This window comes from Ylistrum balloti, unplaced genomic scaffold (genome assembly GCF_031769215.1).
Source record: "Ylistrum balloti isolate Yb309-2 unplaced genomic scaffold, AGI_CSIRO_Ybal_v1 Utg370488, whole genome shotgun sequence".
Classification (NCBI taxonomy): Eukaryota; Metazoa; Mollusca; class Bivalvia; order Pectinida; family Pectinidae; genus Ylistrum; species Ylistrum balloti.
In genome coordinates this window covers 643381-765751 of record NW_026782318.1, presented here as the reverse complement: position 1 = coordinate 765751, position 122371 = coordinate 643381, and the positions used below count along the sequence as shown (strand labels likewise).

At 34.8% G+C, this 122371-nt stretch overlaps 1 protein-coding gene across 1 annotated transcript; it reads left to right on the top strand.

Moving 5' to 3' along the window:
• Nucleotides 1-12127: 12127 nt before the first annotated feature.
• LOC132555434 (uncharacterized) lies at nt 12128-98409 on the top strand. The gene is made up of 8 exons (XM_060219785.1): nt 12128-12210; nt 42106-42169; nt 84736-84880; nt 89002-89111; nt 91021-91128; nt 92099-94969; nt 95436-95561; nt 96530-98409. The coding sequence occupies exons 1-8, from the start codon at nt 12182-12184 to the stop codon at nt 96755-96757; spliced, it is 3681 nt and encodes a 1226-aa protein (XP_060075768.1). The 5' UTR covers nt 12128-12181; the 3' UTR covers nt 96758-98409.
• The last annotated feature ends 23962 nt before the right edge of the window (nt 98410-122371 follow it).

The window sequence follows — 122371 nt, the reverse complement described above, 5'->3', positions numbered from 1 at the left end:
CAAGCTGACATTTAACTTGAATATAACAAACACAATCACTATTGCTAAATACCAGGTCATCACCACACCAACCATGACACTCTTTAATATCACTACTTAGATGATATTTATTGTCAATCCTCTTGTTTGGATGAAATTAAAGAATTGGGAACTAGACTTGTGTATTGGGATGTAGATCCATTATTTGTTTAAAATGGATGTCGCCCTCCAAATCGTGTAATTATTAATGTCTTACCAAGATAGTATTGACTCTTTCCGGGATGTGTAATGGTCCGTGTGTGGTCCTTTGTGAAATTCTGACTTTGTCATAATATTCCAGGTTCCATCTGTTTTGCCATTGACTTTATCCAGAGTTATGTCCCTTTGACTATATCGTACCCAGATTATGGTCCATATAGTTAGGCCAGTTGGAAGTATTAAACTGTTTCTCTGGGAATCCTAGACAAATGGTTCAATCAGATACGGGTAACTTTGTCTACTCGGACTTGCCTTCTGTAGAAAGTAGTGATATGTCTTGACCAATGCAAAAATAGCTCTCAACAGGCATGTCACGCAGTTGTCAAATACAAATGTAGTGAAGTAAGAAAGGATCATGAGACTCGGAGGAACATCTTTGTTAAGTACACTGACATATTCTAAACGTTTATCATCATTATATAAAACGGATTAATAACAAACTTCATTTATTTTACAACAATTGCGAAACAAGTTATGCCAACTTATACTAATCACTCTTGTTGGCCCGGATGTTAGCGCGCGAGGGGTCTTATTGTGGGAGAAAACCGGAGTACCCGGGGAAAACCCACATGGTCGGATAAAACGGATTGTTAACAATCATTTCTGGTCCTGATGAAGGACTTGGCTGAAGACTGTCAACACCTCGATATATCGTCACAGATACCTTATAAAGGTCACGTGTGATAAAGATAAAATACTGTAGTGTTTAATCATTGTGTTTGTAAAATATGTATTCCACCAGAATATCTTCTGTATATTTATATTATTGGATTCATATTGCACGTGAGGAGAACATTTTTATAAATACAGGGGTTCGACTCTCGAAATACAGCTATTCTCTTTACCACGGAATTTAACTAGCCCCTGTGTCTGAAAACATGGATTAAAGGATACGATTGAATATCTTTTTATAGAAAATGCTGATGGTGTTAAGACAAGAGGATAAACTAACGTTAGATTCTCGCTTTGTAAGGTCCATATTAAATTGTTGAATGTCACAGTTATTATTTTAATGTTTTAGTTAAGTAAAAATATTTTTTATTGCCAACAAACAAAGGAGAGGTACAAGTTACATGGATATTATTGACATCCTTTCCTGTTAATATAGTTAGATATATATACAATACAAGACGAGGCTTAGTAAGTGGAATTTTATTAGAGCTATTTTTAGAAAGTAGAGAGAGAGGGAGAACGAGGGTGAAGATTGGGGGGAGAAAGAGGGGAGGATGTTATAATAGATACACTTGTACATACCAATACTGATAAGTAGATATGAATGGAGAAAAACACGAATTACATAGTTTAACCTGACTCGGGCAGCAATCGTCATTGTTCGTCCATATACATGGATACTATGTACAGTGCATTACCCGTTCAACCAATTAACGAATTCTCTCATACATTTCACGTGTGACTCGTTAAAAAAACTAGGATATAATGCGTTAGGATTAAACGCATCTAAAGGTATGTTTATTCCATTTTTTAACATGAAAAGCCTTTCATACTTTCATCAGTTAGATGTCTGTTTCGAAGTTCTATACGAAAATGCGATAAGCTTGAAAACGAGCGTCGCTTAGTAATTCTTAAAAAATAAAATGAGTTAAAAAAATGGCTTGTCAGATTCCATGATATATATCGTAACAAATATCGAAGGCGGAGAGAGATTAACAGGTTTGATCACTTAATAGATTGGTCCTTCTTAACCAAAGCGACACGACAGCAACCTAACATAAAACACACATACATAAAGGACCCTGCGTTGGGGTACCATGTCTCTATAGTTGGGATATTGCAGTAAGATGATCTATCTACACACAAGTCATGTAAACGACATTTTAGATGTAAGAAGATAGTTGGTATATCTTTCAAGTAAGTGAAGGGTGAGATGTCTTTCTTCTGTTGTAAGAGACAGAGTGTACAGCTGCATTCGTCCGATATCATCTTTATTTCCGCCGGAGTCTCTGGAACATCTTCACGTTCACACTTTTAAAACACATTTAAACTGTGTCTGAAGCGTGAAGTGACATCCTTGATGCTTGGTGCTGTAATACACGTGGTAATAGATAACAGATTTTCTACATCTTACATTACAAAGACCATATGATGATTTATTTATTTTTTTTCCCGTTTTGATTTTGTCCAATGCTCATTTCATATCACATTTGACTTGTGCGTTTCATTTCACAAATCAGTTATAATGTTACAATGTGGATTAAAATAGCGATACAATTTCAATTGAAAAGTAATGTATTGCTGCCGGCTCTCGTAACTAATATCGAAACAATGTCAGCTTGCATCTGGCTAACTTCCGGAGATGTCTGTCAGCATACGATTCCTTTCCATTTTTAATTCGTAGCTAAGTGATTCGAGATTCAAAATCATCCCATTAAAAAAAAATTGGCGTGGCAGGCGATCAAATAACCCCTAATTTAAACATCGGATATTGCTAACATTGAATCACTCATGGTCTTTGAAAGCTTATATAATTGTAAAGTTCGAAATGAGAGTTTTGTAAATCACAATTGTACATTCCTATAGTTTACGTCACTTACCGAAGATATAGTGTCCGGATGTTTATCGTTCTCGCAAAACGTGCTAAAGTACATGCAAAACACTGTAATTGGTAATTTTATAGGCATATCGAATATCGTATAAGGAAGATACACACTTGTCGCTTCAGATATCCCGGATGTTACCTGATGTTAATGCGTATCAACTGTTGTAGGGATTACACTGACAATTAGTTGAAGTTCTTCTTTATCAAATCATGTCATTTCTCTAAGAGGGTGGAGTAACGAACGATGTTCTGCCTTCTCTCAGGCTCACGCTGGCGACCTCTCGCATTCTAGAGACGTACGCTCAACGACCTCCTTCTTCGCCAGTTCGTTGCTGACTTACTCTTGGAGTGGTCAATGGTACCGGATCTAATGGGAAGTTCTGTTACATGGGGTGAGTTGTCCTTTCCGATTGGTCACTTTTTACCAGAAATAGACGTTACCGAGATGACCTGTCGTTAGTGAAAAATCTCAAACTGCTGCCACTTAAAAAAAAAAAAAGAAAACAGCTGTACAGGTAAAAGTAAGAAATAACACTAAAAATATATCAATCTGACCTGTCTTAATCAATTTACAGCTGAGAAATGATACAAGAATGTTCCCGGTTTTGTCTAATCCATGTATCAAAATTCTCACTAGTTATCTTAAGCCAGGGCTGATGTGGTGAATTACTGGGACATTGAATTAAGGTTCAGTAACAATAGTGTCAGCAATCATAAGTCGTTCATCACCGACGTAGACACTGGGGCAGATATATGCAAACCCCAACCGGCGCTTCTGACACTAACAGCATACAAATGAAAAATGTATCTACGGAATATCTACTGAAAAATATATCAATATTATAATTACAATAGTGATCTGCATAGTGATTCTTGTCGATCTATTTGTGACAGAAATTTGAAATATATGTAATTAGATTTATCGTTTATGACATTGTGAAAAGAGAATTGAAAATATCGAACAGAGCATACCAATTCTGTCGTACATTTTTGTATACCAATATGACGTACACTTTTGTATACCAATATGGCGTACACTTTTGTATACCAATATGGCGTACACTTTTGTATACCAATATGGCGTACACGTTTGTATACCAATATGGCGTACACTTTTGTATATCAATATGGCGTACACTTTTGTATGCCAATATGGCGTACACTTTTTTATGCCAATATGGCGTACACTTTTGTATTCCAATATGGCGTACACTTTTGTATACCAATATGGCGTACATTTTTGTATATCAATATGGCGTACACTTTTGTACTCCAATATGGCGTACACTTTTGTATTCCAATATGGCGTACACTTTTGTATACCAATATGGCATACACTTTTGTATACCATTTTTGTATATCAATATGGCGTACACTTTTGTACTCCAATATGGCGTACACTTTTGTATTCCAATATGGCGTACACTTTTGTATACCAATATGGCATACACTTTTGTATACCAATATGGCGTACACTTGTATATCAATATGGCGTACACTTTTGTATACCAATATGGCGTACACTTTTGCATATCAATATGGCGTACACTTTTGCATACCAATATGGCGTACACTTTTGTATATCAATATGGCGTACACTTTTGTATTCCAATATGGCGTAAACTTTTGTATACCAATATGGCGTACACTTTTGTATACCAATGTGACATACACTTTTGTTTACCAATATGGCGTACACTTTTGTATTCCAATATTGCGTCCATTTTTGTATTCCAATATGGCGTAAACTTTTGTATACCAATATGGCGTACACTTTTGTATACCAATGTGACATACACTTTTGTTTACCAATATGGCGTACATTTTTGTATTCCAATATGGCGTACATTTTTGTATTCCAATATTGCGTCCATTTTTGTATTCCAATATGGCGTACACTAAAGTCAATTAGTGTTTGTGAGTAAATACAGATTTACTATAAAACTATATAGATATACAGATTAAACATTATCATTCATTTGTGTTTTAAGGTTTGTTGAAGTTGTTATAAGTATCGTACATGATGACAGATAATGATGTATGAAACATTTGAATATTTCGTTCAATATCTAGAATAACAAGACATGGAAATAATATCCCAGTAAAAACCGAAATACCTGTCAATAGTTTGAGACTAGATATTCTTTCTTTATCGTTTATACTCATAGCGGGAAACACTTGTCCTTTGAGATATATACAGAGTTACTGTTCTTGGCGAGTGAACAGTTTCTTGTGCATGAAAGTGCTTATTTGTAATCATTCGTAATCAGACCAAATTGTTAAATGGTAAACAAAAGCAAATCTGTGGAAAGAAAATACCTCTAAGGAAGAAGAGAAGAAGATCTTTCATTTTTTTGTTTTACATAGCGGGAAATACTTGTCCTTTGAGATATATACAGAGTTACTGTTCTTGACGAGTGAACAGTTTCTTGTGAATGAAAGCCCGAGTTTGTTGAGTTTTCCGTCCGTTGTTCGCTATCGATGAAAAATTAACTCTATTACTTTCGGCGAATTATAGTTGAAGTATTCATGAAAATGTACAATTAATTTTTAATTTAAAAGCAAACGGAATTTCACCGTCAAAAAAGGTTATCGTGAAGTCAGGAGGTAGTCCGTGACTGTATACCGAGAGTACGCCTTGCAAGGGTTCTTTTTCTTAGCCAATCGCATATTACTTTTAAAATGACGTAGGACGATTATCCATCATCTTATTATGCCAACCAATGAAATCGCTTGAATAAAGCAAATGTCGTCATTTCGATCTAATTTAGAGTCGGGAAATTCCAAGGGAATTTCTTACCCCGGTATTTGTCACGGCAAATCCAGAGCTTCGCATGCTAAAATATGAGCGCATATGAGTTTTGAATAATTTCTTGATATAAAAACAGTACACTTACTTCACAATAAACGAGACAGAACTTACGAATAACATGAAACTGTGTCTCCGTCCGGGCGACGAATTCGGCTTGAGCGGGCTCCTATCATGCTTAGCGTTGTAGTCAAGAACGACAACTCAATACCGCTTCAAGTTCGCGGGAGTGTTAATATTTCACGATATGGAGACCTGGAGAAATTGGCATTATCAACTCTCCAGTGTGAAAATAGACATACTTTATTCTGATGACAACGATAAATCGGGAACATCAACTCTCCAGGGTAAGAAAATGGACATTCTCTATTTATTTTGGAGGCCTGGATAAATCAAGAATATCAATTCTCTAGGGTATGAGGATGAACTTTCGTTACTTATTCTGGAGACCTGGAGAAATTCGGAATATCTACCAACCATTTAAAGATGTACATGCCACATTATACACACGATACATACCGAAATGCTGTTTTGCCAGAACGAGGTGCTTTATAAAACAAAATCGTGCTTGTCATAAACTGAATGCAGTTTTTTCCAGCGTTCTGTAGTGCTTCCCGAGTGGTGTCTAGGGCTCATCTGTGGACAAATTAACCTGTAATGCTTCCCGACTGGTGTTTAGGGGTCATCTTTGAACACACCTGTAATGCTTCCCGACTGGTGTCTAGAGCTCATCTGTGAACACACCTGTAATACTTCCTGACTGGTGTTTAGGGCTCATCTGTGAACAAATTAACCTGTAATGCTTCCCGACTGGTGTTTAGGGGTCATCTTTGAACACACCTGTAATGCTTCCCGACTGGTGTCTAGAGCTCATCTGTGAACACACCTGTAATGCTTCCCGACTGGTGTCTAGAGCTCATCTTTGAACACACCTGTTATGATTCCCGACTGGTGTCTAGGGCTCATCTTTGAACACACCTGTAATGCTTCCCGACTGGTGTCTAGGGCTCATCTGTGAACACACCTGTAATGCTTCCCGGGCTGGTGTCTAGAGCTCATCTGTGAACACACCTGTAATGCTTCCCGGGCTGGTGTCTACAGCTCATCTATGAACAAATCAACCTGTAATGCTTCCCGACTGGTGTCGAGGGCTCATCTGTCAAATCTCATTGAATCAAAAAGTTATGATAAAATAGTTTTATTGTCAAACTTCTATAAATCGAACTTCGATATATAGAATTTTTTGTACCAGATTTTATTCCTATATACGTTTGTGTTTGTCGCTGTTTCTTTAATCTTAGTAAAATTTGCAAATACAAACCATTCACAATTCTTGGAGTGTGTTTCAAGATAGCACTAGGTTACATTCATGTTGAGTTTGTGTGCATAATAAATGACACTGAGAACTGAAATTACCACCAACAATGGCTTTTTCAAACAGCACATCTTCCACTGGTGTCGTGGTTCTGATGCGGAAGTTACTTTTTATAGTTTTATGTCACAAGTTCAAAGAGCAGGTTTAAAAAAGGCCAATAAACAAATCGTTTCACTTTTTTCCAATGAAGTTGACTCATCATCCTATCATTCATTTTTATTTTCCGGTTGACCCAATCGCCAAACAATGAAGGCCTAGTTCCCTAAATCTGACTCAATCCGAAACTATGACAACCGATCCTTGTTGATATGTAATGGAGACCAAATGTACATTTAGGCTAAACGTATAAGGTACAGATGAACAGCTATTGTATCGTGTGAAGTAAACGGTGTTGAAACGTTCGTGAGAAATGTTCGGTTGCCATGGATACCGTCAGGCTAGACCACCTGAAAGTTAAGCAATATTACCAACATGAACTTATACGTAGTGTACTAGACTGAAATATAAAGTTTAATGTTGTGTTCGTTTATGTTCTTTGGAGTTTGGTTTAGGAGGCATTTAACTCGGCCCCAGAAACAAACTTGAAATTAAAAAGATATATATAGTATCCATTGCAGGTTTCAATCAAACCATGTTTGGAGAAAATTTCAATTGATTTACGTAACGAATCTGAGAATGTCACATATTACTATGCTTTCCGCGATAAAGATAGCATTCATTGTCCACGGCGATGTATCTTTCCCGCCTTAAATATAGATTGAACTCTTCTTCTGTTGAAGGGGAGAAAGTATACGGAAGTTACCGTCGCAGTTAAAGAGCGCAAGGCGACTTGACCGTCGCCGTCGGATGAGCTGTGTTTTTTCTAAATATTTTATGCCTAACTGGTAGGGTTCTACAAATAATTTGTATATTGTATAGGGGATAGATGTTTTATGGAAGTAAATAGTGTATTTCACATGCGTGGTGAAATGTTGATGTTTCCTGCTATTTTTAGAACATCCGATTCCTGTGATTTTATGACTATTTCTTACCGTTCAATAGATAGTAAAAAAGGACATGTCACAGTTGTTTGAATGAGACTACAAGGGGATTTTAGCGTCGTTGTGTGTTACAATGTTTCTGTGGTAGGTTTGTGGTGGCCTCTTAAGCGACCAACATGTTGTAAAATGACTGAACACATGATCCTGTGTCTATCTGGCCATAGATGACAACACTAAGACATAAGAGATAATAACTTGACACATTTATTTCTGAAGAACTTTATTTTTGTCTTTGCTGATTTCAAATAAAGAATGTTCAATGTATGTGGATACATACTATGAAGTGTGGAAAACAGAAACTGTTTAGATGATGAAGTTTTTCATTCAGACTTTTCTGAGTGAGAATGAGTTGGTGCTGAAACACGGAAACATGTTTTAAATACTTATGTCAAAGTGGAGAGAGATAATAATAATAATAATAATAATAATAATAGTTTTATTTATTGTCGGTATTAAAAACAATACAAACATTAGCTCTTTTGAGCTATTTCATCCGACACATGCATACAGTTACACATTAAATACACAATGACATAATAGATAAGATATAAGTATAGAACTACTCGGATAAAAAACTAATATTTAGCAGGTGATATATTAAAATATAGTATTGTTAAAATGTGTCTGATTATATAGGTGTTCTATGTGTGTCTGTAATCATGTGTGCATGTGTTGCATTTACATTTTGGCCCATACCAGCTGTTTTAGTGTCTTAAATTGTGTAAGTGTGGTTGTTGTTCTGAAATGGTCTGGTTAGGTGCTTCTGATCTAAATGTTTGCCGTATTTTGTGGTCCTAACCTGTGGTATTTCCGCTGTATTATGGTATCTAAATGTATATGATTTTTCTGTTATGTTTATGAGGTCATGCAGATATGTTGGTGTTTGATTGTTGCTAATTTTGAAAACTTCTATTGCAAAATTTCGAAGGCGCCAAATTTTGAGAGAGGGTAATTTTGAACAGGCTAATGAATTTTCGTATGTATTTTCGTGGTCGTCATAGATGAATTTCAGAGCCCTTTCTTGAATTTTGTCCATTTTTCGTGTATTAGTTTCACCACAGAAGTGCCATGTAAGTGGGCAGAAATTAAAGTTCGAAAGAATGATATATAGTGAGTCTGCCCAGTCTGTTTAAGTGTTTTCCTGTGCGTTTGAGGTGTTTGCTTGTATGGAAACTTCATAAGACTCCTGTATTGTTACCAGTATTTTTTGTCATGAATATGAATGCTATTTCCATTGACAAACATTTAAGTGAGCCAAACCTTTAGAAATAATTCTACTTAGTGATTATGACTTGCTGTGATAGCAATACCATATGCACTTAGTTTTTCACTGTAAAATGATGTGTGAAAAAAAAAATCAAGACACCTCTTGGTCAGGTCTGCCAACCATGATAGTTTTATTACTGGCCCTATAGATGGCAGATTTTCATTTATTTTTTAAATATATCTCTTCCCCACACAGGTCTGATTTTTTTGTCCATGATCACAAGTGAAGGTGACTACCATTTTGATTAAACACTGCAGGTTCTACCTCTCATATTGCGGAAATGTAAAGTTTTATTCATGCAATTTAGAAAATCTTCCATGAACATCCATTATTAACTGTTATAATACATTGTTCTTATCTTGTAAATACTTTAATATTAAGCATTTGACAAGCAACCATAATAAAAAGGATAAGTGAGAGTAGAATACACATTTCCTTCCAATTTTGTAATACGATAATTGATGTTGGCATATCAATATCGATCATATTCGATAATCAGGACATCACTAGGTGAAGGGCTACCATGTTATATTCAAATGAATGACCTTGACCTGCTTTTAAGATCAAAGATGTCAAATGTGTTACAACTTCTTCTTAAGAACCAAATGCCCTGGGTACTGATACTTGTTCTGTAGCATGCTGGGATAAAGTGCTACCAAACTTGTTCAAATTATTGACCTTGACCCACTTTCTATGTCACAGAGGTCAAAATGGTTAAAACTTAAATTCTCATCTTTTCAACAAGAGTGGAAAAGTATGCTTTTAAGTTTTAAAAAAATGACTTTCAGAATAGGTAAGTCGTTCTAACCCATTGCGTCTTTTGCTTGTTATCATTATCATATTTTTTCTCCTTCAGTAATGAGTACAAAAATTAATTTACATATATTAAATTGCTTTTAGAAAATAAATCTTAATTGATACGGACAGTTGAATATTCATCTCAACAAAATCTGATCATTGCTCTTTGTCTTATTCAAAGACATCTGCTGTATATTATAATGGTGTCTATAATTTATGTTCAACTAGCCCTTGGTCAATATTTGACCACTACTGTTGATATGATATCAGAGCTTTGTCCTAGACATCTAAATTATGTGCCTCAGGTAGGAATGATGGGCTTAAACTTCTTATCAACAAAGAGATAAAATACCCTCTTCTACCTGGTGTTATCTCATTGATCATGCTGTAGTAAATACCCACAATATTGGTGGATTCTATTTCACCACATTTGAATTTTGTGATTTTTAAAATTTGGAAATATTAATACCTATTGACAAAATGCATGAAAAGAACTTTTTGTCCTACATATGCTACCTTTTGGTGCTTTTCTTTAGTAAACTTTCAATAACCGTGGGTTTTCCCCAGGTACTCCGGTTTCCTCCCACAATAAGACCCCTCGTGCCCTTACATCCGGGCCATCAAGAGTGATAAGTATAAGTTGAAATACCTTGTTTCACAATCGTTGCTAAGATAAGATTTATAGTTTTTATAGTAACATTTTTAAAGAAGTAGACTATATGCTATTGTACTCTTTAAGCAGACTGAAGATTCAATCTCTAAAACAACATCTTAATATCCAATTTCAATTAATTTATAAGCTTATTTTATTTTTGCACTAAAACTAATATAAGAAAACTTTGAATATATGAAGCAGCATGATAAAGCCTCGGAGATAGTAATGAAACTAGTAGACAGGTTAAACGCCCACTCACTAACAATGTATATGTTGTGAGTGATTTCATCTTCATATAAACTGTTTAGTCTTTGATTACCCTGCATAACTTGTGGTATCCATACAGCAAAGTAATCCATTCATTTCCCTTTATTTACACCTGGCAATGGCCCCTTCCTGACGAAGTTTCTTAAAGGAATCAAGTGCATATATTTTATACATTAATCATTATTGAATTACGTGTTTATTACATCAATTAAACAGAGTTTATTCAAGTTATTGACAAAGAAAAATAATTTTTCAGACTGAGATGGAAGGGAAAGTAAATGGCCAGAAGCCGTCATTAATTCTGTCTTTTATCTGATAAGTTAAAAACTTAGATAATTTCAATTTCTGTTTTCTATTACATAACTTAATATATATGTACCAATGTGTTGTTGATCCAACTTCAACTTATTCCTTTATTGACAAACTTTATTTTATTCCATCAAAATTATGGTGACATTTACCACATCAAAACTCTGTCTTTATTGATCAAGCAATAAACAGAGGGGAGATAACTGCTGATGTATTAGTTTTAATTACCTGTACACAAGACCTTACCTGGTGTGTTTACACCTGTCTGTTTATTATGGTTAATCAGATACTACCTGTACAGTATCAAAGGTTGACTGGCCTTTAAAGACAATGCAGACGTTTGCTTTACAGAAATTGGTGAGGAATAAAACTCAGTCTGTTGTGATCATCCCCTTTATGTCACACAAATCCCTTTAAGGGCTCAAGCTACGGACATTTGGGTCCATTGTCCAGAGTTTTATATTAGAATTATTACCTAAGTGGCTTCTGGTTGACTGGTGTAAGACACAGTGGTCTTTCAGTGGTAAGGAATATAACCCTACTTTGAATGGTGTACCTACTAAGTAAAACAACATTGCGTCTCCGAGTCTTTATACCTCTACGCTGTGTGTATATAGCTTTAAAAGATCAACAAAGATCTAGCGCTCTCGTATGATAGACCCATTCACTCATGGTTCACACTGTAGCTGACGTTTTATGTTTTCACTCTTAAGGGGTTCAAGTGGATTTTACCGGGCAGTGTTCACCTGTATGGAAGCTATTGACGAAGTTGGAGGTGAAATGGATCATCTGAAATGGATTTAACGGTGACTGTTTAGCTGATGTGAACTATTATTCCTTATGATGTGGATTCATCTCTGAAAAAAAATGGATTCAATGGCAGTTGTACAGAAAGGGTAAGTACTTTATTTAAATCTTGGATTTTTTTTTCAGAAATATAAATATTCATCAGTTTCAACTGCTTTTTGTTGACTGGATTTAATTATTAAGAATTATATTGTTAAAGCCTTAATTGTCCTTTTATATATGTATATATACAAATCTGAGATTTGTTCATATTGATTAATTATTTGTCCTTGATATATAACGGCAAAAACTGAATTAATCAGTGATGGTATTAGTTGTATTTATGGCCATAATTAAGATCACTCAGTGTTTTCTTATGGTCTGGGTGAAAGTAATCAAATTACTTTCTGTTGAATGAAGTTAACAGTTTAAATGGTTAACCAAGGTTTCAGAATTTTGTGAATTTTTAGCCAAGAAGAAAATAATTATTTACATGTAATGCTGTTTAATAAAGTCACAAGATATGTTTTTAATGACAAGGTCCAAAATTAATTTAAATGAATGGAATTTCACCTAATTTACAAAATAGATTATACAGAGTTTTTTTTAACATATCAGAAGTGTATGTAAAGTGTGGTGACTAGTGACTGATGAGCTGAAGGATATAACATACATTTACTTGTATATACGAAATGTTGAATATAATTATCTTTCACCATGACTGCATTTCATTTTCTTTTATATGTGTTTGCCAGTTTAACAGTTAGCTGATTTTCATAAAACATACTCTATATGTCACACTCTCGAGCAAACGTAATTGATGTTGTGACACCCACACATAACGTACATGGAACGCAGTGAGGGTACACTTATCACATATATTTATCACATTTACATACATCTTATATGTATATCATGTCCTCACAGAGATTCTTAATTCTGACTTGATTAGCCCTCCACTCTTAACAAATGTGAAGCACTCCAGTTTGTAAGGGCTTAAAAGAGCTTGTTTCTGAAAGTGAAGGACTGTGATAAAAGAGCTTGTCTCTGAAGGTGAAGCTATATAAGGGTGAATTATTTATAAAACTGAGGACCAGGGCTTATAAAGGTTTTTGTTTTTTGAAAGTGATGGACAGTGGTAAAAGAGCTTGTTCCTGAAGATGAAAATCCAAAGCTTATCAGGGCATATTATTTATATGACTGAAGGTCTAGGGCTTATAAGGTTACATTTTCTGAAAATGAAGGACTAATGTTATTGGGCTTGTTTACTATGTTGAAAGACTAGGGCTTATAAGGGTATATTTTCTGAAGATGAAGGACTATGGTTAAGGGCTTGTTTACTATGTTGAAAGACTAGGGCTTATAAGGGTATATTTTCTGAAGATGAAGGACTAAGGTTAAGGGCTTGTTTACTATGTTGAAGGACTAGGACTTATAAGGGTTTTGTTTTTTTAAAGTGATGGACAAATGTTAAATAGCTTGTTTCTGCAGGTGAAGGACAAGGGGTTAATAAGATCTTGTTTATGAATGTGACCAACCAGGGTTAATAGAGTTCCGTGGTTATAAAGGTGAAGAACTCATTTAAAGGGGCTGGCCTATAAAGGACCAGGGTTTATAGGCTTTCCTATTGGGTCATAATTACCCTTTATGTCCAAGTCCTTGAAATTGTCAGTGACAGTAATTGGAAAATCATTGTGTAGACTGGATTGTCAGTTGTTTGACCAGTGGTCAATTTGTGGTCACTAGGACAGGCGCTAGGTGATGACCACTTACCTAAGAATTCTGTTGACTACAGATATTTAATAATCACGTATTTCATGTGTATTTCAAATTAATTTTAAATTTAATTTTTAAAGATACAATATCAAACAACATACTTGATAATTGGAGCATATATTTATGAAATTTGTTCAAATGTTTCTGATATACAATATACATGGTAAGTACCATGGATATGATTCCGAATTGATTTCCCTGTTGCAGATCGCTGATTTGATTTTCTAACATAACCTATATGTTGTAATCTTATACATCAGGGCTATGTAGTGAAATATGACATCATACCTGTACATATTGTAGATACCTGACTACCTACAATATTGATTGCATGCACATTTGTACAGGTTATACAAATCTGGGGAAGCCTTTTTCATTAATAGTGCCCGAGCTTTGTTTTGATCTGTACATACCTGATTTTGGCTGAAATTCAAAACTGCAATCATAATTGATTTTTACAGGAGCTGTGCTATTATTGGCTTTCATGACACAACTGTATTGAGTTCCTATACTGATTTATAATCAATATGAAGGAAATATTCTAAATTTATTTTCTGAAGATGGCAGAAAAAAAAATAATCAAATGATTTTCTTTATGAATGAGATCAATTTCAGTTGTAGTAAAGGCATTTTGATAATTTTTAAAAAAAATCTTGTAATCTAATTTGAAAATTTAACTTCCTTTGACATTCAGCCAATGAACACCTTAATTAAAGATTGGTTAGCTTAACATAGATATTAAATTTTCGTTGAAGAAATATATAGATGTTCAACAATTTAATTTGTGTATTTTTTGTTATTATTCGGTTGATCATGTTAAATCCCTCATACAGGTGGTTTTAATTATGATAAGTTACATTTGAAACTCATAAGATTGTAAGAATTGTGTCTCCCTTTTAATATGTTCCTTCAGGCCGTCTGAAACTGGGCCCAGTTCTTCAGGTATAACATACATTTGCCTTACATTTTTATATTCTTGACATTAAGTCATTACTTGTCCTCCAACACTGATATTTCTTGTCAGAATGATCACCAACAGTGCATACATCTTTTAACATGTATTTTATTTTCACTTCTTCTCATTTGAAAGAACAAGATAAGTTTTGAAACCAAAATGCTTCTGCATCAATGTACCTGAGCAAGAAATTGGATCCGTCCAAAATATTTAACTTGTGTTTATAAAGGTAACAGTTTTGTAACATACACAATTAATCCCCCATAGGGTACTGGGGTGACTATGGTTTTGTGTTGTGCTCTTCTGTCTTTACATTTGTCCATCTTGTCTGGGCTGCATCTCCTGTAGTGTACTTGTCACTAGAACTTGATGCTTTGGGCATGGACTCACCTACGTGATGCGATGTGCCATGTATCAGAAATAGGTCACCCTTGCCTACGTTTTGTCATTTGATTTACATTAAAGAAAAAAGGTAGATGTGTCATCATAGATCTAGGTTATTTTTTTTCGCAAACATTTTCGAACTTTTGGTCATGATTCAGAAACATTTTTCCCATTTTAAACTTCAAAATGGGATCTATTTTTAAGCAAACAACTTTCCCACAAATGTTAAATCTTAAGGTATTTGACTTCTAATGGTATGCAAACTGTTTCTGTAAAGTTAAGAACCGTACTGAAGCAGGGGTCAGTGTCATGTATGATTAGCTGATAGCTGTGGGTTGAAGGGATAAAGATTTTGACAGTCGCTGTGTGAATTAAGGGATAAAAAGCTCAGACAGAGTGTGGCAAGAGATTCCTGACTTCTTGGTGGCATTTCTCACCTTTGTCCTTTGAGTCAGGTTGAGTACCTGGTTTGGAGGAGATAGAAATACTTCCTTTGACAATAAAACCAACACTCTCAGTGATGTGATATAAAGCACCTTCTGTCCTCAGCTCTTACCCTACAGTTACTGTCTTCTAACTTAGTCCCCTTTACCTCCCACACCTTGCTCCTCGTTAAAGCTACAGTTCTTAATCACAAACAACACTCACTGACCACCAGTCACATCTCTAGTCAAACAGTTTAACACTCAACTGTTGTTAAAAACAACTTCCATTACCAATTTACATCCAGCTCTCACCTGTCTGTTGACATTTGGTCTGTTTTCATCCTTGACAAAATGACATTACACCTGAAAGTTGTTGCTAAAGGGTAAACCAATCCCCCATTGTGTAGATCCATTCTTTAGGTACTCAAAGTCTTCATCTACACGCTCTCATCCTATTGTCTTTTCTCTTTAAAGTTTTGATACTGCTACAGCTTTTCTTCCTTTTTACATCTTGTCATAACTTTACCTTTTGATCTTGGCTGTTCATGTATAGAATGATCAACACTTACAGGCTGTTTATGACCGATATTGGACTCCAAATCCAAATGAAATGATTTATATTATAACCAAATCCCCCCAATTTGCAATTTACTCCTAAAAATTTCTTTCGCAAGAATTACTAAAAAATTTTTCCCAAAATAAGACAGAATACCTCATCCCAAACCAGTAAAATAAAAAGCCAACCTCTTCATCACTTACTTCATCACTCTTTTTTTTATCCAACCCTCAACCCTTGATCATTGATGCTCTATCTTATCCCACCTTTATTTCTCGCCACTTTTACAAAATAATCCAATCCCATTTTTTTTTGTTTTTCTCATCCACTGTTCTTCGTTTTAGTCCATTAGACCAGGTTTTTATCTCCCTTCACTCCAAATCGTAATCAAAGGTCAATAAAAGAATCAATATTCGTTGGAAAGTGTGAAAACATGTAATTGGTACAGATCAAACCAACAATGAATGTTTTCTTCACCAATAAATCTGACAGTTTTAGGGGATAAGAAGTCCACAATGAATAACTATGCCAAAATTCTTTACAGTCATTGATCTGTGTGTCACCCGGTGGTCAGTCATACAGGTGAGGACAATACATGGACTCTTGCCCCCTCTCACCGTTAATGACCACTTAAGCACCCAGTTACCTGTGAATGACTTTGTTCACCCAAAGTGTGTATGTAATTTAATTTTAACTAAAAATTTCTTTTCCATAAGGGTCGGCCATTTATCTAGTTTCAATTCATCCTGGAGTTTTATTACAAGTCGTAAATCTGACGTGGGTTGGTCCGACCTTCCTACCTATATGACTAACTGGACATTTTTATAAAGGATTATCATACCCAGAGTTATGTACTGATAGGAAATTTTGGTTATTGACAAATACTGCCTGTCTAATAATTACTGGGTTTCAAAGTGTCAAGATCGATTTTGAAAAATATTGATTATCAATGATAAAGAAATTGTAGACAAATCCTTTTCATACTCTTAGGTTCATGCAGACTTGACCCAAAATTTTCAAAAATGGCATGTGAATTTTCTTTTTGTCATATTTTAACCATCAGTGAATGGTAGAGCTCATTTCGCACGTAAAAAATATTCACTTTCAACTTGCTTAAATAATGATGGTATTATAATGATCTGTACTGGTATTCTCATTCCTAAATCTTCATAAATCATTTGTTTCTTATTTCTTGCACTTTTTAATCCCCTATTGTTAACATCAGGAGAGAATCAGAGATGAAAACTTAGTCCATCATAACCCCATGTCTGGTAATAAGCCCACCCTGATTGTAACATATATCACTGTTCAGTAATATTATAATTCATTGATGTGTAATAAACCTTAAATTTTGAGTAAATTAAAGAAGCAATATGTTGGCCCTCAGGGGTTGTATACAGGATAAATACGGTAATGTCACAATCTTCGACACATTTACTACAACATCTTGGATCTATTGTTCTGTGTTTAAGGTTGTGCACACGACATTCTGTAATTAAAGCAGATCATCAACTGTGATTGAAATGTTATTTTGAAATATAGATTGTTTTTTTTTATCAACAATCACAGACCTGTAGATTGTTACTGTTACTATACACAGATAGCGATCTCAAATTAAACATTTTAAAAAACTTGAATTTCAAACAAAGCTGCCGTTGTTCATGAGATTTATCACATCTAAAGACTTGTTAGATTTAAAACTTCAAAACCTTTTTTTCCCAAATGCTTGAACAATGTATTATCTTTTAACCTTATTTTTAAAGCATGGAAATATTTTTGTGTGTTTTTTTTTAAATATCAGTTTGAATATGTGAATATTTAAGTGTGCTGTATGAAAAAAATTTGAAATTCACAAAGATTATTTGTGGATGTGGGTGTCTACCATTAGACTGATCACGGTCTAAATATCAGATCCTTTACCTGCATGCAAAAACCGTGTTTGATAAAACGAAAATTTCCCAAGATTTTTATTTTCCGGAAGAAAGTAATCTCTTTTTTTTTTGTTTTTATTACAGGCTATGTTAGGTATATTCTTTAAGAAACAAAGTTTGAATTATAAAATATATATGTGATATAGAAAGGTGATTGGTTGAGATGAATTCCAATTTTTGTTTTAGAAATTAAATTTTGAATTCTGTTACTGTAAGCTGATAATGCTTTATTATGTAGTAAACAATAAGGAATTATCTATGTGTTGTTGTACCGAGTCGTGGTTATAGAACTGGGTACCCTGTTGTGTCTGTAAGTACGGCAGTAATTGCACTATAAAGACCAGGTGATGCACTATCATACCTTTGTAGTCCTATTTAAGTCCCGGTCGGGTGTTGGATTTTTTACAAACTTTTGTTTATATTGTAGAGTTATGATTTCCTGAGCAGTCAAGCTCGTCTTTTGAAAGACCTTAGGGCTGTAATAAACATGTGCAAAGCATATAGTAAAAAAAGTTTGTTTCAGAAGAATTGAATGTTTTGCATGCATAACAAGCTAGTTTTGAAAAATTCTCTTTGAAGAGAACTTCGTTAAAGTTTCTGGTAATAATTTTTCAGAGGCAGCTGGCTCTTAAAAAGCAAACTGCCTTGTACTGTGATAAGATTCCTATCTATAAAGATAGATAACTCTGGATCTGCTGTTTTGTGAAGTACTGGCTTCGGCTTTAGTTAATGATAACTTTAACTTTTAAAAATTAAAAAATCAATTAAAGATTGATAAAAAAAAAGATGTGCATCCTACAACAGTTAAAAACTGAAAGGAAAAAAATTGTTAAACATTGCTTTAATACAAAGTTTTAAAATGGTTGATAAGCATTGCTTTAAAAAGAATTAAAATGGTTATTAAAAGTTCCTTGAAATGCCTTTTGGGATGACCTCAGAAAGGTCAGGAAAAGAGTAGGTATTAACTATATGAAACATCGCGCAATAGATGAGGGAGGGGGAGGGGCATATTACAGCACAAAATGAATAGACCCATACCATCTGCTTGGATGAAAAAACAAAAGTAAACATTGGACAGTAAGGAGAAATTTAAAGACCTTAATTTTTAATATCAATGTACAAATGGTCATTTGCCTAATGAACTGGTAAGAGTTAATGGGTAGTGGAACTCCTGGTCCATTACGTCACTGTTAACATTTTTCTTCCCTGAGAGTACTTCAGGGGGAAAATTCTGAGAAATTTTGTCCTGTTGAAGCCTCTGCATCAGAGGTGAAACTTGTAGACAGAGTAAAAACCACATTCAACTGGTAACGCGTGAGTATGTTAGGATTAACATCTTCATCAAACAGGACAAAATGAAATATTTATTAGATTGTTAGAATAGTTTCAAAAGTGATGGAATGTTACACTAAACTTAAATTAATGATGATTTCATTGTCAGAGGGCAATAGTGTCAATAACGACAACGAATGATAATTGAGTCTCTGAATAAACACAAAAAGTACACATTTACATCAAGTGTGTGAAGTAATAATAAATGTAGATCTGTTCTCAGTTATATATTCATATCAACCCTAGTCAACAGCAAGGTTACTTATAAAACCATTAAAAAGATGAAAGGAAAACCTGCTTTATGAGAACATTTTGGACTTAGATAAAAACTTTGTAATGTTTCTTTGATATTGCATTTACACTGTATAAACTCAGATAAGTTAAATCTCCAATATCATTTACACTGTATAAACTGAGATAAGTTATATCTCCAATATCATTTACACTGTATAAACCCAGATAAGTTATATCTCCAATATTATTTACACTGTATAAACTGAGATAAGTTAAATCTCCAATATTATTTACACTTTATAAACTCAGATAAATTAAATCTCCAATATTATTTACACTGTATAAACTCAGATAAATTAAATCTCAATTCTATTGCAATAGCATCCCACAACAGCTAAATCATCGCTATAAATAGTGATAGTATCCCGAGATAGTTAAATGGTTGCCATCAAGTTTTTGTGGTCCTTAGCTGTTAGTTATCACACAATGTTGTGTTTTAGTGTTTGTGGTCCTTAGCTGTTAGTTATCACACAATGTTGTGTTTTAGTGTTTGTGGTCCTTAGCTGTTAGTTATCATACAATGTTGTGTTTTAGTGTTTGTGGTTCTTAGCTGTTAGTTATCACACAATGTTGTGTTTTAGTGTTTGTGGTCCTTAGCTGTTAGTCATCACACAATGTTGTGTTTAAGTGTTTGTGGTCCTTAGCTGTTAGTTATCACACAATGTTGTGTTTTAGTGGTCCTTAGCTGTTAGTTATCACACAATGTTGTGTTTTAGTGTTTGTGGTCCTTAGCTGTTAGTTATCACACAATGTGGTGTTTTAGTGTTTGTGGTTCTTAGCTGTTAGTTATCACACAATGTTGTGTTTAAGTGTCTGTGGTTCTTAGCTGTTAGTTATCACACAATGTTGTGTTTTAGTGGTCCTTAGCTGTTAGTTATCACACAATGTTGTGTTTTAGTGGTTCTTAGCTGTTAGTTATCACACAATGTTGTGTTTTAGTGTTTGTGGTTCTTAGCTGTTAGTTATCACACAATGTTGTGTTTAAGTGTTTGTTGTTCTTAGCTGTTAGTTATCACACAATGTTTTGTTTTAGTGTTTGTGGTCCGTAGCTGTTAGTTATCACACAATGTTGTGTTTAAGTGTTTGTGGTTCTTAGCTGTTAGTTATCACACAATGTTGTGTTTAAGTGTTTGTGGTCCTTAGCTGTTAGTTATCACACAATGTTGTGTTTTAGTGTTTGTGGTCCTTAGCTGTTAGTTATCACACAATGTTGTGTTTTAGTGGTTCTTAGCTGTTAGTTATCACACAATGTTGTGTTTTAGTGTTTGTGGTCCTTAGCTGTTAGTTATCACACAATGTTGTGTTTTAGTGTTTGTGGTCCTTAGCTGTTAGTTATCACACAATGTTGTGTTTTAGTGTTTGTGGTCCTTAGCTGTTAGTTATCACACAATGTTGTGTTTTAGTGGTTCTTAGCTGTTAGTTATCACACAATGTTGTGTTTTAGTGTTTGTGGTTCTTAGCTGTTAGTTATCACACAATGTTGTGATTCAGTGTTTGTGGTTCTTAGCTGTTAGTTATCACACAATGTTGTGTTTTAGTGTTTGTGGTCCTTAGCTGTTAGTTATCACACAATGTTGTGTTTAAGTGTTTGTGGTTCTTAGCTGTTAGTTATCACACAATGTTGTGTTTTAGTGGTTCTTAGCTGTTAGTTATCACACAATGTTGTGTTTTAGTGTTTGTGGTCCTTAGCTGTTAGTTATCACACAATGTTGTGTTTAAGTGTTTGTGGTTCTTAGCTGTTAGTTATCACACAATGTTGTGTTTAAGTGTTTGTGGTTCTTAGCTGTTAGTTATCACACAATGTTGTGTTTTAGTGTTTGTGGTCCGTAGCTGTTAGTTATCACACAATGTTGTGTTTAAGTGTTTGTGGTTCTTAGCTGTTAGTTATCACACAATGTTGTGTTTAAGTGTTTGTGGTCCTTAGCTGTTAGTTATCACACAATGTTGTGTTTTAGTGTTTGTGGTCCTTAGCTGTTAGTTATCACACAATGTTGTGTTTTAGTGGTTCTTAGCTGTTAGTTATCACACAATGTTGTGTTTTAGTGTTTGTGGTCCTTAGCTGTTAGTTATCACACAATGTTGTGTTTTAGTGTTTGTGGTCCTTAGCTGTTAGTTATCACACAATGTTGTGTTTTAGTGTTTGTGGTCCTTACCTGTTAGTTATCACACAATGTTGTGTTTTAGTGTTTGTGGTCCTGAGCTGTTAGTTATCACACAATGTTGTGTTTTAGTGGTTCTTAGCTGTTAGTTATCACACAATGTTGTGTTTTAGTGTTTGTGGTTCTTAGCTGTTAGTTATCACACAATGTTGTGTTTTAGTGTTTGTGGTTCTTAGCTGTTAGTTATCACACAATGTTGTGTTTTAGTGTTTGTGGTCCTTAGCTGTTAGTTATCACACAATGTTGTGTTTAAGTGTTTGTGGTTCTTAGCTGTTAGTTATCACACAATGTTGTGTTTTAGTGGTCCTTAGCTGTTAGTTATCACACAATGTTGTGTTTTAGTGTTTGTGGTCCTTAGCTGTTAGTTATCACACAATGTTGTGTTTTAGTGTTTGTGGTTCTTAGCTGTTAGTTATCACACAATGTTGTGTTTAAGTGTTTGTGGTTCTTAGCTGTTAGTTATCACACAATGTTGTGTTTTAGTGTTTGTGGTCCTTAGCTGTTAGTTATCACACAATGTTGTGTTTAAGTGTTTGTGGTTCTTAGCTGTTAGTTATCACACAATGTTGTGTTTTAGTGTTTGTGGTTCTTAGCTGTTAGTTATCACACAATGTTGTGTTTTAGTGTTTGTGGTCCTTAGCTGTTAGTTATCACACAATGTTGTGTTTAAGTGTTTGTGGTTCTTAGCTGTTAGTTATCACACAATGTTGTGTTTTAGTGTTTGTGGTCCTTAGCTGTTAGTTATCACACAATGTTGTGTTTTAGCTGTTAGTTATCACACAATGTTGTGTTTTAGTGTTTGTGGTTCTTAGCTGTTAGTTATCACACAATGTTGTGTTTTAGTGGTCCCTAGCTGTTAGTTATCACACAATGTTGTGTTTTAGTGTTTGTCCTTAGCTGTTAGTTATCACACAATGTTGTGTTTTAGTGTTTGTGGTCCTTAGCTGTTAGTTATCACACAATGTTGTGTTTTAGTGGTCCTTAGCTGTTAGTTATCACACAATGTTGTGTTTTAGTGTGTGTGGTTCATAGCTGTTAGTTATCACACAATGTTGTGTTTTAGTGTTTGTGGTCCTTAGCTGTTAGTTATCACACAATGTTGTGTTTTAGTGGTCCTTAGCTGTTAGTTATCACACAATGTTGTGTTTTAGTGTGTGTGGTTCATAGCTGTTAGTTATCACACAATGTTGTGTTTTAGTGGTCCTTAGCTGTTAGTTATCACACAATGTTGTGTTTTAGTGTTTGTGGTCCTTAGCTGTTAGTTATCACACAATGTTGTGTTTAAGTGTTTGTGGTTCTTAGCTGTTAGTTATCACACAATGTTGTGTTTAAGTGTTTGTGGTTCTTAGCTGTTAGTTATCACACAATGTTGTGTTTAAGTGATTGTGGTTCTTAGCTGTTAGTTATCACACAATGTTGTGTTTAAGTGTTTGTGGTTCTTAGCTGTTAGTTATCACACAATGTTGTGTTTAAGTGTTTGTGGTTCTTAGCTGTTAGTTATCACACAATGTTGTGTTTTAGCTGCTGTTAGTTATCACACAATGTTGTGTTTTAGTGTTTGTGGTTCTTAGCTGTTAGTTATCACACAATGTTGTGTTTAAGTGTTTGTGGTTCTTAGCTGTTAGTTATCACACAATGTTGTGTTTAAGTGTCTGTGGTTCTTAGCTGTCAGTTATCACACAATGTTGTGTTTAAGTGTCTGTGGTTCTTAGCTGTTAGTTATCACACAATGTTGTGTTTTAGTGTGTGTGGTTCTTAGCTGTTAGTTATCACACAATGTTGTGTTTTAGTGTGTGTGGTTCTTAGCTGTTAGTTATCACACAATGTTGTGTTTTAGTGTTTGTGGTTCTTAGCTGTTAGTTATCACACAATGTTGTGTTTTAGTGTTCGTGGTTCTTAGCTGTTAGTTATCACACAATGTTGTGTTTTAGTGTTTGTGGTCCTTAGCTGTTAGTTATCACACAATGTTGTGTTTAAGTGTCTGTGGTTCTTAGCTGTTAGTTATCACACAATGTTGTGTTTAAGTGTTTGTGGTTCTTAGCTGTTAGTTATCACACAATGTTGTGTTTAAGTGTTTGTGGTTCTTAGCTGTTAGTTATCACACAATGTTGTGTTTTAGTGTTTGTGGTTCTTAGCTGTTAGTTATCACACAATGTTGTGTTTTAGTGTGTGTGTTTCTTAGCAGTTAGTTATCACACAATGTTGTGTTTTAGTGTTTTAGTGTTAGTTATCACTTAGCTGTTAGTTATCACACAATGTTGTGTTTTAGTTATCACACAATGTTGTGTTTTAGTGTCTGTGGTTCTTAGCTGTTAGTTATCACACAATGTTGTGTTTTAGTGGTCCTTAGCTGTTAGTTATCACACAATGTTGTGTTTTAGTGTCTGTGGTTCTTAGCTGTTAGTTATCACACAATGTTGTGTTTTAGTGTTTGTGGTTCTTAGCTGTTAGTTATCACACAATGTTGTGTTTTAGTGTGTGTGGTTCTTAGCTGTTAGTTATCACACAATGTTGTGTTTTAGTGTTTGTGGTTCTTAGCTGTTAGTTATCACACAATGTTGTGTTTAAGTGTTTGTGGTTCACACAACAATGTTGTGTTTTAGTGTTTGTGGTTCTTAGCTGTTAGTTATCACACAATGTTGAGTTTTAGTGGTTCTTAGCTGTTAGTTATCACACAATGTTGTGTTTTAGTGTGTGTGGTTCTTAGCTGTTAGTTATCACACAATGTTGTGTTTTAATGTTTGTGGTCCTTAGCTGTTAGTTATCACACAATGTTGTGTTTTAGTGTCTGTGGTTCTTAGCTGTTAGTTATCACACAATGTTGTGTTTAAGTGTTTGTGGTTCTTAGCTGTTAGTTATCACACAATGTTGTGTTTAAGTGTTTGTGGTTCTTAGCTGTTAGTTATCACACAATGTTGTGTTTAAGTGTCTGTGGTTCTTAGCTGTTAGTTATCACACAATGTTGTGTTTAAGTGTTTGTGGTACTTAGCTGTTAGTTATCACACAATGTTGTGTTTAAGTTTATCACACAATGTGGTTTTGTGGTTCTTAGCTGTTAGTTATCACACAATGTTGTGTTTGTTAGTTATCACACAATGTTGTGTTTTATCAGTGTGTTGTGTGTGTCTTAGCTGTTAGTTATCACACAATGTTGTGTTTTAGTGTTTGTGGTCCTTAGCTGTTAGTTATCACACAATGTTGTGTTTTAGTGTTTGTGGTCCTTAGCTGTTAGTTATCACACAATGTTGTGTTTTAGTGTTTTAGTGGTCCTTAGCTGTTAGTTATCACACAATGTTGTGTTTGAGTGTTTGTGGTTCTTAGCTGTTAGTTATCACACAATGTTGTGTTTTAGTGGTCCTTAGCTGTTAGTTATCACACAATGTTGTGTTTTAGTGTTTGTGGTCCTTAGCTGTTAGTTATCACACAATGTTGTGTTTTAGTGTTTGTGGTTCTTAGCTGTTAGTTATCACACAATGTTGTGTTTTAGTGTTTGTGGTCCTTAGCTGTTAGTTATCACACAATGTTGTGTTTAAGTGTTTGTGGTTCTTAGCTGTTAGTTATCACACAATGTTGTGTTTTAGTGTTTGTGGTTCTTAGCTGTTAGTTATCACACAATGTTGTGTTTTAGTGGTCCCTAGCTGTTAGTTATCACACAATGTTGTGTTTTAGTGGTCCTTAGCTGTTAGTTATCACACAATGTTGTGTTTTAGTGTTTGTGGTCCTTAGCTGTTAGTTATCACACAATGTTGTGTTTTAGTGGTCCTTAGCTGTTAGTTATCACACAATGTTGTGTTTTAGTGTGTGTGGTTCATAGCTGTTAGTTATCACACAATGTTGTGTTTTAGTGTTTGTGGTCCTTAGCTGTTAGTTATCACACAATGTTGTGTTTTAGTGGTCCTTAGCTGTTAGTTATCACACAATGTTGTGTTTTAGTGTGTGTGGTTCATAGCTGTTAGTTATCACACAATGTTGTGTTTTAGTGGTCCTTAGCTGTTAGTTATCACACAATGTTGTGTTTTAGTGTTTGTGGTCCTTAGCTGTTAGTTATCACACAATGTTGTGTTTAAGTGTTTGTGGTTCTTAGCTGTTAGTTATCACACAATGTTGTGTTTAAGTGTTTGTGGTTCTTAGCTGTTAGTTATCACACAATGTTGTGTTTAAGTGATTGTGGTTCTTAGCTGTTAGTTATCACACAATGTTGTGTTTAAGTGTTTGTGGTTCTTAGCTGTTAGTTATCACACAATGTTGTGTTTAAGTGTTTGTGGTTCTTAGCTGTTAGTTATCACACAATGTTGTGTTTTAGTGGTCCTTAGCTGTTAGTTATCACACAATGTTGTGTTTAAGTGTTTGTGGTTCTTAGCTGTTAGTTATCACACAATGTTGTGTTTAAGTGTTTGTGGTTCTTAGCTGTTAGTTATCACACAATGTTGTGTTTAAGTGTCTGTGGTTCTTAGCTGTCAGTTATCACACAATGTTGTGTTTAAGTGTCTGTGGTTCTTAGCTGTTAGTTATCACACAATGTTGTGTTTTAGTGTGTGTGGTTCTTAGCTGTTAGTTATCACACAATGTTGTGTTTTAGTGTTTGTGGTTCTTAGCTGTTAGATATCACACAATGTTGTGTTTAAGTGTTTGTGGTTCTTAGCTGTTAGTTATCACACAATGTTGTGTTTAAGTGTCTGTGGTTCTTAGCTGTTAGTTATCACACAATGTTGTGTTTAAGTGTTTGTGGTCCTTAGCTGTTAGTTATCACACAATGTTGTGTTTAAGTGTCTGTGGTTCTTAGCTGTTAGTTATCACACAATGTTGTGTTTAAGTGTTTGTGGTTCTTAGCTGTTAGTTATCACACAATGTTGTGTTTAAGTGTTTGTGGTTCTTAGCTGTTAGTTATCACACAATGTTGTGTTTAAGTGTTTGTGGTTCTTAGCTGTTAGTTATCACACAATGTTGTGTTTAAGTGTTTGTGGTTCTTAGCTGTTAGTTATCACACAATGTTGTGTTTTAGTGGTCCTTAGCTGTTAGTTATCACACAATGTTGTGTTTAAGTGTTTGTGGTTCTTAGCTGTTAGTTATCACACAATGTTGTGTTTAAGTGTTTGTGGTTCTTAGCTGTTAGTTATCACACAATGTTGTGTTTAAGTGTCTGTGGTTCTTAGCTGTCAGTTATCACACAATGTTGTGTTTAAGTGTCTGTGGTTCTTAGCTGTTAGTTATCACACAATGTTGTGTTTTAGTGTGTGTGGTTCTTAGCTGTTAGTTATCACACAATGTTGTGTTTTAGTGTTTGTGGTTCTTAGCTGTTAGATATCACACAATGTTGTGTTTAAGTGTTTGTGGTTCTTAGCTGTTAGTTATCACACAATGTTGTGTTTAAGTGTCTGTGGTCCTTAGCTGTTAGTTATCACACAATGTTGTGTTTAAGTGTTTGTGGTCCTTAGCTGTTAGTTATCACACAATGTTGTGTTTAAGTGTCTGTGGTTCTTAGCTGTTAGTTATCACACAATGTTGTGTTTAAGTGTTTGTGGTTCTTAGCTGTTAGTTATCACACAATGTTGTGTTTAAGTGTTTGTGGTTCTTAGCTGTTAGTTATCACACAATGTTGTGTTTAAGTGTCTGTGGTTCTTAGCTGTTAGTTATCACACAATGTTGTGTTTAAGTGTCTGTGGTTCTTAGCTGTTAGTTATCACACAATGTTGTGTTTTAGTGGTCCGTAGCTGTTAGTTATCACACAATGTTGTGTTTAAGTGTTTGTGGTTCTTAGCTGTTAGTTATCACACAATGTTGTGTTTTAGTGTTTGTGGTCCTTAGCTGTTAGTTATCACACAATGTTGTGTTTTAGTGTTTGTGGTCCTTAGCTGTTAGTTATCACACAATGTTGTGTTTTAGTGTTTTAGTGGTCCTTAGCTGTTAGTTATCACACAATGTTGTGTTTGAGTGTTTGTGGTTCTTAGCTGTTAGTTATCACACAATGTTGTGTTTTAGTGGTCCTTAGCTGTTAGTTATCACACAATGTTGTGTTTTAGTGTTTGTGGTCCTTAGCTGTTAGTTATCACACAATGTTGTGTTTAAGTGTTTGTGGTTCTTAGCTGTTAGTTATCACACAATGTTGTGTTTTAGTGTTTGTGGTCCTTAGCTGTTAGTTATCACACAATGTTGTGTTTTAGTGGTCCTTAGCTGTTAGTTATCACACAATGTTGTGTTTTAGTGTCTGTGGTTCCTAGCTGTTAGTTATCATACAATGTTGTGTTTTAGTGTTTGTGGTCCGTAGCTGTTAGTTATCACACAATGTTGTGTTTTAGTGTCTGTGGTTCCTAGCTGTTAGTTATCACACAATGTTGTATTTTAGTGTCTGTGGTCCTTAGCTGTTAGTTATCACACAATGTTGTGTTTTAGTGGTCCTTAGCTGTTAGTTATCACACAATGTTGTGTTTTAGTGTTTGTGGTCCTTAGCTGTTAGTTATCACACAATGTTGTGTTTAAGTGTTTGTGGTTCTTAGCTGTTAGTTATCACACAATGTTGTGTTTAAGTGTTTGTGGTTCTTAGCTGTTAGTTATCACACAATGTTGTGTTTTAGTGTTTGTGGTCCGTAGCTGTTAGTTATCACACAATGTTGTGTTTAAGTGTTTGTGGTTCTTAGCTGTTAGTTATCACACAATGTTGTGTTTTAGTGTTTGTGGTTCTTAGCTGTTAGTTATCACACAATGTTGTGTTTTAGTGTTTGTGGTCCTTAGCTGTTAGTTATCACACAATGTTGTGTTTAAGTGTTTGTGGTTCTTAGCTGTTAGTTATCACACAATGTTGTGTTTTAGTGGTTCTTAGCTGTTAGTTATCACACAATGTTGTGTTTTAGTGGTTCTTAGCTGTTAGTTATCACACAATGTTGTGTTTAAGTGTTTGTGGTCCTTAGCTGTTAGTTATCACACAATGTTGTGTTTTAGTGTTTGTGGTCCTTAGCTGTTAGTTATCACACAATGTTGTGTTTAAGTGTTAGTGGTCCTTAGCTGTTAGTTATCACACAATGTTGTGTTTTAGTGTTTGTGGTCCTTAGCTGTTAGTTATCACACAATGTTGTGTTTTAGTGGTCCTTAGCTGTTAGTTATCACACAATGTTGTGTTTTAGTGTTTGTGGTTCTTAGCTGTTAGTTATCACACAATGTTGTGTTTTAGTGTTTGTGGTTCTTAGCTGTTAGTTATCACACAATGTTGTGTTTTAGTGGTCCTTAGCTGTTAGTTATCACACAATGTTGTGTTTTAGTGGTTCTTAGCTGTTAGTTATCACACAATGTTGTGTTTTAGTGTTTGTGGTCCTTAGCTGTTAGTTATCACACAATGTTGTGTTTTAGTGGTCCTTAGCTGTTAGTTATCACACAATGTTGTGTTTTAGTGTGTGTGGTTCTTAGCTGTTAGTTATCACACAATGTTGTGTTTTAGTGTTTGTGGTCCTTAGCTGTTAGTTATCACACAATGTTGTGTTTTAGTGTTTGTGGTCCTTAGCTGTTAGTTATCACACAATGTTGTGTTTAAGTGTTTGTGGTCCTTAGCTGTTAGTTATCACACAATGTTGTGTTTAAGTGTTTGTGGTCCTTAGCTGTTAGTTATCACACAATGTTGTGTTTAAGTGTTTGTGGTTCTTAGCTGTTAGTTATCACACAATGTTGTGTTTTAGTGTTTGTGGTCCTTAGCTGTTAGTTATCACACAATGTTGTGTTTTAGTGTTTGTGGTTCTTAGCTGTTAGTTATCACACAATGTTGTGTTTTAGTGGTCCTTAGCTGTTAGTTATCACACAATGTTGTGTTTTAGTGTTTGTGGTCCTTAGCTGTTAGTTATCACACAATGTTGTGTTTTAGTGGTCCTTAGCTGTTAGTTATCACACAATGTTGTGTTTTAGTGGTCCTTAGCTGTTAGTTATCACACAATGTTGTGTTTTAGTGTTTGTGGGCTGTTAGTTATCACACAATGTTGTGTTTTAGTGGTTCTTAGCTGTTAGTTATCACACAATGTTGTGTTTTAGTGGTTCTTAGCTGTTAGTTATCACACAATGTTGTGTTTAAGTGTTTGTGGTCCTTAGCTGTTAGTTATCACACAATGTTGTGTTTTAGTGTTTGTGGTCCTTAGCTGTTAGTTATCACACAATGTTGTGTTTAAGTGTTAGTGGTCCTTAGCTGTTAGTTATCACACAATGTTGTGTTTTAGTGTTTGTGGTCCTTAGCTGTTAGTTATCACACAATGTTGTGTTTTAGTGGTCCTTAGCTGTTAGTTATCACACAATGTTGTGTTTTAGTGTTTGTGGTCCTTAGCTGTTAGTTATCACACAATGTTGTGTTTTAGTGGTTCTTAGCTGTTAGTTATCACACAATGTTGTGTTTTAGTGGTCCTTAGCTGTTAGTTATCACACAATGTTGTGTTTTAGTGTTTGTGGTCCTTAGCTGTTAGTTATCACACAATGTTGTGTTTTAGTGGTTCTTAGCTGTTAGTTATCACACAATGTTGTGTTTTAGTGTTTGTGGTCCTTAGCTGTTAGTTATCACACAATGTTGTGTTTTAGTGTTTGTGGTCCTTAGCTGTTAGTTATCACACAATGTTGTGTTTAAGTGTTTGTGGTCCTTAGCTGTTAGTTATCACACAATGTTGTGTTTTAGTGTTTGTGGTTCTTAGCTGTTAGTTATCACACAATGTTGTGTTTCAGGGGTCTTAGTTCTCAGTTTGCAGTGTTAATGTGTGACTACTGCTATCTTACTCTTAAACTGTCTGAAATTTGACTTCTTTTTGAGAGAAAAAAATATGGATGACCTTATGATATATATCCCGATAGACTTATCATGTGTGAAAAAGGAACTTGAGTACCACAATTGACAAAGTATTTAGACACATTCCATGCTTTAATGACAGTCAGTGAGACATATATCTCAGCAAGGTTAAATCTCAGAAACACTCAAGGTTGTACAGGTCAACCAAAGTCACTGAACAGTGTTCCTGTAAAAAAATTTCCTGGATGAAATATCTTGGTCAATTTATTTTCCATTATATATATATTAACACCTTGATAAGTGTCAATAAACCTGATATGTTGTAATTATCTATAAGGCGTTGGAGGAAATTACAGGTGAAAATATCACTTCAATTCGATTCTATTAAACATTGCTGTTATTTTAACCACCTAGTGAAAATTGTTTTTGCTTTCATATTATCAATCAACCATTATGAAGAATGCGGTCATCCTTGACTGGAGAAGATAATGTATAAACAGGGGTAGTATTAGGAACCTAGCATGAGTTATTGATTGTGGAAGTGATTATATTTCGTACACGATATATATTGAATTTATTTTCAATATTTACTGTATCCATGTATCCTGCAATAAGCCCAGGTATGGGGCCACAAGGGCTCATTTCGTAGAGCGTTTCCACACATAACCTTAGGTGAAGATCCGAGGTACATGGTTCAATGCTCCATACTTGTATTGATTTGTGTTTCTCAGGAAGCTGACAAACGGGCTGTACTCTTGTGGTTGTACCCTTGAGCTGGACAATCTTCCAAAAAATTGCTCCGGATGTTGAGAAAATGACTCCAGCATACTTTCATTGATCATCACAGTATATTACCCAGGTATATAGAAAAATACTGATGTTACTGGGGACCAGGTATATAGAAAACTACTGATGATAGGGATTGTCAGTGAGATTTGGATGTTTACTATGGAGGGGTGTACCTACAGTATGTTACTGGGGACCAGGTATATAGAAAAATACTGACGATAGAGATTGTCAGGGGGATTCAGATGTTTACTGTGGAGGGGTGTACCTACAGTATGTTACTGGGGACCAGGTATATAGAAAAATACTGACGATAGAGATTGTCAGGGGGATTCAGATGTTTACCATGACGGGATATACCTTCAGTATGTGACATGGTTTTGTTTGAATATTAATTACCTGTATTTTTCACCATCTGCTAATGTGTATATAATGGATAAGATCATTATAGAACATCAGATATCACTTTAATTGTGCAGCCTGGAAACTTCAAAGCTAATGATCTTCACAATGAGATATAACTGCATTCTACAGGTATAACAAGTATCTGTTGAATCATCAGCTGTTTGTTTATAAAGTGTATAAAGGTTTGTAGTAGGGTGTGAAATGTCCCAGGGGGACCGGGGGATGTGTCTATAGGTTTGTAGTGGGTGTGATATGACCCTGAGGGACCCCTGGACAAGGTATGCAGGCCTTTTGGTGTAGAGTCCATGTTGGCCCCTGGCAGTTGACTGAGACCTATAATTGTCCTAAAACTTGACATGTATACATTGATATATTGGTGGTGATAGGTTATTAATTGGGTATTATAACATGGTAATTTTTATGTTGTACTGTGTCATAAATATCCCATTTGATGTTATAAACAACCTCGGCTGCCCCATGGCAGTTACAATCAGACACTACTCCATAATATTCTAGTTCTCTGTCAACCTTTTTCCCACTCTGCCCTGCTGTCCAAGCCTTGTCGTGGACAGTGGTCAGTGCCATGGCGGATATAGAGCCCATCCTCTGTGTGTTTGTCCTTCGACGATGAGCTCCGACAGACTTTGTTGATATTGTTAAATTACCTGGAAATACTGAGGAGAAATGCTATATGATTCACCTGCGTGTATGTAGTGCGGGAAGAAAATTGTCTGTCATTTATTATTTTTAAAATATTCTTAAACAAAACTTTCTTGTGAACTCTGAGGGAAATTTTACCATTTTTTTCTGAGTGGATGTTGTTGATATTTGGTGTCAATTTCCTGTGGACGTATTGACCAGACAGGTGTGAATGGGATTCCCATTAACAACCCAATGAGATTCTATCAAGTCCAGTCAGATAATTTAATGAAGTTATGAAAATTTTCCATGGATCGTTACTTGATGGCTCCAGAACATTTTCAGAACAGACGAGAAACAAGGATATTGTTCTTGACATGCTGACAGCTACACGGTAATACATAATAGTTTTGATATATTATGATGTATTGGTTTCGTCTGAGACAGAGCTTTTTTTCTGGGAGAGATATATATGGTGTCTTAAACGTTATTCTCGACAAGTAATTTACTTGTGTTTGATGTCTATATCTATATACAGAGACGTATATATCACATATATGTGTTATATATGCCTCTGCTACATATTACTACCTTTTATAATCTATTAATCTGTTTCAAATGGCATAATGTTGCTACAGTTACCATGTAATAAGGGGATTGGGAATTGGAAAGGTGCCGAATGATGAAATTATGCAAGTGAAATTATCAAATATCATCTTTATTATTCTATTTTACAACACAAGCTTGTACTCATCACTGTTGTTGGCACGGATGGAAGCATATGAGGGGGTCTTACTGGGGGAGAAAATTGAGGAAATACCTGGTCAGACTGGTCCCCCCTCCCCCTCCTCCGTCAATTCCTTTTCACGACATGCACTCTAAGAATCAAATCCTTGACATCTAGAAAAGCGAGTGCATTATACCCTTTTTGAGTCACAATAAAAGGATGAACTTATTACCTAATAGATACAATAATTTGTTCAGTTTTTGGGCCATTTCTCATTTTATCTCTAAACATAGCAGTATGTATAACAACAGTCTCCATGGAAACGAGATTTTTATGCCCCCGCCATTTATGGCCGGGGGCATATAGCGTTGCCCATGTCCGTCCGTCCCGTCGCATCCCATCCCGTCCCGTCCCGTCCCGTTGTGTCCCAAATCAGTATATACCACCCAACAACTTCATTCGGACCTTTCACTATTATTTCACATGGGGGGCGGGGGCATTCATGTCTTACAGACATTTTCTAGTTTTTTATTATGTTATTGTTATTTTCTTGTTAACTTCATTGTTATAATTAACTGTGCATCTTTGTAACGCATCATTAATTCAGGAAATACATTGTTTTACTAAAACACAGCAGGCTTGTATATGGAAAACAAAAAATAGGAATACAGTAGTATCATTGGGTGTAGAAAAAATGAACACAACATGTTTGTGTGGTTGATATGGAGAGAAAAAATTGCAATACATCACTGTATAGTGTAAGACAAAAAGGAACAACATGTTTGTAGTTATTATCAAAGGAAAAAATGGCAAACATTATTTGTAAGACAGTCTCTGTTAGTGTATCTGGGCTGGTAATAAGGTATCACACGTAATGTAGCTGTGCTGTTTGTTTCTGATAATTTTCTGTAGCATGCTTACCATTGTATTTTTACTGATTTTATGTCTGAAATCAAAACAAAGATTTTCAATTATGATAAATTTAATACATATTGGAAACAAAATTTGATTCAATTATACAATTAAACTTGAGTTCAGACACCAGTTGCTGCAAATTAATTTATAATTACCAAGCATTTTTTTTTTTATTCATCAAGTTCAAAGCTTGGCGGTACAGTAAAAGTATTAACAAAGTCAAGCAAATTCAGAACTATGACTTACCATGTTTGCACAAGATTCACCAAGTTGTGATGGCAGATGACTTGCTGTCTTGTTCATTCATGATTTCTGGATTGTACTTATTCAATTCATTCTTAGTCTGATTTTATTGTCAGGGAGTCTTTTTTCCTTTTAGCAGTGGACGCTTGGCCCTATTTTGCAGTTCTAAGGTCAAAGAATGAACAGCATACTAATGACGTTTGTTCAGATAACTTACTGAATGGCTTGCACAAAATAACTTTTACAAGATCCGCCTTCAAAGATAAACTTTCAGCAAAAAATTCCAATGCCAATGAATTTCAAACAATGTGGAATAATACAATATGGGCACGTAGAAGTTCTTAATTGGCTGAGTCTGCAAAGCACACTATAAAACATCAGATATATTTAATTGAAGGGCAAGAAAAAACGAAACGACACTTAAACATGTCAACAACTCTGTCATTAAGAGATTGAAGAAAAAAAGATTTTACTGAAAAAAGCATTCTTTTACATTCGAGATAAAAGGTACACAGGGCTTTTAGACATTATGTGTGTCATCTTCTCCAAGTGAGACGTGAATCCGTTAAATGGAGTGTTGTGAATGGGAGTGGGACATTGTACTATCGTTACAAATGTGTGGCGATCATCAGATATGGCATAAATATGGTAATTTTTGTGGTAAGCATCACAAAGTAACTGATGATTTGTCAGTGTGACCTTTGTGATTCCTATCTGTTCAGCAGGTGAGCCCAGAAAGGGCATCATAAAGTCAATTAAGGAGAAGTCAGATATGTTCTTTAAGGTTTTTTAATCCATAAATATGTTTTATTTATTCTACATTCTGGAATAATCACAAGGAAATGTTGATTAAATTAACAATAATATTAATGACATCAGTCTAAGTATACCTTAACAGAAATGATCACTACGGGGGATGGAGGCACAATGTCCCTAAGTGTAAATTTCTGGAAATCCCGATGAACTAGCCTTGGATTCAATAGTATATACAGTTTAACCGAAATTATCACTACAGGGGATGGAGGCATAACGTCCCTTAGCATAAATTTTGGTGGAAATCCCGATGAACTAGCCGTGGATTCAAAAGTATATAAAGTCTTAACAGAAATGATCACCACGGGGGATGGAGGCACAATGTCCCTAAGTGTAAATTTCTGGAAATCCTGATGAACCTAGCAGTGGATTCAATAGTATATACAGTTTAACCGAAATTATCACTACGGGGGATGGAGGCACAACGTCCCTTAGCGTAAATTTTGGTGGAAATCCCGATGAACTAGCCTTGGATTCAATAGTATGTACCGTCTTAACAGAAATGGCTGGTAACTCCAGGTTATCATACAAACACTGTCAATATCATAGAATCTTTCCTTTATCTAGTATGATAACATTATAATTATGTAAAGGAAGTTTTAGAAAAACTAACAATGAAATTACAGAATGACACAGGGATGAATATCTTTTAACTATTGTGTTATACTATAGGTTGAAGAAATAAGGCCACATACTGGTTCTCTTTAGGTCTGTCTTATCACAGTCGTGACACGATAACAGCAGGAATTTTCTCCTTCTTTTATATACATGTTTTGATTGCCACATGCTTGGTTTTTCAAACGCTTCAGTTTTTAGCTCAGGACATTACAGTAATTGGATAATAGGCCCTTTTGATGAAATTCTATATATTCAATATTTAATTTTATCAAACAACTATAATGAAATATATTTGTCTCATATTTATTTGAATAAATAGATCTGCTGAAATGGTTTCAGGTAATTTTTCTATATTAGAATATGGCTTCACAAATAATCATATGGAAATACTTGAGCTGTAGTTGTTGTGTCGACAAACCAGAGGCTTTAAAAAAACATATGTTGGAAGGAGAAAGGAGAGTATGTATTTGTATGTTTTCATAGGTTGGGAACCTTTTTAAATTGATGTTTGTATCAAGATCTCAGGTGTGAAAAGGAATCTCGGTCTTGTCCTACATAAAGATGTTATCAGATTTTATTGCCAGAAAGTGTGATTACTGATGTGATGTTGGGAAATGTGAACCAAGGTCTTGTTTGTTTGTTGTAGGGCATCATATTTTATATATAGACATCCAGTTTATAATTAAGTTTTGAGATTGTCTGAATATGACACAAGTTTAAAATTCTATTTGATGCATGGCTGATATTCTTTAGAAAACAAAGGTTGAACAGGCATAATTAACTTCACAAATTGCCAATATAACATGGGTACAAGTTTAAGATTCTGTTTATCACACCACTGATAACCTTTAGAAAAAATATGAAAATATCTACTATATAAATAGTCAATATAACATGGATACAAGTTTAAGATTCTATTTATCAAACATGACATTCTTTAGAAAGTAACAGACTGATTTGATTGATGTCTTTATTTTTAGGCTGTTGAACTAAACAGGATTTTTTCACAGCTAAGACGTTATTTAGATACATATGATTTAGTTATGATATATGCCTTACTCTTGTTATTTAATGTATGTGTAATGATGTGTGTTACATGGCTGATCAACCAGCTAAGCATAAAATATCCAGGAAATAATGGCATTGAGAAAATGAAAACATGCGTATCGTTGTTCAGGTAGAATTGATTCTATAGCTATTTTTATTAAACATTAATTTGAGTGGACTTGCTCTTTCCACCACCCTCATATGCTTTCTCAAAAATAAAGAATTCATTTAAATATTTGGGTACAGATATACCATGTAGAAGTAATTTATTTTGGAATGGATATATAAATGAATAGCAGTATATCAATATTTAACCGTAGCAAACATTTGTAATTTGTCACCAAACGACTGTAGTAACTGTTTAAAACCACATCGATTCTAATTTATTTACCTGACAGATTGGACAAATTGGATAATCCTGTGTTTATGTGTCGTCACCACTAATACCACAGATTTGTTGTGATAGAATTATTCCCAAACTCTATGTCAATTTTATAAATCCTCAACGTACATGTAAGTATGGGTATATCTTCACAATACTTAGACAGTAGGATTAGACAAACTTTGGACTGCCTTTGATGATTAGAGATCCTCTGTGTCAATGTTGTTATAACACTACCACGCTAGAGACAGGGAAGCTCCGAAACAGGTGGAAATGTCAACCCAAGTAGACAAGTTACATGTACACATAGTAAACAGTCTATAATATAGAGTGAAAAAGACTTCACAATGAGATCATTGTAACAAAAAATAGACATCACAATAATGTCAGTGTAACTAGTAAATAGACATCACAATAAAGTCAGTGTAACTAGTAAATAGACATCACAATAAAGTCAGTGTAACTAGTAAATAGACATCACAATAAAGTCAGTGTAACTAGTAAATAGACATAATAGTAAATATACATCATAACTAGTCATCACAATAAAGTCAGTGTAACTAGTAAATAGTAAAGTCAGTGTAACTAGTAAATAGACATCACAATAAAGTCAGTGTAACTAGTAAATAGACATCCCATAAAGTCAGTGTAACTAGTAAATAGACATCACAATAAAGTCAGTGTAACTAGTAAATAGACATCACAATAAAGTCAGTGTAACTAGTAAATAGACATCACAATAAAGTCAGTGTAACTAGTAAATAGACATCACAATAAAGTCAGTGTAACTAGTAAATAGACATCACAATAAAGTCAGTGTAACTAGTAAATAGACATCACAATAAAGTCAGTGTAACTAGACATCACAATAAAGTCAGTGTAACTAGGAAATAGACATCACAATAAAGTCAGTGTAACTAGTAAATAGACATAATGATAAAGTCAGTGTAACTAGTAAATAGACATCACAATAAAGTCAGTGTAACTAGTAAATAGACATCACAATAAAGTCAGTGTAACTAGTAAATAGACATCACAATAAAGTCAGTGTAACTAGTAAATAGACATCCCATAAAGTCAGTGACATTTATTGTATTGGAAAATTGGGGATGGGGGAATTTAATTTCCAAACAACACAAAACTAAAATATCACAATTAATTTAGATGCATTGACTAGAAGACAGCTGTGCCATCTCAGTGGGACATCTTTATCCAGGTTTTGATATCTCCATTATTTCATAGTGAGGAATATCTTTTCACCAATGTCCCTCTTCATGACCTATTCCAAACCAATATCATATCTTGAGAACCTATCACTAGATTTAGTTCAAATTTACCCCATATTAATATATAATGTGAAGTTCGATACATTCTTATCACATTCAGATTTGTATAGGAGCAATAGAATCAATGACTTTTAGACATTTTCTAGTTTTTGATCAGTTTGACAGCTTTATTCTTAATATGCACTGCCAACTTCAACTCATTACATGGATCAGAAATAAAGGGAGGTCACTCTACACTGAATGTCTTGAGGGTTTGACATAGTAAGTACTGTAACCTAGCAGGAAAAATGTAACAGGTCATTAAAGTTGTGTAAGAAAGAACTCGGCTCAATTTCAAACATATGACATTATGATTTATGTACTTAAAGTGTGACGTTTAAAGATACAAGTTGTAACAAGTGATTTTATCATCACTTAACATGCATCTTATTTATAGCTCTGTAAATTTCCTTGTAAACAGGTATTGTCACACTCATGTATATATTTGTTATGACATTTAATGTGACGTTACATGGCAACATTGATAGATTGCAGTAGTTATAATAATATTCCTAACATTCATGTGATGTGTCACATATAGCATTCTATAAGGAAAAGACAGATAATTTGAACACCACATCAAACAGCTAACGTTCAAAGCAAATTGAAGGCAAGATTAAATTTCAATAAATATGAGATTATTGGGATGTTCATAAAACTACCAATGTTTTCAAAGAAAAATTAACATATTTATTAAAAATTAATGGTTTTTTAATCTAAATAAAAATGGTGGACGCTTAATTGATAGTAAATAAAGAGTTGTACTCATAAAAAAATGCAACAGTTGATATTTTATTCATGATCGGCGTATGATTTTGTTAATTATGAGTGATGTAAAAAACCAAAAATCAATATCCCACGAAAAGTAATGCTTGTACAATATAATATACAGATTATGATAATGACAGGTGTGTTTACCTGTAGTTAGGTATAACTGTAACACTAATAGATATGTAATGTCTACCTGAATTTTTCTACCTGTCTCACCATGATTGATGCAGATACACAAGTGATTATAAGTGTTTTTACATACGATTTTAAATATTACTGTATAAGACACCTTGTTCTACCTGTACATGATCAGCCTCATTAGCATATTTACTTGTGGGCTGTTTTAAATTTCTGTATTTTGTATCAGCATATGACTGTGTTAAGTTGTAAGATAAACTACAGAGACTTCAGGTAAGGACTAACGAAAAATATTTGATATCAACTTCAAAAGTATAAATTGTACTGGCAGAACTTTCATAGACATCTGACTGTCGTGTGTTATAAAACCGTCCGGGAAAAATAAGAAACTTTAAACTGTATTATCCCAAAAAAACACAACTGGATCAACAAATAATTAGACTTTAGAGGGTGAGCTTGTTGTAGGACGATAAAAACCTTTAACTTGATGTTTGTTTGTCGTCAGAACATCAATAGAGATGGACGGAGGGTGTTATCAAACATGGTATTCTGATTTCAAACCTCGTTATACATTGATGAATCTTACTTTCTTTAGTCAAATAATTGTATCTCTAGGTTTATTACAGTGACAACTTGACATATAAACTATTGTACTTACTTGGATCAGGTAAATGTTAAAACAGTTTTAGTAGAATTTAGACTTATTGGGTCATTGCTAGATGTACCTGTTGGTTCTGAAAACATTATCGTACTTACAACCATTTACAATTGGCAGTAAATTGTAAATGTTACTGATTTGCTAAAATTAATTTCAGTGCGCTATTACTTTTTATCGTATTTACGCCAAAATGAATTGGCACATCCTCATCAGTTGTATAAATAACATTGATACACTATAATTAATGCATTCCTATTTTAGTACAATACTATGCGTGTGAAAAGAATAAAATATATGCTTATTGGGTCCATACTGCTAAAATATGGGTGTTAACAGTATTTTGACATTAAAGCTATCAAAACTTAAGAACATTTACCATAACTGATTATAAGGCATACAAAAAAAATGAGAGTAATTCAATACGTTTTTTGAGGTTTCGAGTGATAAAGTTAAAGGGTCTGCTCGTTAGATTCTGCTCTTAGTTTTGTAGAAATTTGATACTTCTTACCTCGGTCAAGTCCAGGTAAGCAGATTCTTCAAAGGTTAATTGGAAAGTACTTATGTTTGAATTTAATCCAGGTCTCTTTGACAGATGATTCAAAATGTCATGAAGAATTTCTTTGTAATATGAGAAAGGATTCTATACATCAGAAATGTTGGATTTTGTGTTTACTGGATGTAAGAGAAATGTTCCAGAGAAATAGAAGTAAACTGTACTTTTTTGTTAGTTTACACAAAACTGTGACAATAATCACCAGCCATGATGTTACACTGTCTGTACTCATTGTGTGTACACAGTGTATTGTAGATTAAGGGAAACCATCTCCTGTATTGTTAGTTATGTAATTCAGTAACTGATCATTTTACCGTATTTATCCAACAGTACGCCCATCTCAGATAAAGTATTTTGAACAAAAATTAAGGTGACAATGGGCGGATCAGCTGTTACACTATCACAAAGCTGAGTGTTAAGCAGAGAAGTAGTTTCTTCCATTTTTAAAGACCCAGGTATGTCTCATCCAGGGAACAGGGGGTCTTCCTCACAGGGGCAAATACTCAAATTAAGGCTAAAAGTGACTCATTGTCAAGGGAGATGTTAGGAAAAAAATATTTCTTTATAAAGAAGAGAATAAATTCAGATCCAAAATTTAGTTGCCTCTGAGGATCAGAAAGCAGGTACATATCTTACTGCAGAATGCGGGATTGGTGGTCATGGAATCAGTGATTGATAGGTTTCAAATTAACAAGCTCTCTGACCCTGGAGAATTTAACAGTCTATTACAGTGGATCACCTTTAGATAAATAGTAAAATGATCTCTGATAATTTACAACACATTTCTAGTTCTGTTTCCACCTGGCCACACAAAACAAGTGTCAGCAGTTATTCACAAACTCAAGCATAATTCCCGTGTTTTATATTTTGTAAATTGAGTCACATGCTGCACCCATAAGACCAAGGCCACCTATCAAGACCGTTGTATTACAGTGTTATATGATGTAACAGTCTCCAGTCAGCTGTACATACTTCAGGCAGCATGTATTTTTGTATTCCATTGTTGCACACGTTACCAACATTTTTGACAAAGTCAGCATTTTGATTTTTTATTTTAAGTTTAAATGAAGATGTGTTCAGCATTTGTAAATTACTTTGCTTTAGATTAAAAGCTAGAATTTGAAAAATCATTAAAATATTGCCCTTAAACTTCAGTTAAGAAGTCTCTAATACAAAGGTATGGTTGTACATTGTTTAGTATGCATAATGTTAAAATGTTGATATACAGAGAAACGACATATACTTCTGATTGTAATTAGTATTTATAGGGAAATTACATTATATGCAAATTGAGTTATTTTGATTTTTTCCTTTAAAATCTAAAATGTGAGTAAGTAGAGTGAGTATAAATTACTCCGTTTCCATTGAACAACAGTGATCTACGTTTCTGCATTTGTTGTAAATTTATGTATTTTCAACTTTCACAGGGAAAACATGAAGGAGAGAAAAGGACTCATGGTAGATGTTTATGATGGACGAAGTTGGCCTGTGGTAAGTCACTTATTTTCTGTTTATTTCAGGTTCTAGGGCGATTTTCCAGATATGTATTAAATAGAAATATTTGTATTTATACAAACTGGGAAAAAAAGACATTTCAAAAGATTTTAACCATTTGCTTTCCTGAGGATTGTTAATCACAAAAGAGTTATCTCCCTTCTAACACCACAGACACTCAATGAAGCACCAATGGATGTTCCCTGTTAAGGAGATTAAAGTGCTTTAAACAATTTAATTAAGTTATAGGAATAATCAGCTCTACCTGATAAAATCAGATCATTTACTGACACTGCCTTTAACTGTTTACACTGGTTTCTGAAACTCCTAGATATTGGACAATGATGATAGAAACCACATTTTCTTGTTAATTACTTACTTGATTGTGAGTAGATGCTTAGTTAGCCCAGATCTACAGCACTGTTTGATGTGCATCACATGCATTAATTAATAACACAGGAAATATTACATTAGTGGTTAAATTAACAGATCATCCAAATTTCCAAAGGGATTGATTGGCAGAGAGGAGTTGATATGTGTTTTAGCGATGAAGTTTTGTCTGATCATGTAGACATGTAAATGAGTTAAGAAGCATGTTTCATTACAGAAATTATATAATGTATATTAACTACAGAATTGAGTTAAGCATTTTGCTTGTTACTGTAACCGTGCACTGTTTATGTGCTAATTTTATGATAAAGTGCTTCATTTTATCATGACAAGAAATATCAAGGAAGTAAAAAAATTATGTTTTTTTATCTTTTTAATATGTAGAAGTCTTATTTAGCGTAAGAGGACAAACCCTTTAAATAAAGTGTGAATACTTCAATGTGGAATATAGTTTCATTTAAGTAAAAATTACCATAACTTACGTATGCCTAGCCCCATGGGTTTTCCTTCTTGGAATCCCAAGGGGTTGGTCTCTCCCTCCAGGAGGCATTTAGGCAGTCCTGTTGAACCCCTCCCAATGTACTGTTGATTCAGGGGTCTTGTCCCCGGTCCTCCAGCGAAGTATAGATTAATTTGATGATGCAATGGACACCAGTAGGCTAGTTTTATTTTCTATTTGTGAGACTAGCAAGAAGTTAACTAGAAATGTTACAGAGACTTTCCTAACATCATCTTTATCCAGCAACACTTACTACACCCGCTGATAAGTCTAATCGTATCATTATGGTATATTACTGTGCAGGAGAATTACACACCAATTGTCCTGTGATAAACCCACTCCTGAAATTCGAATCAAGTGGAGATATTCGGCCAAGGACATTGGGAATATCTGGGATAAAAATAATAGTTTTTAGTGCAGTCAGACAATTGTTACACCAGTAAAGCTACGATAATTATGATGTTACAAATATGGACCATCAAAGGCAATTACACTCATTCTAATGGGCATTTAGATAATGGATGGCAATCTTACAGAAAAGAATGCAATTGTATTGAAATTCAAATATAAGCATTGTTTAAGTTGGATTCAGTTTCATTTGTTCGTTAATTTACTGTTGAAATTGCTTCCAGTTTTTATGGCAGCTGTTCTAATGCTTTTCATTTTTATGGCAAGATGTTTCCAATTATGTCAGGATTTTTCTGTTTGAAAATCTTTTGATGTAAGATGGCATCTAAAAGTCATTTGTTTTCATTACAGTGTTTATACACTAGTTATATGTTACAGTATAAATTTTCATTGGTTACAGAATAATTTTGCCAAGTGTTTTAAGATTTTATTTCAACTTGAAAAAACACTTAACATAGAGCACATTGTTATATCTTCTTTAATCATTTGATGAAAGATATGTTGTAACGAATCTCGATTCTTCCCCAAAGTGCGGCCCAAAAAGGTTTCAAAGATGATTCTACCGCAAAAATATCATGTTTTAGAGGATCTTAAATCAGAAGAAACACTAGTTCAAATTGACACTAAAAATTATTTGATTTTTATCGGAGTTATTTTCAAATAAGACTAGCTTACTCTAAACAGAATATTACCTACAATCAGTTTAGAGAGACTTTAAGTGTTTTACTCTGATTTAGAAATTTTCCAAAGTACAGGGTGATCAATGATGATGACAAATATAGACGATCAGATTTTTTGTGGGAATCTTTATAATCTAAATGATGCTGTACTTGTGGGGATTGAGGAGGGGGACAAAACCTTTTTTGGGGGTTTTATTCTAAATGATGCTGTACTTGTGGGGATTGAGGAGGGGGATAAAACCTTTTTTGGGTGTTTTATTCTAAATGATGCTGTACTTGTGGGGAATGAGGAGGGGGATAAAACCTTTTTTGGGTGTTTTATTCTAAATGATGCTGTACTTGTGGGGATTGAGGAGGAGTTAAAACCTTTTTTGGGGGTTTCATTCTAAATGATGCTGTACTTGTGGGGATTGAGGAGGAGTTGAAACCTTTTTTGGGGGTTTCATTCTAAATGATGCTGTACTTGTGGGGATTGAGGAGGAGTTAAAACCTTTTTTGGGGGTTTCATTCTAAATGATGCTGTACTTGTGGGGATTGAGGAGGAGTTGAAACCTTTTTTGGGGGTTTCATTCTAAATGATGCTGTACTTGTGGGGATTGAGGAGGAGTTAAAACCTTTTTTGGGGGTTTCATTCTAAATGATGCTGTAGTAGTTGGGATTGAGGAGGGGATAAAACCTTTTTTGGGTGTTTTATTCTAAATGATGCTGTACTTGTGGGGATTGAGGAGGAGTTAAAACCTTTTTTGGGGGTTTTATTCTAAATGATGCTGTAGTAGTTGGGATTGGGGAGGAGTCAGACCTGTGTGAGGTTTTCTTTTCCAAATGATGCTTTAGCGTAGGGGCTGTGGAGAGGTCAGACCTTTTTGGGGTTTTGTATTCAAAATGACTCTGTCGTTATGGGGATAGAGGAATTGGAATCGGTCTTGAAAAATGATAATTTTGTTATTACTGTAACCAAGTGACTTTGAACGGCTAACACAGGGCTACCTGTGTCTAATGTAAAAGTAGTCGAGTGTAATTGATGAGTGTACAGGTCACTTGGTCTAATTGGTACTAAATGGTTTGAAACTGTCTACTTCCTGCAGAGAAAATGATTTTAAGACATGACAAACAACTTTATAGGGCACAAAGTGTCCCTTACAGGACCACCAGGGACTATAGGGCCACAGGAACCGGCTGTAAGTACCACTCTAGTGTTGTTGGAGAAATGTTATAACCAGGCTGCTTGTAAATCAAGGTCTTGTGTACCTGGGTTCAGGTAGATTATCTCGTCAACAGGTAACACTTTATCATCATAGGTATGTGATAAATAAAGAACAGGTAAATTCTGATCAAACAGGCAGGAAAATGTCAGCTTTAGAGGAACATGGAGTGGGTTTTATGTGACCTTAGAACTTTGCTGAGTGAATTGAACATATCAAGTAGTCAAATACATATCAACTAGTCAAATTAATCCCAATGTTCAAACATGAATGGTGATAAAACGCATAGAAGCTCCTGAGTAATTAGTGTTTGATATTACATATGATGTGACCGAGGAGATCGATGATCAGTTAGCATTTTGTTTTTCGGTCTGTCTTTTTATCTGCACACAACTTTGACTCATATCTTTTCAGTACGAGATATCACATTCATATTTGGCATGTATAATCCCTGAAGATAAGACATATCATTTGATTTCAGATTTGATGATCCTGACCTTTCACCCTGACCTTTCATTAGTTTTATGGTTTCCATTGAATAATTAAGATTTTTTAATATTTGAACCAATTTTTGTGTATTGCTTTGTATCAACAAGAACTTGGATGATATTGATATTGGTCAGAATCCATCACCATTTGCCAGAGTGACAAGACTTCGAAAATATCAAAATATTGAACCAATTCTTATTGCTTTATATTAGTGAGATTTTAGATGAGTTTGATGTTGGTGTAGATCTTTCAATATTTACCAAAGCTACAGGACTTTGTTTCCTGTAACTGTAATTTTTTTCATTAAGATTAGAATCAGATTTGGTATGTTGTTTTGAATCAAGAAGATCTCATATGAGTTCCATATTGGTAAAAATTGATCAACATTTGCCAGAGCTTCATGACTTAAGAAAAAGGGAGACAACTGTTACTGTATATCTAGGGAGATAACTGTTTGTCTAGGGAGATAGTATATCAGGAAATTATTTTGTACGTCCAAAAGAAAAATTCATATTTTGGAAGACAAGTGTATGTCAAGGGAGATAACTGTATGTCAAGGGAGATAACTGTATGTCTAGGGAGACAGCTGTATATCTTTGGAGATAATGGTATGTGTGTAAAAAGAACTGTATGTCTAGGGAGATAACTGAATATCAAGGAAGACAACTGTATGTCTAGGGAGACAGCCATATATCTTTGGAGATAATGGTATGTCTATGAAAAGAACTGTATGTCAAGGGAGATAACTGTATATCTAGTGAGACAGCTGTATATCTTTGGAGATAATGGTATGTCTGTGAAAAGAACTGTATGTCTAGGGAGATAACTGAATGTCAGGGGAGACAACTGTATGTCTAGGGAGACAGCTATATATCTTTGGAGATAATGGTATGTCTATGAAAAGAACTGTATGTCAAGGGAGATAACTGTATATCTAGTGAGACAGCTGTATATCTTTGGAGATAATGGTATGTCTGTGAAAAGAACTGTATGTCTAGGGAGATAACTGTATGTATATAGAGACAACTGCGTGTCTAGGGACATTAATTTTATGTCAAGGGAGATTGACTCTTTGGCGAGGGATATAACTGACTTTCCTGGGAAATAATTTTGTTTAGGGAGATAAAGTTTCTAGAGACAATAGTGATTTTAAAGTATAAAGTTTCTGTTAGACAAAAGTGATATTAAAGCAAAGAGTTTCTGTTAGACAAAAGTGATATTAAAGCAAAAAAGTTTCTGTGAGACAATAGTGATATTAAAGCAAAAAAGTTTCTGTGAGACGAGAGTGATATTTGATATCTTTAAACCTGCTCAGATGAAATATACCTGTAAAATGTTCTCTGTTAAAATGTTTACTGTGTATACACTATTATTGAGTTTTTGCAAATTACCACATCCACATGGATAACTTGGAATTTAAATGTACAAATTAAATTTCTATACCTCTCAAATGTTGTTTACTTTACACTTACATTTTAAAGAATAAATCCAATTCTATATACTAACCTTTTTGAGTGCAGATCAGTTTAAAATTCATAAATTTTTGTATTCCTTACAGGTCAATATTTTTGTAGTAGCAATTCCTAAATATATCTCTACCTGAATTTGTCATTGTATTTAAAATTTTTATGACATATTAAAGACATTTAGTGTTCAGTGTATTTGAAAAAGAAAAAAAAAAAACAGTCATGCTTCAATAACACAGGTTTAATTTTGGAAATGCGCAATGATTTTCAATCTTTAACGGATATGAGTATAGTCTATATTTCATTGATCTGATTGATTTCAGAGTTTTGTAATATTTTAATCAATATAATTAGCAAAGCTATTAAGAATACAAAATTAATTTTCATTGATGGTTAAAGGGACTGTACTTCATACAACTGTGTCATTACACTGACTTGACCTACTTCCAGGTATTTCTATTAAGTTTTTATTTGAAATTTGACCTGTTCAGATTTTGTTAATATGCTCATATTATAATGTAAGACTGGAATAAATAAACACTAAATCTCCTCACAATGGGTGGTTGTAAGGGAAGAAAAGTTGTGCTTTTCATGACCATCCATCTAGATCTATGATAAATCCACAAGACATCCACACATTGTTAGAGGTTGACAAAGAATATTTTACTTTTTCTATTAAATCTAAAAGGTGTGGTATACCTTACCTGTAGGTAATATCATACCTGGTCACCTTGCTTGGCTTTTTGTGTTCAAACAAATGCATAGCTCCATAGCAGAAAACCCATATATTTTGATTTGAAAAAATCTATTGAATATTCATTTCTTCCTTCCTGTACAAAAGAATTCATGGTAAGGGAGATATGTTTATCTCTAACAGAAAGGACAGTGTGTATCTGTTGTGTAGGTAGCAGAAACAAGAGCTGAGGAATTTTCAGAAAGACTTGTATAGAAATTGGATACTTTGAAGGACACCAGAAACATGCTAGACTTTGAGTAGACAAAACCTGTAATGAATCATACACATTAATGATCTACAAAGGCATAATAAACATAGCAAAGACTATGGAGAAGACACCTGCAAATCTATAATGCTCGTTAGTACAGGTACAAGGTACATGTTAATTGCTTCTCAAGTTTCCATCCCTAGATCTACTTAATGGAAGTTGTCAGTTTTTAAATAATATATATGTTTAGGTTAAATTTCACTCTTTATCTAACCTGACATGTTTCTAGCTGTAAACAGGTTCTTTGCATCTTTACAATACACTTGTTTCAATTCAAGGGGTGGGGTGTTAAGGTAGTTAGATACATGGTTCTCATGTGACAACAGGTTGTATTGTCTATCTAATATCCCATATTGTCTAAGTGATGTCTCAAACTGATCATGTGATATCTCATATTGTCTGTGTGATGTCTCAAATTGATCATGTGATATCCCATATTGTCTGTGTGATGTCTCAAATTGATCATGTGATATCCCATATTGTCTGTGTGATGTCTCAAATTGATCATGTGCTATCTCATATTGTCTGTGTGATATCTCAAATTGATCATGTGATATCTCATATTGTCTGTGTGATGTCTCAAATTGATCATGTGATATCTCATATTGTCTGTGTGATGTCTCAAATTGATCATGTGATATCTCATATTGTCTGTGTGATGTCTCAAATTGATCATGTGATATCTCATATTGTCTGTGTGATGTCTCAAATTGATCATGTGAGATCCCATATTGTCTGTGTGATGTCTCAAATTGATCATGTGATATCTCATATTGTCTGTGTGATGTCTCAAATTGATCATGTGATATCTCATATTGTCTGTGTGATGTCTAAAATTGATCATGTGATATCTCATATTGTCTATGTGATGTCTCAAATTGATCATGTGATATCTCATATTGTCTGTGTGATGTCTCAAATTGATCATGTGATATCTCATATTGTCTGTGTGATGTCTCAAATTGATCATGTGCTATCTCATATTGTCTGTGTGATGTCTCAAATTGATCATGTGATATCTCATATTATCTGTGTGATGTCTCAAATTGATCATGTGATATCTCATATTATCTGTGTGATGTCTCAAATTGATCATGTGATATCCCTTATTGTCTGTTTTGTCTGATATCTCATATTAACTGTGATATCACCTATCTTCTGTGCTATCACATATTGTCTGTGTGATATCCTTTATAGTCTGTATGATATTTCATGTTTTCTCTGATATCACGTATCTCCTGTGCTATCTCATATTGTTTTTGATAAAAATTGTCTATACTATTTTTATTGTGTATGATTATATTACCTTTGTATGGTATGTGACACACTTCTTTAATGCTGTCAGTTTGACACATCATATTGCCATTATCTGAATTAGCTTACTCTCCATTTATCATTATATCGCTGGCTCAAATTTTTATCTGGAATAATTACATTTAATTATTTTATTTTTATTTTTCTCTTTGAAAAAACTGCTTAGCAATGAAAAACGTCTGCGCTTGACAGCACACAAAGGACAATGAATGATTTTTTTAAAAGCCACTTTAGTCATTTATACTGCCTCGTTCACGTCAATCATTTGTCTGGGAAAGACCCTACATATTTTCATAGGAATACCAAACATGCTTCATTTTATTTATATTAAACACATTGCTTGAGGGTTTTGTCTTTTTTTTGGAAAATCTAAATTGCTTTTCTGAATCAATGCTTTTGTGCAGATGGACTTTAAAATTGAGTCTGATTGAGTTCACTCTAGCAGTGATGCATCTGTGAAAAACGCTAATTTATTTTTTCAAAATTTTGATCTGATGAAAATGTGTTTTTCTGAAATAGACTATACTCAGGTAAAAAAATTGCGGCACATTCAGGTGTAATAGAGGAGGTTGTCGTTTACAACAATAACTGGGTGGCTTGTCATATAAGCCGAGGGTCTTGGTATTAGTCAAGGTTAGACTAGAGTTCATGCCACTGTGTTTTAGTTTCTGATACGAAATCAGTGCGACATTCCTGACAGTGTTACGGGGTTGGGATGTCAGATCTCGTGAACAACCATATACATTGTTTTACATTTCAATGTTGATGTAATTCTGCATTTTTCTGGAAAAGATTTCTTCAGGTGTTTATATTTACCTAATGAGATTAGAATTTTCACCTGACATTTCTGTTGTTGTTGACTGTTTACCTGGAGGGATAGTGTGTCGATCCTCTTTATCAGGAGAGAGGTTTAAAGGTAAGTTATTAGCACCTGAACAATAGACAGCATTGATTACAATTGGTTACCTTTGATAACACAGGTAAAAGAGAAAAGTAGGGGAAAAGTGCTAAAAGTAACACTTGGACAGAAATGTCTGGAAAATCAATAAAAACAACTTCATGTAGGTAACACTTCCACAGACTTTGTTTCAGTGTTTGGTTTTCCACTGTTTTCTCAACCAAACATTTACAAACTTTATGGAAAACACATGGAATTCACAAAATTACAGGTAACATTAATTGAATATTTGATATTTGTTTTTCTTTTTTAGAATGTTTGTCAGACAAAATAGGACCAGCTTTGTATCATATTATCATGTCTGCTTGTTGTTTCATTGGTAGCCGTTTGTTATTTGATAAGAGTATTATAAACACAAGACAACTTTCTTCTATCTAACCGAGAAAAAGGACATGTTTGATATTTGGATTTACTAATATCAGATATATCAGATGAAATATCAGTAAGACAGTTTTAGATCTACATAACTAGGGTGTTAGATTTTGTTTTCTGGAAACATGAGGATACTTTCTTTGTAGTTACTGATATCACTTCTCCTAGCCTCACTATGGTGTGTCTAATTTACATACTGTACCGTAATATATTTCTAGATTGATTGAAATGTACTTAACACACCAGTTGAAAGGTAAAAAGAATTCCACCCAAATATATCTTTGTTATGAATGTATTAAATGTCAATTACTGGTGCAGATTTCTCGTCAGATCATAATTACCGTTCTTAATCTTTATTCACCATCTAACTTGTCCCAACTTTTAAGAGCATCTGTACACAAGAACTTGTGATTTTAAAATACCAAACAAACTTTATCACTAAGTAACGTACCTGTAATTTAAAGATTGAAGTCTGCCAAAAAAATCCATTATTTTTTTACCCCTCGACATTACACTGATTAAATTCTTGTCAAACACTGTCATCCGTTTAGAATCAGTGATGAATTACTTGTCAGTGGGATTGAAATATTTCTTGATACGGTCGTCTTCTGATTGTCTCATATCTAATTATACCTTTAATTATGATAAATAATTGTCAACTTCTGGTATTCCCATATCTTGTCGTGATACAATGTTAATGAACAGGGAACACATATTCCTGTTGAGTGCTCTGACCAGGAATCAAACCCGGGTCTCCGGTGTTATAATCCACAGTTCTACCAACTGAGCCAAATAAACATGTTCCATCAACAGAGTGACTACTTCACTGAACAACATATGGGAGGCCCGTTGCTTCCACATCAATTAGTGTAAAATTGGATTTAACATATTGTATAAGCCACATTGACTGGCTCTTTATACGTATAATATGTCTCCACTTCTTAAAGTGTCTAGAATCTTGTTGGATAGTGTTACACACTACACACTCATCTTTGGCTAAGGGGAATGAGGTTGGATTCCCTGATGGGACACGAAAAGGTACAAGGTCTCATGGGTTGTCAGCATTTCATAAGTTTTGTAAAGCAAGTAATGTTTTAATTTCACCGGACATACAAAGCAGTTTGCTGCCATCATGTCTTTAAGGTATTGATACATATGTTGATAAAATATTACAGATGACCAGCAGATATTGTAGACTTAATTCTGATGTTTGTTCCCATGGCTGTTTCTCTAGATATAATACCTTGGGTCTAGTATATATTAAGAACTGTATTTAAGTTACATTGTTAATGAGAAATCGTGACTTGGATAGGCTTACATAAGGTCAGATGGGATATGTATATTAATATATATATACACCCATAGGTCAGCCAATCTGTGTCTGGTCAGTCTGTGTTCCAGGTGTTCTACCTGGATAAACATAATTAATCACATATAAACACAGTGGTCTGCCTGGATTAATGATATACAGCAGGTGATTACTCTGTCTCACATGGAGCTTTGATACCTTGGGCCTTAATGAACAGGTGGTTATGTTTAAGCTTTTGATTACAAGGTTAATGTCGTAACCTTGGCAAGGCCAGATCATGGCCACATCTTGTACTGAAACTGAACACAACTAAAACACATAATGGGTCTCATCTTGCTATAGAAATATCAAATGGATATATGTTAATTAGGTATATGATATATTGATTATTAGAAGGCAGATAACAGTGGGAGAGCTAGCACATTCATCACGAAAAACTAAGGGCATACTTTCAAACTTTGACTGCATGAGATTTTTAATTCAAAATCTTTGTGAAAGGAATTGAGTCCTAATTTCTAAACTATCTTGATGACTTCAAGTTTTTCTTAGCTATCATGAGAAGAGAAAAAACATATGTAGAATATACAAATTAAAAGAATTCAAAAATCAATATTCAGTATTAAGCTGTCACAGAATGTGTAACTGTGTATCTTATACACCATTAACAGTAGCTACAACATTACCGTTCCGTTAAAACCTGAGACTTGAACACTTCAAAATACAAGTGAAATTTCTATCTATTCTTAAAGATTTTGTTGTTATTTCTGTAGAAAATCAATTTGAATTTGTTTCTTTGTACGAGTGTTTATCTGTGTGGCAGTATATTTTAGGCTGTACAAACACTGTCAGTTTGCTTTGAGTCATCTAAGAGTCATTCTACCAAACACAAAGACGTTAAAATATTTCACAGATAAGGTTATCTGTCAGACAAAGAGCCAATATACCTAGTCTAAATAAACGTGTGCTGTACTATTTAAGATTTCACAGTACTATGAGTGTTGATTGTTTTCCTATAATTTACAGTATAGTAATGAATGCTTCCTATAAGTGTAAATTTACAGTGTATTATATTAATGAGTTACCTGTATTAATTACCCTGTGATACCGTCACAGGTCTTCAGACACTTTGCCAGCTATTGCCTTTATCAAATATAAATAATTCATCTTCTCATAGTAGTATAGTGTATGAGTGATTATAGCTTGTTTCAAAAATGTCTCAGGTGAGACTGACAGCTGATCAAGAAACTTTTGTTAAAAAATACATAAATATTTCAAAATGTCTTAAAACATAAAATGACAGATATTTAAGGAAATTTCTAAAAGAAAACTGAACAAGTTGTCTCCCCTTGATTTTATGATTTAGTTTCAACTGTTATCAGACCTATAAATACCAAAAATTGTAAGTCATTATAGTAACTTACACTGACATGGTAATAGTAATAAATCCTTCCTGCAATCTCATAGGGGATTAATGGCTAATTTGTAGATATTTCAACACAGTCGTAATACCCTGAACTTAATGAGTTGTCTCCCTTGGATTTGTTGTCATTTTAAAGTCCACTGTTACGAGAAACACACATATATATATACATATAATACATTTGTCACATGACTATTTGCTGGTAAAAACATATATAACTATATATAGCATCATTCGTACATATGCAGGCATATCTGCTATTTCATGCTTTTCATGGACCAAGAACATCAATTCTATTATGAAACGTTGAATCAACAAGAACTTGTTATGTCAGATTTTATTTTCATTTTCTTGACAGAATAACTCACAAGAAAATTAACTACCTGCTGTCAAACACAGTACCTGACATTGTCTTTGTTACATCTCCCTAGGCCTGTTACACTGTTATTCTGGCCCTGTCTGGCGATTCACATGTACAACATGGACAGCTGACATGCTTCCTGACCTTTAAACCCAGCAATTAAAGAATTGTTAGCTTGATAGGAGAAAGATTAACTGTATAACAACACAAAATATAGTGAATTCCACTGCCAAGAACTTAGTGATGTAACTAACAAAATACTTTTCATTATATAGCTTAATTGTATCGATTTTAGTCTTGGAAGAAAGGGAGATAATGCATGGTTACAGCAGAATATTTACATCTTGGCATATACCATAAAACTGCCAAGCTTTATAAATACAAGGCCATCCTTCATTTACAAGTAACATCAATACTAAAACACATGTTTTCTTGTGAAAAACTCTTCGAACGGTTCATTATGAATATTTACACTGCTCATACTGAGGGGAAAATATAATTTCTCAAAATATTTTGCTTTCTTAATTTTTTCCAGAATGTTCACAGAGAATTAGAGGAGAAATTTTTCAAGGGTTTTAAGAATCCATCCGATGATTATAAGTGAATTATTATTCTGCATTTTTTCATACTTGAGATTGTAGTTTTCTTTATCTAAATGGTGATATAACTAGTTGGTTTAAACTTACACACTAGTTTGTACAAAAGAACTTTTATATGGAAATCTGTAAGAAAATGTCACAACTTATGATAAGATTGCATTTGTTTGACCTAAAGCAGATTGTAGCATTACAGTATCTCAACAAACTAGGAATTACCTGTAATTTAATCCTCAAATCACCTGCCCTGTTTTTCATAGAGTCCAAAAGTCACTAGATAAAATTATAGTTGAATTAAAGTGAAGGATTTATGTTTAAATGTCATTAAAAAGATTATAATGATTTAAAAAGATTAAAACTGTACCCTGATATTTAAATCACAACTTGTTAATGTTGGATCTTGAAACTTTAATCTAAAACAGTCTCGGTACAGAAATTTTAAGTCTCCTCTCAAATGTCACAGAATTAGATTTTTCTCAAACTTCACAGGTGCATTCCAGTTTTTGGTAGGGAAAAGATTAAAATCTGTACTTTCTCTAGATATGGAAAAGACAGCTGACATGTGCGATGACGCTACTCACAATGGGGTAGTGTCGTCATTTATGTTGTGTAATCATGTCGCAAAATGTCATCAATTTCAATTCACATTTCACAGAACATCGAAAATGGCACAACGAAAACGTTTCGAGAAATATAATCAGACCTGGGTCTGCTCTCAACCCTGGTGTAAGAATTTGGCTGACCAGTACTTGGCAAGCCTTCTGCTGACCAGCCAAGCTCTGTTTCCGGGGTTGAGATATCCATCTCTATGGAACCGACCTATGATGGATTCTATAAACCTTAAAAATGTTTTTTCTGTATTGTATTATGTGTTCATGAATGTTAAATGGTAGCTGTCTTCTAACACCTTTCTATTGTCTAGTTCTCGCTTTTGATCATACCACCGTACATCATCTTAAAATCAATGTGAGTTGGGTGCTCTGATTTAGATATTTACAGTCTCTATATTTGATATCTGTCATTGATGCCTTGATAATGTATGCCTATTGATACAATACTAGCCAGGTTTCTCACTAAGAAATGTGACATTGTGTGAAATTATTACACTCACTCACAATAAATCTCAGGTATTTTACAGATAAGTTAGTACCCATAAAACTATATTGGAAAGAATCAAATCCGTAAACCTTCACAACTCGTTGAACATTAGGTGTTGGGCAAGGTTAGTTTTGTATACTTTACAAGGACTGAAGAGGTTCAGTATAGAAATTATTATAAACATTATTAAACAATTTTTTTATATCGTTGTTTGAAGTCTGTTTTAAATTGTACTCAGAGTTGATAATGAATTGTATTGATCAAGCTGCCAGACATCACAGCTCTGTCAACATTTGTTCATGTCTGAATTTAGATTTATCACGATGATGCATGGAAACTAGTTCTTATTTACGTGTTTGTAGTTTGTTCATCTTTATTTATGTACACATCGTCACAAAAGAATAAACAAAATCCTCTTTCCTAATTGGATGGGTATGTATTCAAGTCAGGTTTGCATGGAAACTTTTTTATCTGACAAATAACTAACCAGTTTGAAGGTTGTGAAATGATACCATGTAGGGGCCATGATAGGTCAGTCAATTAGAATGATGACTTGTGAACATCCGACGGAGATCCGAGGTTCGTGGTTCGAATTGTGTCTCTCAGGAAGCTTAAAAACAGGCCAGTCTGTGCTGATGTGGTTGTGTCCTGGGACAAGACACTTTACACTAATTGATGTGGACGACATGTGATGGGCCTTCCATATGTTGTTCAGTGAAGTAGCCACCAGGTACTACAAGGCGACCATGCCTTAGATAACCCTGGCTGTTTATGGGGTCGATATTTCCAACAAACAAACAGTAATACCATATGTTCGATAACACAGGTTACAAGACAATACAAGTTGTCAGATTACACAGGTCGTCAGAAAGTGCTGAAAGATTGTCGTATAACACAGGTTAAATATTCCATAATATTTTAAGTATTTTTTTATGTCTTGGACAGGTTATATGCTGATATTGACAGTATAAACAGAAGAGTATTTACAGAAGCATGCTTTAATAACCTAATTTTAAAACATAGCACAGCCACTGAAGTTGATTAGAATGGGACCAGGTTAATCAATATGTGTGTTTTATAACATAACTGAGAATGTGTCCTTCCTAATACTTTTAATGTGTGGTATATTGCAGCTGCTAGTCCTGTGATAGTTAAACATAGGTCTGCGTTATGTATGGGTATGATTATAAAACACAGGCCTGTCTTCTATATACAGCCAGAGTGGCGTGTCCCAAGTTCTTAACATGTGAAGCGTAGTCTCCTTCACTTGGTGTGTGTGTAATATACATGTACAGAACAGGTGGCTCTCCCTTCATAAATAGGATTTGTACCACTCTACTCAGTCCTGACACTGGACAACAGCAGTGACACATATTTAGACTTTTTTCATGCCTAAAGTCTGTGTAAAATTTCCACCAGGAATCCATCAGGATCACTCTGGTAAGTGTACATACTATTTAATGGTAGGCATGCCGAGGCTGCTGGCCTCAAGTTTGTTTACTAACATTCTGGGTTCGTGTACTACAACTGTTTGGTATCACTCAGAACACCAAGTCTATTCCCTGACCTTTAAAATCTCATAATTATCTCAACACTCGTGTTTGAAACGACAAAAACGGATGAACTTATATGTTTAGTTGATTAAGTTGTACACAGCAGGAGGGTTTCTGGCAGGTTTTCAACGTGTTGTTGTACCAGTCTATGTAATTATTTTACATATAACTTCAGATTTTTAAAAGTTCCTGAAATTAATTGTATAATATGTTTCAGTTTTCCTTCCTTCCCCTGCCCTTCCCCCATTCTCGTAAAATATCCTACCCTACCCCTCTTCAAACATCCTACATCCCATCTTCTCTGCACATCTCCTCTGTCCCTCCCCTCCTCTTCCTTTTCTTTCCTTCCCTCACTATTAATTGGTACCTTACACTACCTAATTGGACACAGTACTTTACACTACTTAATTGGAACAGTACTTTACACTACTGTATGGGTTGTCATCAACATTTGACAATTGTAATACTGAATTGGTCCCCATCATTTCCTATCAGTTGATCCTATTTAATTGGACTCCATTTCCATTCTGTCCCTGTGTTTCTTTTCCCTGGAAACTCTTCCCTTCAGTCCTCTTACATTCCCTTCCCATTCCCTTTCTGATTCCTGACTTTCTGTAGTCCTGTCTATCATCTTTTCATCTATCCAACCCTGTAACTTCACCTTCTTTCTTCTGAAATCTTCCATCAAAATCAAATCTTGATTCCTTCCCTGCCCCCACCCCTCTCCCTTCCTTCCCGACCTCTTCCTCCCCCTCTTTCCCATAGAAATTGTAGGTCATTAGAAACTCATTGTTTCTGACAGCTAAAGATAAAATTTTTTACTTGGTAGCCTGAGATGTGGTACTGTTAATATGTTTCCTCACTCTGCTTCATACAAACCTGACCCAAGCATGTGATACAGCTTAGAGAGCTGGGAATATAGTGCCCCCCAAAACCAAACAATGTGTGAAAATCAGTAATTAAAAAAAGAAGTAAACATTCTGTAATTAAAGCAGTTTCACAACACTTAACAGGTTAACATTTTTGAAAGTCTGAAATTTGACATTTGAGAATTGTAAACATGTGACTATGTATAGGAGTTATTTGTTACACAAAGTCAGTAGGGGAACCACTTCACTGTTGGCTGAGGAGGAGCAAGGCATTCTGTGTAGGTAGTCTTACTTGTGTATAATTCTAATTTTTATATCTACAAGGTAAGTCTCATATTATACAGTAGTATACAGGATAATTACTCCTCATATAACGTGTATTTTTCTTAATTAGGAAAATTCCTCCCATTTCTTCTACAACTCGGTTTGGCTGTCTTTATGTTGGAAGACATTTTATATTTTACACTGATATGATATCTATTAGCATGGACTTAAGTAAAGGTGTAACATATACTAAGCACTTGATAAGGTAGGGTTGTTTGTTCACTTGGTTTTTCCCCCTGTAAACAGAGCCATTTTGAGGCAGGGGTCTCTATGTAGTAGGTGTTAGCTACCTCACTGAATAACATACAGGAGGCCCATCACATGTCATCCTGAGCAATTAGGGTAAAGTGCCCTGTCCATGGACACAACCACTTCAGCACTGACTAGGCCTTTTCATTGCTTTCTGACCGACAAAAACAGCCATGGGTAGTGAACTTTTGAACCACACACTTCCAATATTATTTTGAGGTTATGTCAGTTTCAGAATGATTTCTAATCTGTGTTTTGATATAATTTTTCTCAAATAGTGCTGATTACAAATGTACTTTTAGATGCAACTGCGGATTGATATGACTGACATTTCTGTGTATATGTAAGTCCGTGTGACTATGATATTTACAGATGCATGCCACTGTAACCTAGATTGTAAATATAGGTCATTATGACCTACATAAAGTTATGAATTTCGGTTATTGACTATAGATGTAGTTGTTTATACCTATACTGATGCCAAACCTGTTTTAAATGTCATCTTTATATTAAAGCGTAAATGTTTATAAAGGCCACTGGTTTTGATTCCAAATTCTCATTTGAACCTATATATAAAGGCTATTTTCTGTTAAGACAATTTCCCTTGATCCCTTGCGTGGTCATGTTAAATATGTGCGAAAATATACACCAGGGAATTTATTTGAAAAAGATTCAAAGATAAATTTTTTAAAGTGATTCAATAAATGGTTTTTTTAGAAAATACTAGGAGATAAATTTAGGTCATATAGGATGGAACCTTGCCTTGCTTGTAACGAATGTTAGCTGTTTTTTCTTGACTTTGTGTAACCTTGTAAATTGTTGTTTTGGTGAGATAAGGCTATGTCCAGGAATGTTACTGGGAGTAGGCCTTAGATCAAGTAATGAACTGTCAAGTTAGTGGACAAGCGAACCTGTTGACCCCAGGGTACAGTGTGTATTGGGCACTTAGGGATAGGCAACTGTCAGCTACATATATTGTTCTTTGTTGACTGCTGTTATATCAGAAATTGTGAATCTCTGTCATTGTTTATAGCATGATAATGACTAAGTCACAATACAGTTACACACTTTACAGGGATCGATGAACTGAGAGTTTCCCTTATTTTCATTTAAAACTCGTTCCCAGTATAACGTTATTGAGATTTAGAAAATTTGTTATCTCAGCTGTGGATTATCATATCATTTTAATCAATTATCATCACTCAAGTAAGAACAAGAAAAATCATGTTGTATATTTAAAAGATAAGTATGAACTGTGATCACAGATAACTAAACAATGTCTCACCTGCGAAGGTCATTCTTCTAGTTTCAAAATAAAATTATTTGGAACAGAAATTTCAATCTTATTGATTTCTGACCAGGTTTTTGATTTCCACCATAGTCTATTGTTTACATTGAATTAATTTTGGAAGATTATTACTGTGCTGTTGTTGTAATTTGAATATGAATGGATATTTATGATGATATTTTATATAATGTTGGGTTATATGTCTGATTTACTCCCTAACTAACACAGGTTTTATTTGATTTCTTTTATTGATGATACTAGAACTAATGTTAAACATGGAGCACCTGTTTTTACACACCTCATTTTCATTTTGAAATTACCTTTTTCACTTTTACTTAAATCTCTTTATGAAAAGCTTACACTGTTAAAAATTACTTGTTTATGTTCTATCTGCATCTTGTCAATATATTTCATCTACACCCTAAATCCTGTCAAATAATATTAATTGTTCAAAAAGTTTTTGAATTTTTATTTTGTGAAATTGATTGATAGAAAACAGTTCTGGAATTTTGTGGGTTAGAGATGAAACGAGATAGGAAATTAAATTGCAGGCCATGTGTTGCAAATGTTGATACAGAAATATCTCATTTTCATGGCAAATTGACTGAATATTAGTGGAAACGTAGACCATTGTCTATCGCGTGTGTGCAACGACGGCTGGTCGAGTCAGGGATCACAAGATCTGACTGATTTAGATTGGTATAGGAAGTTGTCACAGGTAAAAACGAAACACGAACAAAAGAAAAAAGGTATAATAAAGTGGCTTCAATCATGGTCCTTTTTATGTGTGGAAAAGAAAATAGTTTTGACATGACGTAGATGCTTAGATCTAAGCTGCTGTGCTTTCAGGTTTAATGAAGTGTCAGGCATTTCAAGGTTTAGTGTTTCTACCTTCAAGGTTAATTTGAATATTTGAATAAGTGGGATCAGGCAAATTATAACGAGGGACACAATAGATTTATTGTTAACTGGGCAGATGGTCAATTGTATTCCAACGGTCAGTTCGTCCAGAACTGTCGGGCACAAATTTAATCCATTTCTTCACAGTGGACACTAGAAATAAAACTATTGAGTTGTGAAAAAGTTCATATATCTGGATTGATGGAAAATGGAACCTTTGTACTGGCCCATGATACTGTGTGTTATTAATGTTAGCTATAACGGAAGCTACCAATCAGGTGTAACGGTATATTTGAGGTACGAATAGCTGTTCACCGTTAACTTTCTCTTTGTTGGAAATTACGACCAGAAGGATGTGGGATGTTTGTGATAAAGTAAGTTGTTTACAGTTAATTTATTGATATTCTGCATCCAAACACAACCCTTATGTTTTGCTTGTACTATCAAAAAATAAAACCCACTACTTGCAGTCTACTAATTGAAATTCTCTCTTAATGTCGTTTGTGAGTGTATGTAATTATGATATTGTTGTGGAAAAGGGGTGGGGCAGTAGTTGAGGTTAGGTTGGGGGGAGGTGTAACACATACCATATTTATCCTTATATAAGTCTAGCTAGTCATATATATAGAAATATAGAAAGAAGCTTATTGCAGAACACATTTCTGTTGCAATAGATATGACTGGGCTTATCATGATGCAATGCTTTATTGAGCAAAATGATATCAAGTTTCTTCATATTTCATTGCTTACAGAAGGATGAGGTGATGGGATAGATATATTAGTACAGAATGTAATGTTGTAAACATGTTTCTGTTTTAATTTTGACTGTGAACATGCTTTTAACCTTTGTAAGACTCTTAAGGAATTACAGTTTTTATACAGAATTGTCCAGCTATATTCTCCTTAGTGATTATCTCCCCTTTATTTGAAACTCTGGAATCAGACTTAGCTGAAAAGATGAAAGAATCATCAAGCTTTATTCTTCTACATGCTTATCTCCCCTTTATTTGAAACTCTGGAATCAGACTAAGCTGAAAAGATGAAAGAATCATCAAGCTTTATTCTTCTACATGCTTATCTCCCCTTTATTTGAAACTCTGGAATCAGACTAAACTGAAAAGATGAATTATTCAGGGGTAAAAGTTTTCATGAAGAATCATCAAGCTTTATTCTTCTACATGCTTATCTCTTTGGATTGAAATTTTTAGTTGTATTTTGAACTTATAATCTTTTCTTCGTGGAGGCTGGTGTAAAAATTACACAGTTCAGCTCCAGTGTGGGTATTGGTATTTAATTAGTATGATAGACTGATTAATTGTAACAACCGTGACGTAGATCGAAAAAAATGTTGATGTCATCCTCCATTTTAGATACAAGTATAATGTCTCACATTTAAAATGACAAATATTTTAAGTATGTAGAAGGAAGTTTAGACTGTGATCATTACACATGTAGCGGTCAAGCTTTGGGACAGATGATGAAGGTATTTAGTGGTCAGTGATTGGACGGTATTAATGGTCAAGCTTTAGGGCATTTAGATTTGAGAGGATTTAAGGTATGATACAGGTTTTACTTTGATGTTTTGACAGTACAGCTCGAGGCAAGCTGAGTCAGTATCACCATTAACACGGAGCTGATTGCCTGACTGTGTATACTATATAACAAAGACACGTTCTTGAAATGGTGATTATTTGACAAAATGTACTAAGTCCAACTGATGGTTTTGTCACACATAGGTGTATGACAAACATCTAGATCTCTTCATGATAAACGTAGCTATACAGATATGTAAGTCCTCTGTTGACTACACAATGTATTTTTGCCTACCACCCCCACTCACCTGTATTTAGATACGTCCTGTACATATTCAACAATAAGCCCATGTCTGATAGTAAGAGTATCCACATCTATTTTAGTTTCACACAAAATCTATAAAATCTTGTATCAATTTCTTGGCATATATTTTTCAACTATTAAGCTATTGCCTAGTGGTAAGCCCATGCCTGGTAATAAGCCCATGCCTGGTGATAAGCCCACAGAATATAAAGCAATGCTATTTTGTTGTCTTATAGATCATGTATGAAAGACACACAGAGTGAATATCACCTTTTGATACTTATTTTATTGTCCTGTAATAAGCCCACTACCTGTACTCAGTAAGAGTAGTGGTAGCCATGAAGGCTAATTGAATAAGTACAGTAATAAGCCCGTTTCCATGCTTTAAGTTTGAGTTTACGTGTAAGCCTCCTTGGCTTATGTGAGGATAAATATGGTGATGATTTGGCTGGCTTCATTTGGAACGGGTGCAATATAGTGTGATAAAAATCGGTACTAAAGGACATCCAGTGATTGTTCAGTGTTCTCCCACAAAACATTAGATGTATCTACATACTCAGTAAAGATTCCAAACATCATGTGCCTGAAAACTTTCAAGATAATTTGTTAGCATTAATTCAGATATGCGGCATGATTTATTGGAAAAATGACCTTGTTTGGTAAGAAACCCACTTAAATCACTTTAACGTACAAGAAATGTCTATATTTTGTTTATCCTTCTGTGGTAAGCCTGCCCTCTACTGTGAGTCAGTGACTACTATATATATATTGTCCTCATATAAAGCCTTGTTATGATTAGTCAATAAGTCTACCTTCTACTGAGTCAATGAATATACTTTGTCTCCATGGGTTTATAGTCCTATGATAATTAAAATATGTCATGTTTAAAAAATAATTATCTTTATTTTAGACATTGTATACAAAGTGTTATTGAATAAATAAACCAGAGGCCCGGCGTTGAGCATCAATTGAAACAACTGAGCCCCTAAGTTTCTGTGCTAGGAATCGAACCATGCACCCTTGTTTTACTCTTTTATGTTGATCAGCTCAGTCAATGGTATTTTACTTGAGTGACACTGAAATTAAATCTCATTCATTCAAACCTTAATGTGTTATTCAGTTATTATATGTAGGTGTGGTTTGTATGCTCAAAAGATCGGAAGTACTGTGTAACCTGAGAATAACCCGTAAAGTAGTAATAGACTTGTCGCATACCTATATGAATTACAGTATCCCGCCTGTAACTTACTACTGACGTGGTTCATGTTCAGGGAAAGAGATGGATCTTTGTGACGTATTTTCTGAGGATTTTCGAGATCATCTTTAAATACTTCTAGATATATACATGTCAATTGATATCATTTTACGGCCAAAGATGACTTTGGATCTAAGTTCAGTGGACACACCTGACAAGGTAAGATAAATGATATGAAATATTCAACACCCTGGTGTTATGATAACATATAAAGTTTATTTGTCACTGTTGGATAGATTAGGTAAAGAAATACAGGGAAATACAATTCATGAATGTTTGTGATGTCAGACATGGGTATACCATGTTTGTTATAACAAATGGCATTTAGTCTTTGTTTGGATGGTCAAACTCTCAATTGTGAAGACAGTACTCCATGGTTTTACATCAGATTTTATCCATGGGAAGCGAGCAAACATGTCGATCAGATAACCTTTTAAAATCAGATAATCTTTATTCATCAAGATTGATAACAAAACATGTCCTGGTAGGAGAGTCGTTCCTTTCACCTGTTTGAACTGAAAACAATAAACTGTTTCACCTGTCCATTCAGAGAAGAATAAATGGTTTCGCCTGCCAAATTTGAAAACAATGAACAGAGGCCATCCAATTGATTAAACTTCCGTAACCAAAATTGAGCTGTATAGAAATGTTGAACAAATACAAAGCTGGTGTGGTAAGGTATTTGCTGACACAGCGCCTGATGCATTCTTCCAGAACAACTTAATGTGTCATTAATCGTAAATTTAAGTTGAATGGCATGATGGTATATCTTATTTATCTTTGAAGAATCCAAAGCCCCTATGCGGTATTTTTCTTACTTGAAGTTGGGGGTAGTCATATTACAGAACAATGAGCCAGGATGCCAATAAATAACTTCTAACTCAAATCAGGGGGGTGGGCTTATTAGAGGACAATTAGTCCAGGATACCAATACATAACTTCAAATTCAAAGACAGGGGTAGTCTTATTACAGGACATTGCACCCAGGATACCAATAAATAACTTCTTACTCAAAGTCAGGGGGTGGGCTTATTAGAGGACAATTAGTCCAGGATACCAATACATAACTTCAAATTCAAAGACAGGGGTAGTCTTATTACAAGACATTGCACCCAGGATACCAATAAATAACTTCTTACTCAAAGTCATAGGGTGGGCTTATGACAGGACAATAAATGTAAGGGAGCATTACATAGCTTCAAAATCAAAGTCGAGGAGTGGGCTTATTACAGGACAATAAAATAACATTAGGCTTATTACCAGGCTTATTGTTAGATAAATAAGGTATCTGCTGTAAGGACTATTTTCTTACTTCGGAAGTAACTTTGACGTAGGTGGAGAATACTGTTACATCACATTACCATCAGTGAACAAAGTTTTTAACTAAGTAAATATTTACACTACAGTCTTATGTTGATATTTGTTTTCTTGGTTAAAAATAGTCAGGATTTTGTCACTATCATGTATTTGGTCAATGTTTACTTGTCAAACAAGGTCAGTTATGATTACCATTCGTTTGTATTGTGAAGAAATTCACAGGCCATTAAGATCCACAGCTGAAAATTACATAAGGTGTTTTAGTGTAAAGTGGGCAGGACAATAATCAAAGGGTCGCTGATACATACTGGATAGATTCTAGAATAAACACACCAGGAATGACTGTCAGAGTGGTCAAGGGACTTTAGTAGCTCTCAACTGGACATTGAATGACCACATAAGTGGTGGCTGGAATAACTTAACCACCTTATTATAGTAACACTCAGTGTTAGTTTGGACTGGTAGAACAAACTGACCTGAGTATGGATTGACCATGTAAATGAGGGCTAGATGGAATCTCCTAACTACCTTATTTTAGCAACACTTGTCGATGGTAACTTAAGTCACATATCTGACCAGTACTAAGTGACCTTTAGGTGATCAGAGGAATGGATTGAGATTTTATCAGCTGTTGGTGGTCAAATATTGACCATTACTAATATATGTTATCACAGTACTGACAACATTTAATGTAACAAACAGTTCTCTCTGGCTAGGAGGAGGGGTGATCCAGATGCCGAGGTACTGTTTAGAAACACTTCAAAACTTTCTGAAATGTTGCCAAGTAACAGATGAAAATTGGGTTTATAATTTCAGACAGATGTAGAAGTGTATACCTGTTGTGAACAGTAATGTATCACCACACAGAACTACACTTCAACACCAACATGTATACAGTATACATCTTAGCTGAGTTGAAGCCATCCCTGTCGACTCTTAAAGCATAAAAATGAAAAAGAATATATTTGAGGAACATGCCATTCAAAATATAAAGAATAACCCCATTTAATCTGAGAAAGGGTTCCGTTTATGAGATACTCTATACAAAGCCTGTTTCTGCAGAATGATAAAAAGTGATTTTTTTCCTTCTTTTCCTCTCATTAATTGCTACAGTCCATATCAACTGATCCCCTTGAAATATTATTCCTTATATTAAGATCTTTTCTTAGTAAATTCAAATGTTCTATTTATCTTTTCAATTCCTTAACTGCTTTCAATCTGATTATAAAAGCTTAAAGAGCTAATTAAATAACATAATATATTTTATGATGTTACTTTTAAAAAAAATGTACATGTATTTGTTATCTGTAATGTGGTTTCCTACACAAGGGAGATAAATCTAACAGATTAGTTATTGTTTGGTGTGCTGCCAGGTAATTGAATACTTTTTTTTTTCTGTGATGTATCCTACCAACACTTTGTACTTTCATTTTCTAATTACTTTGCATTATCTATTGGTTATGCGGTGTACTGTGTGCCTCCATTAAGTATTGTTTGTATAATCTAGGATAGTTTATTTGTGAATGTTTTACATACATCGCACCTATTATCTAGTTAGGGTAACAGATCTCACCATGGAAGAGTATGAGTGTGAAGAAGACTGGGAGGGAAATTTGGTGGCAGACATTAACAGGATATGGATCCGTGCCAGAAATTTTTATATATAAATCATAAAAATAATTATATATATTATCAGATTACGGTCTTGAACAGGGGAAGATTTTGGAGAGATTTTATTAAAAGCACCACCTAACCCTGTTCTGTGTAAAAGTACCTCATACATTGGCCACAAAAATTTGTACTCTTCTGTAGGAAATGATTTTTATTGTTTAATTTCCTGTCAACATTTTTCTGATTTCTGAAGCATTTAAATCATTGGAATATTTTTAAAATGAGTGCTAAAGACATTTGATATTGGGGTGATTAGAATAATCTAGGGCATTTTATCCTAGGTAGCATTGTTGAGTAACTGTGCAATGAGTTTTTTTTCAAAGAAATATCTGGTTTAAGTTACAGATTTAAACATTCTTAAGCAGTTTAAAGGTTATTATCTCCATATTGATATTCAAATGTGTTTAGAATTTAAATTCAACACTCGTCCAATTATCTGATTAATTAAGGAACCCTAGCAGGTTGTATGGTGTTATGTTTAACTTAGTGAATGTATTTAATTGATTTAGAAAAATATGAAATCGGCTGTGGATTTTCAGTAAGATAATGAAGTTTGGACCGACTACTTACTTCAGACTTGTGGTGTCAAGTAAGTATTGGCATGCTGTTCTCTTACTGTATATATCAATCCTAAAATTAGACTTATAATTCAAAAGGTTAGAATTACAAGTCTCATTTTGGTATGTAATCATGATACAATGACGGATCCGACCTAAATCAACATTAGGTAAACAGTCTCAAATGATAGAGCAGACTGATGATAGCTAGAAGTATATTTATTCTATGGATTCCCACCTAGTCCAGTGTTAACAATTTAATCAGAAATTTCATTTAGTTTTACGGATTATGACTTTACTACTTTTCCAATTTTCTGCTACGTTGATTTCTGTTGGGACATTAAAATTTTATATGTGATGTAGATGTAATGATATTTATTCTGCGTAGTGTGACGACAGCTGCTTCACTAACGACAGATAAATTTTGAGGTTTTTGTTGATTATCAATGGTCTGATCAGTACGTATCTGTCTATTAGTGAACACACCAAGTATTTTAAAGTACTTGTTTGACAAAAAAAAAAAAATTACACAGGTAACAATAACAAATATGTAGTACTGCTGGGATGGTTTGAACCAACAACAGGTAACTGCATGTACAGTCAGGGGTTCCCTGTGGCTACACTTTGGATAAAAGATGAAGGGATTTTTTCCAACATGTTGTCACAATGACGGTAAGTTTTGTGCATCTATGTAACATGGCAGAAAATACTTGTCACCTTTCCTTTTTAAGGGTGAATGGATGTCATTAAGTGTTTATAATGTTATGTTAGTGTATGTCCACCATTGATCTTCAATATGTACAGGGGAACAAAGCCGTTCATGTCAGTTACAGGTATTCCTGATGTCCATAGATTAACATCAATGATGGGCCTCTGATCTGAGCTGCATATTATGATGCTAACTACTCATACTGGTTTGTGTCTCTCTGGAAACTGAAAAATGGATTCTCTGTGCTGATGTGGCTGTGTCCTTGGGCAAAATAGTTCACCCTTATTGCTCTGCACAGCATGTGATGGGCCTTCTCTATGTTGTTCAGTTAGATAACCACCAGCTACTACAAAGAGGCTCCCTCAGAATGATCCTGACTGTTAAACACAGGGTGATAAACCAATCATACATACAATACAGGCATTTCCTAGTGTTGTTTTGTTTCTTCTAATCTATCCTCAATGAATAAATATCCTATTTGGTCCTGATAGCTCAGCTACCATATCATCCTGGTTTTTACAATCCTGATTATTTTTGTCAAAAACATTTCTTAAAAATCTTCTTTTACTTTTAAAGTTTTCTTCAGCTTAGCTTCATGGTATTTTATGGGGAGCACAATCATATGCATTTAAGATTCAGCTCTTCAATATGTAAATGACGGCTCCATTAGGGCATATGGGGGACAAAACATATCTGCATATGTAAGGGTGACTGAAATTCTGAGGACAATCCATCTCTTGTATCCTGTGACCAGATTATAGAATTAAAATGTAACATTGATATTTGAATATTGAAGTAAGATGTTAGAATTGCAAGTTTTTATCATATGGATTTTATTTAAATGTTCTATCATTCTGATTGATAGGGCTATAATTTAGAAATCACCAGATAAAGGCATTCCAAAATAACTCTTCTGTTAAAAATACATCTCTTTGGAAAGCCTTAACGTTTGATCACATTTATATTGGAAATCATATCCTGCCCACCCTTTCAACAGATACATGTTGTGGCATATGTAATAGTCATTTCAAACATATTTGTTATCTCCCCTTATATTATCCTGATTATCTCCCTTTGTAAGTCAGATTTCTACCCAGTGATATCTGCCCTGTTGCCATTATCTCCCTTTACTTCAAGTTATTTCCTTTACTGTTTTTTATCATTATGATTCAAATTTTCTCAAATTGAACTTAATTTTTTGACATTATCTGTATCTGAAAGGACGCCTTTGTGGTACCTTGTTATCTGGACATTTAACAATGAATCACACAGTGACGTTTCATTGTAGATTGGACCACATGCATGGATTGTCACAAATGTCATACTTATTATTAACCCAATTAGAATCAGCCTAAGGGTAAATCTGTTTTGATGATAAAGTCTGTGGTCTACTGGAGTTGAAATAATTTCATAGATGACTTCAGGGTCATAGCTGATGACCCTGTGACAGTCTTGTATATCATATGGACCACCCATGCATTGGGAGACAATTGATCATATCAGCAAACTGATTGAGTTATATCTATAATCAATGGTAACATTGACATATCTGTTGACAACACCTGCAATCTTTGACAAGTTTGAAATAGTGAGTGTACTTCTCATTTGTGTTGGATGAGATGGTAAAGTTACTTGACCATCTGTTCAAGGTTCAAAGGTCAGGGGGGTTTGCCTTACCTGTTGATAAAAGTAGGGAAAGAGGGAAGGGTGAAGATTGTAGCTTTTAGAATCATGGAGGCCATTTTACCTGTTTTTAATAAGACATTACTAATTAGTTGTTGAGATATGTAACTACGCTAATTTGGTTTTCGATATTAGCTATCATTTTGTTATTTCAAAAAAGTATCGAGTTTCACCTGAAACACTCTGGAAGCAATCACATATGAATATGTATCAAATGGAGAAAAAGAGAATTACATCATTCCAAATTTATTGATCAAACTTACAGAATGCTATAGGGGTTATTTCACAATTTAAGTTCAAGATTGAAGTGAGGTCCAAATTTTCTTTATTTTTTTGAAACTGAGACACAATATATTCTATCTGTATTAGTGGTATGGTCTGCCATGTCACTTCTGACATCTTGTTACAACATAGATATATTGGTGAAGTATTTTGTACTTCTGTATAAGAACTCTACCTAGTTGACCACCTGTCCCACAGTTTTATCACACATCTCATTAGACCCTGATTACAAGTTCTCACAGTATAGGCCAATTTTACTCACTCACATCTCTCCCTCTGATAAATTGGTAATTAAATTACTTCTGTAGTCACCTAAAGGCTTTTCGTACTTTGGTTTGCAATTTTGGATAAAAACTAGCTTTTAAAAAAAAATCCAGACAGTTATCTTGTTTTTACAGAGCATACATCAGATTTTACTTTACCTACCAAAGTACTATATATATAGATGAGGTCACATGTTCTGAAAATGTCCTAGTATCCGGATTATGCATGTTGAGGTTTCTCCACTCTAAAGAATCCCAATAGTTGTAGGTTTATGTCAGTCTGTCAAATGTCAGATTACACAGGTTTAAACATTATCCTCTCTCCAAAGCCTCAGTAATTGTAAGTTTGTGCTAGTCTAAAATGTCATATTACACTGGTCTTAACATTCAACCCTCTTTACAGCCCTAGTAGGTTTTTGCCAGTTGGTGAAATATCTGATTACAGTATGTAGGTTTAAACTGTCTCCCCTCTTCAGAGCCCAAGTAGTTGTAAGATTTGCCAGTCTATTAAATTTCAGATTACACAGACTTATCAGACTTTCTCCCCTTACCAGAGCCCCAGTAGTCAGTCTGTGAAATGTCAGATTACACAGGTTAGGCTTTCTCTGTGGTGTATCTGTAGATATTTATCAGTCTGTAGCGGGAAGGTGCTACAACCTATACCTGACCAATTGTCTGCTATCTCAGGTAACCTACAACCAAAGATAATACACATTTCCTTCTGGCCTTTTATCAATTTTAGTATAAATAAACATATGCATAAAGTTTTAACTGGAAATACACAAGCTGCTACAAATCTCTTGACTTCTACCACTGTAATCAGACCAACACCACCCCTGGGATTCTGACCAGAGAGTACTGTTTAGGATATAACCTTTCGATATTAATTGTGAACCCAGGAAGGAGATAATTTAGTAATCATGGTATCTAGAAGTAATTGATGGCTGTTTTGTTTAACAACATGTGTGTGTTGGGGTTAATTCTTCAGGAGTTCAAGCATCATTTAAAATCTGGCATAAAATCAAAAATTTCTTCCTGGAGCCTAAAGCTATTTCATGGAAACTTGAAGGAAAGAGGACAAAATAGGATGTATGTGTGATCTGTTTTGTGGTTTATCAAGAATGTTTCAGAAAAATTATTTGCGATTAATCAGTGGAGTGAATCAAGTGATTGTTTCTGAAATAATGGACAACAGTTCAAGATTCAAAGTTTTTGTTCACAAGGTTTTATTGGTAAAAATTGGAAAAGTGTCAAAAGTGTTCGTTAGAAAAGTGCTTGATGGGATCTTGGTGGATGGACAAGTGTGTTTAACAGGGTTCAAATATATGGGACGTGTTCAATAAATTATGGTCTTAAAGGAATATATTGAAATTTGGAGTTGTAGGATTGAGGGTTTTGCAGGTGTTGGATGTAATCTTGTCATGACTGGTGTTTCGTGGAGAGAGAATCCAACTAGAAGGTTTGTTTTTGACAACAGAGTTAAATGAAATCTGATTCAGACAAGTGCTTGATGAAATTACATCAGAATCAAACAAGTGCTTGATGGAAAGATATCTGAGTCTGACAAGTGCTTGATGGAAAGATATCTGAATCTGACAAGTGCTTGATGGAAAGATATCTGTATTTGTTAAGTATTTAGTTTTAAGGGATTCTTCCTTTCTAAGGACAGGGGTTTTTTCTTCATGTTCTATAGCTGGAATTAAAAAAAATACTGATTATTGTTGGTACCAATTATATAGAATAGGCAAACGGATTCATATAAGTGAAAGTATAAATTGAAACCCATTTTAGTTGTAAAGAATTGGTTATGATGTACAAACACATTGATTGATTAACTCCTGTATAGCATTTATGTATTTTTTACGTCATTTGATACTTTGTATTTCCTGTAGACATAATCAATTCATGAATTTGTGAAATGTTTTATTTTAAGGGGAAAAAAACCGACTATATATTACCATAAATTTTATAAATGACACTCAATTATGCCTCCTCCTCCCCCACTACTGGTTACATTTGTATTGCTAGTATTTAGAATCAATACTTCATGATTTAGTATGTCATTGTTATATAGGATTCAGTTTTCAAACAATAATGATTTTCCTTTAATCTCACTGTAGGACCAATTTAGAGCAGGTAATTGGATACCTAAGGATACAAAAATACATTGATTACAAATTGAGATACACAGGTATGCCATACATTTATTGTTATGTAAGCTGTTACGCTACGACTACAGAAAGATAACTTCACTTAAAGATCTTATCTGTAAAGTGTTTACACCATCTCAATCAATACAGCATGTAGGTTATTTAGAGAATTGTTACTTGGTATTAATTGTCTCTAGTTCAGTATACAGTCTATTATATATGTACATCTAGTTTATTTGTACAGTGTAGTCCGCCTGCAAGGTAATGAAGACTAATAACGGCCGTGTGTAGATAATTAAAATACATAAGATATTTAGAATTACAGAACGTTTAAATTAAAATATTTACGTTAGAAATGTCAAGGATTCTGGGATATATGTATAGGATATTTGAGCAATGGAGGAATTGTATCTATATGACACTTTTGACTTTAATAGTATAGACTTATAAGTAAATTACAGACATTTTCTGGAGGACCTGTCAGTCAACTACAACAAATGAGATTATATGTAAGGATTCATGAGGCCAGAAACTGACACGAAGGTTTTACCACATTAAATGTTATTGAGAATGTAATCGTAGATACATAGTAACAAGCTGTTGGGTGTCGTAAGCATGTTGTCACTGTTACGGTGAGATAAAAGGGAGAATTGATAGATCAATATTTTCTGATTCCGAGACATTATAGAAACTGTTGGTTTCTTTCTTATTCAATACTGGATCATGTAGTGAACAAGTTCAATATTTCCATGTATTTGTGTTCAACAGCAGGAGAATGTATCATTACAGGGTAGAAATATCAATAACAGGTTATTGGTATCAGTTTTATTCTCAATAATGGCATATTGGTTTATATAAAATAAAAAAAGAATGTATTACGTTTAGAAAATTTCAAGGTTTTGCATGCTTTGATGTCAGGCAAGTATGTGCTATATTTACCTAGAATTCAGCCTGGTAGTTAAGCCACCTTTATCAACAGTCACAAACCTAAATGTTTAATGTCCATCCCCAGGCTTGGAGAAAGAAGTCTCATTACAGGGTTAAGATGGTGTCATTTAGAGGACAAAACTGCATGTGTTTGAAAAAAAATTAATTTTACATAGCCAATCATTGGCTTCTATTTGGACTATGATTTTGAACATCAAGCAGATTCTGTTCAATAGAGATCACAGTGAAGTTATGTCCCGTCAGGTACATATTTTTGACTGGGCATGTTTAGAGATATTTCCTTGGCTTGAGTTCAATAAGAAAAAGGTCAATGTCCATTAATTCAGTACTGGCCATTTAGTTCTATGGCTTTAGAGGTCAAGGGTCACATCCCTGTTGGACATGAAATCTGTGTGCAGTTATCCTTCCTCTGGCTTCCTGCTGGGGTCAAGTGGACCAAGACTAAACTAATGACCATCTTTATTGACCAGTCTGAGTCTATTTCAATTATCTGCTGATCAGCTGTTGTCTATCTGGGTAAAATCCCTTATGGTCATGAAGATCACTTCTAGGGATACTACTCACATTCTTGATAATGAGAAGAGCAGGAGAAAATAATAGATGTCTGGTTTCGGGTTAACTTCTTCTGTATCACCAATTAGGTCAAAGTTCAGGCAATATGAGAGGACAGCAGTATCCCACCTCAGATGAGAATGACTTTATCCCCACCTCTAGTGAGAGCCAGGCCTTATTCCTACCTCTGTTGAGACTTTCTCCTTCATTTCTGGTACGGAATCAGGGTCAGACTGTTTAATACCTGTGCTGTATAATACAATGGCTGCAGTTGACCAGGCAGCTTTGAACCATTTCTTCTTTGTTTTACTTATGGTATACTTCTGTGTGGTACAAGCATAAATGCTATGTATATGTCTGGTGACCTTTGGCCATCAGGTGGACTTCGCCTGATCACTGTCCTTGTCCAGTTTACCAGACCTTAATAGTTTCTAGGGTGCTAGATTGCATTACTGTTACTCTATAAAAGAAAGAATTGTGGAGTGCTGTATTTCACAGCAGAACACTTTTCCTAGCTTTTCTGGGGGAGGTTATTAAATCACACAAGTCCATAGACCAGGCAGAGATTTCACAGGATTATAGGACTCAAGTAGATTGAGTACATGCAGGTTTTGTCAAATGGGCAGGATGCCCGACTAACTTTGTTCCCAAGCTGTGTGTGATATAGGAGTTGTCACCCATGACCTCAGTGACCCCAGTGTCTTACATATATACATATACACATCAACTACTTTTATCAAGTTAAGTTTATTTTCTAGAAGCAGTAAAATTCTCACGCAATATTTATTTGTACATCATGGAAATTAGACGTGCTCTACAAAATAAATGAAAGTGATAAGGATACCACTGGGTCAGTTTCAATGTCCAATCTATTCCACTGGTCAAGGGGATGAAATAAAAGGAGAGACAGATTAAGAAATAACCAGATTATCTTGATTGGCTACTGAAGCTGACCAAGGGCAGATAACTCTTAGATAAGATGATATAAACCATATGTCTAGGGAAATATTTATAATATCTACAAGTGACGCCAAGGATACAAAATGTAAAACAAGAGGAATCTGTTTAAAGTTGATGTATTCTTTAGTGTGATGGTTGGTGAAATATAGAGGCTAGGATATTCTGGATCTCCAGTGACATGACCAGTGATATAACAGTCTGTATTAATTCAGATGAGAGATGGGGACAACAAAATGAAATATGTTGAGAAACTGTTGAGATCTGATCATCAATCTTTGGAGGTAGATGTTTAATATTACCGATATAGTTGAATGTGGATATGTTGGTGGTATACCCTGTGTTAATTATAAAAGGTAAGATTATAGGGGGAGCACCTGTTCTAGCTTTATTTACCTACAGGACAGGAGTTGATGTTGAAATGTTAGATTCTCTATTTCTGTACAGACTGCTGCTCCTGTTGTTGATACAACTCTCACCTATCTGATATTTGTTTGACTTTGTGAAATTTTGATACTAAAATAGGTAACCAGTTTAAAGGAGAGAGGATGGTGACTGTTGCTGCAGCTTAAGAGGTACAAAATAGATATAGGGGATAAGAGGGTTGGTGATTGACCCCGGACTAGAGGAAATATTTAGAGGTAGAGATAATATAAGGGATAAAGAGGGAGTTAGTGAAGGACCCTAGACTAAAGGAGATCAGATATGTATGATATGGTTACATATTACACACAGTTAGAGCACCTGTCTGCAGCGTATTCTCTAATTACCATGATAATGTGTGGAATAGTATTCCCTTGTCAGTTTGTATAGTGTTGTACAGCTGATGGAGACCTGGTTATAACGATGGGGAATAAGGAAAGCACGCCTAATGTAAGTGTTTGAACTGTTGATTCTGGAGGGGGCTCTATTGTGTTTATATCATATACCTTTTTATTTGTGAAATTGAATTCATTCACCCATCAGTGTAGACATTACTTGTGTAATTTAAATTGTCTGTCAAGTTTTCTATTCTAGCAAGATTTTGTGTACATGTCTTGTATGAAGGAATTGGAATCCCATAAAATATAACATGGGCCTGAAAATATTTATTTATCTCTTGTGAGACAGATTTGTTTTTAGTTTTATTTCATGCAGAAGTTGTTTATTTTCCTCATAGGTAACATTTAATGGCCCTTCAGGACATAAGTTTCAAGGCCTGCAGGTCCTTTAACTCTGCTTTAAGTTTCTGTCATCTGTTCATTACTTATTACAGTTAAGTCTATATGCTAATTAAAGGGAACTTACAAGCCAATGCTTTGTAGAACCATCAGATATTGGAGTGTAAATTATTTTCTGTACTCATTTACAAGACATTCCATGTTGAGCTTCCTGAACTCTTCAATGGTTTTTTTATATTTTACTAAAACCTTACTCCAAGTCTTTTATTCAGCACTGCATGACATGACAAACTATAACAGGAAACAAACAAAAAATAATCAGTTCTGTGAACTAATGGCCATTAATAAAGTGCCAATTAGTGTGTGGAGTTGAGATTGGATGCTGAGTGAAATGTGAAACATTGGAGAAATATTCTGTGGGTTTGTGTAGCACATAACCCAGATATATGTTGGGACAATATTTATTGATTGACTTCAGCTGATTTTAGATATGCTGAACTCTACTTGACTTTGATAATTGAAAGACCCAGGCATAGCTTCAGTAATGATAAGCAGTGGTCATGGTGTTCAGAATGTTTGATTGGAAGCCATAAAATATTCAGACATGCCAAGCTCCTCATTAACTTTGATAATAATCACGCCTATTACAGTATTGTACTCCAATAGCAGAAACTGAAATTAATATTTACCAGAAATTTAAATTTTTCCCAAAAAATATTCACTTTGAGAAAGGAGAAGGGAATATGTGTGTTTTCACAAGATATGAATTTTAAAAGATTTCATGCAAAAGTCACTGTAAAACTTTGTGATTTATTGCCAGCTTTCATTTCATGAAGCTTATTGTTAGCTTAAAAGTTTCTCTACATGGCTGTTAAAGGTACACAGAGGTGATCATCTGATGTTACCAAAGAAAGGTGGGAAATATATACCCGTCCTGACCTTGGCATGACTTTGGCCATCATTAACTCCTGTGGTAGTTAGAGAAGAGGCTGAACAGAGGGATAGTTGTGTAGCACTAATAGATAGCTAGGTATTAATGTAGGATTTTATCTGTGTTTAGACAGGCTGAAATAGACAGCTGTGATGGTCAGGTTCAACTTAACATCAGTTTTGATAAAGAGGATAGATTTATTGTCCATTTATCTTGTCCAAATCAGGAGAAATTCATGGGAGTACCCGATCTCTTACATCAAAACAAAACATCCACCACAACACTCCACCTGCTGGTAATATCCTTTGTTCTGCTTAAAGAAAAGGTCAAATATTCAGAAAGTGATTACTAAATTTATGTGAATCACAGATGAAAGCTCCTGTACCTAGCTCAGTACACTGCAACCCTTTATACAGTAAATCAGAATTATTTCTCATTTCTCATACACTTTGTAATACTTGTACTTGTTGTATTACTCTGTCATACTAATTTCAAATTCTGTTTATTTTGGGTAATATCAACTTTTAATTTGGTACAATCAAACTAGGATATTATCTTCTGATAAGTGGTAACATTAAGTATTTTACTTCTAAGTTTGTATATAAAAAAAGTCAACATGTTTTACAGGGGACTTTAGGTGAATGCCTGATTTGTGATGTTTTGGTGATTTATTTTAATATTCTTATTTTTAAGTGATTTTTACAAAAAAAAAAAAACCAAATGTTTAAAATGACCCATCACACCTAGGATGAGTTTACATATTCACATATTTTTGTTTCATTGACTAAATATTCAGTGGAATTAGTTGTTTTGGATATCAACTTTATATATACTCCAACACATTTTCATAAAATCAGTTGGTGACTAGAAAACCTGTGATTCACCAGTGGAAATTAATACACAGATTTTATGCTGGTTAACTGTAACGAGATGTGTAACTACCCTGGCTGGCAGTACCTGTTCTGTGTTACCTGTATAATTAAAAAATACCTAGTTATAATGTTACAGATGAATACCTGTCTAATTGATATTATATTGAAGTAGATTGTGTGTATACTTCAGGATAAATCACACAGCTGTTTATGTGGAGATGTATCTGTTCAGAAACATACAGACCTGTTGATCTTTTCTGTGATATAAATGTATTTTCAGTTTTTAATTTCTTTTTATTGAGTGTGACTGTTGTCTATTATACAATCTACAAAACAGCTGGGACATCACGCTGAAACCTAACCTTGATAGTTACTCATACATTTCATGTAGTACAGTGTTGTACAGGGCTAACCTTGGTGGCCTGGTCATACATTTCATGTAGTACAGTGTTGTACAGGGCTAACCTTGGTGGCCTGGTCATACATTTCATGTAGTACAGTGTTGTACAGGGCTAGCTAACCTTGGTGGCCTGGTCATACATTTCATGGAGTACAGTGTTGTACACGGCTAACCTTGGTGGCCTGGTCATACATTTCATGGAGTACAATGTTGTACACGGCTAACCTTGGTGGCCTGGTCATACATTTCATGGAGTACAGTGTTGTACAGGGCTAGCTAACCTTGGTGGCCTGGTCATACATTTCATGGAGTACAGTGTTGTACAGGGCTAACTTTGATGGCCTGGTCATACATTTCATGGAGTACAGTGTTGTACAAAGCTATTTCACAAAGGGAAAGTTTTCTTTGTAACATTTGTACAAAAATTACAGATGTTTACAAAATATCACATACAAAGATTTATACTTTTGTCAAGGTATTGATGTCTACAGGCAGATGGAGAGAAACTATATAAAGTTGTACTGGATTACAAGGGGCAAGGATAGTGTGTTTAAACTAGAATTCGGATCGAGGACGTGTTGAGGAGAAGGAGAATTGAGGATGGATTACAAGAGTGTGTATGTTATCATGGAGTAAGGCTGTATTGTATTTAGAGTATGGGAGCCAAGATAAAGCTTGTGAGATCTGCAGGGTCTTTTAACACCAGATAATTATGGTATTGACACGATATTGACACATCAGCCTGCTTAACAGAAAGGACCATTTAAACAACAATGGCTACATCAAGTCACTGCTGTAGAAGATGGCGATGTTGAGATTTTTTCATTATTGGATTATTTTTAATTAATTAAGAGAGACAGTGGTTCATTTCAAGGGAAATTTTGTTTACAAGGCAAAGTCAATCTTTACAATGACACTGTGTAAAATTTCTGTATAATGAAAATTTTCACGACCGATACAGATTGCCATTTATGAGATATTGATTGGGATTCTGTTTTGCCGGGAGGTTCTGTTTTAGGATTATGGACGGATATTTTTATACCGTTCCGAATCAATATATTTATAACACGTACTACACCCCGAGAGTTTGTTGGGGACAGCTGGGAAACTCCAGGATAAACAACCATACTATTGATTTCAGAAGTGTTGCTCCATATAAGTGTGGGATATAGTGATAGATTGGACTTAATATGTCTCAGTGATTTTGGATTTTTAAGATTTGACATGGTTTTTTACGACTCCATAATAAACAGCCATATTATTGATTTTGGAAGAGATGTTGCTCCATACAGTTTGGGATTAAGTGATGGATTGGACTTCATATGTCTCTCGTTTTGGATTTTCACATTTAACATGTTTGGATGATCTGTGACCTTAGTTAGATTTACTGAATTGAAAACTGGCTAATTGCATTGATATTCTGTTTTATCATTTTTTAATGGTGATTATGATCTTGGATTCAAAAATTAGACTTGAGAAAGATTTTGTGGACTATGTTGATATCAAGTGATGCCACGTCTTGGAACTTTCTACATTTGGTGGGGATTATTCTTGTTCAGTGCAAAACACTTCTAACGTTGATATAGAATCAGTCTTACAAGTGTTTGTGATTATAGGAGGGCGTTAATATTTTTCGTAGAAAAGCGATGACTTCATCAGATTTAATTAAATGTTGAGAAGTTTTCAGACAAGTCTGTATTCGTAATACTGTGTTGGTGTGTTGGTTAGCAATCAGTTGTAGAGTGTTGAATAATTAATGTCCTTTAGATGGTTCCAGGACTCGTTATAATACAGAGGTGTCATACCACTGGAATCACAGCGATATTTAAGAACGCTGCAGAAGGCAAGGTCATGTAAGAATACGAAGATCGCATATATCTTGTAACGTTAAATCCGTAGAATTGATATTTCGTCCAGGTTTAGTTACGGATGCTTATATTGGTCAGCTTGGAGAGGAAGGCAATACTACTGATCCATATCCCAGTTCTTGAATGATACAGCAGTGCAGACTGTGATGTCTGGACCGTTTGACACGTTTCCAACAGTTAGGGTGTCAGTGATATTGACTGATGTCAATTTTGGGATTTATCTTGACGTCAGACTTACTGTTGAGGTTTTCCCAACTTATTATTGATGTTATTCCGTGGGTAAGGCAGGATGGTCTGGATAGTAACCACTGCTAATCCCAACCCCAGGACATCTTCCCCCCTACCCCCGGGGCGTCCAAGGGCGAAATCTGAACCCAACGGGCCTCCTAGATGGGAGGAAGAACAGGTAGGTGAAAGTTACCTATGTGTCTGTGTAAATTCAGTACGTACTTAAAAAAAGGCTCTTTTGCGCAGCTAATGAAAAATGCGTAAAGGTATATTACACAAGTTACATATAGACAAAAAATGATTGGAGGAAGAACAAGTAGGTAAGAGTTACTTTTGTGTCTGTGTAAATTCAGTACATACTTAAAAAATGGCTCTTTTGCGCAGCCAATGAAAAATGCTTAAGGATATATTACACAAGTTACATATAGACAAAAACATTACAGGTAAATTCATCGTATACCATGTGGGTTATAAATTCTGGTTTTCACAGATTTTCAGAAAACTCGTGTGTTTATAAAGATTGTCTGTAATAAAGAATAATGTATACAAGTATTGTTCTTTGTACAAGTTATGATCCCAAACACTTCAGTTCTCAATTTCTAAACAACTTCACAAGGATTACCCCACACTTTAACAGGACTCCTAGCAAGGAGGTTTAGTAAGCATTAACCCCAATCTAGAATTTTATTACTAGTGGATGCTTGCTAATCTTCCCTCCAAAGGCAGATTTAAACTGACGCCAACAACGTCTTTTTAAACTGTTCCCTGATCTTTATTGAGTAAATAGATAAACACAATAATTCAGGAGGTGGCATTCATAGCGTTATATACGCCAGAACCTAACAATTTCTTTTGGCACAGTTTTTAACTAATTATGAAAATACCTTCATGTTGTTTGTTAAAAACTCTAACTAAGATACAAGAAGAATTTTGGCATCTGACATGATATGTTACAAGAATATTATTCGAGGGAATCTGTTTGGAAAATTAAACATGATTTGAACCCAAGTAAAAGTTGGCAAGAGTTCCGTCTGATGAAGCATCATGTATTGCCAGCCATCAATAGCATGAATCATGTTACACATTTTGATAAAGAGTATTTAATTTTATATTTGGATCTTGTTCATTTTAAAACAATGAGTTCAGTCCTGCGAGTGCCAGCTGGAATTTTTAACATCACACGATGGTGATGATGCAATACTATTTTAACTCCTAGCCCATCATGTTATTAAAAATCACAGGAATTCTGAATTTTTATGCTTTTCAAAACTTAATTTCTATTTTGGTGATGAGCAAGTGGTTCTGATTTCTGAATCTTATTGTGGTGGTGTGTGTGATAATGCTGAGAAAATTGAGCCTGAGAAGTAATGGTATTGTACTATAGATGTTCTTATGGAATGTTATAGGGCTATGCTTAATGTGTTGTGGAATCAGAGGAGCAGAATCGAGACTGTTTGGTGTTAACATGTCTGTTAGCGTCAATATTATCATTAGGACATAGCATGTAGCATATACTGTCTCTGACAGCATTAAAACCAGTAAATTTGGTCTGGTATAGAACAAAAATAGAGATTTTAAATGATTTTTTAACATTTCAATTATAAAAGTTGGTGATAATTAACTTCTTCAAACATTTTTAAATTGACTCGAAATTTTGATCAACGAAAATTGGTGAAGATTAACTTCTTCAAACATTTTGAATTGACTTGAAATTTTATATTCATCTTAAATAATGATGCACTTTTGCTGCAGTAAAGTTGTTTTTGTTTCTTTCAATCAGAATTTTACGTTCCTGAAACTTAATGCATTTGAAGCCATTTGAGGGGGGAAGGCGGGGGGGGGGGGGGGGGTTCAACATTTGCAGGAGACATTATTGTATAATCTTGTATAAATTCTTGTTCATGTTATGTGAGAATCATGGACGTCAGTAACATATACTCCATACAAGTGCATGCACAACAATTTATTAACTTAAAATATATTTTTCACCTATAATGTAAGCTAGCTAGCAATTTAAAGCAGATAGTTTACTATCCAAGCATGTTGGGCTGCATTTGTAATAAAAACTTGCTTTGTCATGTGTAAAATTCAGGACTTTTTTAACCTCAAGACCATTCATAAAGTCAATTATCAAATTTATTGGAATGCTGGCCGGTTCTGTCCCTACATGTACAATAAATATTCATAACTAATGTATTAGGGTAGAGTTTGCTGGTAATAGATAATGGAGGTGCAAAGTCACAGTTGGTAGACTATAATTTAATGTGTCGGGTGTCAACATACCCTTCGTTTAACCTTCAGATGCACCTACAATGTCACACAGAAGATGTAAAGTATGTAACTTTATAAAAGTGTCCTGTGAAACTAGTACCCTTTAAATAGCTTTGAGCTTGTATTTCATAAAAATAGATTTCTCAACATGATAGGTTGATATTTACACTAAGGAGTTGGTGTAATGATAGGTTGATATTTACAGTAAGGAGTTGGTGTAATGATAGGTTGATATTTACACTAAGGAGTTGGTGTAATGATAGGTTGATATTTACACTAAGGAGTTGGTGTAATGATAGGTTGATATTTACACTAAGGAGTTGGTGTAATGATAGGTTGATATTTACACTAAGGAGTTGGTGTAATGATAGGTTGATATTTACACTAAGGAGTTGGTGTAATGATAGGTTGATATTTACACTAAGGAGTTGGTGTAATGATAGGTTGATATTTACACTAAGGAGTTGGTGTAATGATAGGTTGATATTTACACTAAGGAGTTGGTGTAATGATAGGTTGATATTTACAGTAAGGAGTTGGTGTAATGATAGGTTGATATTTACAGTAAGGAGTTGGTGTAATGATAGGTTGATATTTACACTAAGGAGTTGGTGTAATGATAGGTTGATATTTACAGTAAGGAGTTGGTGTAATGATAGGTTGATATTTACAGTAAGGAGTTGGTGTAATGATAGGTTGATATTTACACTAAGGAGTTGGTGTAATGATAGGTTGATATTTACACTAAGGAGTTGGTGTAATGATAGGTTGATATTTACACTAAGGAGTTGGTGTAATGGTGTCAGATTCTGAAATTTTTATATGTAATATGAATGGTGTAGTTTCACTGCCAGACAATATATCTGGTAATATTTTTAGAAAATACTGAAACTTCTATCCTCCTTTATATGGCATGTATCCCATTAAGTACAGGTTTTATATTTAGCATTTTTTTAGTTGTCTCATTGAGCTCCTAGGTCAATTTCCACATCCATTTTATGGTATATAATGTATATACAGAATATTCATTCAACTAAAGTACAAAATTCTTCACACTTTCACCTCCTGATAATTCAATTCCAGAACTTAGTATTTCTGAGCAAGCAGAGATATCACTGATAATTGTGTTGATGTGGATGTATCCTAAGGCAAGACCCTTTATCCTTACTCCTCTGGTTAGCATGCGACAAGCTTCTTGCATGATGTTAGGTGGAGCAGCCACCAGCAAGCTATAATTTTAACCTTACTGTTCACAAAATGAAAATTCCAAAAATCTAATAAGCTTCTAAAGCTTCTTCCAAACCTTTGTATTTGGAGCTCCATGTTTGTGAACGTATCTTGGAAACTTTCCATTTTGTTAACCTTTGATAAAATTTCTTCAGCTTCCACAGCCAATTCTCTGCAGAGGTAAAAACATCATTGTCATTCACAGTTTCCTGTCAGACTGTTTATACAACAAATATATCCAGATATAGATTATATAGCACACCTGGAAAATAAAAATGGGGAGTGGTAGGAAAGGAGCAGCAGGACGCTCAACCAGAATTTACTAGAATTGAACAAATTGCTGAAATCTTAGCGAAAGCGTCTTTGTTTCTAGTCGTATATATATATGTCCTTGATGTTCAGAGGGCTTTCAATTACAACACTGTCGTATGTAGAATTAGACTTTTCACTGTGCTACAATGTCTGGTGACCTGCATTAGACATTGACATCTGATGCGTACAGTTATATGATGTCACACTGAATCAAGGATTATGTTTTACTGGAGCGGTGTGGAAAAATGTAAATTAATGTCCGCATGAAGCTGATTTTTTTTTACCAATGTCACTTTCATTGAAGGATAAATTTTATGAAGGATTTCACGTTTGATACTCAGTGTCGTTATGATTGTGTGTTGTAGGTTCAGTGTGGAAGCATCCTTGTGTCCCCTGGTGAACACACTAATAAAGTCAAAACCAGCATTCTACTTGCGCCTACAACGCCAGACAAACGAAACAAGAAGACGTCCAAGCATGCACTGACCATCGCCTCCAGTTTTGGACATGGTGAGTTGTGATGATTAATTTTAAGACTTACCACACCAATACTAAAAAGATTTTTTTCAAGCTTGCTTCTTAGAATTTCTCATAAGTAAATTCAACTGATTGAAAACTTGATTTTTTTGGGCCATAATTTTTTAGACAAAAAGTTGTTTTTAAATATTAGTTTCTCTTTGGAAGTCCATAAGCGATTTTACTGTAGGACCAAGCTGTGAAATTTAAACAATGTAAAACTTCACTTAATGGTATTTCTAGAAAGTTGGCAAGTTTGTTTGTGTCAACATTTACAGAGTGAACGGTCACTATTCCGCATACAGATGTCCTTAAAATCTTAAATAGATACCGAGTATAATAATATCAAGGGAGATAACTGTGTTAATAAAATCTTAGATACTAAGTTTAGTTACATCAAGGGAGATAACTGTGTGAAGCTTATGAGTATACCTGACAAAGTTCACTGGTACAAAAGAAATCTGTTGTTAACCTGTGTAGATAGTTTTGTTTGTCTGTATCCTATTTGACAACCTGGACTCTCCCAGCTGTACAGTCAATATCTGTTCTTGTAAATGGGTTCATTTATAACTGAGTATAACAGTTGGTGTAGTACAGTGTCAACATTGGATGTAAGGTTTCGGTAGTTTCATCTTATTTATTACGTAGTAAAGTATTGTAATTGTTTCCTGTTAGCCATTTTAGAAGATAAAAGAAAGTATAATCAGGAGTTTTACATGATTTATAGTTTAAAACAGAATCATCTCCTATTTTATGATTTCATTAAATTTGTGACAACAATCATTATTTCCTCGGTCTGTTATATTTTACAACATCTACCTCAGTAAGATTCCAGATAATAAAAATGGATTAAGATAATAATGAGCTTTACTTTATTAAATTGTTTGTATTCATTACCACATATTTTCCATGTTGATAAGAAGTGTTTGCTAGGCTTAAGAAATATCCTTTAACTGTCAACATCTTTAAAATTAATTGGCAAGTGCTAATTAATTAGTACTGTTGTGAATTATTTGTTTTCACATGAAATTATTTTTGTCTGAAATTCCTTTGTCTATTATCATATTGTAGACCATCCTTGGCCCCAGGTGAAAATCACACTACCACAGAAGTGATAATGCAATTTTCACTTGGAGCCGAGGATGATTGTAGAAAATTTAAAGTAAAGGTACAGCTTATGTGATGTTTAAAAAACCTAACTGTAACTACAGCAGACAAAAATTAAAATACAGAGGTATAAAATCTGAAAATTAAAAGTTATTAATTATTTTCTTACCATACTAATCTTCATTTCAAAATTATATTATTTTGTGTTGGGAAGGGGTGGGGGAGAGGTAGGGGAGGGGAGGTAGAGGGATGGGGAGGGAGAGGGGTGGGGAGGGAGAGGGATGGGGAGGGAGAGGGATGAGGAGGGAGATGGGTGGTGAGGGCGGGAGAGGAGGAAGTAAAGTTCCTGCTTTGCCTAATATGCACTGTTAGCATTTTACATACCCTGTAGTTTTCCAAAAATCTATTGAAATAGTTGTTTGATACAAAAACTTATCCTATCAGTATTTTGTTGTGAAGGACAATAGCACCCGAATAAAACAAGAGGAATAAGAGAAGAGTATAAGAGAACAAAAGAATAAGTGTGTTTAAGGGTAGGACACTCACATTGTAGTTCAAACTGTAGTATTCTAGATGTCAATATATGGACTAAAGTAAGTCCAGTGCAGTTGATTACTTGCCAATAATCGGTGTTTGTAGTACACAAAAAAGACCTTGTCATAAGTTCATATCGTGTCTATTCCCACGCACCAAAACTTATACACATCTAAATATCATTTGAGAAAATATGTCATATTTAAAATTTTATCTTAAAATATTGAGACAATGTGACAATTGAAATTCTATTTACAGTATAATCTATTGTAGTTTTTATCATGAGGACAGATGTATTTAAGAAAATGATAAATGTCTTTCTGAAATTGCTAATGATATTCACTATGAATACTGAAATATATGATGCTTTGTTTATCTACTACGGAGAAATAAACATATAATTTTACAGTTTGTAATTAACACAGAATTAACGAGCTGTAGTAAATAAGACATTAGAGTAAAACTTTAAATGATTTTCGTTCGATAAGTTTTAAAAAATGTGATAAAAGTCTACACATGTGGCCTTTAAATGATTTTCATTCGTTTTAAGTTTTAAAAAATGTGATAAAAGTCTACACATGTGGCCTTTAAATGATTTTGATTATGTGGAGATGTTATCAGTAAAATGTTGTCTTATTAATCCAGATTACGTTTGTGTTCCCGCATACTGTTGTCGCATGGCAAATTCGAGCCATGCAATAAAATGTACTAACTATTAATATATCTCTGAAATATGGAAATTTGACACTAGGTTTCTTAACAAAGACAAAAGAATGAGAAACAATTTAATATCATGTGTTGAGCATATCGTGTTGAACCCAAAGGTTAATCGTACACAATCTCTCATTGGTTTATGTTTCTCAGGGGTTTTGATCGTTCAAACAATCTGCCAGCTACGGTGAAGGGTCATATTAAGAACGGCATAGTTTTAGTATTTGTTTTAAGTTTCTGTGCTGTGGTAAATTAAATTGAGCCAACACCTTTGGAGGTAAATTATAAACAACTCGCCTTATAATAACGGATAAAATAGTCTTAATCATGGAAGCTTGCCAATGCAAACATCCTAAGCAAACTACATACATTATTTTTTTAATAATTCCAAATCTGTCAAATGATAAATGGCAATGTTTGTTTTACAACTGTCATCCTTGATTGGGGTTGGATTAACATTGAAAAGAAAGTCTATTTGGTTAAAATCTGTCAAAGATTCTTTCTTTGTTTGGAGACATAGCTGTCAGTTTTGGCCAGGGAGAGATTGGATGTTAGTTGTTATATAACTGAAGTAGCTAGCACGTTATCGTAGTGCTATTTTCAATACCTGACCTCCCATAGTTCTTCTTTGTCTCGTGGAAACAAGAACTTTGAATATGTCTTTAAAATACAACAAAAGGGGCACTTAGGAAGGAATTTCATTCCAATCAAAGATTGAACAAAAAATCAAATTTAAGAAAACATTAAATACAATATTGTATACATGTGCACATATAAACAAATTATTTTCACAGTATTGACAAAAAAAAAAAAAAAACAATTGTTAAATTTTTTTGTCATCAGATTTTTATTGCTGATCAGAAGGTAGATATTTTAATTTTTTATTGGACTGTGGTCCCCACCCTACCCTCCTATTTCCAGCTGTTACTTTGTTGGCCGCAGTTCCAATGATATATCTAAGTTTTATCTGTAGATAGATCTGTGATAGCTATATACTCAAATGTACACTGATATACCCAGACACCCACCAACACACGCCAAAACCCATGTCACTCACAATGGAGAATATGTGCTGGAAAAAAATTCTGGAACTCAAACTAAATATTCTTCATATTGAAGATGAAATCTGTAAGTTTGTCAATAGATTTTTCATTTCTTAGAATTTTCTCTGAATTTTGAAAAGAAATTTGGGAGTCATTTCACTTATTTGGATTCTTTTTTCCAAAAATAATTGCATTTGACATTGTGTTGTTAATCAAAATTTATTTCCAGTTATTTGCGAAAAAAAGTATTTTGCCATTGATAAATAGTTACTGATATTTAAAAATAAATGTCTTTACAATGTTGCCATTTTTAACATAGTTTAATGATGAAATGTATGGTAGCTTATCTTGGTAATCAGAATTGTGATACCATGAATCAGATGACATCTACACATGATGAATTTGAACAGTCACACTTTACAACTTACCTGGAAATACAAACATAGATTGCTGCTAATTGAAGCTGTTGTGTAAGATAAAAGAACAGAAATATGTTTGGTGCAAATTAACAACATATCAATGTTTTAACAGCTTTTCTTGTGAAGTTATGATCAACAGAAATTTACAAGGTACAGGAGTTCTGTTGATGTAGGTATTTGTGTGGGCACATTGTCAAAGTAAATAACAATTACTAGGTACAGGGTTTGGTTAACAGTGTGTAAACTGTCAGGTATAAAAGTTGATAGAAGATTTTAGAAGATTGTATCCTTCATATTTCAGTTCATTCCTTCTTAAGAGATGATGATGTTGTTCTGAATGAACTTGAGAGAAAAGACGCCAACAATAAATGTTTGATGCTGATCAAGAAACCAAAGTCAGGTGCTAAACAGGTGAGTTAATTAGATGAACCAAAGTCAGGTGCTAAACAGGTGAGTTAATTAGATAAACCAAAGTCTGGTGCTAAACAGGTGAGTTAATTAGATAAACCAAAGTCAGGTGCTAAACAGGTGAGTTAATTAGATAAACCAAAGTCGGGTGCTAAACAGGTGAATTGATTAGATAAACCAAAGTCGGGTGCTAAACAGGTGAGTTAATTAGATAAACCAAAGTCAGGTGCTAAACAGGTGAATTGATTAGATAAACCAAAGTCGGGTGCTAAACAGGTGAGTTAATTAGATAAACCAAAGTCTGGTGCTAAACAGGTGAGTTAATTAGATAAACCAAAGTCAGGTGCTAAACAGGTGAGTTGATTAGATAAACCAAAGTCGGGTGCTAAACAGGTGAGTTAATTAGATAAACCAAAGTCGGGTGCTAAACAGGTGAATTGATTAGATAAACCAAAGTCGGGTGCTAAACAGGTGAGTTAATTAGATAAACCAAAGTCGGGTGCTAAACAGGTGAGTTAATTAGATAAACCAAAGTCAGGTGCTAAACAGGTGAGTAAATTAGATGAGATGTCTGATAAAAATGTACAGAAGTATAGTCCTAGTTTTACAAACATTCCATTTCTAACCCATTTGCATATTTTTTACAATTTCTGGTCAATTTTCCAAGTTTTGTACCAAAGAGCATTTCATTCAGTCTAATTGTAAAAAGTTTCAATTTTATATCTGACTGCTTTCTAGTTGAAAGTGATAATTGATTCATAGGTAAAATGTCATTGATTGTGTTTGGCGAGTGTAATGAAATCTTTACCAGGTGTGAATGGTAGAAGGATTTTGACGATCTTGTCTTTCCTTAATTGGTACAAGAAAATAGCTGTAGGTGAAAGTCTCCTAATTGTCTAGACTGAGTACTACTTATATGATTGACTTAATTACCTGTCAGGTATGATCATTTAAACAGGTGTTTTTATACAATTTTCCATTGAAGTGACCAGACATGTTGGTTTAAGACCTGTGATACCCAGGTTATATTTAACAAGTGTTTTTTTATAGATCAAGCTTTCATGACAAAACAAGAAGGTAATATTTCTTTACATACAGAGATTTCCAAACTGCAGGGGTTGTTTACCTAAGAATAATCTGTAATGTTGGAGTTGTAGATTATCAATCTTTTGGCTATATTTAGTTCAGGGAAAATAAAAAAAAACATAGGAGTTTTAGGAAGAATTGATTAGGGATCCATTTTAGTTATTCCTCTGAATAATTCAACAGAATTTTATAGAAAAAAAATCTGTTTTACTATTCATACTAAATTATTCTAAGAAAATTATGAAAATTTCTATGAGATTTTATATCAGTTGACCACCAGAACCAATACAGGAAATTATGGTTATCTTTTATGTTTTTTTTTTAAAATTCATTCTTTTACTTACATTAGCCAGATTTTGTAATTGTTTATCTTTTGAGAAGGGGTGTTCTCTTAGTGCCAACATTTTTTTAAAATATAGGATGGTGTTGTTTTATAAAACAATGGCAATTATATACTATTTCATATCAGCTGCCCTTTTCTTACATCTTTTGAGTTGAATCAATTGTACATGGTAGATCTAAACATTTTACCATCTTTGTATTTATTTCTTACTGTTGTCTGTACATTCTATATAAGATATTTATGTAAAAGGAAAGTTTACCTCACTTACTCTTACCTGTAATATTTACCTGTGTTTTACCTGTAATCATTGTAACTTTCTAGTTTATGATAAAACAACAGGATTAGATAAGATACCTTGTTTATATAAACCTTTCACAACTCGGATATAAATTACCGTAAATTAAAGGAATCTGACCTGATATTTACTCTGTATACCTGTGTTTGTTCTAAACTGAAACTTAATATTCATTTTATGATTGTTAGATGCTGAAGTCACAGAGCTGGGCTAATCTGAGCGTGTCCGACTCCAACCTGTATAAGCAGTTGGACGGAGCATACCATGGCGATGGCCGCCGACATGCAAAGTATAGGGTAGGTAGCATCAAAGCATTGGCAGTTGATGTAAAAATAAGTGGGGGGGAGGGGGGATACCTCAACAACTACACCTACTTAGAATAAGATGGTATGTGTGGTGGTTCCTAGGTACCTCAGTATTGGCCTTTAACCTAGAATGAGAGGGTATTTGGGATGGTCCCTAGGTACCACAGTATTGACCCCCCTACCTAGAATGAGAGGGTATGTGGGATGGTCCCTAGGTACCACAGTATTGACCCCCCTACCTAGAATGAGAGGGTATTTGGGATGGTCCCTAGGTACCTCAGTATTGACCCCCCTACCTAGAATGAGAGGGTATGTGGGATGGTTCCTAGGTACCTCAGTATTGACCCCTTACCTAGAATGAGAGGGTATGTGTGGTGTTTCCTAGGTACCTCAGTATTGAATACTTACTTAGAATGAGAGGGTATTTGGGATGGTTCCTAGGTACCTCAGTATTGACCACTTACCTTGAATGAGAGGGTATTTGGGATAGTTCCTCGGTACCTCAGTATTGACCACTTACCTTGAATGAGAGGGTATGTGGGATGGTTCCTAGGTACTTCAGTATTGACCAATTACCTAGAATGAGAGGGTATTTGAGATGGTTCCTAGGTACCTCAGTATTGACCCCCTACCTAGAATGAGAGGGTATGTGGTGTGGTTCCTAGGTACCTCAGTATTGACCAATTACCTAGAATGAGAGGGTATGTGTGATGGTTCCTAGGTACACCAGCAATGGCCACTTGTACAGAATTTTTAAGATGGGATCATTCCATGGTATCTTAGCAACATCCACTGAGTTAAAAATCAAAAGGGATGATTTATGTGTACCTTCAAATCAGTCACCAAGATAAAAATAACTGTTATTTTGTGATATTTTTATGGGTACTTTAGCTGTTGTTGTTTAAAGAATCTTGTTTCATATCTTTCTGAAATTCTAAAAGACATTGTTTTTGTGATACAGATGAGGAGAAAACAGTCAGATCTCCAACAAATACCATCAGACCAGATCGAAAATCTGACCAACGGTGTAGCTGACCACTCCAACAATAACGTGCCAACAAATACCTCAGACAAGGAGAACCATTGGAGGGACGACGACTGGAGGTCAGAGGTCATGTCAGAAAGATCTTACCAATCCAGTACTCTGTCTCATTCACAGTCACAGTACAGACAGAGGGATAGCCAATCAAATTTCAGGACACAAAACTATGGTGCAAGAGAGATCAATAACAATAAGAAATTGTCTAATGGAAATCGCATGTATAGTAGCCATAATGATATTTATTCTCATTCAAAACCATCACGGATGTTTGAAAAAGATACAAATGAAAATTGTGCATTAAAAAGTGATGAGTTGTATAAGCCTGTTCGTAGGGAGGCTGACATTAAGGAGGAAGAGCCTTTGTCAGACCAAGTATCAAGGTCACATAGTCTAGGTGACTTGACCACAGGATTGACACTTTCTCTTGTTGGTCAGAGAAAATATGAGAGTTCTCAGCACGTAGCAGGTGAAAAACTGTCATACACACTGCCTAAAGACATGACCCAATCACCAAAGGATATTAAAAGTAAATTACTTACTGCTAAAACAGAAATGAAGAAAGGCTCTAGAGAAAGTACAACAAATAACAAAGTGTCTGAGGTTGATAAAAGTGAAGTTAATGGAAATAATCCTGTGGCTCCTCCAAAGCCACGTCGTTCACTTCCTGTGGTGCCGAGCGGAAGCGACGTGTCTGAGAAAAAGAAGCACTATACAGAAATGGTGAGACAGCGCATCAATGTACACAGTAGTATGAGTGGGTCTTCATCGCGTCAGTCTGTTAATACACCGCAGTCCACCAGTGACCAATCGAAACGGGTCAGTGGCACACCATCGGACCGTGAAGTGTCTGATCTTTTAGATTCACAATCAACAGATACCTCGTCAAAGTCATCACAGAATAAAGAAATTCAAAATGTCAAATTGGAGAATATATTAGAGCACAGAGCCTCGGCTCCAGTTGACAAGTCAAACAATCAAAATTTAGACACGTCAGACTATGAGGGTGGGAATTATGCCACAATGCCGTCGACTGTGAGAGGAGAATCAGGGGTGACAACTGTCACTTCCGTCAGTAGTACAGCAGATTCAGGATATTCTACTAACGATCCGGAGAATGATGTGTATTCCTCGTCTTCTTATTCAAAAAGTCTACAAAAGTTTGCCCAGAGTTTGTACACTAATGGTAAGGGGTATGGGGGAAGTCATCGGCGTGACTCCACCAGTCACAGAGACACTGTTGACTTTAATTCTCCCTTCAGTCCTCCTAATGCCACTAGCAGTCCTACCAAAGTTAATGCTCCCTCCTTTGTGAACAATAGTGATAGTAAATTAAGCACAAAAAACGTGGAACCAAACAGAAGACATTCTTCAGTGATGAGATCAGTTTCCAATAGTGACATAGACCCTGGAGTGAGGCCAGTGTCTTTTGGTGCAGGCAGTCCTCCAGCTGCCATAGGTAACTTGTCAGTGTATAATGCTGTTCCTGTGAATAGGGCACCCAGGACAGATAACACATACAACCAGACAACAAGGGGACGCAACTCTGTTTCATCACCACCAAGGGGACATAAATCAGTTGTGTCTCCGCATAGCAGGCAAGGAGTTCAAAGTAACAGACAAAATTTTGTTGTGTCACCGAATAATCATCATGTGTCACCTGCTCAGAGGGGACATAACTCTGTGAGTTCACCAATAAATCGACATGTGTCACCTGTGCAAAGGGGACATAACTCTGTAAGTTCACCAACCAATCGACATATTTCACCTGCACAAAGAGGCCATAATTCTGTCAGTTCACCTACCAATCGTCATGTTGCACAAATTCAAAAAGGACCCAATTCTGTGAATTCTCCGGTTAATCGTCGCATTTCACCTGCACAGAAAGTGTACAATTCAATGACATCACCTCCTGATCGGTCCAAACCTGTCACCAACTGGAACAATGTAACAAGTTCAGTGGGTAACAAACCAGTGCCTCCTACCTCTAACAATATTGGTTCTTATCAAGGACATTTTAAAACCATTCAGAACAACATTGAGTGTCAAAATCGTCCCAGTCAGCAGGGTGGTAACCCGTTCACCAGGAACAGGGAGCCCTCAACTGGCCAGGGAAAGGACACAGAATCAGACTTTAGGTCAAGGTCACCCAGGTTAGACCGACCAAGGTCACCTAGGTCAGAAAGACCAAGGTCACCAAGATCTGATCATAGATCCAATATGTCCCCGAGAGGAGAACCGCCTAGGATTTTGGATTACCCTGTAAATGCTCTGACATTAAACTTGAAGCACACTCGTACGCAGCATCATAATGCCTCAACTGGCCAGCCAGGTCACTCCAGTGTGACTCGACCCATGAAAACAAATGGTCCTCACCCAGGCACACCACAATATGGTACATTGCCCGGAAACTTTAAGTTCAATACAAGAATGGATGAAGACTGTAATAAAAATAGCAATACACCCTGTCTTTTCCAGATCCTCTTGTCACATGATTTGGCATCTGTTCGTTTTACAATTGAGGACAAATCAATTTTGCTTAATAATTTGAGATTATGTGAGTGCTCTGTTGCTCTACCGGTGCTACGTAAACTGCCAAAGAAAGACAGCTCTGTTCCTATTTCACCTCAAGGAAAGTATGCACAGCTGGGCGGACCTGGCAGTGCATTTAAACCTGTAAAAATTCCTACCAATATTGTTTCTTTCACCATGGTAACTATAGCTGATGTATCTAGGCAACTCAGCCAGTACTGTGATGTAGGAGAGCTCTGCAAAGGGGACATAATCATTGAGGTGAGCAAAACTTTTCTGATATCTAATCTTGTACTGTGATTTGGGCTGCATTTTATTTATAAAAATAATTACCAGAATTTAAATCCTACTAAGTTGAATCCCTGAAACTGGTCAGAAACAAATCACAGCTGCTCTTCAACCCTATTATTTTTCAGAATCTATAAATAGAATTGCCAGACAAACATTTTCATGAATATCTCATTTTCACAGTCTAAGTCACATTACAGTAAAAGATTGCATGATAATGTCTAGAGGTCGGCGACTCATGTGCATGTTTGAATTCTTACCTCCCTTGTTGACCAGATTACAAACACAGAGGATTTTGTTTTTTCAAGTTGGTATTAATCAAAATCCAAGACAGTTTACTGTTTCTTCAACAACATGTTTCTTTCTAAACCATTACATCCAAATATGCCAAGTTTGTTCTACAGATGAATATATTATTTTTCAATTGTATTTATTACAGGTAAATGAGAGCCTTGTGATGTCAGAATCTGTGTCAGGTATAAAGGCCCGGATACAGGAGGGACCAGAGGAGTTTGTGTTCACTGTTGCTAGGGCGAGGTCCTCTACACCTACCCCAGTAACCAAGGTAACTAGGAATTCCTGTCTATGGCCAATCACACCACAAATACAGTTACACCATTGTCGCTATGAGTATTGTTCACAAGATCACACTAATGTTTACATTGTGAAAATCTTTCTGTCAATCATGCCTGTAAAAAAAAAGAAAAATTGAAGTTTTATTTGTATACTTGCTACCTCTGTTATATGATTAATAAGTGTTGTAAATATGGTAATTACTAGCCATTCCACTAGAAACACCAAATGTTTAGCTCAATCTGTTGACTATAAGACAGACGGCCCAGGGTTTGAATCCTAGCAGATGTGTTGATATAGGTAATGAATTCTCTTAGTGTTGAAATTATCTAACAGATTTATAGGTCTTTTTTGAAATTAATTTAAATTGTTTTAATAGATTCAGTAAACACTAAAGTTGTATCCTGTATTCTTAGTATTTGACATTCACTGATTTGAATTTTCTCTTGGTGGGCGGGGCACCATAGTCACACACTCTCTTGGTGAGCAGGGCACAGTAGTCACACACTCTCTTGGTGGGCGGGGCACCGTAGTCACACACTCTCTTGGTGGGCGGGACACCGTAGTCACACACTCTTGGTGGGCGGGGCACAGTAGTCACACACTCTCTTGGTGGGCAGGGCACAGTAGTCACACACTCTCTTGGTTGGTGGGGCACAGTAGTCACACACTCACCTTTCACCTAGACATTCAGGGTTTTATTCCTTGAGTGTACGTGAAAAGGTCACCTGCTTGACATCGTGGGTTTTCTCTGGGTACTCCAGGCTAACATTCCACACTAAGACAACTCGCATTCTTCCATCTGGGCAAGCCCGAGTAATTAATTAATATAAGCTGATAGCTCATTTCATAAAAGTAGAAATAGATTCGTAAAATTGATTTGGAAACGGAAGTTCAGGCTTTTTTATTGGGTCTCATTTGTTTTTCTCATCTTAACAAAAAATGTGTTTCTGTTTTCAGAATCCAAAAGAATCTCAGCCGGAGGTGGACAATCTGAAGAAACAGTTGGAGTCAATGAAGCAAGAACTGAAAAGAAAGGAGCGTGCAATAAGAGAACTCAATGCCATGTTACCATGGAAACCGGAGAACGAGACAGTCAACGGAACGGCAACCAAAGAAGTCAATGGCAACAGTTATGCTAGTGATTCGTTAGTCAGTGGACTTAGTGAGGACGAATTCATTGTGTAAAATAAGGAGTTTTGTTTAATTTGTAAACAAACAGTCTTGCCCATTGAATATCATTGATATTTTACAATATACATATGTAAGCAATTTCAAGTTCATCTCTTTGAAATATAGAACAATGACTTGTGTATTAGCAATATTAATGTCTGCAAATATTCAGATCTGATTTTCCTGAAAATATAATGAATTATTACTTATTTACTGTATGTGGTGAAAGTTTGCCACAGTTTTGTTTGTCAATACTGAATAGAATGAAAATACAAGGTTTCTAAGTTTGATGCTAAAGCTGAAATATATAATTTCTTGTAAATTAGAGACAACTGAGCATAATGATCTTATACAAGACAAAATCCTGACTTAGGGGAAAGAAACGGCTTTTTTTTATAAATGGTATTGTATCAATAAGACCACACCACAATTATTGCAGTAGAACACAACTTATAAAGCATTTTCTTGTAATTAACCATCCTTCTACTTTGGGTCAGAGATTATTTGTTGGCCCAATGGACTTATTGCCCTGTAATAAGCCCACCTCAAACTTGGGGTTAGAGATTATATTTTGGTCCCATATGGGATTATTGCAGGATAATTAGGGTTGATACAGATTTTAAGGGGTTTTATAAGTCTACCTCATATAAGTGTATTTTGCAGAGAGATTTGCAGTAATATACAGGATTATAATGACCAGTATAGATACATGAGTGTATTTTGGAGGAAATGTACTTTTCATTTATGTTGGAGTTCTAGATATTAATCTGTATAGAGGCATTATGATATAAAGAAAGAGAAATGTTATCATGATTACCAGCTGGATTTACTGTCAAATCATTTATTTTCTTCAGGGATTCTAAATCCAAAAATTTATATGTCCACAAAATACTACACAGATAAAAGTTTACATGGACGATGGTTCTAGGAAATTATATGAGCAAGTGCCAATGAAAATGTATATTTTTGGAAAACATAAAAATGTGAACCCCACAAAAATATATAATTTTACAGTATGTGAGGTTCTGTCGCTGATGAGAATCCTGAGTAAACCCTGGAGTATCTAAAATTCTATTAATAGCAGTTACTGATTTACCTTTCAACATGTACAAAGAATTAGGGGAATTCCCTATATCAGCTGCAACTTTAAACAAACATTTAGAAGTCAACGGCTCAAAATTCTCATTTTTGGAAAAAAGAGTGTAAAGAAAGTAAAAGTCACTGTCTTTCTAAATATAGTGTGACTGGTTAGAAAAACAAGAGTGTTTATGTTTTGTCTTCAGAGCTAGTGAAGAAGAGTCATTTAAAGATTAAGTGTTTAAATAGATAAATAATTTCACTGGAAATCAAAATAGCGACTTATTGCAAATCATTTAAATTTCAAAAATGAAACATTTATACCTTGTACTACTGTCTTTAAGGATTACTGTTTTACAAATTATTTGTTTTATGTTTCTACATATAGTCACGATTATATTTCATTCTAGACCCAAAAGTTGGCTCTTGTAATTTGTTTCCTTCAGTGGTCGGACAAAAGATGATATTTTATCAAGTAGGTTGAACCAGTACATGACAGTAAGGTATGAGGCTTTATAATAGGAAACTCAACAATGAAACAATATCATTCTTCTTATGATCAGAATAATTTTATCCAAGTTTACTATAAATGTGCCTCCTGAAGTAAGGGAGGTAACTAGAAAAATATAAATGGTAAAATTTTATTCTGGTTGGGAAATTTGTATTACTATTTTAAATTCAAAGGCTGATAAAAGCACTTTATTAATTTTTTTGTTTTATAAAAGTTATAAAATAAATTAATTGTCAGCTCTTTAAGAGATTTTTTAACTGATAGAATTTTTTTAAAAAGGACCAATGGTCACTTTAGATGGTTAAGAGTACATTCAGCTTATGTTGATTTGAATTCAATTCTTTCAAATAGAAGTTGGAATTTTTCCCTAGACATTTTATTACTGAATTTTAAAATGAACTGTTTTGTCTTTATACACTTTATAGTGTAAAATAAATATTTATAGAAGAAAATGGTGCTAATGAATTACAGGTTAAAGCCTGTAAGTAAAACTGTTCTTAAATCCTGTGCCTTTGTCACAATGGATCCAACCTCTTCAACACAATGGATTAAGCCTTCCATTCATTTGGTTGATTCCATTAACATAACAAGGAATAAGAGGTTTCTCTTTTATTTTCAATAGAAATGTTCATTATCAAGTAGTTCTGTATTTATGGTATTATCTATTTATTTTTGTATGTATTATGTCAAAATTTATGCCATATTTGAATTTCTACAATAAAAGAAATTTCAAATCTAAATATTTGTTACTATTCATTTCTAAAACATAAGATTCTCCAAAGAGCTTCTTAAGTCTTTTTGTCAGTCAACGTAAATTTCCAGGGTGCACACAGTCTTAAAATAATCCTTGAATTTTGCTATATGGTATTAAAGATCAATGAAATTTACATTTGAACTTGAAAAACCTTAAATCTTGGCCTGTAATATCGATAAAGGTCCTGGAATGTGTGATTTATTGTTTCAAACATGTCATTGCAAATTGACATAAATATGGAGAAATTTGTTTTCACTCCAAACTGGAAGATTGATTTACATTTGTAGATTATAAACGCAAAAATTGAAATCTATAATCATAGAAGACCAAACTAAAGGGGAGATAAGCCACTTTACAGACATGGCAGAGTCAGTCAGCCTAAGTGACAAGGACAATTGACATTTGTTTGGAGTTTCCTCTAGAGCTTGATTTTTACTCAAATGTATTGTCAGCATTTGTCCATAGCTGCAGAAAAGCTTAACAAACTGAATTCTTGATAAAAATTTACGACCCACCACCTGATGATTGTGGGCTGTTCAAATCTTACTTTGTCCATGGTCCTATTGTCTGTGTGACATCTATCATTGAACATTTTTTGTAACTTCTCTCTCCTGAGAAGTTAGTATGAATTTTTCACATATTTAATATGAATGTTCCTATTGGTGATCTTTCTGTTTGAGGCTGATCAGGAAAAAAAAAACGGTTGACTGACGGCCGTCTTCATGTAGAGCATTAAAGTTCACAATTTGTTTCACTTGACTGTTATTTACTCTAAGTTGTTCTGAGAATGAATATTTTTATCTTATACATGTCTAGAGGTGTTTATAGATGTAACTGTACAATTAATTTACTTGTTGATACAACATGTAATTAATAGTAAATAAAGAAAAAAGAAGAGAAAGGTTTAGATAAACATATTGTACCTGTGAAGAGTTATCTCCCCTGATACTCCAGGACCTCATCTTCATTACAATAGTTACTTTCTGGCCAGTCCACTCACTAAGATTCTTTCATCACACAGGACAAGTACCGTAACTTAGTTAAAACCTTCGCTGTGGCCACTATAGTTCAGTCAACAGAGCATTAGACTTCACAACATTAGGTGAAGATTGGAGATTTGCGGTTTGAACACTAACCAGAGCAGCAGTTTCGTAAACTCACCTGACTTTGTCTAGTCAACCTAATGTGGGCTATATCCTGACATGCCTAAAAAAAATTTAAAATACAATCCCCTAACATCCTTTTACATTTGATCAGTTTTTGAAATTTAGAAATTCAGATTTTGGATTTGATATACAATATGTAGTCCAAATGAAAATGATCAAACATGACATGGAACATAAATACATACAGGTGTGATCACTATGTAATAGAATTGATTACAGGGACTTTAACCTTGATGACCCTTAATGTTGAAGGTCATGACCAGATATATAACTAGAGGTCATATGGAAACACTGCACAAGACAAATAAAACAAGTAATTAAGACCCACGCTTTTCTCGATATTGTATCGCCAGAAAAAAATCAAATTCAAGCTTACTTTTCATGTGAGAGGTTTAAATTCCTTTACAGATATGAAAAACACAATATGCATAACTATTTAAAATGCATTTGTTGAAATCTAGAATTTGGATGTGGATTGGAAGAGTTATCTCCCCTGTATCAGCATGTACACATTATTATGAAGAGTGGCAGATTAAATCCTAGTTGTAAATTATACAGGAATATGTGTATAGTTACGAAGTCGGATGATATTAAGTCGTCTGTTACAAAATGAAGTAATATTTGTATTGTTAACATGGCTGTGTGGGATTAATCAGTCCAATTAAGACTTAACCCTGACCACTCAGACAATCACTTAAACAGCTTATCAAGTTTTACTGTAAGTACATGTAGGTAATTATTAAGTCTTACAGTAAGTATAGGTAGGTAATTAGTCACCTTTTTCATGACTGCACATTTATATGAATCATAACAAATTAATTCCCAGATGAATGAAAGTTACCTTCACCATGTCAGATTGAGAAAGGAACATTTTACGACAATAATATAATAATGCAGTGCATTTGTCAAAATGGTACAATGAAACACTTAAACATAGAGTTGTCTTGTTACGACATTTATTGTTATTTTGAATGACAGCTTTGCAGGCATAAATGATTATGGTTTCAAATAATACAGAAGAAGTTTTTTGACATCAAATGTCACAGTTACAACTTCAATAATTCTCTTGCACAGTCTTGTACTAGATGTCATTTATGATAGCATACATCACATTTCTTTCTAGTTAGTTTATGCAGAGACATATATACGTATATGTGTTATATACGTCTCTGGTTTATGTAGTGGCATTGCCATGGAAACCTAACTATATAGATATAGAGAATCATATTTTGATTAAGGTGATGGATTATATTCACCAAATAGACCAGACTCCTGATAACATTGATATAGAATGATCAAAATCTCTTAATCTATCCATACTTTAAATTTTTAATTTGAGGAAATTTTGAACAAGAAAATTGAAATTTAAACAGAAGTGAAATCAGAAAGTATGTTTTAGTTTAGTTTTAATAGCCAAGTGAGCTATTGCTGTGGCACAGTGTCTGTCCATCAACTTTTCCATTTAAACAACTTCTTCTTAATAACCAACAGACCAAATGTCATGGCATTTGGCTAATTGGTTGCTGAGATGAAGCCCAACAACGATTGTGAAAAGAAATGACCTTGACCCATATTCAAGATCACAGGGAAAGAACTGTTAAACAACTTATTCTGACAAACCAAAAGGCACAGAAGCATGGTATCTGGCATATAGATTCCTAGGATAAAGCCGGACAAAGTTTGTGAAAAGAAATGACGTTGACCGATATTCAAGATCACTGGCATTAGATTGTCAAAACCTTTAAAAGACCTCTTGTAGTAAACCATGATATTTGGTTGAAATGATTTTCTAGGTTAAAGCCAGACAAATTTCCAGGAAAATGAAATGATATTTGTCTTTAATCCAGGTCATACCTATAATTTTGCAGGGTTGAGTGTTAAAAGTTTGAGTTTGTTTTAGAAATTGGTTAAAACTGAGTCATTGCAAGCCTATTGGGCCTCTTGTTTTTGCTTTATGTCCTTTACACTAACAACTATCGTCTTTTATGGATGCTCCAGGTTTGAGTGGTGGAGGAAAGCCGGAGTTCCTGTAGGAATCAACCCACTGCCAGTACCTGGTAACTGCCCCATGTAGGTCTTGAACCTGCAACCCAGGAGTGGAGGACTTATGTGATAAAGACGGTCAGATGGCTTTACCAACCAACCACTGAGTGTGATATACCTGTAAACACAAAAAATCTCAGATCCTTGGACATGGTGTGATCAGGATTATGGTCTGCAAATTAGATATAAAAATATAAGTAAAATTCTAATTTTGTTCCACAATAGTGTAAAACACTACCACAAAAGTTTTGTGAAAGAATTATAGATAGTAAGAAATAAAAACAAGATACAATCACAGCATTGGGAAAATAATTAAAATGTCCGACAGGTACACCTCTCGCAGTGTTCAAGTAAAAGGCTGAACTGATAAATAAAGTGTTTACAAAATAAGTAAAGATAGTGAAGTAGGTTTACTTACTTAATCGGAATAAAATCTCCTTTCAAAAACTAGTAAAAGAAATATTTGATTCCGAGGAGAAATGAAGTATCAATTGTGTGGTTTAATATCAGGTTGTGTATGTGTATTGTTGACTGATTAGGTTTAGTAATGTCCACTTAATCACTGGGTATTTTCTCAGGCCCCTGGCTGTTAATTCTCCCATGTTAATTAGGTGTCACACTGCAGGCCCCTGGCCCTTAATTCTCCCATCTTAATTAGGTGTGTCAATCTATAATAGAGGTTTCAGTGTCACAACACCCAAGTTTTTCAAAGATCGATCAATTTCAAACTTTAAAAAAAAATAAACAATTTGAATATTTTTCTTTATGCGTAATTTTTTTTATTTAAGCCTCCTGAGAAATGACCACAAAAACAAGAGTGGATATAAACATATAAATTTGAAAAATTTATTTGAAGCTAACAATACTTAATTAGTTATGGCAGCGTTTAATCAGCATTTGCCAACAATACTATCAGGATTAAACACGCCTTCTGACCAAAACTCTAACATGTTCAAAGCCAACTCAACTCATCACACTTACAAACATTTCACAAATAGTCCGTATTTTTGGTAAAATGTTTAACAACAAACATTTATAGTGATGTTTTGTAAGGTTAAAGTTTTAACCCCAAATTTCTTCTCTAGTTTCTTACTCTCAAAGTCTTTCTATGAAGAACTTGGAATGATTGTTTTTGTACAGGTAAGCTGACCATACTTTTTGATAAGTTGTCCCTGGCTGTTGGAGTGTGTGTAATACATTAAGACTACACATATATTGACTGTAGTATTACATATCTATAATATTTATACTAACACCGTCAGAACTAACTGGTACTGGACATTTTACACCAGTGTGACAACAGCTACGGATATCTACAACAAGGATTTCTCGATGAGAACATTGATTAAGGACATTTTGGATTCTTAAACTTCGATAATTTGATAATTTGATTCAGAAGATTATTCAATACAGTTTTAGTTTTTTTGTTTTAATTATTTATTTGTTACCTAATTTCTGTAACATGTAGAAAAACCTCTGGATCCTTAGTTTCTGCTGTACGTGGAAATATTTTTATTCCGACCTAAGGATTAGAGATAAGAATCGATGTCTCCATCTTTCATGGTAAGTGTTTTAATAAGATTGTGATTGTACACTGTTTCTATGGTTACAGATATTCTAGACTACCAATGTTCCATCGGACTGTACCTATCAACACATATAAAAAAAAATCTAGCAATTTTTAAAACTGACAAATTTCACTGGAAAAAAATAAAAATTCTTCAATGGATGGTGATCTTATATGTATTTTATGTACACTGAAATTTTACCAGAATTTTGGTAAACCCAATGAGTTAAGAACCTGTCTGAATTATGTCTGGCACTGCTCATGACCTACAACATACAACTTTTAAACAATAAAAACCGATTTATGCTCTGGAGTTAAATATCACAATAATAAAGAGGTGACCTTATCTTTGTATAACTTTCTGACAAATGTGTGACCTCCTTTCATGAGTGTGATGACTGTTGACACATTTACAGGTAACCTAAATCTGTTTGTCTTTTTATAAATATGGTAATCAATCACACCAATAACTGATTTCATCAGTCCATTCTATAAATAGCTCTCAATTATCATACCAAAGTATTCAACATTGACTGTTCCACATTCACCTGGACAGGTATTTTTAAACACATAGTTAGCTCATTACCCAGGTACTTACCGGTATATGTATTTTTGAAATCAAATTTTCAAAATATTTTGAAAAATTCAAATTTCTGAGTGTCTTTTCTTAAAACAGCCACTTATTTCAAACTTCACTGTTTAGTGTTTATTTTTGTGAGATCATTTGTGATCAATCTTTCTTGTTGAACTTATCCTTGTTTTGATCAAGGCTTGGCTACACTGGTATGTTAATTATGACCATATATAGCAGTGCTTACCTACTTACCAGATACCAGTGATAGTTCATTATTATCTACCTGGTAAAAACACCTGATGAGATCTGTAATAGTTCATTATCATATAAGTTATTAAGGAGTTTTCATGTTACCTGGAAGTTTCATTTGATCCCTATATTCTGAGACAGAAGTAGATTTGCCTCTATCTTTCTGATAAGTGACACTTTGGTAGGTAGGCTGTGTCTGAAAAATACTTTGGTAGGTAGGCTGTGTCAAAAAGATACTTTGGTAGGTAGGCTGTGTCTGAAAGATACTTTGGTAGGTAGGCTGTGTCTAAAAGATACTTTGGTAGGTAGGCTGTGTCTAAAAAGATACTTTGGTAGGTAGGCTGTGTCTAAAAGATACTTTGGTAGGTAGGCTGTGTCTGAAAGACACTTTGGTAGGTAGGCTGTGTCTGAAAGACACTTTGGTAGGTAGGCTGTGTCTAAAAGATACTTTGGTAGGTAGGCTGTGTCTAAAAGATACTTTGGTAGGTAGGCTGTGTCTGAAAGACACTTTGGTAGGTAGGCTGTGTCTAAAAGATACTTTGGTAGGTAGGCTGTGTCTGAAAGACACTTTGGTGGGTAGGCTGTGTCTGAAAGATACTTTGGTAGGTAGGCTGTGTCTGAAAGATACTTTGGTAGGTAGACTGTGTCTGAAAGATACTTTGGTAGGTAGGCTGTGTCTGAAAATCACTTTGGTAGGTAGGCTGTGTCTGAAAGACACTTTGGTAGGTAGGCTGTGTCTGAAAGAGACTTTGGTGGGTAGGCTGTGTCTTAAAGACACTTTGGTAGGTAGGCTGTGTCTGAAAGACATTTTGGTAGGTAGGCTGTGTCTGAAAGCCACTTTGGTAGGTAGGCTGTGTCAGAAAGACACTTGGGTAGGTAGGCTGTGTCTGAAAGACACTTGGGTAGGTAGGCTGTGTCTGAAAGACAGCCTACCTAACAAAGTAGGCCTAGATGGCTGTTCTGGTCTATCACCTAGTTAGCTGGTCTGGTCTATCACCTAGTTGGCTGTTCTGGTCTATCACCTAGATGGCTGGTCTGGTCTATCACCTAGTTAGCTGGTCTGGTCTATCACCTAGTTAGCTGGTCTGGTCTATCACCTAGTTAGCTGGTCTGGTCTATCACCTAGTTGGCTGCTCTGGTCTATCACCTAGTTAGCTGGTCTGGTCTATCACCTAGTTGGCTGGTCTGGTCTATCACCTAGTTGGCTGGTCTGGTCTATCACCTAGTTGGCTGGTCTGGTCTATCACCTAGTTGGCTGGTCTGGTCTATCACCTAGTTGGCTGGTCTGGTCTATCACCTAGTTAGCTGGTCTGGTCTATCACCTAGTTGGCTGGTCTGGTCTATCACCTAGATGGCTGGTCTGGTCTATCACCTAGTTAGCTGGTCTGGTCTATCACCTAGATGGCTGGTCTGGTCTATCACCTAGTTAGCTGGTCTGGTCTATCACCTAGTTAGCTGGTCTGGTATATCACCTAGTTAGCTGCTCTGGTCTATCACCTAGTTAGCTGGTCTGGTCTATCACCTAGTTAGCTGGTCTGGTCTATCACCTAGATGGCTGGTCTGGTCTATCACCTAGTTGGCTGGTCTGGTCTATCACCTAGTTGGCTGGTCTGGTCTATCACCTAGTTGGCTGGTCTGGTCTATCACCTAGTTGGCTGGTCTGGTCTATCACCTAGTTAGCTGGTCTGGTCTATCACCTAGTTGGCTGGTCTGGTCTATCACCTAGATGGCTGGTCTGGTCTATCACCTAGTTAGCTGGTCTGGTCTATCACCTAGATGGCTGGTCTGGTCTATCACCTAGTTAGCTGGTCTGGTCTATCACCTAGTTAGCTGGTCTGGTCTATCACCTAGATGGCTGGTCTGGTCTATCACCTAGATGGCTGGTCTGGTCTATCACCTAGTTAGCTGGTCTGGTCTATCACCTAGATGGCTGGTCTGGTCTATCACCTAGTTGGCTGCTTTGTGACTACTCTGGTCAGTCACCTAGGTGACTTTGGTTCAATACCCAGATTGAGCTAGAAAGTGAAACAGGGTTATCTTCCTAACCTCTTGGTACCATAGTAAAAACTTCTAATCTATATTACTTTTGATTTTTTATTACTTAAAAATCTAAGACAATTATAAAATTTCTTGGCACGTGAATTATGTGTCTAAGACCTGTATGTAAAGTGTTGGTAATCAACCATTAAGGTACAGTAATTAAACCTAGAATGGTATTTATGTCTGGTGTCAGTCCTATGTCAGTCGATGTATCAACCTAGAATAGTATTTATGTCTGGTGTCAGTCCTATGTCAGTCGATGTATCAACCTAGAATGGTATTTATGTCTGGTGTCAATCCTATGTCAGTCGATGTATCTACCTAGAATGGTATTTATGTCTGGTGTCAGTCCTATGTCAGTCGATGTATCAACCTAGAATGGTATTTATGTCTGGTGTCAGTCCTATGTCAGTCACTGTATCAAACTAGAATGGTATTTATGTCTGGTGTCAGTCCTATGTCAGTCACTGTATCAAACTAGAATGGTATTTATGTCTGGTGTCAGTCCTATGTCAGTCGATGTATCAACCTAGAATGGTATTTATGTCTGGTGTCAGTCCTATGTCAGTCGATGTATCAACCTAGAATGGTATTTATGTCTGGTGTCAGTCCTATGTCAGTCGATGTATCATATGTCTGAAAGCTTTACCTCTCCTTCTATATATCAATACAGTCCTCTGTATATAAACAAACCTATTTTTTATTTTTATTTGATCTGGATTGGGTTCTGTATTATCCTCTTACATCAGTCTGTTTTAGTTAAAAACTCATTACAGTGTGATTATGATCACTGCAATTAGCCCATGTCTAGAAATAGTTACTGACAAAGACTTTTCTGTGGTTCTGTAATACGCCCATTTCGTGACTTTGAGTTCACGTAAATGGCTTATGGCAGGGAAAATTACGTTAGACACATTTGAGACATCACAAACAGGAAGTATGTCATCAGACATTTTAATCTCACATCACAGGAAGTGATGATTTTGTGAAAGTTGTTTGTTTTCTGTCCTACAATTTTTAACTTCTGAAAAAAACATGTTGCTGGATACTAATACAAATCCAGGAGGTACCTGAAGGAATAACATACTACCTTGTTTCTATATACCAGTAACACTGACCTATTTTCAAGGTCACATGTGACAACTTTGAAAAGGAATCATCTTCTTAAGTACCAAAGGCCCCAGAGTCATTTTATTAGATTTGTATTCAAGCAAATAATGATATAAAGTTTCTTACTTCACACAAATGATGTTAAGTTATAACAAATATTTACAAAAAATCTGAGAACCTTTGTTTTGTAGGTTCAAGAATAACTGTAGAATACTGAAAATTGGCCAGTCCCCAGATGGTGGTACCTTAGATAAAGTGCTGAACAGTGCTTTCTTGTTAATTACCTGTGCAAAATTTTCAAGGTCAAATGTCAAATAAATCCAAATGTTTAAGAATCTGTTTCTCAAGTCCTGGAAGAATTTCAGCACCCTGAAATTTGACTAGTTGATACACTAAGTATGGGATACTATTTAATGGCCTTATGGAAATTATAATAAGGTCACAGGGATCAAACATTTTGGAAAAATCTGATAATCTTCTTCTTAAGTTCCAGAAGGCCTTGACTGCTGATGTTATACCAGCAAGTAACTAGGATGAATCACTATGAGTTTTCCTTGAAATGACCTTGACCTACAAGTATTTTCAAAGTCAATGATTAAAAATATCCTTGATAACCTTATTAAATGTTTCTAAGTCCAAGTATTTTCATGATGTATTTGACAAGTTGGTACCTGGGCTAATGTGCTAAAAACATTTTCCTATAAACAAACCTGTGACTTCAAAACACAAGTCGAGGAAGTTTTACCTAATGACCCCTCTCAATGTGTTTGTACAGCTGTTTGTGAGAATTCCTTACCCAATATATAGTCATCATAAGTTCACATCTCTGATATAAATTTAATAAAATAAAAATGCCCCCTCACCTGCCGACGTTTTAGTGAAATCTGAAATATACAATTATCCTTTTAAGTCGTAATAGAATGTACTGGTAATTTGAAACAGCCAATAAAATTTCTGAATGTGAAATATGGCTGATTCATTCTCTTGCCATCAAATATAAAGGAAAAGTTGGCAGTGAAATTGTCTATTGATTTTATTGGGAATATAATTCAATCAACAAATGTACTTTCATTTCGTTCATGCTTGAATGATGAATTTTGTTCCGTCTGACCAGTTAGATACCTGATGTTTATATTTTACATGGGAAAGTGTCAATTAGTTTTCTATATAATGTTTTTCAACAAGACCAAGTGAAAATAAAGAGTTCACAGAAAGTTGTGGATACTTTATAATATTTTATAGCCAATAAACTGACAGGTTGGTGAGAATGATAAAGACACTTCATTCTGGATATCCAAGTTACTGGTGACATGACAGATAAATAACTAAACAACCCCTACACCTTCCTAAAATATTTACTGTCAATAAGTTTATTTCAGGTAATAAGGTCATATGTATATAAAAAGTATATATACAAACTGTATATAGACATCAGACATTAGAATTTTTTATTTCAATTAAACCTTTTTTTCTAATTCTGGTAGAATAGCTTACCTATACCAGAAAATATAGTGTTTGTATTGAATATATTTCTTTAAACCTATAAAGATATATTTTACCCTGGTTTTGTCCTATTCTGTTGACGTTAGCTGTAAGTCAGACCGAATGAAGAAATCTTGGCTTTGTTCTGCTTGTTCATTTTATTCTTCTTCTAATACAGAGACAGGAGGTTGTTACACAGAGGTAGTTGGTAGTGACAGATGAAACTTATAGACAAGTAGTTGGTATAGACAGGTGGTTGTTATAGGCAGGTTTTTAATGATGGATGACTGCTATTCACAGGTGTTTGTTACAGAGAGATGTTAAGTGTTACAGAGAGTTGGTTGGTATAGACAGGTGGGTGTATAGACAGATGTTGACATAGGTGGTTATAGATAAGTGGTTGTTAAAGACAAGTGATTGTTACTGTTGGAGGTTGTTGTTAATGATAGTGGCTGCTACAGACAGGTGATTGTTACTGTTGGAGGTTGTTGTTAATGATAGTGACTGCTACAGACAGGTGGTTGTTACTGTTGGAGGTTGTTGTTAATGATAGTGACTGCTACAGACAGGTGGTTGTTACTGTTGGAGGTTGTTGTTAATGATAGTGACTGCTACAGACAGGTGATTGTTACTGTTGGAGGTTGTTGTTAATGATAGTGGCTGCTACAGACAGGTGATTGTTACAGAGAGATGTTGTTACAGACAGGTGATTGTTACAGAGAGATGTTGTTACAGACAGGTGGTTGTTACAGAGAGACATTGTTACAGACAGGTGGTTGTTACAGAGAGATGTTGTTACAGACAGGTGGTTGTTACAGAGAGATGTTGTTACAGACAGGTGATTGTTACAGAGAGATGTTGTTACAGACAGGTGGTTGTTACAGAGAGATGTTGTTACAGACAGGTGGTTGTTACAGAGAGATGTTGTTACAGACAGGTGGTTGTTACAGAGAGATGTTGTTACAGACAGGTGGTTGTTACAGAGAGATGTTGTTACAGACAGGTGGTTGTTACAGAGAGATGTTGTTACAGACAGGTGGTTGTTACAGAGAGATGTTGTTACAGACAGGTGGTTGTTACAGAGAGATGTTGTTACAGACAGGTGGTTGTTACAGACAGGTGGTTGTTACAGACAGGTGGTTGTTACAGACAGGTGGTTGTTACAGAGAGATGGTCAATGTTGACAGATTACAGTATAGACAAGGAAAGGAAGTTTCCAGCTTGTGAATCATTGGAATATGGTTGTAGAAATATAAGAATAATTTTGTCATTTCAACTCAGAATTTTGTCTTCACAATCAAATGATCTGACAAAAGGATAGTTTTTTAACCTGTGAAATATTTTAAATGTTTACGGATATTTTGGGAATAGGGATATCACAACTATAATGATAATTACAACTAAGAGAGATCAAACTCACAAACCGCGGCTCAAAAGTTGGGAAGTCTAGTATATATTAATCTAGGATAGTATCGGGAGACATAAATTAGACTGAAGTGTTTAATGACTGGGATGAAAATTTGTGAATACATCCAGGTAACATTCCCATTAGATACAACAAGAAGAAAGATACCCTCCCATTTATATATATTTACATACCTTAGTTCTACCTTATAACATTTAGTCAGCAATATTTTTATGGTTACCGTAGTATGTTAATGAGTTACAAATTAACTCATAAATTTTGCAAACTCTGAATAGAGTGCACGCTCATGTATATTTTGTTTTAGAAGTGTATATACATACAATGCAGTGCTAAGACTTGTGTACATATTTGAACAATGCAATATATTTATATGGAAATACAAACAATGTCGTCACTCAGGTATATCACATACCTGACCTCTCCCAGCCGCGAATGATACCATTATAATATCGTAATTGGCTTTCAACCATGGAACAAACAGAGCCGTTACATACACGACAATTTAGGTCGGAGAAATGGATAAACTAGCTGAAGCATATCTGAATATTTCTCCATGTACCCGGGCATAAGTAGGGTAGATAGACCACAGGGACCAGAGCGTTAACTGTCAACCAAGAGTACAGGTGTGTATCGGAGTGCTACCTGGACGTTAACGAGTCAAGATAAGCTTTAAAACTATAGTGATTCTCAGGAGTTACGTGTGTTTACCTGGAATATGCTTGAGTCAGAGCAGTAGATTTTCTGTAAGTCTTTTTCATCTACCCGTGTTTGTTCTATATTTGATATGATATCAGATTACATACAACAGTGGACACACCTGGACAATACAGGAAGGTATGGCTAATGAGCTCAGGTGTAAACACCACAGGTAATGCCTACAGAAGAATGTGACCAATCTGATTATATTCCAGAAAGTTTGGTCATCTAACTAATGTAGTTTTGCTGTAGCAATGCTACATAAAGTTTAATGTGATCAACATCATCTTCTATTTCATAATAAGGAAGTTTTTCATTGGCTGAAAGGTCATTCATGTCGTAAGGCAAACTCTCAATTGCAGGTGATAATGGATTTTTTTGGAGGTGAAAATTGTTAAATGATACTGATTTGATAAGTCATGCTATGAAAACTGCTATAATATACAATAGACCTATTGTTATTGATTTAATCAGTAACCATGCAAATTTCAAATTATTGGGTCAGTCATTTAATGACCACAACTGGGGACTGAGCTCGTTATGTTTGGCTATCCCTGGTATGTATTGATTTTTTTCAGGTGAAATCGCAATAACAGATCTTCATATGAATATATACAGTGAAATACATTGACTTTCTAAAACTATAAATGATAACAAGAAAACAGACTTTGTAGTTTTCCTTTATAAATACTGTACAGTACGATATTATATTGATTTCAGGTGAGATATTGGTGTGACTATAAAGAGAGTTGTCCGAGTATATACCAGGAATGCTTTAATCATAGCGATTCATATTCGTCTTCAAAATCAATATACTACTGGGAACTGTAATGAATTACCTGTGTGGACACAAACGTGTCAGGGGAGTACAGGTGTGAAAGGACAAGTGATCTTACAGGTGAGTCATATTGATCTCATTTTTTATAGAATAACATCAACATACTGAAACACACACATGTTTAATTAAGCAGATTTACAAAAATGGAAAAAGTTCTGAAAACAAAATTTTATTTTTACAAAAAGGAAACTCAACACAACGAAGACATTTTGTGAAATTTCTGTTTAAAGTTCTGCATTAGGAGTATTGAATCATCCTTTATTTGTTATTTGCTTTTAGTTGAAAGTAGACAAGATTTGAATCCATTTTCACAGAATGACACATACATAACCATAATAAAAGTGCTTGCTACTTTGTATGAATGTCTGGTTTTGATTGTCAGTGCTGTTTCCTAGTAGGGTTATACCCAAGTTTAAACCTGAAGGTGTGTGCATGTCTTACTTACATAATCTGTGATTAAGTCTGTTATTGTGCAACACGTTATGTACAGAACAGCATTGATGTCTACAGCCAAGTGAACCAAATGACTAGATGGTTCACTACTGTGACATACCTCTAGCTGAGTCAGTAACAAGTGACTAGATGGTTCACCACTGTGACATACCTCCAGTTGAGTCAGTAACAAGTGACTAGATGGTTCACCACTGTGACATACGTCCAGCTGAGTCAGTAACAAGTGACTAGATGGTTCACCACTGTGACATACCTCTAGCTGAGTCAGTAACAAGTGACTAGATGGTTCACCACTGTGACATACCTCCAGCTGAGTCAGTAACAAGTGACTAGATGGTTCACCACTGTGACATACCCCTAGCTGAGTCAGTAACAAGTGACTAGATGGTTCACCACTGTGACATACCTCTAGCTGAGTCAGTAACATGTGACTAGATGGTTCACTACTGTGACATACCTCTAGCTGAGTCAGTAACAAGTGACTAGATGGTTCACCACTGTGACATACCCTAGCTGAGTCAGTGACAAGTTACTAGATGGTTCACCACTGTGACATACCCCTAGCTGAGTCAGTAACAAGTGACTAGATGGTTGACCACTGTGACTTAATAAAATGGAGCTTTTTTCCAGTTCAGAATTCCAAATAAAAGGATATCATTTTTGATGATGTGCATTAATCAAAGGTCAAAATCTTACAACTACCATATATTGTATTGAAATTACTTCATATTGATCCCAAACATCTTGCCCAACCCTAGAGACCTTTAGTGATCTAAAATACCCACACAAATTGGTATAGATTTGAAGCCCAGTGGTCAATATATATATAAAGGTCTGAGATACTTGTAGTCTCTGATGTTGGAGACTCATATTTTCTCTTAAAGCTGTAAGTCATTGGTTTGGGGTTAAAAGGTTAAAAGGTGTATAATTGAACCTGATGGGACTTACACAGTGTAAAACATCAATTAAATATATGGAATCTATTACATCTAAGAAAAAATGTAGCCTCTTCATGGTGTTGCTCATATCAGAAATAAGAAAATATGAGAAGATATGCATAATGTTTGATACAATAAAGTAGAAATTCATATTTAATGGTTTGTAGGTAAATTTCTAGTTTATACACAAGAAATTTGTAGCCCAGCCTTTCAATAAGTTCACAGGTCAATCAAACCTGTTTAAGTAGTCCCTATCATATAGACTTGTCTCTAGACAGGTGCAATGTTAAGCAGAGAGGCATTTAAAGGACAAGAGAAGGCATTTTACACAGAGACAACTAGAAATAGGAGTTTTGGACCTCTTAAATCGTCAGTTAACCAGTCAAAAATATCGTTGCTTAGATGATTCTTGTCAAGAAAATAAAACACAGTGTGAACTTCTCTAGATTTGATGTGAAACACTGAATATGATAGACGGTACTTTTCTAGACAATAAGTTGGATTTATTAAAAAAGATTCTCCAGTTAAGATCAATTAGCTAATTAACTGTAATATACTGGAGTCTCCACTCCAGATATTGACACTCCATTGACTGGAATGTGACATTGAAATACCTGTAAAGAAAGTCTGTTACCATAAAACCTTATCTACAATGTTTGTCCCAACAATCTTTACACTATTTGAATGTCTTCTTAAGAAAAGACTTTGATAAAAAAAATGGAAACCATTGAAATATTTGAGATCTAGGTCAATTGTCAAACAAATCAGGCTAGGTCAATGATGAAATATTGGTCTGAGTTGAGAAAAGGCTTAAATCAGTCTTAATATCTAACAAGTTACACATACCAGGTTTGTGTTGTCATTAAGTTCTGTGGTTGTTACTATATAGATGTATAACAAAGAGATGGGCTTATCACTGAACAAGAGTGCTTTTTATTTCAAGTTTTATGATAAATTTCTGTAAAAATTGTTGTCTTTTCTCTATATAGACATCAAATGCTTCCAAGCAACAATTATATTTTTTTCTTTTTTTTTCATGAAAAAAGTAATGATATCTCTGGAGTATAGCATGGATACAGTGGAGTCATCATTTGTTCTGTAGAAGCTACTGTATGAATTATTTACAATGTTAAACAGACCCAATAGTTGTTTCAGCAGCTGGAAAGCTATCATTGTGACAAGAACCAGTACGGTCTATAGATACTGTAGGGGGAAGACATTGTGATGACTGACTGATGGTTTCTATCATCAATATCCCAGTGACTTAATTGTGTTTTACAGTCATCAAATACTTGGATGAATCTGAAACTCTTCTGTATTGCACGACAGTTGGAGGCAATTTCGCTGTCATTTCATATACTGTAAAAACCCACCTTTCTTCTGTGGAAAAATTGAAGATTCTGTGAGACGCCATCATTAATTGTCAGAATTATCTAGTATGCAAAAAACTGACAAAAGAATTATTCCACAATTTATTTATGAGCAATGTTATTTATCTATGAACAATGTTTGTGTAGTATTTATCACACTCATTCAATAATCAGTTCAATGCCATGAGCATTCAGTCAGGTAGCTACTGTGCAAGAGTTAGGCAACTACCATGTATTTCCAAGTTAGGCAACTACCATGTATTTCCAAGTTAGGCAACTACCATGTATCACCAAGTTAGGCAACTACCATGTACAATGTATCTCCAAGTTAGGCAACTACCATGTATCACCAAGTTAGGCAACTATTCAGTAAGTCTATTCTAAAGGAACTATAGATTTTCACCTTGCCCCTATGGAATGGACTAGTCAAAGTAGATGGCACTTTGTTGAAAGGAACAGACATGTCATCCTTTCATGCCTACACAAAGAGAAAATGGAATATATTCATTTATTATTATTTATTTAATAGGTCTGATGTCCACTACAGCCTTTCCAAGTGGAATGTAAATTTTAGATACTTTAGACACTTTTGCATAAACCGAATTAAATTATCATGGTGCCACATGAATATTCAACTTTAAAAAAATGCAAAACCTGTATACTTTATCAGTTGAATGTAGGAAATATTACAAGTAAGGTAAATAAACAGTGTTCTCTCATAGATGAAATGATAAAAAAATAATTGTATTAAATTAATTACATGTTTCCTGTTTAACCAACACTGAATTAAGTAATATCACTGGAAATGTGTAAGTATAGTGCCATTCTGTTCAACAGAAGTTCTGATGACTGGAGATAGATATTTTGGCAGGCACAGCTGGCCCCCTGTTCAGCTGTGAGTTCCTACTGGTCCTGCTATGTACCTGGTGCTGCTTTTTCCTACACGGGGTTCAGTCAGTCCAACCATGTCATACACTTACTCTAAAGCTAATACAATAATATGTACCTGAAGGTCATAAACATTTCTTGTAAAATCATGGTCTTTATTATATTTACTGAAAGTGAGAGTTAAGAATTGCCCTTGTGTAAAAATAACTAAAGACGAGAAATATTTAGACATTGCTATATCAATTTTGTATTAATTAGGGTTATAGTATAATGTCTCAGATAGATATTGAGAAATCTTACCTACCAGGTATTTGTACATACCTGTATAACCCTACAGGACAATTACGTAGCCTCGTTAGGACTACCTGGCTATCTATCTCGGTATACATTACTTTTATACTGAAAAAGAAAATCAATAAATCTCTGTATGTATGTAGATTAATAGTTCTATTATCATTGCCCATGGATATACATTTATAAACATGTTCTCAGGGTTGTGGGAGGTACAGTGATATTACCTGTACGATCTGCACAGGTGAAATTACCTGTAGACATGCTATACCTATTTACCTTTGACATCCTGATATACAATCAATACTGTTAAGATCTAGTGCAGAAATCAGTCGTTAGACCTGAGATTTGTTTTTAATGCATTTGATGGACATCAGATATAGTGAGAATACACACAGGAAAAGTTAGTGTCAGTGAGATAACCTGCAAGATTTCAATGTACCATAGATATATTACTGATACCAGTGAAGAGAGTAATTCTTCATACCACGACCATATACTTAAACTTTATTATTTGATTTATTTTCTTCTAATCATTTCATCACATTTGTAATGCATGAGACACTCAGAATTGTCTCTTCGACCTTCCTTTAAGTTCTTTTCACTTTGATTTTCTCTGTCTTCATTATCTCCCCTAATTATCTTCCCCTTTTATTTCATGTTGTTTTCATTTTCTATGTTGATTTCAAGTTATCTTACTTATCCTCCCTCATCCCCCTTCGATTTCAAATCATTTTGATTATCTCCCCTGATTTCAAATTGTCTTCGTTAGCTCCCCTGATTTCAGATTATCTTCATTATCTCCCCTGATTTCAGATTATCTTCATTATCTCCCCTGATTTCAGATTGTCTTCATTATCTCCCCTGATTTCAGATTATCTTCATTATCTCCCCTGATTTCAGATTGTCTTTATTATCTCCCCTGATTTCAGATTGTCTTTATTATATCCCCCTGATTTCAGATTGTCTTCATTATCTCCCCTGATTTCAGATTATCTTTATTATCTCCCCTGATTTCGTATTGTCACCATTTTCTTGATTTCAATTTACCTTGATAGGTACCTCTGATTTTTACCTGGAATGTCATCCCTAAACAGTCTGTTTTGAGATTCAAGAATGACCAAAACAATATCTTGATAACTTGATTACAATAAACTTCAATATTGAAGACCTAATACATTATGTTGGTCTTTAGGCTGGTGAAGTTCTCTCTATTGATTGATCTCACACTTTGATGAAATAACACACATATAAAATAGGTGCTTTATCAAATTTTGGATCTTGGAAAAATTAGTACATATATTTAGAACTTTTAAGATTTGTTTGACATCGAAACAAGTAGAAAAAATTTGATTTTTTATCATGATGTATACCGTCAGTAATTTGACAAAATGTGAAATGTTTCCCATAATCACAGCATACAAAATGTCTTGTAAAAATTGAAAGTTCCATTTTAAAAAATGTTTAACTTTATAAATAGTTAACATCAGACAGCTATCACATCTCATGTTATTAGATAAGATTTGCACTACAAAGGTATTGATAGCGAGGTGGCACGGTAATGAGGTGTACGGCCATTTGAGTATTGCTGTAACTTCAGAGACGTGTTGTTTCCCACCGATGATTACCCAGATACCCGCTCGAGTGTCACCAGTTTGTGGTGGATTTAAGTAACAATAGTCCCTGTAGTAATACCTAGACTGATTTATCTGTGGTCATGTGTACCGAACATCTTCCATTATCATTTAAGTAGAATGTATCAAACAGATATCTTATTCCAGTTTTAATATAATGCAATGAGTGCATATATTTTTAATACATCTGAAATTCAAAGAAAAATATTTTCTATCTAAACAGGTGAATTCGTTGGATATACCGGTATCCATTTCTGTTAATTGAGGAAAAAATTCATTTTCTAAAGGTTCAGTTTGATTCACTTTAACACCGTGCTTCATCAAAAATGAAAATAATACTTTTAAAGATCAAAAATGACAAAGTTGACAAATTTGAATAAAGATATTTTACATTTCATTTTTTTCATTTCTATTTGAGGTTTTTAACATTATCTAACAGAAAGGTGAACAATATTCTAATTTCAGGGTTAATAAGTGAATATCTTAAAAAGGTAAATGCTATATTGTACCTGTGATAAGCCCATGCTAATTGACATGCTTACTTGACTCCTATGAAATATATTATTATATTTTCCCTATCATGCAACAATAATTCCATACCTGGTAAAAGACAATCCATATCATCAATATCATGGAGGATCATAAATAAATGTTCTTTTGATGCCCTCCCGTCATCCCCTAAATCAGTTTGAGTCAGAATTTGTGAGTTTGCTTTTTTGCAAGGCTTGCTCCCCTGTAATAAGCCCACTCTCCATATTTTGAATCAAAATTTGTGAGTTGGCCCAATGGCTTTATTACATGGCAGACATCAAATAGACAGTGGCTTAGAGGCTAAATATTGTTGATAACAAATATTTCTTTACTCTGGCCTTCAGTAGGGTGGACTTTGGCCTATAAATGTGTGGGCTGTATATAGAGTGAACAACAAGTGTTTATTTACTTTGGCCTGTAATTGTGTGGGCTGTGTATAGAGTGAACAACAAGCATTTATTTACTTTGGCCTGTAATTGTGTGGGCTGTGTATAGAGTGAACAACAAGCATTTATTTACTTTGGCCTGTAATTGTGTGGGCTGTGTATAGAGTGAACAACAAGCGTTTATATACTTTGGCCTGTAATTGTGTGGGCTGTGTATAGAGTGAACAACAAATGTTTATTTCCTTTGGCCTGTAATTGTGTGGGCTGTGTATAGAGTGAACAACAAGCGTTTATATACTTTGGCCTGTAATTGTGTGGGCTGTATATAGAGTGAACAACAAGCATTTATTTACTTTGGCCTGTAATTGTGTGGGCTGTGTATAGAGTGAACAACAAATTTTTATTTCATTTGGCCTGTAATTGTGTGGGCTGTGTATAGAGTGAACAACAAACGTTTATTTCCTTTGGCCTGTAATTGTGTGGGCTGTGTATAGAGTGAACAACAAGCATTTATTTCCTTTGGCCTGTAATTGTGTGGGCTGTGTATAAAGTGAACAACAAGCATTTATTTCCTTTGGCCTGTAATTGTGTGGGCTGTGTATAGAGTGAACAACAAGCGTTTATATACTTTGGCCTGTAATGTGTGGGCCTGTGTGGGCTGTGTATAGAGTGAACAACAAGCGTTTATATACTTTGGCCTGTAATTGTGTGGGCTGTGTATAGAGTGAACAACAAGCATTTATTTCCTTTGGCCTGTAATTGTGTGGGCTGTATATAGAGTGAACAACAAGCATTTATTTCCTTTGGCCTGTAATTGTGTGGGCTGTATATAGAGTGAACAACAAGCATTTATTTCCTTTGGCCTGTAATTGTGTGGGCTGTGTATAGAGTGAACAACAAGCGTTTATATACTTTGGCCTGTAATTGTGTGGGCTGTGTATAGAGTGAACAACAAGCGTTTATTTACTTTAGCCTATATGATGGATTGAACAACAAATGTGTCTGTAAGTGTTTTTGCTATAACTTTCATGTAAAACCAGTTTTAGATGTAGATAGGAACATTTAGTATTTTAAACTCTTTTTAGTAGACTATTTAAAAAGTTTTTCAGAGAGTCAATTTGGGATTGAAGGGGATCGGTTTCAATGGCTGGAGATGTTTATAATGATTTTATTTACTTTGAGAAAAACAGACCATTGTGTGAAAAGGCTACAAAAAGTGAAGGTGACAAACTTTAGGTTTGGTTTAAGGGAGATCTTCTGATGCCCTAGACTATCAGTAAAGTTTAAATGTATTTTAATCAGAGTTAATATATTCTAAGTTCTAAAGTACAACATTACCTATTTGTGTCTATATAAAACAGCTACCTGTCACTTATGGCTGTGAGATTTCTTTTCTTGAGGGCCATAAAAGTGTTGGTCTAGGTAACCTGGGAAGAAGATCCGAGGTATTTGGTTCGATTCCTACTTGAAGTGATGTGTATAGTAGTTATAACACTTTTCTCAATTTGCTAAGGATGGCATGCAATGGGCCTCCTGTATCTTGTTCTTGAGTTAGTCATCAGCTACTTAAATGACACCTTGACTCTAAATGACCCTGGCTGTTCTTGAGTTAGTCATCAGCTACTTAAATGACACCTTGACTCTAAATGACCCTGGCTGTTCTTGAGTTAGTCATCAGCTACTTAAATGACACTCTGACTCTAAATGACACTGGCTGTTCTTGAGTTAGTCATCAGCTACTTAAATGACACCTTGACTCTAAATGACCCTGGCTGTTCTTGAGTTAGTCATCAGCTACTTAAATGACACCTTGACTCTAAATGACCCTGGCTGTTCATGAGTTAGTCATCAGCTACTTCAATGACACCTTGACTCTAAATGACCCTGGCTGTTCATGAGTTAGTCATCAGCTACTTAAATGACACCTTGACTCTAAATGACCCTGGCTGTTCATGAGTTAGTCATCAGCTACTTAAATGACACCTTGACTCTAAATGACCCTGGCTGTTCATGAGTTAGTCATCAGCTACTTCAATGACACCTTGACTCTACATGACCCTGGCTGTTCATGAGACAGTAACTCAGTTGGCAATCTTGGTAGAGTACCATACTTACCCCATACTGAGCTCAGGGAATAACACGCAATACATGACTTAAAATAGAAATTGGGCTTATTACAGGACAATGAAATAACAACAGCTGACATTTGTGCAGAACTGAACAAATGTAGGCAGACTTATTTCCTGACATGAACATGAAGAGTGATTGTTGGTAAAACACATCATACATTCTAGCCTTTAATTTCTTCAATTTATGCTAGAGACAAAAATTGTCTTTATTTATATTACTCTTTTCTATAATTTTCATAAAATGAAACGAACATGAAGCAAATTCGTGTTTAATGGTACAAGGACAAAAATGATGTGGGGTAAAAATATCCAGGCTGGTATTCATTAGTAAAATAAAATCCCCAGCCATATTACTTACTATACAGTTCATAAGTTTTGTCTCAAAGCAGTGATAAGCATATTGAAGAACAACACAATAGTATTCATTAAAATCTTTACAGAACCGTATAATACATTGGTGGGCTTATTAGCAGGCATGGGCTTATTTGGATAAATATGGTATAAATTTTCATTATATTGATATTTGATATCACTGAATGGCCAGACCAATAACTTTCATGTCACGGAGTGATTCCAGGTCCTACTTCAAAACCATTTTATCCAATATCTTCAGTCCTCTGTATTTCTGTTGACCAGATTAGTTAAATGCCTGTATCTAGTTTCAGCATCTTGATTTGTGTATTTGTGTTTGACCCACTTCAGTCTAATGATGGCGGATATTGTATAATTTGATTCCGTACATTAATGAGGGATTATGTTACCTCTACACTATCCATCATTAACCTGAGATGTAAAACTCCACTAATAAAGCAGGTTTACTTTGTCAAAACACAATAAAAAATACCAACATGTGACGAAGATCCTGAAATCAAACTTGATGAAAATTAATGAAACATGAGAGGGAATAAGGAAAAAAGAGATTTACACGGAGACTCTTGAGGGAGAATAAGACCAGGTGTTACAGAAGCATACTCTGCTTCATCAACAGTACCCGCCATGTAAATCTTGGTCCACCAAGTATATACCTGGCGATGTTATGTTTCCAAATGAGAGTAGGTTATCAACAAGGAAACTTCCAGGCATTCTCACCATCTCACAACATGTCTAACTTCAGATCACATAAGGAGTATTTCCCATTGAGATCATTATGATGACCATAAGATTTTGTATGATTTTTCACCAAATGTCCATCTCTCTACAGCTTCCACATTATAAATGTAACCCTGGTAAATACTAGCCGCAATATACCACTCGGCTAGAGAAAATGTAACCCTGGTAACCCACTCGGCTAGAGAGAATGTAACCCTGGTAATATACCACTCCCCTAGAGAGAACCCTTCTAGCTTACCACTCGGCTAGAGAGAATGTAACTAGATCGGTTGAGCGTATACCACTCCCCTAGAGAGAACTTCTCTTTAGCTAGATCGGTTGAGCGTCAGACTAGTAAGTCAGGGGTTCTAGGTTCAATTCCTAGCA

What these genes read in the sequence shown, in the direction of transcription:
- LOC132555434 (XM_060219785.1), top strand. Translation starts at nt 12,182, where the DNA reads ATGGATTCAATGGCAGTTGTACAGAAAGG. An exon ending in AAGGGGACATAATCATTGAG is followed by an intron (nt 94,970 to 95,435) that starts GTGAGCAAAACT and finishes TATTTATTACAG; the next exon opens with GTAAATGAGAGCCTTGTGAT. An exon ending in CACCTACCCCAGTAACCAAG is followed by an intron (nt 95,562 to 96,529) that starts GTAACTAGGAAT and finishes TTCTGTTTTCAG; the next exon opens with AATCCAAAAGAATCTCAGCC.